The sequence below is a fragment of the Ornithorhynchus anatinus genome, chromosome 2 (genome assembly GCF_004115215.2).
Source record: "Ornithorhynchus anatinus isolate Pmale09 chromosome 2, mOrnAna1.pri.v4, whole genome shotgun sequence".
Classification (NCBI taxonomy): Eukaryota; Metazoa; Chordata; class Mammalia; order Monotremata; family Ornithorhynchidae; genus Ornithorhynchus; species Ornithorhynchus anatinus.
In genome coordinates this window covers 41,067,488-41,204,220 of record NC_041729.1, presented here as the reverse complement: position 1 = coordinate 41,204,220, position 136,733 = coordinate 41,067,488, and the positions used below count along the sequence as shown (strand labels likewise).

Below are 136,733 nucleotides of genomic sequence, written 5' to 3'. Positions count from 1 at the left end.
GAGGTGCAGAGAAGTGAAGTGACTTGCCCATAGTCACGCACCTGACAAGTGGCAGAGCCGGGATTCGACCCCATGACCTCTGACTCCCAAGCCAGGGCTCTTTCCACTGAGCGACGCTGTGCAAAACACAGGGGATCCAAGGTGATCAGGTTGCCCTATGTGGGGCTCACAGTTTTGATCCCCATTTTACAGATGAGGTCACTGAGACCCAGAGAAGTGAAGTGACTTGCCCAAAGTCACACAGCTGGCAAGCGACGGAGCCGGGATTAGAACCCACGACCTCTGACTTCCAAGCCCGGGCTCTTGCCACTGAGCCACGTATGCCGCCCCTCCGCCCTCCGGGCCGGACCTTTCATTCATTCATTCATTCGTTCGTTCATTCGTTCATTCATATTTATTGAGCGCTTACTATGTGCAGAGCAGTATACTAAGCGCTTGGAACGTACAATTCGGCAACAGATAGAGACCATCCTGCCCAATGACAGGCTAGCGGTCTAAGTGGGGGAGACAGACAGCTGGGGAAAGACCCCTCATTGCCGGCCCTGCATTCATTCATCAAGCCTATTTATTGAGCGCTAACTGGGTGCAAAGCACTGTACTGAAGCAGCGTGGCTTAGTGGCAAGAGCACGGGTTTGGGAGGCAGAGGACGTGGGTTCTAATGCCGGCTCCGCCACTTGTCTGCTATGTGACCTTGGGCAAACCACTTGACTTCTCTGGACCTCAGTTACCTCATCTGTAAAATGAGGATAAAGACCATGAGCCCCATGTGAGACAGGGAATGTGTCCAACCCTATTTGCCTGTATTCACCCCAGCATTTGGTACGGGTGTAGTGTTCGACAAATACCATTATTATTATTACTATTTATTGTGCACCGATCTCTCTTTCTTGCTGCTGACCTCTCTCTCTCGCACACATCCTGCCTCTCACCTGAAACACCCTCCCTCCTCCTATCAGACAATTACTCTTCCCCTCTTCAAAGCCTTATTGAAGGCACATCTCCTCCAAGAGGCCTTCCCTGATTAGGCCCTCCTTTCCTCTTCTCCCACTCCCTTCTGCATTACCCTGAATTGTTCCTTTGTTCTTCCCCCACCCCAGCCTCCCAACACTTATGTGCCTATCTGTAATGTATTTATTTATATTAATGTCTGTCTCCCCTCCCTGGACTGTAAGCACCCTCCTTTCCTCTTCTCCCACTCTATTCTGCATCCCTCTGACTTGCTCCTCCTGCGTCACTCTGCATGCCCCCTCCCAGCCCCACGGCACTTATGTATATATCCGTAATTTTTATTAATGTCCGTCTCCCCCGCTAGACAGTGAACCTATTGTGGGCAGGGAATGTGTCTGTTTATTTTTATATTGTAATCTCCCAAGTGCTTAGTACAGTACCCTGCACGCAGTAAATGCTCAATAAATACGAATGACTGACACCTACTGAATAAAAGACACTACTAGGCATTTGAGAGAGAACAACAAGAGCAAGGCACAGTTACCTGTCCTAAGGAAGCTTAGCATCTAAAGGGAAGGGGGTAGGGAGGGAGCCAAACAGACAGAGAGAGCCAGAGAGAAGGTCAACTAAAAAGCAAGAAGCAAGAGCTGAGTTGGAGGGAGGCAGAGCTTTTAAAACAAAAATAATGGACGTAAAGGTGGCCAGTGGCTGTTCAGAATGGCAACCCAATGGATACACTACCAGAACGATTGCAGATGGATGTGGGGCGCTGGGGAGAGATGTGTCCATGGCATCACTATGAATAGGACATGGCTCAACACCATAAGACAACAACAACAAGGTAGCATCTTCCCTCTGATATGCTCCAAGCCTTATTCTGATGGTTCACTGCTCCACATTAGGTTCTTGCAAGGTAGGAGGGAGGTACGTATTCTTATTAGCGTCTTGTGAGACAGGGCTGATGGTGGTGCTGTCTACAGCGATAGGAAAGTCATGGGGAGGATAGGGTTGGGTAGAGATGTTTTGAAGGCAGGAGGACATTCGAGACTGCAGAGAAGGAGAGAGATTAGGGTTGAGGATGTGGATTTGGGAATCATCTGTGTAGAGATGGTAGTTGAAGCCATGGGAGTGAATGAGTTATCCAAGAAAGTGGTGTAGATGGAGAATAGAAAGGGACCCAGATCAGGGCCCTGAAGGACTTCCCCAGTTAAGGGGAGGGAGGCAGAGGAGAAAACCTGTGAGACAGAGAACGTGCAGCCAGAGAGATAGGAGAAGGACCAGGAGAGGACAGTGTCAGTGAAACCGAGGTTGGATAATGTTTCCAGGAAAAGGGGGTTAACACTGTAACCTTGGCATTATTTTAGACTTATCCCTCTCATTCAATCCACATATTCAATCTGCCAACAAATTCTGTCAGTTCAAGCTTTGCAACATCATTAAAATCTTCCCTTTCCTCTCCACACAAACTGCTGCCATGTTAATCTAAGCATTTATCCTATTCTGCTTTGACTACTGTATCACCGTCCGTGCTGACCTCCCTGCCTCTTGTCTCTCTCCACTTCGGTCCATACTTCCTCTGCTCCCCGGATCATCTTTCCTGGTATAGTGTTCTGCACATAATAAGCGCTCAATAAATACTATTGAATGAATCTTTCTACAAAACTATTAATTCACTTGATGTTTCCTCACTCCTCAAGAAACTCAAATGGTTGCCCATGCATCTCCGCATCGATCAGAAACTTTTTATCATAGGCTTTAAAGCACTCCATTATTTTGCCCGCTCCTACCTTACCTCCCTGATTTCCTACTACAAACTAGCCTGCACACTTCATTTCTCTAATGCCAATCTACTCACTGTACCTTAATCTCATTTATCTCGCCTACAACTCCTGGCCCATGTCCCACTTCTGGCCTGGCAGCACCCTCCCTCTTCATATTCTCTTTGGCAGGGAACAGAGGGGAATCAGCATGACAGTGGATAGACCCGGGGCCTGGGAGGCAGATGTTCATAGGTTCTCATCCTATTCCGCCACTTGTCTGCTGTGTGACCTTGGGCAAATCACTTCATTTCTCTGTGTTTCAGTTACCTCGTCTGTAAAATGGGGATTAAGACTGTGAGACTCATAAGGGACAGGGACTGTGTCCAAGCAGATTATCTTCTCTCCACCCCACCTCTTAGTACAGTGCCTGGTGCATAGTAAGCACTTAACAACTACTTGTTATTTTATTATAACAAATGTTATCATTAAAATTATTGTAATAATTTTATTATAACAAATAATATAATGAATACAGTTATTATTATTATGTCTACCAACTCTGTTGTATTGTACTCTCCCAAGTGCTTAGTAGAGTGTTCTGCACATAGTGAATGCTCAATAAATACCACTGATGACAATGATAATGATAATATCCAACAGATTATCACTCTCCCCACCTTTAAAGCCTTACTGAAGGCACATCTTCTACAAGAGGCCTTCCTGGACTAAGCCCTCATTTCCTCTTCTCCCACTCCCTCTGTGTCACCCTTTTACTTGGATTTGTACCCTGTATTCACCTCTCCCTCAGCCCTGCAGCACTTATGTACATAACCATAATTTATTTATATTAATGTCTGACTCCCTCTCTATACCGTAAGCTCACTGTGGGCAGAGAACATGTATACCAACTCTGTTCTATTCTGTTGTGCTCTCCTAAGCATGTAGTACAGTGCTCTGCGCACAGTAAGTTCTCCATAAATTCAGTTGCTTGATTGATTAATTAGCAGCCTTGTGGATAGGTTCCTGGAGTCATTCATCTCTTCCTCACTAAGTTCAATATGATGCTGCAAGCTATAGCTCTGAACACCTAGATTCTAAAGAAGCACAGTGCGGGTCTTATTTAGAAGTCTTACTCACATTCTTTTTTGCCCACAGCCAAATGGCTTTTAAGCTCTGAACCTTGGTCCTGTGTTAGTTTGTGCAGCCAGTTCTTTGTCCCTGCTCTGGTGTGGAAACAACATAAGAAGTTTCTACGTCTTGTGCCACCTCGTGCCAGATTACTCAGAATACTCATCAATCAATCGATCCATCATTCAGTCCTACTATATACATCCTATCTCATGCGTTCAATCCATGTGTTTCTCAGCCTATTCCAGGGCAGCATCACTCTTACTTGTTTATTTAAGGGGCCGGGGATCTATTTGGTCTCTCTGGAAACCCTATAAGTAGATCCCATGCAGCAGGTTTTTTTTATGGTATTTGTTAAGCACTTACGATGTGCCAGGCCCATCTACTAAGTGCTGGGGTAGATACGAGATAATCAGGGTGGACACAGTTCATGTCCCACGTGAGGATCACAGTTTTAATCAATGCCCGCCCCCCTGCCCCCTTCACCATTTTACAGGTGAGATAACTGAGGCACAGAGAATTTAAGTGATTTGCCCAAGGTCACACAGCAGACAAGCGGCAGAGCCGAGATTAGAACCCAGCTCCTTCTGACTCCCAGGCCCGTGCTTTATCCACTAAGCCACACTGCTTCTCATGTTTCCGGAGAGGCCAAGCAGATCCACTCTCCCTTGTAGCTGTGCCTACATTTCTCCTCTTTAGAGAATGGCACAGGACTTAGCACTTGGGGATTTGAGGAAAGAACCCTCCATCACCCCCGCTTCCATTATAAATAACCTACCCTAGCAGAGGGTATTTTCCTACAGGAAAGCATCTCTGAACTTCAGTTAATAGATAAATAAACCTCAGTCGTCAATAGCAGAAGAGCAAATATCTAGAAGATGAAAAGATATAAGTGACAGGGAGAGGATGTTAAAATGCTCCTCTCCTCTGCCCCCACCAAAGACCCAAACTCTGATCTGCAGGGCCAACACGATTGAGGAAGCATGTGCACAAAAGTATAAACACCCACACCCAAACATACACACATACACTTGTCACCGCCTCTCTGTGAGTCAATCTCACAGACCAGCCCCAGACCCCGAGGTCTACATGTCTAAGTTTTTGCCATAGAAACCCACGGGGACCATCCAGGACTCCATGCTGGTCAGACAGTGAGTGTCGGTGTGGCCATTCCAGTTGGAATGATCTATTTTCCTTTGGGGCTGAGCTTTGCTCCGCCGCTTCTCCAGTCCACCGGGCCGTCTGCCCGGGAGTTGGTGGATGGGGACGTCTGGCCTGGCGGGCGGCTCCTGGGCTGGACTGCCCCTCACTGGTTGGGGGGCTCTCGGAGTCGTGTCTGCGCAGGAGTGGACTTTGGCCCCACCCAAGTTGCGGCACAGGGGCTACTCCAGAGAGGGAGGTTAGGGGAGAACTGGCTCACCACATCCAGCATTCTCCCGGCTCCCTTCACTCCCACTACTCCTGCTGTTCCCACCATTCCCGGCATTCCCACCGTTCCCCCTCTCCCACCGCTTCCGCCAAGCCCACCACTCTAGGTCTTTCCGCCCACAGGGTGTAGCCTCTGATGTGTCCCAGGGATCTGTGGGGTCTCTAGCCAACCCACCAGGCTGCAGAGTGAGCCAGATTATCTGTCACCGCCACCCTAGGGCTCGTGGGAACCACCATCTCCTGACGGGACACTATTGCTCCCTTCCCCCTGCTCAGTGTCTGCTCACTGTGGCAGTTAGCGCAGCAGCAAGTATTTTAAATCCCTGGGCATTCTGGAAAGGAACAATTCCTACTTCCATCCCTGATAGAAACCTTTCCTCCTTCTCTGCGCTCTCCCCACCCACTCCGCCCCACCAGGACTGATCAGAGCAGACTGACTCCACAGTCTGAAAGCGTGGGCTTGGGCACCTGGGCTGACACCTAATGTGGCAGAGCCAGAACCAGGGGCCTCACCACCATCCTGAGGCTTGAATGTCATCATGCACGTGTACATGAATGCATGCAGGCAGTGACATGCCCCACATCAGCACCCGATCCAGAGCATTGCATCCCAGGGAAGGTTAAGACCCCACTTCTCTCTTCAGCCAGCTATATCTGGGTCACCTCTTTCACTGAGCACAAACTTCTTTCCAGTACCCTATTTCATTACCCAGCTAGGCCTTAGAGGTAATTTTGGAAACTTAGCAAACAAGTTTGTTTGTTTGTTTTTAATGGTCTTTGTTAAGTACCTACTATGTGCCAGGCATTTTACTAAGCACTGGGGTAGATATAAGATCATCAGGTTAGACAAAGTCCATGTGTCACATGGGGCTCACAGTCTTAATCCCTTCTTTTACGGATGAGGTACCTGAGGCACAGAGAAGTTAAGTGACTTGCACAAGGCCACAGAGCAGACAAGCGGTGGTATAGGAATTAGAATTCAGATCTCTGACTCCCGGGCCCGTGGTCTTTCCACTAGGCCACACAAGTTCTCAGTGTTAGCTTCCTAACATCAGAGTGGGGAGCTGAGCCCAGGTCTTGCCAAACTTTCTTTTTACTCTCCCTAAGGAGTGTGACCTCTGAAATGGAGGTTGGAATCCGAGTGCTAAATCAGGATGTAGGAGTTCGTATAAAATCTGGGAGATGCTGCTTGTCCTGAGCTTCTCAGGGTGAACTGGGCAAGCAAGGCAGCATGGCAGGGATAGAGCATAGGCCTGGGACTCAGAAGGACCTGGATTCTAATACCGGCTTGGTCACTTGTCTTCTGAGTGACCTTGGGCAAGTCACTTCATTTCACTGTGCCTCAGTTCCCTCATCTGTAAAATGAGGATGAAGACTGTGAGCCCTTTGTGGGACAGGGACTGTGTCTTGTATTATCTTGTATCTATTATCTATTATCTTGTATCTACCCCAGCGCTTAGAATGGCGCCTGGCACATAGTAAGCTCTTAACAAATACCATTATTATTACTGAGGCAAGAGCCAGCTTTTCTGGTGAGCCTCTGAACTCTCCCATCCATTCAGTCAAGAGGTTGTATTATTCACCTACTGTGTGTGCAGTTCACCGTACTAAGTGCTTGGGAGAGTACAATAGGGGTTGAAGACCAGATCCCTTCCCTCGAGGAGCTTACAATCTGACAGGGGAGACAAACACAAAATATTTTGCAGAGTGGAGAAAGAATGTATTGGCCTGAAGCTGAGTTTGAAGGAGAACCTTATGGCAGTGAGGGCTCGACTTCCAGGAAGTAGGGTGGCCTAGTGGAAAGTGTAGGGGCCTGGGAGTCAGGAGACCTGGGCTCTGATTCAGGCTTTGCCACTTTTTTAAAAAATATATTTTTTAAATGCTTACTATGTGCCCGGCACTGTACTAAACTCTGGGACAGACACAAGCTAAACATGTTAGACACAATCCAGATCCCATGTAAGGCTCATTTGAATGCTGCGTGACCTTGGGCAAGCCCCTTAATGGCTCCATGACTCGGTTTCCTCATCTGAAAAATGGGAGTGAAATATCCATTCTCCTGAGCCCCGAGTGGATCGGGAACTCTGTCTAATCTGATTTTATTTTTTTCTACCCCTTATTTGGTCTATAGGGAACATTTAAAAAAACACCCCAATAATTCATATTAAACAGTCAATTGTATTTAATGAGAGTTTACTTGGTGCAGAGCACTGTACCAAACGCTTGAGGGAGAACAATATAACAGAGCTGGTGGACGCTTGAGGGAGAACAATATAACAGAGTTGGTAGACACATTCGCTGCCCACAACAAGCTTACAAAATACACTGTCCTCTCGAGACACTCTGAAACACTAATACTATGTGGGGTCAGTGAAAATTTTCCCCTCTACCTCCCCTAAATATCAGTGTGAAACAGCTGTCTCTCTCTGCGATGTGGGCAGTAGGTCTTCCAGATAAGGAATGGAGAAGTTCAAAGTGAAGAGGGAAAAGTGTGAGAGGAGATCTGAAAGGAACCAGAAAGTGAGCTGTGTATGAATGAGCTGGGGCTGAAGTTGACTGTACTGGGGCAGACAGAGAGTGTCCAGAGCAATTGGAGGCTGCAGCCATCTTGGAGGTTGCCATTCCTGGAAGTACCAAAGACAAGCACCACAAGGGCCTTCTGTGGCAGGTTCACCAGCATCTTCCAGCCCTGGGCCACTCTAAATATCTAATGATCCAGGCAGGATCCCATATACGGTGCTAAAACAGTCTTCCGAGGGGCTTCTCGGCTACAATTGTGGTGTGCCCCCTTCTAGGACCACATATATTGGACATAGCCACAACATTTTGATGGGTCTATGACACTTTGATGGCTGCATATTTTTTAAAGTGTGCTAATAATAAAATCCAGCAGGATTTCATGTGATATGCCTGGCATGGGGGCCAACTTAACTTCTCTGTGCCTCAGTTACCTCATCTGTAAAATGGGGATTAAGACTGTGAGCCCCACCGGGGACAACCTGATAACCTTGTATCTACCCCAGCTCTTAGGACAGTGTTTGGAACATCGTAAGAGCTTAACAAATACCATCTAAAAAAACCAAAAAACATTTCAGTGGGAGTATGGAGTCCAAAAGGGAGGCAGGGATTTTAGAAACCATTTCCAAGGGTGACAACAGTCCAGAATGCTGCAGTTTGGAGTCTTTTTTGAGTGAATGATGCTTGCAGGTTAGCCTAGGGGATAGAGCACTGGTCTGGGAGTCAGAAGGATCTGGGTTTTAATCGCGGCTCTGCCACTTGTCTACTGTGTGACCTTGGGCAAGTCACTTCACTTCTCTGGGCCACAATTACCACATCTGTAAAATGGGGATTAAGACTGTGAGCCCTTTGTGGGCCAGGGACTCTGTCCAACCTGATTACTTTGTATCTACCCCTGTACCTGGAACAGAGTAAGCATTTAACAAATACCATTAAAAAAAGGAGGAAGCTGGAGAGTTGATAAGTCATTCATTCATTGATTCATTCAATCGTATTTACTGAGTGCTTACTGTGTGCAGAGCATTGTGCTAAGTGCTTGGAAAGTACAGTTCGGCAACAGATAGAGACAATCCCTGCCTTCAAGCAGCTCCACACCAAATTGCCCTCTCCCATTTTCAGAAGGAGAAGGAGAACCCACCCTTACCTTTGTCACCCATTTCAGGGTCTGAAAATAGCCATTGTCAGAAAACATTCCCTATGTCTAACCTAAATGTCTCATGCTGCAGCTTCAGTTATTGCCTCACATTGTGTTCTCAGTGCCAGTGGAGGACAGCTGGTCCCTGTCCTCTGGGTGCCAGCCCTCAGGCATTCCACAGGGTGGAAGCTCAGAGAGGGCCAATGCCCAACAAATGCATGTTTCGGAGAGTGCCTCGCTCAGTCATCATGGGGCATAACTGATACCGTCAGTGCCAAAGCAACATCCTGCTGTAGGGATCTGAGCCAGGTGGATCGATGGCTACAGGTAGACAGAAGTCCAAAACCATTCAATTCCCATCTAGCAAATAATGGGCAAAATAGTAGGGTAGACAGCTGGTCCAAAAACAGTAGGTCCCACTTCCATAGTCCCTCACTCTCCAGGGATGCAAAATTCATGAATTCAGAATCCAGGGATTTGCTGGTTAGTGTTCTGCCCAGAGACTAGTCATCCACAACTGCCGGGACACAGACTGTCTATCCTCCCTTTCCAAGCCCACTGTGGAGCCTAACTGGCCTGAACCTCTACTTCCATCCCTATAATTTCTTCTCATGATTGAGAGATTAGAGAGAGAGAGAGAGAGAGAGAGAGAGAGAGAGAGAGTGAAAGAGGTCAGCAGAGACAGACCGAGAGAGAGAATAGTGAAGAGGCCTAAATGTTACACTGAAGAAAGGGGCTGGCAGGAAAAAGAGCATCTACCCTAGTGACTGTACACACCTGACCCCAGTAGGCCTCTGAGTTGTGCCCTAAGACCATTTCTCCATCTCTAATTACTCAGACTCCAAGGAAAGACTACAGGAATCCTGGAGCCAAGCGATAAGGCTCAGGAAGTGAGTAGATGTTTTGCCAGCGCTTTAGTGTATAAGCTAAGCCGTGAGTGATGTAGGCCGGTCCAGAGTCCTCACACAAACCCTCGATGCCTGAGAGCAAAGAGAATAATTAACGGAACCAAATGAAAACCGACAGCACGGGGAAAACCACCAACTCCGAAGAAAAATACTTGTGGAACTGACAGGCCAGGGAAGGATGTCGTGGGCCGATGCTCTGCCGGATGGGCGGCCTATAAATTAATTAGAAAAAATTAATAATACATACAATATATAATATATTAATAGCACATTCATATGACATGATATGGATAGTATACATTAACGTCTAAAGACCTCACAAATAATTTACGACGCATTTTCATTTCCAGTGCGTCAACAATAACTGGCCAATGCATTTACATTTTTTTTTACGGTCCAAATTTTACATTTCATTATAAATGGCTTTACTGGGCATGTCGGCAACTTTTACATTTCCATTCACTTTATTATTAATGGCTTCCTGAACAGTAACAGCATAACGATGCACACAATGCGTTATAAATATTTGATCTGGCATCTATAGTCCCCCCATTTATCATTTATAACGGGTTACAAAAACATTATAAAACATTTACTACACATTTATAGATCATTTTATGCTACCCCGACGATGTGTTATAAATACATTATTAATCCTCTGAACGCCATTTTCAGGAGCCCCTCGTTCTATGGTTCGCCCTGATGCTGCTCTCCAGTAAACAACCCTGGGCTCTGATGGGAACCGGCTCTCCAAGGGGAAAAGTCACGGAGAGAGGGAGAGAAACAGCTCCTTTCAGGCTTTACTAGAAATGAGTCCTCCCCGGCCCAGACAAATCTCCCTGAGGGCAGCCGGTCTGGGTGACCCAATGGGCCACACCCCTGCTCCCGTGCCTTTTTCGAGTCCACTGCCGAGATTCAGGGGTGATCTCATCGGATAGGATGGCTAGGGGTGCAGCGGGGCTTGGCAGCTCTAAGCCGGCGATAGCTGTTTAGTTCCAGGTGCTTGAGGGAGGACCACATGAGAAGCAGCCTGACGTAGTGGAAAGAGCAGGGGTCTGAGAGTCAGAGGACCCGGGTGACCTGGATTCTAATCCCAGATCTGCCGCTTGTCTGCTGCGTGACCTTCGGCAAGTCACTTCACTCCTCTGGGCCTCGGTTACCTCATCTGTAAAATGGGGATTGAGACTATGAGCCCTACATGAGACAGGGACTCTGTCCAACTTGATTTGCTTGTATCCATCCAAGTGCTTAGTATGGTAGCTGGCACGTAGTAAGAGCTTAACAAATACTAGAATAATCATTATTAGTATTACTAGTGGAAAGAGCGCGGGTCTGAGAGTCAGAGGACCGGGGTTCTAATCCCAGTACTGACGTGTCTGCTGTGTGACCTTGGAAAGTCACTTAACTTCTCTGTGCCTCACTTCCCTAATAATAATAATATAATAATAATTATGGTATTTGTTAAGCATTTATTATGTGTCATTCACTGGGGTAGATATAAGGTAATCAGGTTATCCCACGTGGGGCTCACAGTCTTAATCCCCATTTTACAGATGACATAACTGAGGCAAAGAGAAGTAAAGTGACTTGCCTAAGGTCACATAGGTAGACAAGTGGCGGAGCTGGGATTAGGACCCACGTCCCCTGACTCCCAAGCCCATGCTCTGTCCACTAAGCCACACTGCTTCGCATGCTTCCCTCTCTGGGCCTCCCCTCCTACCTAAATTGCGAACCCCTTGTGGAACAGGGACTGTGTCCGCACTGATTAGCTTGTATCTACCCCAGGACTTAGAACAATGCTTGACACATAGTAAGTGCTCAACAAGGACCATTTAAAAAAAAACAAACCCAAAATGGACATTGGGGTTGCCCTCGGGACCCACATCCTGGGCCCTGCCCATAAGGGGCCTCGTTGAGGAAGGCAAAGCATTCCATCCATTCCAGCTGTGGCTTTGACCAGCCCGGCTCATTGCTCCCATCCCTCCAGGACGTCACGTTTCTGACCGTTTTAGTTGGGAGGAGACTGAGGTGCAAAAAACAGTGGATCCCGGCGCCCGACCCTCTCATCTCAGACCTTTCCCCGGGGTCCCTTCTTGTGAGCTCCTCTTCCGAATGGGTGGTCCGGAGAGAGGAATAATGATCATAATAACTGTGGAATTTGTTCAGTGCTTACTATGACTGAGGCATTGCACTAAACGCTGGGGCACATAGGAGATAAGCAGGTCAGATGCAGTTACCTTTCACACATGGGGCTCACAATCTAAGTAGGGGAGAGGCCAGGTACTGAATCCTGTTGGTATCTTCCCTGAACATTACAGATGAGGAAACTGGCAGTCAGTCAGTCAGTCGTGTTTACTGAGTGCTTACTGTGGGCAGAGCACTATACTAAGCATTTGGGGGAGTACAGTATAACATTCTAGACGGGGAGACAGACATTGATATAAATAAGTAAATTACAGATGTGTACTGTAAGTGTTGAGGGGCTGGGAGGAGGCTGAAGAAAGGGAACAAGTCAGGGTGATGCAGAAGTTCTCCCCCTTTCATTTTTCTCCCCCCCACATTTTCTCCCACCCTGCATTTTATCCCCTCTCCATTTTTTATCCTTCTCCATTTTCTCCCACCATCCATTTTCTTTCCCCCTCCATTTTCTTCCCCCTCCATTTTCTCCCTCCATTTTATTCTCTCCCCTCCATTTTCTCCCCCATCCAGTTCTGCCCCTTCAATTTTCTCCCTCCTCCATTTTCTTCCCCTTCCATTTTCTCCCTCCCTTCATTTTCTTCCCTCCTCCATTTTTTCCCTCTCCATTCCCCCCTCTATTTTATTCTCCCCCCTCCATTTTCTCCCCCATCCAGTTCTCCCCCCCCTTCAATTTTCTCCCTCCTCCATTTCCTCCCCCCTCCATTTTCTCCCTCCATTTTCTCTCCCCACCTAGTTCTCACCAATTCAACTTTCTCTCCTCCTGCATTTGATCCTCCCTCCATTTTTTCTCCTCCTCCATTTTCTCCCACCATCCATTTGATGGAGAGGAAAAGAGGGCTTAGTCAGGAAAGGCCTCTTGAAGGAGATGTGCCTTCGGTAAGGCTTTGAAGGTGGGAAAAATAATTGAGTAGTTGAGACACAGAAAAGTGATGTGGCTTGCCAAGGTCAAACAGCAGGCCAGTGGCAGAGTCAGAACTGGAATTTGGATCATCCAACTCCCCATCCTGTAGGAGGAGAGAGAAAGAGGGAATCACTGCCCTAAGGGGAATCTCAGTGGCACTCTCATCTGTGTCTTGTTAAATGTTTAAACGTCCAGACCAGAGCCTGGCTAGCTGAGGTCTTCATAGTAATAGTTACTGTTCAGTGCTTACTCTGTACCGAGCACTGTATGAAGCACTAGGGTGCATACAAGATGGTTAGGTCAGACAGTCTCTGCTCCACGTGGGGCTCACAGTCTAGGGGGGAAAGAAAACAGGTGTTTAATCCCCCATTTTACAGATGAGGAAACTGAAGCCCAGAGGAGTTGGGTGACCTGTCCAAGGTTACACAACAGAAAAGTGGTGGAGCTGAGATGAGAAAGCCCAGGATCTCTGACTCCCAGGACTGTGCTGTTTTCTAAATCTCCTAGCCCTCTTTCCACTAAGCCACGTTTCCAAGATTCATTCATTCATCCAATCGTATTGAGCGCTTAGTGTATTCAGAACACTGTACTAAGCGCTTGGGAGAGAGGCTGGGCTCGTCAGAGGACCCCATCTCCGATGGAGCCACCTACACCGGGGCCCTCATCTTGCCCCACTGAGGAATCCACCGAGCTTCCTGTTGGATGGGGGTCCAGAGGTCAAACGGCCCATCCCCCTCTGTTGAAACTGAAAGTGGAACTTCAGGTGAAGTAGATGGTGCTGATCTCATGAAGTGGGCGTGTTGAACTTCACCTGGAAGCTGAAGAAAGCCTGGCAGGGTGCCCCTCACCTAGAAGCTGAAGAAACCCTGGCAGGGAGCCCCTCCCCGCTCTCACCTCCTTCAAGGCCACCCAGAATGGGACACCCAGGGAGGGTGGCTATAGGATTTTCCCAGGGTCAGTTATTACCACAGAGACACACCCAGGGTGGCTCCCACTGGAACCCACAAAACCAAACCAGTGATTCTTTCTGCTCCTCTCCTGGTTCTGCTTGCAGTAATGTTTCTCAACACATTTCTTAGAATCACAGAGCTCACCCTGAGGCAGGGGTTGGATCGAGTGACCTCTCCAGCTCCCTTCCGCCCTATAGGGCTCACTGAAACCATCGGGGTCAATTACTTGCTCCAGATTATTTTAAAAGTTCTTCAGGGAAGGGGAGTCTGTAACCTATCTCAGTAACGTTATTATCGCCATCACGTACAATAAGTTCAGTAATATCAACCTCCGAAAAGATCTATATGAGAGTGGGGGCAGATGCCAGACACAGACTCCAGAGGCACCATCCTCGCATCCATCAGTTTCCTGAAAGGAAATAAATCCTCAATGAAAAGCCAAGGAAGCAAGCCCTAGGCGTCGAACTCTTGGGAGAAGAGGAGTATGTGTCTTGGTCCGTTTCCTCTGGAGCAGACCACTGTGTGAATTTTGGGTGACCTATCAATAACAATAGGAGCAGAAGCTGGGACCCGGGCCAAGAGATTCAGCCTGAACGGAATCAGGAGAAGACGTGGGTCCGAGGGCCTGACCCTCCCACTTCCCTCGAGACTGTTTGGGGCCTGGCCAGGAGCCAGTCAGTCAGTTAATAGTACATACTGGCCTCTTACCGTGTGCAGAGCACCATCCTAAGCGCTTTGAAGAGTACAATATAAATATAACAGGCCCGATCCCTGCACATAATGAGCTTACAGTCTAGTGGAAGAGCCAGTACCCTGCTCTGCACCAGGTGTCTGGGGCTGGGGCACTACTGAGTTCCTTCCTTGAGGCAAGTTTGGTCTAACGGAGAAAGCGCGGGAGTCAGAAGACTTAGATTTGAGTCCCAGCTCTGCCACTTGCCTCCTGTGTGACCTCGGGCAAGCCACTTAACCTCTCTGTGCCTCAGTTTTCTCAACTGAAAAATGGGGGTAAAATACCTTTGCTCTTTCCCTCTTAGACAGTGATCCCTCTGTAGGACAGAGACGGAGCCTGACCTGATTATCTTCTATCTTCTATCGATGCCAGTGTTTAGTATGATGCTTGAGGAAGTACTTAATAAATACCATAATTGTTGTCATCTGGCCCAGGCTCCCTCTGTGACCTCAGTCTTGACCGCAGATAGAGCCCAGGGGATCTGGCCATACCTACAGTGGCGATTGTCAAATCTCAAAAATCCACAGCAGATTCAGTTCCCATTTTGGTCTTGAATTTTCTGATGAAATCTCACCCCAGAGGCTACTTTCTACCCTGTCCAGGGACTGCCAACCACACCACTTTGGAATTTAAATGTCTCTGAGGGTGGAAGTGAAAAGGGGAAGATTCCTTTTCTGTATTGTCTTTGTTTCTGTGGGATTTCATAATAGTAATAATAACTGCGGTATTTCTTAAGCGCTTACTATGTACCAGGGACTGTAGTAAGCCCTGGAGGTAGATACAAGCTGATTGGGTTGGATGCAGTCCCTGTCCCACATGAGGCTCCCAGTCTTAATCCCCATTTTACAAATGAGGCAACTGAGGCACAGAGTAGTGAAATGACTTGCCACTTGCCCAGGGTCACACAGCAGACAAGTGGAGGAGCTGGAATTAGAACCCAGATCCTTCTGACTCCCACGCCCGGGATCTATCCATCAGGCCATTCTGCTTCCCTGATGGATTACCACTGGGTCAACGAGGAGCCGGTGCTCAGCCTCTCGTACTCTAGGGGAGACTTAATGATCGATCAGTGCCCCAAGTCCTTTGATCCGATCTCTGTCCCTGGGAGGAGAACAGGAGCCCATTGGCTGGGAGGCGTGGGGAGCACCCATGGTTGGAGAGAGACATCATGCAGTGAGAAAATATCCTGAGAACTGATTCCTTCCATCCCCTGTATCTCAGAAGTGGTCCATTCCTTCAGCAGAGGGCTATTTAATAATAATAATAATAGTAATGATACTAGTTAAGTGCATACTATTTGCCAGGCACCGTTTAAAGTGCTGGAGCCGGTACAAGTTAATCAGGTTGGACACAGTCCCTGTCCCACAAGGGGAAAATCACACTCTTATCCCCATTTTACAGATGGGGTAACTGAGGCACAGAGAAGTTGAGTGACTTGCCCAAGGTCACACAGCAGACATGTGGCAGAGGCAGGATTAGAACCCAGATACTTCTGACTCCCAGGCTCTTGCTCTAGGCATTAAGCCACACTATTCACCCCCTTGTGTGGGCCAGCGGCAGGACCGGGGAGATCAGGGGCAGTGAGTGGCTGCTGTGCCCAGAGCTGGCCGGCCCGCGACAACCACCCTCAGGAAACTCTCACTCGCAGCCGGACCCGCGGGGGCCGCCTTGGTGGAAAGACTTCCTTGAACTGCCTGAGTCTCAGCTCCTGACCTAAGTCGTCCCACACCAAGAGAAGACCTCTTCCAGCCCACTTCTCTCTGCTCTCTAGGAGCCTGACACCCAACACAAAACATTCTAAATTTCCAAACTGGGCCCGCACCTTCTGCTCCAGTAACAACTCATTTGTCTAGTGTAACCCCACCACAAATGTTTGTGTTGTCCCAGAGGCGGCAGAGTAGAGGGGGCTGCTTTTCCCCTCAAGCCTACACATTGCCTCACTCTTCAAATACCTCCAGTGGTTGCCCATCCCTGTCTTCGTTAAACAGAAATTCCTCACTGCGGGCTTTAAGGCACTCAGTCAACTCTCTCTCCTTCCTATCTCTCCCCACTCCTCTCCCACTACACCTCAGCCCACACACTTTACTCCTCTAACCCCAGCCTATTTACTGTGCTTCATTCTTACCTCTCTTGCTGTCAACCCCTTGCTCACACCCTTCTTTCAGCATAGAACCCCCACCCCCTTTGCATCCAGCTGACCCCTTCTCCCCTAATCTTCAAAACTCTGCTAAACTCACATCTCCTTCAGAAAGCCTTCCAGGATTAATCTCTCCTCTCCCCATCCTATTTCCCAACCTACTGAAGAGAAGCAGCATGGTTTAATGGATAGAGCTTGGGTCTGGGAGTCAGAAGGACCTAGGTTCTAATCCCAGCTCTGCTACTTGATGGCTGTGTGATCTTGGGCAAGTCACTTAACTTCTCTGTGCCTCAGTTACCTTAACTGTAAAATGGGGATTAAGATTATAAACCCCATGTGGGACAGGGACTCCGTGCAACACTATTTGTCTGTATCCACCCCAGAGCTTTTAGTACAGTGTCTGGCACATAGTAAGCACTTAACAAATATCAAAGTTTTCATTATTATTATTATTATTGTCATTATTGTTATTATTATGACTGAGATGTCTCATCTTCCTCTCAGTCCCTCCATCCTCCCCAAGCTGGGCATTCTCACAGTTAGTGGTTTGTTATAGCATTAATACTGAACCCAAGGGGCTTTCTTTATTTAGAAGAGTTTGGGATGGGGAGGTGGATGGGGCTAGTGACTGGAGGGGTCTGACCAGGTCCGTCTTTCCTCCTTGCCAGATCCATGACCCTCTCTCCCCATCGATTAGACTGTAAGCCCGTCGATTAGACTGTAAGCCCGTCAAAGGGCAGGGACTGTCTCTATCTGTTGCCGATTTGTACATTCCAAGCGCTTAGTACAGTGCTCTGCACATAGTAAGCGCTCAATAAATACTATTGAATGAATGAATCCCTTAGGGCTGAGAGAAGCCAGCCCTACGTCACAGCCCCCCATTGCCCTCTGCTTCCTTTGTGCCCCCTGGCACGCCCCTGGGATGGCCTGAGGGTCAGTCCCTCCTCGGCCTTTGTGAGTGCCCAGGAACTGAGCTGCTCCGAGGCCAAGCTCGGCCCTGCCTCAGTGCCACGAGGCAGAAGAGGGTCATTTGGCAGTGAGAGAGTTCAGTTAGACACAAGGAAGACCTTCCTGAGCATCCTGGGTTGCCACAGGAGGTGTGTGGAATAGCATCCCTCTGCCCTACATGGCTCCTGAGTTCACTTGCCTCGAGGTGGTGAACCCAGGGGTCCTGGGGTTCTTCTTGTTGGGTAGGGATTGTCTCTGTTGCCGAATTGTACTTTCCAAGCACTTAGTAAAGTGCTTTGTGCACAGTAAGCACTCAATAAATACGATTGAATGAATGAATGATCACTGGGATCTCACTGCTAGTTGAGGCCTCCACTCACCCACCCACCCCACCCCAACTGCCCTGAGTTCCCCAGGCTCCTCTGGCGACTGGGAGATGAATCAGTGGCTCTCCGGCAATTGCCTGGATTAATCACTCTCCCTGCCAGCATTTTACTGCTGCAGTGACTGCTGCTTAAATCCACAGCTCTTAGCGGACTCTGGGCCTGAGCACTTCCTGGAGTCAGGAGCCTTTAGAACTAACTGCCACTCCTGGGCTGAAGTCCATCTTTTGGGATACGTCAGGCGAATTTAGCCTATCTCACGCAGTAACTCCTCAGAGAAAGAAGGATACACCCATCCGCCTCTCTCTCTCTTTCTCCCTCTCTATCTTTTTCTCTCTAAACACACACACACAGACGTGCATGCCTGTAACAAAGTCAGTGAAAACCAGGGTCACGTGTGGCCAAGAGAGATCTCGCTGTTTTCTTCACATACACCTATACACCCTCACGTGACACAGAGCAAGCACATTCGAACGTACAGCATATACTGTGGGTCCCTATTCTAGCTGCTGGTAACGATAAGAGCAGTAAGAATAACACTGCTACACGAGCAAATCGACCCCCATGTGCAAACATGCTCACAAACTCCAGAGAGGGATCTTAACCGGCCAGAAAGAGGAAAGGTGGCTTCTGCTCACCCCATCCCGGCTAGTGTAATGGTGGCCCCCACCCAACATCCAAAGCCAGAGCCTGCCAGGAGTGAGGTGAGATCAGAAGGTCAGGATGAGACCAGGGCTGTCTTTCTGTATGAAGGCACCAGAGCGCTTAGTATGGTGCCTGGCACACAGTAAACCCTTAGCAAATACCATATAAAAAAGCAAACAGAAAAACATTTACACCTTGGGAACTGAGATGACGTCAGTTTGTGTTCCCAAAGATGGCCTCAGTCACTCACTCGGTTAATCATTTTTATTGAGTGCTTATTAATAATAATAATAATAATGTTGGTATTTGTTAAGCACTTAATATGTGCAGAGCACTGTTCTAAGTGCTGGGGTAGACACAGGGGAATCAGGTTATCCCACGTGGGGCTCACAGTCTTAATCCCCATTTTACAGATGAGGTAACTGAGGCACTGAGAAGTTAAGTGACTTGGCCTCAGTCACACAGCTGACAAGTGGCAGAGCTGAGATTCGAACCCACCGCCTCTGTCTCCAAAGCCCGTGCTCTTTCCACTAAGCCACGTTGCTCCTCTTGCTTATTGTATCCAGAACACTATATTAAGCATTTGGGAGAGTACAATATAACAGACACATTCCCTGCCCACAACAAGTTTACTGTCTAGATGGGGAGACAGATATTTATATAAATAAATAAAATTACAAATATGTACACAAGTGTTGTGGGGCCGGGAGGAAGGATGAATAAAGGGAGCAAGTCAGGGGGATGCAGAAGGGAGTGGAAGAAAAAGAAAAGAGGGTTTAAGCAGGGAAGGCCCCTTGGAGGAGATGTGCTTCAGCAAGGCTTTGAAGCGAGGGGACAGAGTAATTGTCTGTCAGCTATGAAGAGGGAAGGCATTCCAGGCAAGTAGAGGGACATGGGCGAGAGGTCGGCAGTAAGGTAGTCAAGAATGAGGTACAGTGAGAAGGTGGACATTGGCGAAGCCAAGTGTGAGGGCTGGGTTGTAGTAGGAGAGTATCAAGATGAGGTGGGAGTGGTGATCAAGTGCTTTCAAGTCAATGGTAAGGAATTTCCGTTTGATGCGGAGGTGGGTGGGCAACCACAGGAGGTTCAGGAGGAGTGGGGAATTTCGGTCGGCACGTTTTTGTAAAAAAATGATCGGGGAGCAGCGTGAAGTATGGACTAGAGTGGGGAGAGACAGGAGGCAGGGAGGTCAGCAAAGAGGCTGATAGAGTAATCAAGGTGGGATAGGATAAGTGCTTGGAATAATGAGGTAGCAGTTTGGATGGAGAGGAAAGAATGGATTTTAAGGATGTTGTGAGGATCAAATCCACAGGATTTAGCGATGGATCGAATATGTGGGTTGAATGAGAGAGAGGGGTAAAGGATAATGCCAGGGTTACAGGTTCATGAGACAGGAAGTATGGTGGGGCTGTCTACAGTGATGGGAAAGTCAGGGGAAGGACAGGATTTGGGGGGGAAGATAAGGAGTTCTGTTTTAGACACGTAATTGGAGATGATGGCAGGGCATCCAAGTAGAGATGTCTTGAAGGCAGGAGAAAATGCGAGACTGCAGAGAGGGACAGAGATCAGGGTTGGAAGATGTAGATTTGGGAATCATCCACATAGAGGTGGTAGCTGAAGTCATGTGAGCGAATGAGTACTCCAAGGGAGAGGGTGTACAGGGAGAATAGGAGGCGACCCAGAACTGAGCCTTGAGGGACACCCACAGTTATGGGGGGAGGGGAACAGAGGAGGAGCCCACAAAATAGACTGAGAATGAGTGGCCCAAGAGATAGGAGAAGAACCAGGAGCGGACGGTGTCAGTGAAGCCGAGGTTGTATAACGTTTCCGGAAGACAGGGGTGGTCAACAGTGTCAGAAGCAACTGAGAGGTTGAGGACGATTAGGGTGGAGTAGAGGCCATTGGATTTGGTGAGAAAGAGATCATTTGTGACCTTCGAGAGGTGACATCTGTGGAGTGAAGGGGATGGAAACCAGATTGGAGGGGGTCAAGGAGAGAATCGGAAGAGAGGAACTTGAGACAGTGGGTGCGGACAACTCGCTCAGGGATAACTCTAAGGAACCGTGGGGTCAAGGGAGCGTTTGTTTGTTTTTTTAAGTTAGGAGAGGTCTGGGCGTGTTTGAAAGCAGTGGGAAGAACCCACTGGAGAGTAAACAATTGAAGGTGGCAGTTAGGGAGGGAGAAGGGAGGAGGCAAGTCCCATGCCTTCCCCCGCTCAAAGACAATGTGCCACAAGGGCAGGAAACGGTACTGTGCCAAGGAGGAGGACGAGAGGGGCTGACCCAGCAGAAGTTCCAGGAAGCTGATCGAAAACAGGAATGAGACAGCACAAGGAAGACCCAGGGGTCGATAGAGCTGGCCACATTCCTGGGAAGAGAGGGTAATGCAGCTGTGGTAGAGGTGGGGGGAGGTGGGTGTGAGAAGCAGCGTGATGTAGTGGATAGAACACGGGACTGGGAGTCAGAAGGTCACGGGTTCTATTCTCAGATCTGCCATTTGCCCCCTGTGTGACTTTGGCCACGTCATTTCATTTCTCCGGGCCTCAGTTACCTCAACTGGAAAATGGAGATTGAGACTGTGAGCCCGATTTGGGCCCGGGACTTGTCTCATCTGATTGGCTTACGTCCAACCCTGGCACATAGTAAGCGCTTAACGAATACCACAATTATTAGTAACAGGAGGTGAGGTGGGGTGGAGGAAGAAGGGCAGGAGATGATGGAAGAGGAAAGAAGTAATGGGATGTGTGCTAGGGTCTTGGGGAAAAATACCTTGGGGTATTTTCCCTGCAAAGAATACGAGATGAGACCAAGCGGCAACTCCATTCCTCTTGCCCATTCTCCTGTGAGCCCCATATAGGATAAGGGTTGTGTTCAACTTGATTTTCTTGCATCTACCCCAGCGTTTAGCACTTAACATTTAATACCTCATTTGCCACAGGCTAAGTTGAGAGGCAGGTGGAAGCCTAGCCTGGGAGCTGGGGGACAAGAACTTTGGAGATTTATTCAGGACCCCCAACTGGACTGGGGGAGTGAAGCCTGTGAGGCAGGAATTCAGTCCCGAGGGTGCTCAGCCCCAGAGGTTGGGGCGATGAAAGTCAGGGACTCCCTGGAGTCTCTGGCCAGAGGCAACTCACAGCTCTAAGTCTAGGTCTAGGTCCCTCGAAGTCACCCTTTGCCCTGATCCTACAGCGCAACTGTTGGGAACCCGACTCATTTCCGGCTCCCTCGGGGTTCTCCCTCACCTGCGGCTCTGACTCATCTACATGACGAGAAACCACGTGGCCCCACCTGCACCCCGTCCCTCTCCCTCTGACCCGTGGCAACCGCTATGGGCCCTGGTTGGCAGGGCCTGCCGGGGTTTGGAATTCGGTTGGTGGGGCCAGCTTAAGCCGAAAGAACACCAGAGTCTCTCCCTCTTCCCAGTTGAAGCCGAATGCCATACCGTAGCCAGGCCCTCTGATGGCTGCTGGAGGGCCCCGTCAGGAATAGGGGATGAGTCTTGGACCTAGAAGAACGGGATATTCCCCAGAGGTTCGCTCTCTCGCCTCTGCCGGTCGTGCTCGCCCTGGGGCCCAGAGTGTAACGAGTGAGGAGGCGGGCGGGGATACGGAGCACTGCGGGGTAAACGTCCAATCATCATCTGCATTAGCCTCTACAGGTAGGAGCAGGACTGGAACCCAGGTCTCCTGAGCCCCAGAATGCGCTAAAATCGGGCTCTGCCACTTCTCTGCTGTGTGACCTTGGACAAGTCCGTTAACTGTTCGGTATCTCAGTTTCCTCATCTGTAAAATGGGAATTCAATACCTGTTCTCCTTCCTATTTAGACTGTGAGCCCCGTATGGGAAGGGACTGTACCTGACCTGTTTATCTTGTATCTACCCCAGCTTTTAGTACAGTGCTTGGCACGTAGTAAATGCTTAACAAATATTGTTCCTGTCATTAAAATTATTCCCATAATTGTTGATCTTAATCCAAGACATTTAGAGAAGCAGCGTGGCCTAGTGGAAAGAGCCCGGGCTTGGGAGGCAGAGGTCGTGGGTTCTAATCCCGGCTCCGCCGCTTGCCAGCTGTGTGACTTTGGGCAAGTCACTTAACTTCTCTGTGCCTCAGTTACCTCATCTGTAAAATGGGGATTAAAACTGTGAGTCCCACGTGGGACAACCTGATCACCTTGTATCCCCTAGCACTTAGAACAGTGCCTTGCACATAGTAAGCGCTTAACAAATACCATCATTTATTTTATTTAGAGAAGCAGCGTGGATCGGTGGAAAGAACCCGGGCTTGGGAGTCAGAGGTCATGGGTTCGAATTCCGACTCTGCCATTTGTCAGCTGTGTGACTGTGGGCAAATCACTTCACTTCTCTGTGCCTCAGTTACCTCATCTCTAAACTGGGGATTAACTGTGAGCCTCACATGGGACAACCTGATTACCCTGTATCTACCCCAGCGCTTAGAACAGTGCTCTGTACGTAGTAAGCGCTTAACAAATACCAACATGATTATTATTAGAAGTTTCCCACATCAAATCCAGATTGATTCAACTACTTTTAGTGGAGTTCTTCAGACATTTCTCAGAAATGCGGGCAGCCCGTCCTCCCTGCTTCCATTGGCTGGGGAACCCAGAAAAGCTCAGAGACCCAGAGGTGAGAACGGACCCAAGGCAAAGCAAGGATGACACGCCCAACCTCAGCCCGGTCCCAACTCAGGTTCTCCTGGGGCCCCAGCTTTGTTGGGGCCAATCTCTCAAAGCTCTGGAGCTCAGTGTTCTTGCCTGCAAAATGGGAATATCCTGATGGAACATAGAGACCTAAGAAAGATTATTCTCATCTTTTCCTGATTCTCCTTCCTTCCAATTCGGCCCTTCCCTCGGCTGCAAAACAGCTAGAGAGGTCAGGGAAGGACGCGGGAAGCTGGGAAGCCTCAAAGGAAAAGGCTAGAAATGTCAGCTTAAAAGTGTCCATCCCCTCCCCCCCCGCCTCCCTGCCGGCGTCTTCAGTCCCTTCTCCTGTGAGCCTTCTTTGTGTGTCCCCGTGGCTCCCCCATCCCCACCCCCCTCCTCCGCCCACCCTCATGAATCATGGTCCAAGCGTTGGCCCCACGAGGTCTGTGAGGTCCCCGCTGCTCTCCTCTGGCAGCGAGCCCTTGGGCTCGGCTAGGATGAATGCAATCAGGCCATGGGGGTCCCAGGAGGCCCCTGTCTCCAGCACGCTCCAGGCCCTCCAGTTCCTTGTCCACCCCCGGCAGGGAGCTGGAGCCATGGCATCTCTAGTGAGATCTGTCAGAGAAGCAGTGTGGCTTAGTGGATAGAGCACGGGCCTGGAAATCAGAAGGCACCTGGGTTCTTATCCCTGCTCTCTCACGGGTCTGCTGTGTGACCTTGGGAGAGTTACTTAACATCTCTGTGCCTCAGTTGCCTCATCTGTGAAATGGGGCAAGGACTGTGTCCAACCTGGTTAACTTGTCTCTATCCCACTGCTTAGAACAGTGCTTCGCACATAGTCAGTGCCTAACGAGTACCGTTATTTTTATTATTTCAGCACACCTGGAATAGGCCCGGCCCTGGCCCTGCTCTCTCAGGGCCCTTAGGCCTGGACGAGAGCTTGGAACGAGGTTTCCCTCCTTCTCTGTGGCCACAGCAGCTGTGCCAACTTGAGTATCAAGGAAGAAGCCCTCTGCCATCATGGGAGAAGCGCCTGAGGGGAAGCCCCAACTGGATGTTTCTGGCCCTTCCCCTCCGGCTCATTTCCTCTTTCCTGTCAAGAATGTGGGACCTGCCCCTGCCCTCTCTGTTGCCTGTGGTCTTTGCCTTTGCCTTCAGACTCTCTCCCCTCCAGATCAGGTCCCCCCAGCACTTAGCTGGATTCTCCATAAATTCTCTGAATCCCAGGCCCGTTTCTCCTGCCTCCAAAAGGGGCTGGTTTTTAAGGACCTAAATAGAACTGTGGGTTAGTGGAAAGAGCACAGGACCGGCAGTCAAGAGACCTGCGTTCTAATTCCAGCTCTGGCACTTGCCTGATGCGTGACCTTGGGCGAGTCACTTAACGTCTTGGTGCCTCAGTTTTCTCAGCTGTAAAATGGAGATGAAATACCTGTGCACCTTTGTGCTTAGACTGGGAGTCCCTTGGGAACAGAAACTACATCAGATCTGACTGAGTTGTATCTACCCCAGCAGAGTGTATGGATCACTGTAAGCATTTTAACAAATATGACTGTTACTATTACTGTTATTATCGTTAGAGTAGTCCACCATTGTTCTACAACGGGAAACATGCAAGAGTTTGACAGAAGTAAAAAGAATATGCGTTGTTTCTCTCTACCTCTTTTGCAACTTCCAACCCAACATTTTTTGTCCCACTGCAACCTGGCTTTCCTCCGGATCGCTGAGGTGGGCTGGTGGAATGAATGAATGATGGTATTTGTTAAGCACTTAGTATGTGTCAAGCACTGTTCTAAGCTCTGGTATGGATACAAGCTAATCAGGTTGGACACAGTCCCTGTCCCACATGGGGCTCACGGTCTTAATCCCCATTTTACAGTTGAGGTAACCGAGGCACAGAGAAGTGAAGTGACTTCCTCAAAGTCACCCAGCAGACAAGTGGCAGAGCTGGATTAGAAACCAGGTCCTTTTGAATTCTGACTTCCAGACCTGTGCTCTATTCACTATGCCATGATTGTCACTCTTCGTTGACGTATTGTACTTTCCCAAGAGCTTAGTATAGCGTTCTGCATAGAGTTGATAGACATGTTCACATGAGGAGGAGGGAGGGAGTTCCAAGCCTGGGGGATAGAGGTAGCCAAGTGAAGTACAGGTAGGAGGTTAGCTTGGGAGGACTGAAGAGAATGAGTTGGGGAAGGGAGGGAGAATCTGACACAAAGGAAAGGTGGCCGAGGTGTTGATGGAGAGCTGGGAAGCTGATTGTGTCGAGTGTTTCTTTAATGCAGATACAGAAAATCAGTGGAGGCTTTTGAGGAAGGAAGAGATGTGGGTTGAGAGACACTTTGAGGTGATCTGAGCAGCAGTGTCTAGTATATAGTGAAGTGGGGGGAGAGGCTAAAGGCAGGGAGACCGGCCAGGAGGATGAAGCACAAGTTTAGCCACCAACCGACCAGCACTTGCCCAGCGAGTTAGCTGTTTGGAAGGAGAAAAAGGTCCTGGATATGGGAATTGTTATATACAAAGAACTGGCAGCAGCTGGCAGATGACTGAAAGTGACAGTTGAAAGGCAGCAAGGAATTGAGGATGATTCCAAGATCGTGGGGTGAGTGGAAAGATAAGTGGCCTGAAAAAGAATGACACAGAGAGAGAGAGGGAGAAGAGGAAGAGGGGGGAAGTAGAGGAGGAAGAGGGAGAGAGAGGAAGGGAGAGAGAGAGTATGGGAGAGGGAGAGAGGGAGACAGTGTCATCATCTAAAATCAAGTCTCACTGATGGCAAGATTATAAATTCCCCCACTAAACCATATGCTCCTTGAGGGCAGGGATCACGTCTAACACCTCTATTGTCTTGTACTGTCCCAAACACTTAGTAAAGACCTCTGTTCACAGTGAACACTAAATAAATACCACTGATTGATTGATTGAGTGATCGGGCCAGGAATTGGTCATATGTGAAGGAGTTGAATACCATGTAGGGGGAACCACAGACCACAGGGGAATGGAGGATCAGGAGGGGAGGGCAGAGGGGAAAGAATGGTTGGGTGAGGAGATATCAGGGACATGGCGGTGTTGTGGGGAAGGGAGGATTGGTGGGTGGTGGGAGGGAATGGGAGGATGAAGAGGAGAATGTGAGGAGGGAGTGAGAATAACTTGGGGGCAGACCTGCTGCAGGGCTGCTGCTCCCTTCTCGTCATTCTATCAATCAATGGTATCTATTGAGCACTTACTGTGTACGGAGCACTGTACTAAGCACTTGGGAGAGTAGAATACAACAGAGTTGGTAGACACGTTCCCTGCCCAAAACGAGCTTACAGTCTCGGGGGGGGGGGGCAGACTAATATAAATAAATAATTTCTAGATATGGACCCAAGTGCTGTAGGGCTGAGGGTGGGAGGAATCCCAAATGCCCAAAGGGGACAGATCCGAGTGCACAGATGATGCAAAAGAGAGAGAAATGAAGAAGGCTTCTGATTCCTACGCTCCGTTCCGGGAGGGGAAGGGTGTGCGGCTATAATCTCCGGGCAGCCAAATGGGAACTAGGATATACACATTGCCTAGTGGAAAGAGCACTGACAGGGAGTCAGAGGACGTGGGTTCCAGTATCTGCTCTGCCATGTCTGCTGTGTGACCTTGGGCAAGTCACTTCACATCTTTGTGCCTCAGTTCCCTCATTTGTAAAATGGGGATTGAGACTGTGAGCCTCACATAGGGCAACCTGATTACCTTGTATCTACTCCAGGGCTTAGATCAGTGCTTGGCACATAGTAAGCACTTAACAAATACTATAATTAGTATTATTATTCTCTTTGCCTCACTTTTCTCGTATGTAAAATGGGGATTCAATACCTGTTCTCCCTCCTCTTTAGGCTGTGAACCACCCTGTGGGGCAGGGGCTGGGTTCAACCTGATAACCTTACATCTACTCTAGTGTTTAGTAAAATGTTTGGCGCATAATAAGCGTTTAACAAATACCACAACTATTAAAATTATTGTTTGGAGGGAAACCTTAGTGGAGCCAGCTTTTAATGCGACATCTCACATTTTTGATTTGACAAAAAAGCATGAGGGTCTGCAAGAAGATGAGAGCTTCCTAGAGGGTGTGGGGCGGAGCGAGAGGATCTCAACTCAGAAACAAGGTTCAGAGGCAACAGTTTAGGCAGGGCGATTTTCTAGACATTTATCTGAGCCATCTGGATACAAGATTCCTGGCTCCTCGTCACGTCACTAAATTGTTTTCTTTACGGTAATGCTAATGCATTCAAGTTTTTCTTGACCTCCATTCCAGTTACCAGAAGCTACAAGGTGAAGGGCTGCAAGAACGAAGACTGAAAACATCTGGGTGGTGCCTTCGGAGATCTAAGCAGATGGTCTCCAGCTGTTGGGGGATCTTTTCACCAGAGGAGCCTGGGAGGAAGAGGGGACCCTTTCTGGGGGGGAAGGGGCTGGGTCAGGCTCTTAACGGAGAGCCACTGAGAGCTTGGCTTATTAAAAGCTAAGGCTAACAAGAGTCCGTGAAGCCGAGCCCTAGAGGCAGCCACAAACCACAGCCCCCCAAATCCGTTTCAGATCAGTTCATAATATAGCCATTCCAGGAAAAATGCGCACATTTCTTTCTGGCCTGAAGAGCATGTTTTCTTAGGCCCTCATTTGACCTTTTCCCTTTCAACCACACCCATGGCCCTCCTTCCCTTCCTCTCTTATTCTACCTCCGGCGACCACTCATCCCGCTTGATACTGGACAGTCTGGTTTTCCACCAGTCTGCCCCAGCCCACTATTGATATGGCACTGAATGGTCAGGTGTCTTCATTTTATAGCTCCCAGCCCCCTCTGCCTCACCTCCTGCCACCCTGTCCCCCAGTTCAGGGCAGCACCCACTTCAGAGAGCCCTGGGAGGGGAAAGGGACGGCTCTGAAGTAGGGGTAGGGGCCTGGAGCCCCTAGAGAAATGCTCTGCTTTAGGGCCAGGTGGACTCAATTGGATTTCCACGAAATGAAGTAAACGATGTATTTACTCCCACTGTGTTCTCAGAACACATGGGATGTTTCATGTGCCTGCGGCTCTGGTACCCACAACCTTTAGCCCCCAGAATCCAATCTCTCTCATTTAAATTTACAGATACACCTATCATGACATGCTTTACAGTAAGCCACCCAAATATTTTGTTAGATACCAATGCGTAGTCTAGGAGGAAGCATGTTAGTGATTTTGTGATCAAATCACTATCATTGTAAGTATTCCTTCATACTTCTCCTGAAGTCTCACTATCATCTCCAAGGTGGGAGACTCCAAGAACAGTGTACATCATATTGTGGTATACTCACAGGGCCCAGCCTGGAAAATATACAAACATTTCACTGTGGAAACCAGATAGTGACCGGGAGAAGAGAGAGCCCTATAGAAAGCAGCCTAATAGTAATAGTCATTTATTAAGCACTTGCTTTATCCAAAGTACTGGGGGTAGATGCAGATAGTCATATCACTCAATTTTTGCCCCGCACGGTGATTGCAATATGGGAGGGAGGGAGAACAGGTGGCTTGACCCAATTTTGTGGGTCAGGGAATTTAGGGGTGGAAAATCTGGATGACTCTGCCCCGGGTCACTTAGCGGACCAGAGGCCAAGTTATCATTGGAACCTGGATCTCCTGAACTAAAAGCCAGGATAGAAGGTAGCAGTTAGTGCCAGGGACAGGTGAGTTAGTTGGGGAAGCAGTGTTGTCTATGGAAAGAGCCTGGGAGACAGCTGACCTGAGTTCTAGTCCTTACTCTATCAGTTTCTCACTGTGTGACCTTGGATAAGTCATTCGATTTCTCTGTGCCTGTTTCCTCACCTGTGAAATGGGGATTGGGTGCCTGTTCTCCCACCTACTTGGATTGTAAGGCCCATGTGGGACAGGGACTGTATCCAGCTTGATTAATTTGTATCTGCCGCAGTGCTTAGTACGGTGCTTGGCACACGGTAGGTGCTTAATAAATGCCATAATTATCAGGGTCAGTTACTGCCAGGAGCCTGATTTCCAGGAACGTGTCTGCCCAATAAAGGTACTACCAAGAACCTAGTTCAGGAGCTGGATATATTTCCCTAATGATTCCAGGGGAGGCAACATCAGGCAGCTGGGAGCCATCTGGACCTTGGGCAAGTCCCTGTGCCCGTACGGGACTCCTCGTACTTCCGCTTGACCTCTCCTCATGGAGCAGGTCAGTGTCCAGCAGGCACGTGCCAACCTGTGGGTGGTGACTCGGTTTACCAGTGGTCCATCCGGGCCAGCATTCTGCCTCTGATAGAGGCAACAGGATGCTCAGACGAACAGATGGACCATTGTTCTCAGCCAATACTGGCATCTCTCACAGTCTCCTAAGTGGTCTAAGAAACCTACAATAACATTTTGCAATATTTTAAACCCTCCCCAAATCCCTCTCTCCCTTCCTTTCCATCTGTGGAATGTGGGCAATGTGTTCCCACCTAATTGGGGTGGATTTGAGTAAACTATTTAAACACATCCTATGGTCCTAAGACTTTCTTTTGCACTTGAGGTATTTTTGTGCAATTCCAAGCCTGGGAAAGAGCTAGGGTCCACTCAGGCTGGGAATTTGTCTCTGCCGGGGGCCCGGGATGCTTGCGGGAACCGTGAGACTCCTGTCCTCCCGAATGGGAATCCTGAAAGGCCCCTTCAGTTCAGAGTCTGTGCACTTCCTAGGTTCTCTAAACTGTGAGCTCCTTGTGGGAGGGGAGTTCTACCAACTCTATGGTACTGTATTCCCCCAAGCGCTTAGTACAGTGCTCCACACACAGTAAATACTCAATACCATTGATTAGCTGATAAGTGATTAACAAATACCACAAGTAATACTGTTATTAGGTTCGAATCCCAGCTCTGCCACTTGGCAGCTGTGTGACTGTGGGCAAGTCACTTCACTTCTCCGTGCCTCAGTTACCTCATCTGGAAAATGGGGATTAAGACTGTGAGCCTCACGTGGGACAACCTGATGACCCTGAATCTACCCCAGCACTTAGAACAGTGCTCTGCACATAGTAAGCAGCGTGGCTCAGTGGAAAGAGCCTGGGCTTTGGAGTCAGAGGTCACGGGTTCGACTCCCAGCTCTGCCACTTGTCAGCTGTGTGACTGTGGGCAAGTCACTTAACTTCTCTGGGCCTCAGATACCTCATCTGTAAAATGGGGATTAAAACTGTGAGCCCCACGTGGGACAAACTGATCACCCTGTATCCCCCCAGCGCTTAGAACAGTGCTTTGCACATAGTAAGCGCTTAACAAATACCACCATTATTATTATTATTAACAAATACCAACATTATTATTGCTGTGCTGAGCCTCAGGGGGAGACCTGCCCATGAACTGACCAATCGTCTTTGTTCAATCGAAATTATTGAGTGTTTACTATATGCAAAGTACTGTACTAAGCACTTGGGAGAGTACAATATGGCAATAAACAGACATGTTCCCTGCCCACAACGAGCTTACAGTTTAGAGGGGGAGACAGACATTAATATAATGCTATTAATATATTAATGTTAATGTTATTAATATAATGTGGGTTGATATACCCCCATGCACTTACATACTCTCTCTCACACACACACACACAAATGCAGGTGTGTGCACCAACAGCTAACCACCCCTTACCTCCTGGGACCTTGGGCTCTCTTTTCCATGAGGACTGAAGAGAGGGAAGAGAGAGATTGAGCACACCCTATCTCTCCCTCAATAAGTCCAGAGGTGACGGACTTGGGTGGGCAGAGCAACGGAAGGAAACAAGGATGTGGGGTCTTTCCCGGGCTCGGGATACTGACGTTCCTTCGGGAAGGCGTTCCTTGGTGCGACGTTGGCAGAGGGGTTGAAGTATGTACCTTCATGGGGGTTAGCCCAGTGCCCACTCCCTGAACAGGGGCTCTCTGGGCCCACTGACAGGCAGACCCCTGCCCACTGGAACTAGTGGCCTCAGCCAAGGGGCTGAGAAGCAGTGTGGTCTAATGGATAGCACACGGGTCTGGGAGTCAAAAGGATCCGGGTTCTAATTCCAGCACCACCACATGCCTGCTGTGTGACCTTAGGCAAGTTGCTTTACTTCTCTGTGCCCCAGTAACCTCATCTGTAAAATGGGGATGAAGACTGTGAACCTCATATGGGACGGGGATTCTTTCCACCCTGATTAGCTTGTATCTACCCCAGTGCTTAGTACAGTGTCTGGCACATAGTAAGCGCTTAACAAATACCATAAAATTAAAAAAAAATATATGGGCAACTTGGGGAGGGGCGACAGGCAGAGGGCTTGAACTGGGAGACCGATGACTGATTTTAAGAGACTGCAGGAGGAGGTGAGGCCGGGGGGGCAAAGGAAGGGGTTATTTGTTTTATGGTGTTAAATACCTACTATGTATCCAACACCATTCTAAGCACTGGGGTAGATACAAGTCAGTTAGGTTGGACCCAGTCCCTGTCCTGCACGGAGCTCGCCGTCTAAATAGGAGGGAGAACAGGAGAACCGAGGCCAAGAGGAGTGAAGCGACTCGCCCAGTGATCACACAGCAAGCAATTGGCAGAGCTGGGATTCAAACCCAGGTCCTCTGACTCTCAGGCCCGTGCTTTCTGCTAGGCAGTGCCGTTTATGGAGGAGTGTCCAGCCAGGACTTGAGGGTTGGTTTCGGCTGCCTATAGCCCTGAGCCGGGTAGCTTCGCTCGAGGTCTTCTCTCCCTCCCTCTCCGAGTCTCTGCCCCAACCTCCTTCTCCTCCTTGCCCCTTCCTGGCAAAGTCCGGCCCTCAAGGAACCTCCGGGGATCGGCTGCCCTCCCGAATGCCCTGCCGCAGCCGGCCCCGTATCCCGTCCCCCCCCCCCCCCCCGGCCTGCAGCACTGCCCGCGACTTCAGCTGCCACCGCCGCTTGCTCAAATGGTCCTGGAGCCACATCCGAGGAGGAGAGTTAGGAGGGGGCATTGAGGGGGGCAGGGGCTGCAGCTCTGCTCCGGGATGGGAATGAGCCCCACTGAGACCAGGCCCCTGGAGTCAGACAGACGGACAGACAGACAGAAGTCGGTTTTCCTCTTGGAGGCTCTCTGTCCTGAGGGCCCCTGCTGTTGCTATGGCGTTGCTTGCTTGTTTAAACTTTAGAGGCTGCCAGGTTGGTTCCTGACCAAGAAAACACGCTGTGCCACCCTTGGGAGGGACAGAGTGCTCTGCCCCAAGGGCTCGAGCACACCTGCCGGGTCCTGAAGCCCCGCTGAGCTCCTTTCCTAGGCTTCACTGTGGGCCAGCCCAGAGGCCTGCCTGGAGGCAGGAGACACCCCTCTGCTCCATTTTCATCACCAGACAGAGCCCCCGACTGGACTGGCTGCCCAGCACAGCTTTCTGGGTGACCATCTCCGGGCCAGCTGGTCGCTGCAGTGGAGAGACTAATGATAGCACCGGGGCCGGGAGCCCAGGAGCTGCAGCTGCTGCCCTGACTTCTCTTGGTCACCCATCGGGGCTCCTGTCGTGGACGGGGGGAGAGGCAGGGGCAGGGGAGGCGGGGTGGGGCATCAGAAGCAGCGTGGCTCAGCGGAAAGAGCCCGGGCTTGGGAGTCAGATGTCATAAGTTCGAATCCCCACTCTGCCCCTTCTCAGCTGTGTGACTGTGGGCAAGTCACTTCACTTCTCGGTGCCTCAGTTCCCTCATCTGTAAAATGGGGATGAAGATGGTGAGCCTCACGAGGGACAACCTGATTACCCTGTATCTACCCCAGTGCTTAGAACAGTGCTCTGCACATAGTAAGCGCTTAACAAATACCAACATTATTATTATCTTGATTGGGAGAGCAAATGAACCATGGGTGAGATGGGCATTTCCTTGGGTGACAGGGACTTGCCTTCTCTTGCTCCTTGGGCTAGAAGGGAGGGAGGGAGGGGAGGGGTATGCGGGGTTATGGTGTGTGTGTGTGTGTGTATACAAGTAAACATGCGTGTGCGTGGGAGTGTGTGCAAATGCATGCAGACATGTGCCATAATGATGATGGAATTTGTTGAGCGCTTACTATTTGTCAAGCACTGTTCTAAGACTTAAGGTAGATACAAGCTAATTGGATTGGACAAAGCCCACAGCATTTGGGCTCACAGCATTAATCCCCATTTTTCAGATGAAGTAACTGAAGCGCAGAGAAGTGAAGTGAGTTGCCCAAGAGCACATGGCAGAAAAGCGGCAGAAGCGGAATTAGAACCCAGGTCAGTCTGACTCCCAGGCCCGTAGTCTAGCCACTAGGTCATGCTGCTTTTCAGTATGTGCACTGTAGCCTCCCTGAGGTCCCGGTGATGGGTAGGGCCCTCCGCCTTAGTCATCGGGGTGAGGAGTGGGCTGAAGACCCAACTTTGGCTCCTATGGCTGCCAGCTGCCATAGTTGCCACTGGCTCTCTGGGCTCGAGCGGTGGCTCTCCTCTGTCGGGGGAGCGGTGAGGCTGATGGACGCAAGCCGGCGGTGTCCATCACTGGTCTCCACCACTGCAACCCCTCCGGCCCCGCCGCGGTTTCTCTGGGCATCCTGGGGCTAAGAGGGCTCAGAAATGAGAACCGGAGGAGTGTGACCGATTCCTCTGGCTCCCCTCCACCCCCCTTCATACCGCCACCCCCCACCGTAACCGTCGCTCCCCTCCCGAGCTTCCCCGAAGCTTCCTCCCCAGGGAAGCACTGGCAAACCCCCTTGGTCGAAAGGTTGACAGATCGTCCTGGAGCTCGCCTAGCTCAGCTGCAGTCTGGGGGAGGGGAGGAGGTGGTCAGGAAAGAGAAGAGGAAGAGGAGGGGAAAGGGCGCGGACGGTGGGAGTCGAAGCAACCGGGTGGCAGAGCGGGACTACGTAAAGGGGAGCAGTGTTGGCGATTTAGCGGGGCGTCACCGTTTCCGAGCTACCGGTCGGGCCTGCCCAGGGAAAGGTGAAGAGCCGTGGTGGGTGCTCCGCCCGTTCACGTTGGTGGCAAAACAGGCGGCCCGACAGCCCCACACAACATATAATCTGATAAAAAGTCTCCGAAAGTTTAGGGGAACGTGGATCTCGTCTCCCCACCTCTACGCGGCGGTCCTGCCGGGACCCTGAGGCGGGCGGACCCCCAGTTCCCAACCCTGACAAACGCACCTCCCCCTATCCACTCCAGTTCCCTGCAGTTCGCCTCCCCACTCACCACCTCCAAAAGCCAGGCCTGACTCGGGGGCCTTCAGCCATTATCCTGTCTGCAGCGCCGGCTACTTCTTCCTTCTTGCTTAGATGGGGTCTGACGTGACAAACTTTGTGAATTGGTTTAATGATCTTGACACAAGCCCGTTAAGGAGTAGGTGAAAACGCTTAACATTGCATCTGCAGCCTCCTCTGGATCAGAGGAGGGCTCTCCCTCAGGAAGCCACTTAATCAAGTTGAACTCCTCAGCTTTGGCTTCTCTTAATTTATAATTAACGGTAATTGTTCAAGTGCCTTCATCTGTTACAGAGCAGACACTTTGGAAGGTAGGCGTGTGGCATCATTAGCGACTGCTCTAACGACTCTATTTAAAGCCCACGGTACGGGGGAAGAGCTGGATCTAAAGAGATCTGAGTTGGAAGCCCCCTCACCTTCCCCTTCGGACACTTTCCTCTTTTCCTAGGGCCCAAGGTCACCGGTGAGAAGAGCCTCAGCAGGAGATCCGGGTCAGCTGGGCACCGGAGCTCCTTAGGAGACAGGATCCCAAGCCCCGAAAGCTGAGGCTCAGAAGTACCCAAGGAGCAGATCAGCCTCTGGGGAAGGAAGGGTCAGGGCCCGGGATCCTGCTAAAGTCAAGAAGGCAACTCGTCCACCCCAAGACGTTCCCGGTGGATTCGGCTCTCTGCCTGAGGTTGGCTTCAGAACCAGTTCAGCCCGTGAGAGTCCTTTGTAGGGCTGATTACACTGGTCTCACGTTGAGAGAACTTCTGGAACCGTGGGACCAAGCAAAGCTGCGTGAAACAGTGTGGCCTGGTGGATAAAGCATGGAGCTGGGCAACAGAAGGACCTGGATTGTGATCTCAGCTCCACCACTTGTCAGCTGTGTGACCTTTAGACTTCTCTGCGCCTCGGGTACTTCATCTGTAACTAAGGGATTAAGACTGTGAGCCCCTTGTGGGACATGGACTATGCCCAACCTGATTAGCTTATCTACCCCAGTGCTAAGTACAGTGCCTGGCACATAGTTTTTTAACAAATACCATTAAGAAAAGGCAGGGGCGGGGGAGTGGGGGACAATGGAGGATTGAAAGCTCCTTTTGGGAGGGAAAGTGCCTATCAATTCTGTCAAATTGTATTCTCAAGAGCTTAGCACATTGTAAACTGTAAGAGCTCAATAAATACCATTGATTGATTGATTGATGAGAGCTGGCACTACTTAGGTGGGGAAACAGCAGTGTGGCCTGCCTAGGCCTAAATTCCTCCCCTGTAAAATGATGTTTTAATACCTGTTCCCCCTCCTCCTCTGACTGTGAGCCCCAAGGGGGACAGGGGCGGTAATCATAGTAAATGCTAAGCAATTATTATTATGTAAGTGTAAATCTGACAATGAATCCCTGTAAATCTAACAAATGGGTTTCCCAGCTGTGGAGTAAGGAAGGGCGGAGATGATCATTCCCATTTTACAGACGGGGAAACTGAAGTGAAATAGCTTGCCCTTGATCCCACAGGGAGTGGTAGCAGCGGGCTTCGGATCCAGCTCTCCCATCCGTTCCCCGGGCGCCCTCCACTTGGTTTTGCTGACTGCCGGCAGGCGAGACGATGGATGGGAAAAGGACTCAGGAACTGATCTCGGGAAGGCAGTTTAAGGCATTGGGAGAGAGAGACCCAAACCAGACGGTGCAGACACTAGAAGAAGAGCAGGCTGACGGAGGCAAAAAAAACCCCAAATCTGAGAAAGACCCCAGAGAAAGAGAGCCTCCAGGCACACTGGAAATCACGTGATTTAATTTAAAAAGAACAGCTGCTGCCCGAAGTAGCTTTCAGTGTGGACGGAGGATAGTTTCTCCTCCCGGCTCCAGCCTACCTATCCAACCACCCAACACGGAGTCCCTCTGAGAGGGCGGCTGGGGAGGCAGGGACCCGGACTCCCTTCCTACCCACAGTGACCTGAAGATGATAATTTCCGGGCTAACAGGCCCCCACCCCCAGCTCCACTCTCACTGCTTTAAAGCCTCGTTGTTCCCGTACGGATGCCCAGTGCCAGGGCAGAACCTTGCTCCCTTCTCCTACCCTTCTGCCCACCAGGAGCACGAAGGGAGCCCAAACCTCCTGGGGCTCAGCCCCCTGCCCCCCGCCCCCTCAAACCCTCAGGGAAATGGTCCATTCAGGTGTCCCCGATGAGGCAGAGGGCTGCTTTGTTCCAACGGCCCTCTGCTCCGACAGTCGTCACATCATGGCTTCCATGTGCAGGATCTTCAAGGCCTCCGAGATCTGGGAGCTGGTATCGACCTGTCCGTACATCCCGACCAGGAAAGCTCTGTGCAGCAGTACTGCCGCGTGTTCTGAAGCGAAGAAACATCTTGTGAGCGGAGCATAAATCAGACACCAGACACCGGGCCCCGGGCCCCAAGGCTACCCTGCCCCTTGGAGGAGGGCCGGTGGAAAGAGGAGACATGATCTAACCGTGCCTGCTAGGGGGGCAGGGGAGGCTAGTCCATTAACTCTCCTTGGCCCCCACTCCCCTGAAGGGGCAGGTGGGTTCAGAGTTTTCTGCATAACTCCCCTTCCATGATTTTTGAGCTAATAATAATAATAATAATGTTGGTATTTGTTAAGCGCTTACTATGTGCCTGGGGTAGACACAGGGGAATCAAGTTGTCCCACGTGGGGCTCACAGTCTTAATCCCCATTTTACAGATGAGGGAACTGAGGCACAGAGAAGTTACGTGAGGTGCCCACAGTCACAAAGCTGACAAGTGGCAGAGGCAGGATTCGAACCCATGACCTCTGACTCCAAAGCCCGTGCTCTTTCCACTGAGCCACGCTACTACACCATCCTGCATCCAAGGAGGCGGGTGGCGGGCTCCAAGCGGCCCCTCGGGGGGTGGGGTGGTCAGTCAGTGAGAGGGTATTAATAGGGAGGGGCTCATCCTAACCAGGAAGAAACGGATGGAGAGGGTTACAGCCTGGGAAGCCCATGTGGAACCGGCCTGTGGCCTCATCTGGACCGGGAGGGGAAGGAAGGAAAGGGGAAAGCTCCGGGCTTGTTACCTTGGCAGAGCAGGGTGAACTCGGGCAGGTTCTTCAGTGCGGTCTGCACCACCTCGAAGTCCCGGCTGCCCAAGCAGTACATGTAAGTAGGGAGGAAGTCGGCGGCGATGCTGGAAAGTCGGACACACCCTCATCAGCGCTCCTGCCCCAACCCAGACGATTGCCGACAGACGGAAAGTCTCCGAACCGCCAGGGTACGGTGCTTGAAGACCAGAGGGAGAGGGGGCCTCAGAAGCACTCCCTGGCACTGGCTGGTGGCTTTATTCTAGCTATTCTGTTTGAAAAAGGTATCCAGACGAGGGTTACGCCCAGGAAACGGTTTTGTTTTTAAAAGCCAACGAAGTTGGAGAAGGTACGGTAATGAGGGGAGGGTACAGGGGCTTGGACCTCGGGGAGGGAGGTGGGGGGAGATGCTAAGCGAGCAGAAGCCCTTGTGCTGCTCACCTGGGGTTGTGCTGGATGGAGCGCAGGGCCAGGTTAAAGGCCAGGTGGCGACAGGCCTCTTCGGAGGAGCTCATCAGCCTCTGCAGGTTGGTCTGGGAGGAGAGAAAAGCGTCCTGACCCAAGTTCCTGGCCCTCGGCCCCAGGTCCAAACCTCTGGCCCTGGACTGGAGGAAACAGCTAAGCCTGGAAGAGGAAGCTGGGCTAGGAATCTCCGGCCCAGTCTGGCCCAGACCTAGCAGAGCTCCGAGCTGAGGGCCTCGAGGTTGTCCGGGGCCCCGGATGGACTGGAAGCGGCTCGGCCCCGGGTGCTTCTCGGAGCTCGGCAAACACCACCTGGGCATGAGATTGTGCCGCAGGAAGCGAGTTCCTCTTCATACTGAATTCACTTCCTTTCTGAGATGTCTCTACTTCCCTGACCTGAACCTCACCCAGCCTGCAATGGGAAGGACGCAGGTAAGCTAGAGAGGCAGCACAGGCCCAGGCTGGCTCTGCCCGGTGCTGGCCCGACGACCCTGGGCCGGGCCGGGCCCGGCCCGGCCTTCACAGCTGGAGAAATCCATCCCAATCCAGCCAAGGCTGGCTCTTCAGGGGTGAGATGGTGGCTCTGAAGGGAGGACCCCCACCACTCCCGGCCCCTTCCGCCCTCAGGCCCAGAGCCGGAGACCTCATCTTTCACCCTTGGCAGCCTTCCCTTGCACTCCCATCCTCCCCAACCACACCCCACAGGGACTATCATAGGCCATAGCACACCCGCACTTCAGGGTGAAAGGAACCCCAACAGGGCAGCGGGATGAGCCTTCCGAAGCACGAACCCCGCGGCACACTCAGAGTGGCCTGGGTCACTGACGGCCTTGGGGGGAGCACCATCCCCCCCCGCCTCCTCCCCCGCCTGCCTCCCGCCAGCCCAGCACACTCACGGAGAAGAAGCCCAGGATCTCCGGCCTCCGTCGGGACATTTCATCGATGTCGCTCAGAACCTCCAAGATATCTAGGACGGGAAGGAGGACAATGGCTGGAAGCGCCCGAGAGGAATGTCCTCGGCTGAGCCTCCGAGGACAAACGTAACGGGAAGTGTGTCCCCCGGCTGAGAGGGGCCCAGCCTGGGCTCCCAGTGGCCTTGGGGACCTGGACTCTTTCTATAATGCGCTCCTTCCATAGCCCACACCAGGGTATAGCCCACCCGGCACCCCTGGCTGGGAATCCCCTGATCGGCTCTGGGCGGACCCTCGGGAAACAGAACCAGGAAACGAGTAAGCCCTTACCGACGTCTTACCCAGCTCCCAGTAGACACAAAGGAGCATTCTACCCTCTCTAAACAAACTAGGGATCAGTTGCAGGTTGATCCCTATAACCTCTTGGCTGGGGAGAAGTGGGAGGTGCTCCTGCTTCCACAGCTCCCCTGGGGAGTGTGAAGGACAGAGAACCAGAAGGGGTGAAACAGGAGGAAAAAAACGCCAGCAGGGCAGAGAGCAAGGGAGGTCGAGTCAGAGAAGGAAGGTCACGGTAGACGGAAAGGAGGGAGGCCGTTGGTGCTTTACCTCTTGTCCACCTCCCGCCCTTACCGGCTCCCCTCCTCTCCTTTCTCCTGAGAACCTAAGGGAACCTTAGGGGGACTGAAACCAAATGGGGAGAAGGGAGCCCCCAATCTGCAGGACGCTCACAGCCCCAGGGAAGGGCTCACTGGTAAAACAGAGCGAGGGGGCCTTTAGGCTTGAATGCAGCCCTCTGTGGTTCCAGGATGTGGGGAGAGGGCTGGGACAAGACGGAGTCACCGTCGCTCCCCCTTTCTCCTGCTCCCCTCGGCTTGAAGCAGGCAGGGATCAGGGCGGGGCTATGTGCAGGATCTCCAGGCCTGCTTCTACACTGCCGTACCCTTCCCCATCCCTCCAGCGCATTCTCAGTTTGTAGGCTCCAACACTGTTGCTTTACTTCCCAGCTTCTCCCTTCCCTCGGGAAGCGGGAGGGAACCCGGGCTGGAACGCGAGGGCCCTCCCTGACCTAGATGGCTCCCGCTTACCTTCCACAGTCTGGCCCCTGGACAGCCTCTTCATATAGGGAGTCATTTCGGCTGCGGTCAGAGGAGTGAAGAGGGAGACACTGACCAGTGGCAGAGAACCTGCCGTGCTCTCATCTGGAGGAGAAATCAGGGATCATTCTGTGGCTGCCCTTTCCAGGCTCTGTTCAGTTCGTGATGAGCTCCCCTCTGTCCTCGTCTGTCTCCCCCACGCCACCACCTGATGGTCTCATGGGTTCAAGGAAGTTGGAAGGGGGGTGGGCCCTGCTCAGTTTACCGGCTACGCAGTCTGCTACCCTGGGGACCGGAGGCCCTGGCCAATTTTCTCCTTCAGAAGTCTGGGTTTCTACCATGGCAGACTCTGATGTCGCCCCTGAGTACGAGGGGCTGTAAGCCCGGTGTGGGCAGGGACTGTCTCTATTGTTGAATTGCACTTTCCAAGCACTTAACACAGTGCTCTGCAGACAGTGAGCGCTCAATAAATACGGCTGAATGAACGAATGAATACCCAGTGTGGAACGTGGCTGCCCGGACTCAGGGAAGAGACCGTGAACACGGAAAAACCAGGAGGTCCGGCTCTTCGGTCTAACCAAGTCTGGCTCCTAAGACGGGCTCGGACTGGGTCACCTCCCCTGCCACCGGGCCAGGTTTCCCGGAGAGCGAGCACTCCTCCCTTACCGGCCCTGTCCTCGTCCGAACCCCGGTCCGCCGGGCCGCTCCTGCTTGGCAGGCTCAGTCCGGCCAGGACGGACTTGAGCATCACCAGGTCGTTGTTCTCTGAAGACAGGTCACTGGAGGACAGAGAGAATCCATCCAACAATCAATCGATGTCATTTATTGAGCACTTAAGAGAAAGCAGTAGCTCTTGACTAGTGTCAACACGGCAATGGACGGGGCGTCATGGGGAAGGAGCCGGAGGGTAGCGTGGGTCACTGCAATGGGGAACTATGGGAAAAGAAGACGGGGCTCAGTTGCCAGGTCCCAGGAAAGAGCCACCCGAACGGGAGGAGTGACAGTTAGGAATCCTTTCCATTGGTTTTGTGATGAAAGTCTAGCACTCGTCAACCCAGATCTACTGCTCTCTGCTCTCTATTCCTTTCCCCGACTCCTTGGGGGCTCTGCTGGCTGGTCGGGAGGACTCGCACCTCCTGAGCGCTGCCTTGGTGCGGTGCGCTGTACTAGGTGCTCAGGAAGTACAGAAAACAGACGTGACAGGAGGCTTTCTACTCCACCTCGATTCAACCGTGGGTTTCCGCCTGCTACGTTATCGAGTCCGATCTGGTGGCCGGGCAGGAGAGGATACTCACTGGAGCGGGTCAGAGTGCTTCTGCAGGAAAGAGACTGCTGCCGGGGCGTTGCACGTGATGTACTTGTGGATAAACTGGACAAATCTGCTGATGAAGGCGGCGAGGTGACGGGAGGACTTCCTGTAATTCTGAGGTGAAAAACCAAGGCGATGGAGAGTCCGTCCGTAGTCCGGGGTACACGCAAATAACCCTCAGGTGTCGCCTCCGGTCCCCGGCCTCCCCCCTCGGAGTCCTCCTGTCCGGCCAGAAGAGGACGAGTACCACCCCATCCCAGCCGGAGAGCTGCCCCGACTGCAGCTGGGCCGGCAATGAGACTCGGCAGTTTGCATTCTGTGGCCCTCCTTGCCGTTGCCTCAACACGCCTATGGGTAGCTAGCTTCTGGCCGGCAGAAGAGAGATCACCGTGCCACAGGCCCTTTAACCTCTCCACCGTCCCGTACTCCTCTCTGGTTCCACCTCAAGGTGGGTTTCCTCACCTCTGGTCTGCCTCTTGGCCAATCCCGGGATTTCATTCCTCCCCCCACCCCCCGTGCTTCTGGCAGTCTACTCCGAGGTGTTACTTTTCTGTATCTGACCCTCTGTGGTCGGGGTGGGGGAGGGATCCTCCCCTCACCTTTCTCCTTCCTCTTTCTGGGTCCTCGAAGACGACCTCCGACTCTTCTTTCCGGATTTCCCTTCCCCGTCCCTCTGGCTCACGGTTTAACCCCTCGAGACTTGCCCTGCAGCCGCCCCCGGTGGGTCCCCTTTCCGGAAGCCCGCCCCACGCACACTCCCCCTTTCCACCGTGAGTTTCGCCCTCTAGACAGTGAGCTCGTTGCGGGCAGGGGGGCGGGTCTGTTTACTGTTAGTTACACCGTGCTCTCCCAATTCATTCATTCATTCAATGGTATTTACTGAGCGCTTACTATGCGCAGAGCACCGTACTAGGCGCTCGGAATGTACGATTCGGCAACAGAGAGAGACCATCCCTGCCCGACGACGGGCTCACGGTCTAATCGGGGGAGACGGGCGCACAAAGACAAGGCAACGTAATCACGATAAATAGAATCAAGGGGATGTACACCTCATTAACAATATAAATAGGCTAATAATATTCATTCGTTCGTTCAATAGTGTTCACTGAGCGCTTACTATGTGCAGAGCACTGTACTAAGCGCTTGGAATGTACAAATCGGTAACAGATAGAGACGGTCCCTGCCCTCCGACGGGCTTACGGTCTAATCGGGGGAGACGGACGGACAGGAACAATGGCAATAAATAGAATCGAGGGGAAGAGCATCTCATTAAAACGATGGAAAATACAAATGAGCACAGGGCTGAGGGGAGGGGAAAGGAGGGGGGGAGGAGCAGAGGGAAAGGGGGCTCAGCTGAGGGGAAGGGGGAGGGAGCAGAGGGGAAAGCTCAGTGTGGGAAGGCCCCTCGGAGGAGGTGAGCTCTCAGTACGGCTTTGAAGAGGGAAAGCGAGTGAGTTTGGCGGAGGTGAGGAGGGAGGGCTCCCGGGTGCTTAGGACGGTGCCCCGCACACGGCAAGCGCTCGGTGAACCCCCCCGACCGACGAACACACGTACACGCGCGCTCGTTCGTTCTCTCTCTCCCACTGGGGGAGCGAAGATACGGGAAAGACGGTCCCAGACGGACAGCGAGGTGGGAGCTCTTCCCATCGGGAACAGGGGGAGTTTCCTACCAGGAGCAATCGGATGAAGGAGCGAAGACAGTCCCAAAGCGCCCCCTGGTGCTCCGCCTGGAACACCTGCGGCTGCAGCAGCTCCAGGATGCCCAGCACGTGAACGAAGAACGTCAGATGGTTCTGCTGCCGAAACTCCTGGAAGTTGAGGTGAATCCTCCCGTGGAGCAGGGCGGCGGTCATGGGGAGGTGCCTGGAGAACACGCGACGGCCCTCAGCGTCGGCCGTCCCCCGACTCCCCGGACTTACCCCCGAAACCCCGACACCCCATTCGGGGGTCCCGACTCCGCGGCGGGAGGGCCGCGCTCGGGAACCCTCCCGAGCCACCGTCCGGTCCCGGACGACCCGGAGGGTCTCGGCGGCGCTTCCTCGTCGAGACGGCCGAGGCCGGATCCCTGGCCAAGCCCCCGCCGCTACCGTTTCCTCTTCATTCGTCCGTTCCAACGTATCTATCGAGCGCTTACTAGGCGCAGAGCACCGTACTAAGCGCTCGGAATGGACAATCCGGCAACAGAGAGACGCCGTCCCCGGCCGACGCCGGGCTCACAGTCTGATCGGGGGAGACGGACGGACAGAAGCCAGACAACGTGATCACGATAAATAGGATCGAGGGGACGCACACCTTATTACCAAAATGGGTAATAAAAATATATACAGATGAGCACAGTGCTGAGGGGAGGGGAAGGGGGCTTAGCTGAGGGGAGGTGAAGGGGGGGAAGGGGGAGGGGACAGAGGGCGGAGAGGGAGCAGAGAGGGAGCAGAGGGCCCCCGGGGAGGGTCTCCGCACGCTCTGGGGTGGCTGGCAGTGCCGGTGCGGGGGGGGGGGGGGCGGGGGGGAGCCACCATCCTCTGGGTCCTTTCGGGGTGTGGGAGGGGAGACACCAGCACCTGAGCAGAAGGATGGGGTGCGCCACGGCCAGCTTCCGGCACGCCATGTTGGCATCTGCCACACGGCCCTCGGAGGATTTGGAGTCGCTGGTGTCGGCGAGGAGGGTGATGAATCGATGAACCAGGGCGTCGAGCTGAAAGGGGGGATGGCAGTTGATCGGGCCGGCTTCCCAACCTCGGTTTTTCCGACGGCGGCGTTCCGGGAGGGTGGACGCCACCGTCTGATGCGTCCCTACTGGATCTACCCTGGCTTTTGGTAAATCAAAGATCCCTACGCGAGGAGCCTGCCTTTGGGTTTGCCAAGAGGGTTTCGAATAATCTTTTAAGAGGCAATCGTTCCTCCTGCTCTAAATCATTGGCCTTTTTAACTACCGATTGAGATCAAATCCACAGATTTCCAGCTGTCCTTGGAGTATGCCCTTTGGTGCATGACTAAAGCGATGCTTCAAAGTCAACTTCCTCGTATCCTAAGAGGCAGCATTTGGAACTGCAGACTGGTAATCAACACCGGATAGAGTGCGAGCGTGTGTAGGCGGTGCGCGGGAGCAGGTCGGTGTATGGGGGTTGGGCGATCGGCGTGAGCAGCTGATATCGACCACTCCGGAACCCGAGCGGCCACTCTGGGGGAGATGAGGCAGTTTCAAGTGCACCGAGCCACTCTGGGAGTTGGGAGATTGAAGCGGGTTCTTCAGTCTCAGAGGACGCAAGCTAAAGACAGCGGTGGCCTAGGTCCCCGTGGGCTTCCCCGACCACCGAGCCCATCCGGGCCGCGCAAACCCTTCCTAGCTCTGAGATCAAATCTCCGCCGACAACGGGAAAAGCAAAGAATGGTGACAATCAGCTAGACGACTCGAGTTTGAGAAAGAAAACAAAACCCCCGAAAAGCACACTTCTCCCGGTCCGGGACCCCGGAAGCCCCGGTCCGGCAGGGACCGTTTCCGGCCTGACCCAGAGTTTATGAGGGTGCAGAGGCGCCCCTGCCCCAAAGCCCACCCCGCTCACCTTGCATGTACTGCTGTCAGTAGCCCCTTGGCTGTTGAGGAGACTTTCGGGCATGGGCCCTAGAAGCTCAGGCAGCTGCAGGTAGATCTGAAGGAGGAGGTCCTGGCACCGTCTCCCCACCAGGCTGGAAGAGATGCCACCCACCCCACCGTTACCCCTCTCTCACCGGGTCACCGGTCCCCAGGCCCTCTCGCCAGTTCGCCTCCAGTCCCCAAACCCCTCGAGGCAAGCCGCCGGCCGGCCTGCCTGCCAGTCAGCCGGCCTCTCTGGGGATCCGGCCATTCTATTCTTCCTCGGGGCGTTTTTGGCGAACAGCCGGGCTGGGCTTTAAACAGAGGGAAGAGCAAGTTCCCCACAGGGCCACGCTACGCTTCCATCTGTTAGGGGTCCTAAGCTTTCCTCTCCATCCCTCGGCAGCAGTCACGTGCAAAACGCTCCCAAGTCGCCCGCTCCCGAGGCTAATTGATGGGCGCCACCAACTCCCTCTAATTTTCTGACCATCTGTTTCTGCCCTCACCTGGGACACCCTGAAACCCAAAGAACTGCAGACACATTTTAGAACATTCAGCCGCTGGGGGGGACTGGGGCAAGGGGACCCAAGTGCTCGGTGATCCAGAGGCCTCCTCGGAGCCAGGCCTCCCCTCTCACCTGTCTCCCCACTGCTGGATGCAACCCGTCAGGTACTCGTTCACTTTCTTGATGCTCTCTACGTCTCCGTGACAGCAGCTGAGCAGTAGGGGCAGGCGGGACTGGATGAAGCTGCAGGAGGCCTCTTCCGGCTTCGGGCTTCGGGTTTCCGACTCTGCCAGGATGAGCTCCACCAGGCTGATCAGTTCCGCGGCCTTGACTCGGAGCACAAACTCCTCTCGCCGCTTCTAAAACGCGGCCCGGAGGCGGGTCACGAGATCCGCCGGGCACGGCCCCCGAACACAGGCCGAGACAACCCTCGAGACGACTCCCGACCGGCCGGACCACCCACCCCGCTCTACCTGCGGAGTCCGTTGGTCCCTTCCCTGCCAGATGCGGGGAATGTGGATGCAGGCCCACAGGAAATCCAGGGACGCGGATGGGTCGAATCTGGGAGAAAGCAAGGGGGTCCGCGTGAGCCCGGGCAGGAACGTCACCGGAGAGGACTCCTCCGGGAAGAGGGAACCCACGGGCTCCAGTCCGAAAAGAAACCGACAAAGTCCCGCCCGACCAATAATCGATCTTCTTGGGAAGGGAGAGCCATGGAGGCGAGAAATCTTCCCAAACAGGAATCCCGCTGGGATCTCCGAGAGAAGAAACAGAGACTACTGTTACGAGAAGCAGCGTGGCTCAGTGGAAAGAGCATGGGCTTTGGAGTCAGGGCTCATGAGTTCGAATCCCAGCTCTGCCACTTGTCGGCTGTGTGACTGTGGGCAAGTCACTTAACTTCTCTGTGCCTCAGTTCCCTCATCTGTAAAATGGGGATTAAGACTGTGAGCCCCACGTGGGACAACCTGATTCCCCTATGTCTACCCCAGCGCTTAGAACAGTGCTCGGCACATAGTAAGCGCTTAACAAAAAATACCAACTACTGTGCAGGAAATTAGGAAATGATTCTAGAGTTTCTTCTCCCTCACACTAGACTTTTTTTGGGTCACAGTGTTATATGAAAGGAGTTCAACTCTTTTCTTTTTTTTTTTGACAAACACTCTTTAGTCCACTTGGAGAGTAGCGACTAAACACCACAAAATTAAGCTCTCCCGAAGAAAGAATTTGATGTTCCTGGAGAAGAACATGTAGACCAGAGAGTGACTGGAGTGTGGTCCAAGACCGGAGCTCAGAATGCCCTCTTTTGGGCAAGTTACAGGACTGCCTGCCTTGGCAGAGCTACGGGGAATAAGAAAGGAGCCCAGATGGGCTGTCTGACTCCGGGTCAACGGAAGCTTTCGAGCAAACGCAACTTCACCTGAGAACCAGTGGGTACTACCTGTAACCAAAAAGGCCTTCCACTCTCAACGTCTGGATGTGGGCACCATTCAACCACGGCTGACTCACCCACCCCCCTGAAGTAGGATGGACAGCACTCCCGTACCGATCCGTAATTTATCTTAATGACTGTCTCCCCACTCTAGACTGAACGTTCCTCGTGGGCAGGGAACATGTCAACCAATTTAGTTGTACTGCACCTTCCTGGGCACTTAGTTGGGCGCTAAATGCTCAGAAAAGACCACTGATGACCGATTATAAGGAGGGGGGGGGGTCAGTCCTGAAGAGCGAGAGCAATTCCACGGCTGAGGCCCGAAACTGGGAGACGGGCTGGGCCCAGGCGCTTCAGATGACTTACCTCTGCTCCCGGTTTTTGCCAAGGAGGCTGTGGATGCACTGATGCAAAGTGGTCCAGTTGGACTGGTGTGTGAGGAGGGCCAAGAGGTACGGGCGAAAAGAAGGCATCTGGGAGTAAGACTGACCCTTCACCTGGGGAAACAGAAAAACAGAACTGGATGAGGTAAGAGAAACTTCTCACAGCCCACACAGTCCAGGGACAATCAGGATCAAGTGTCACACTCAAGTGGAAGCACGGACATGCAGAAACATGCAGACAGTTTTCTTGGTCGACTCTCCAATGAGGGCAGAACAAGTCAATGCCAATCAAAACAGACAGTCTGCTAGAGAAACTCACTATCAGCTGGGGCCAACTGGCAACTTGCGGGAGTCCACTGTGGGAAATGAGGACCTAAGCTATTTTTTCCCTAGTCCAGAGACTAGAAAGCTCACGGGGGACCCGCTGGAGAGCTCGGGTCCGTCGCCAGACGTAGATGCTACAGAGGGGGCTACGTCGGCTTAGTCTTTGAGTCCCTGTCCTTCTGAGTCAATCGATCAATCAGCCACGGATGATGACGGGAACACCCGTCGGGGATGAACGACGAGCCGCCGTCCTGAGACTTCAAGATGGAGGAATCGGTTCTGGGGATGGTAGTGTGCCGGTGGTTTTATACAGCCCTGCTCATTCTCTCTTGCCCGCTGCTGGTCACACCGTGCAAGCAGGTGGACAGAGGCGAGCTGCCCATTCCAAAGGACACAGCAAGGTTTTGTCTTCACAGTCGGCACGGCACCCACGTAGGGCCGAAGTGACTGTGACCCCATCTTGTAGCACAATATCCCAGCAGGTGGTTGCCTCAGTGGCCCCTTGCAGGCAGAACTGAGACAAAACCCAGGTCTCTCGACCCCCAGAGCAGTGGTCCTTCCACTGGACCAACAGCAGGGTTTTGGGCAATACAAAGGCCCTCGCCTTCCTTCTTTGTTCTTTACGGGTAGAGATCTGCAAGGGTGGAAACCGAGGCCCCGGTTAAGGCCGGTGGCTTCTTCGGCCGGTCTGATGGGTTCGGCAGATGTGGGGCCTGTGCCAGGCCTGGATTTATTTTTTGGTTGAGACTTGCTTGTCTCTACCCCTCTGCTCCCAGCCTGGGCCTCCCCTCCTCCCAGGCTGTGGTGACAGCCATCCTGGGGTCCAGATCTACGTCATCTGGTTCTGGAGGTTGGGGGGTGCTCTCCCTAGTCCTGCCCTTCCCCCATCGCGTGCCGACCGGCAGTACTTTCCCCTTCCGGAGGGAAACATTAGGGCCCATCCTCAAGCGCTCCCTCCCCGGCCATGTGCCAGGCAGCCCCACCCAGGCTTCTTCAACCAGCTTGGCCTCCCAGTCCTCCAGATGACCTGCTGGCTCCAAAGATGCATCTCGCCTACAACCTCCCACTTGCCAGCAAGTGCCAGTGGTAATAAATAATCAGTATGGAACCTACTAAACGTTTACTATGTGCTAAGTGCTGAAGTTGATAAAGATTACCAAGTCAGACACGGTCCCAGTCCTAAAACGGGCTCGCAATTGACCTTTTTCCCGTTTCACAGATGAGGGCCAGAGAGGTTAAGTGTCTGGCCCAGGGTCAAACAGCAGGCCAGGGCCAGAGCCGGGGCCAGGACCTGGGTCTGCCGATCCCTAGCCTGAGCCCCTAGCCCAACGAGGCCTAAGGTGGGGATGACAACGCGACTACGAATCTGGATCCGGACCTGGGGTGGGCAGACTTCTGCAGCCCTCTTCTGTGTGATCCTCCTGTGGGGCCCACCCAGACGTTTCCTCCTGCCTTAGCTCAGGCGCCCCCGGAGGTAGCCCCAGAGGGAAGGAAAAGCCGCGCTCTCCGCCCACCTTGTTCCAGGAGAAGAGCAGCCTCAGCTGAAGGTCCGGGCAGCAGCTGATCACCTCAGGATCCAGTGTTTCCAGCCAGTCGACGAGGAGCCCGGAGGAGGGACCCAGACGGGCGGCTTCTACACTGCTGAGGTAAACGGTCCAGGTCAGGCCAGGCAAAGCCGAACGACCCTGGATGGGCCAGCCGGCCCGGCCCCTCTCCCCGCGACCTACCCGCAGCCGTCCGGCTCCTTCGCCGGAGTCTCCTCGCGCTCCTGAAGCAGAAGGGAGCTCACGATAGCGATAGGCTTGGTGGCGGGAGCCTTGGAGGTGGTTTCGGTGGTGGTTGAGAGGAGGATGCTCAAAAGCTCCTCGAGGTAAGGCGATCTCATTTCAATCAGGCCCTGAAGGACTACGAGGGGGGAGAGAAAAATTCACTGAAAAAGCTGGCCGGAAAACAGGAGGGGTCCGGGGAGGGCTCCACTTAGAGACACGTAGAATGGTGGAGGGAGATGGCGAGGGGCAGAGGGAGGGTACGTGGGCCTCAGCCCCCAAGGAGCTCACAAGACAGACCCGGAAACAGAAAAGATCTCGACCGTCAACGTAACAGGTTAAATGCCACAATTCGAAAGGAATGATTCACTTATGCCTAGAGGGACGGCCCCCCTGACTCTCCGAGGTTCCTGCCTGGAACCAGGATGTTTATGCCTGGACCAGATGGCCGCAACTTCTCAATATCCCAAGTTGGGGACGGACATTTAGTTTCTGCTCCCGGGAAGCTCCGGCGCAGGGCAGCCGCCACACAGGGAGCCAAATGAGACCGGTGGCCTCTTGGCAGTCCTCCCCGAAGCGGCCCTCCGACCATGCAGACTGCCACCTGCCCAACTGCCACGGCTCGAGAAAAAGCACCCCCTTGCCTTTTCCTGTCAAGTAGTAAGGAATGGCTATTTGCCATTCTCTTCTCTCACTGGACCCCTTAAGGGATTGGGGAAGACCAGGGATAACCACTCTGGGTTGGGTAAAACACTGGTGTTCGTGCCCGGGTCCTTCCGTCTTTGCCACTGGGATCCTGCGTGGGTTGAAAACCCGGGCCGGCCGAGTCGACCACCAGGTAGGCAAACCAGCGGCACCTGAGGTCCGAGCCCACCTGCCCGATGCCCAGACAAGCTGCCCGCCTCACAGTCGGTGTGTGGCGTCCACGCCTGACTTTCCTGTCACACGCCCGCTATGCACGCGGGGCCTTCCAGACACGCGACCCGGCCGGGGTCCGCGCAACGCTCCAAGGCCCTTGCCGGGAGCTTCCACGCTCCGCCGGGGTCTGGAAGCGGTCCGAAGTAGGGCCCTAGGCCGGCCGAGCGCAGCCTTGTTTTCCCGAGTCCCGGGCCGACCTCTGCACGGGCCCACTCCTCCCCATACGAACAGCCGCTGCGCTCACGACTGGGGCCTTGGACACCCGACAAACCCGCACCGTAAGTCTCGCGAGGACTTTGCAGGCTGATTCCTGCTGGGGTCATGTAAGGAGCGAGCACGCGAGCAGCAGTGGGCAAAGGAAAGTAGGTGTTGGAAGAAGCAAAATAACTAAAAACGCTTCCCAAGATTCTCTCAAACCAAGAAAGCGGGCATGCCCAGACCTCAAGGGGCCAAAGGGAGCGGCAACTGTACCTTTGCCGATCAGCTCAGGTTCGACACTGCACTTCTCTCCTGATTTCAGAGTGGCGATGATGGCCCGGACGGTGGAGCTGATCACTTCGGCATCTCGGCGGAACGCCAGGGCTTCGGCCAAGTGGAGAAACCCGCTTCGGACTGGTGGGGGAAAACGGCACGGCATCGTTCCAGCCGCCCTCGGCGGCGGGGGGCCCCATTTCTACCCACTAAGCCTTCTACCCACTCGTCCTTATCCTCTGGGACCGTCTGCACTCGTTGCCGGGGCCCGCTCTCCTCCGAGTCCTAACCCACACCACTGCAGAATGCTAAATAACTCTCAACCCATACTTCCATTGACGCAGACTCCCTGGCTCAACTCGATTCCCTCCGAGTCTGACTCAGCGGAAGCTACCACCCCAATCAGACCCTGATCCCCACTTTGGATCGTAAGCTCCTTGTGGGTGGGGATCGTGTCTACCACCTTCATCGTATCGTACTCTCTCCCAAACGCTTAGTCCAGCGCACTGCGTCTAATAAGCGATCTACAAATACCACTGCTCGTTCGACTGACCGCCCGCCCGCTCCGTCCCCTGCCTCCGTCCCGCTCCCTACACCCTCCCTGCCCCGAAACGTTCCCGGCCGGATGCTTCAGACCGTCACTGATCCTGTGGCGTGAAGAGTACTGGGCGGCGAACCATTTGAGCTGAGCCCGGAGGGGCCCATCTTCCACCCCGGGACTCTCCAACCACTGCGACATCTGCACGAGGACTTTGAAGAAGAGTGAAGAGAAAGCGGTGTCTTGCGGCACGCAACGCTGCGGGGACAGAGGACAGAAGACAAGTCAGGGCCGGGGACAGTCGGAGGTCACTGAAACAACCTGTCCAAACACAGTGAAGGACAAACTGCTGAAAGGAACACTGTGGAGAACCAAGAATTCACCCGGTTGGCCCGCTCGGTGGTCTCGCGTTCAGAATAACGTGTCCGTCAACGTGGACTGATACGGTGCCGGTACTGTAGAGACAGATGCTTTGGATGAGGGGATTCTCTCCCTGAAAATGTGCAATTCTTTCCCAGATCTCCAGACAGCACTAAGCTAACGTGTCTGTGAGAAGCAGCGTGGCGCAGTGGAAAGAGCCCGGGCTTTGGAGTCAGGGCTCATGAGTTCGAATCCCAGCTCTGCCACTTGTCAGCTGTGTGACTGTGGGCAAGTCACTTAACTGCTCTGTGCCTCAGTTCCCTCATCTGTAAAATGGGGATTAAGACTGTGAGCCCCACGTGGGACAACCTGATTCCCCTGTGTTTACCCCAGAGTTTAGAACAGTGCTCTGCACATAGTGAGCGCTTAACAAATACCAACATTATTATTATTATTATTATTAAGAGCACCCGGAAGGCAGATGTGACATCTCCGTAGCCATGTACTTCTGGTCCCACTCCCCAGAGGCTCGGGGATCCTCACCTGGTAGCGGTCCAGCTGACGCATCAGCGAGCAGGAGACGAAGGGATGCCGGTGCATGGCCAGAGCCAGAGCCCCGCCGTGAGGAGAGTTCAGCAGGACAGCCAGAGCCTGCAGGAGGCGCCCCGGAACTCCCGTCCCCCGGGGGCTCCCCCGAGGGCTCCCCTGCCGGACCCGGGCCACCTCTTGCCCCAGGGCTTGTTGCAGGGCCAGAGAAATGGACCGGGGGCTTGAGTTCTGCCACCGGGGATCCGGGGTCAGTGGGAAGAGCTGGAAAGCAAGTGGAGAGGGGAGGTAAGGGCGGGCGGCAAACAGCGGCCCAACTTAGAATGTCGGCACAGCCTGGCTCCCCCGCCACAGGACCCATCTAGCCCCAGAATTTGGATCACCCACGTTCCCAAGCTGGGGGAAAGGTTCTGCAGCTGAGACCGTCGGGGTGTCTCCCACTGCTTGGCCCGCTCCCCAAAAGGCTCAGCGGTCCAAAGCCTCAGGCCAGAGGAAGCTGCGAGCCGACACCCGTGATCCCCTCTGGGAATCCCTCCGGGTAGGCTCCCAAGAGTAAATTCTTCGGTTTAGGGACTCCTGACTTGCAGGCCTCAACGGACCATGTTCAGACGGGAGCCAGAGCCTCCCGTTTCTCAGTCCTCCGGTGCCCTGACGCAGACCCTCTGCCACCCTAATCACCACTTAAGAAAGGAGGCCCCTTCCTCAGGGAGTAGGGGGATGACCCAAAGGGCAACCGCCCTCTCACGGCTTCCCCAGTCTCATCCCACAGAGCCGCTGCCCCCAGTCGAAAGCTCTGGAAGGAGACAGTTATCTGTTCCTCTGCCGTGGCACCGCTGTTTGAGGGATGTCCAATCCCACTGCCCCGAACGCTCGTTTCCTCCCCTCTAAGGGACCCTGAGTGTTCTGCCCCGGGCCAGCCCTGAGCGTTACCAGGCACGGGGACCGACGGACGGAAAGCTCTCTCTCTCTCCCACTCTCCCCCACCCCCGCCGGGCTGTAAGAGCAAGGCACGGGATCTGCTGCGGCGTCGGTACCTGTAAGAGCATGCCAGCCAGGTCATCCTCCGGGCCTACCGCCCGGATCTGGGTCAAAGCGCGAATCCTGCCAGGCCCTTGCGGATGCTCCGGGCTGGCTTTTGGCCTGGATGCATCCATGCTGTCTGCGGAGAACAGGGGGCAAATGGTGTTAAGGGGACACTCTCTGCTGTCCCAGATTCCAGAGCTGGAGGAGACAGAGGGGCAGACCGGCAGCAGAGTCTCTCCAAATTCCAGAGCAACAAAAAGGAAGCGGAAGAGAAAGCAGGGAGGACAGTCCAGAACTGAAGCAATAATGTCAGCATCCTCCCTCCTTGATCCCAAATTGGGGATTGCAGTCTAAAGTGAGCCCAGGAATTCCTTGAGGAAGCAGTGTGGCTTAGTGGAAAGAGAACGGGCTCGGGAGCAAGAGGACGTGGGCTCTAATCCCAGCTCTGCCACTTATCTGCTGTCTGACCTTGGGTAACTCACAACTTCTCTGTGCCTCAGTTACCTCATCTGTAAAATGGGGATTAAAAGTGTGAGCCCCATGTGGAATAACCTGATTACCCTGTATCTAGACCAGCGCTTAGAACAGTGCTTGGCACACAGTATGCGCTTAACAAATAACATAATTATTAATAAGGACCAGATAGGTATCAGCTCGGATCTAGAGGGATGGATGCTCAAGAGAGAGCATGGATGCCCAGAGGAGTTGGAAGGTGACCCTCGCCGGAACAGCTGTGGACCCAGAGTAGCCCAGATTTCGGGTGTAAGACCGCGAAGACCGTGAAGACCGCGAGGATCCCTAGGAGGGGAGAGAGGCCAGAGGCTCAGGCTGCCATACCTCTGCGGGTGGGCAGGGAAGCAGTGAGCAGGGAGTGGAACGTCTGGCCTCCAGTCGCTCCTCTCTCATGCTGAACCTCTACCAGATGAGCCATGTAATCTGCAAAACAACATACCGACAGTCACAGCATACGAGCCCTCAGTCCTTACCCGGTTCGGCTGGAAACCTGAAGCTGAGGGACTCACACTCTATATTCGGTCTGGGCAGCAGTTGGCCAAAAAACTTTCCTGATACGAGAGAAAGCTGACTGTCCGGGTGATTTGGGATCGAGTCTATTTTACACAAAAAAATTTCAGCGACCCAAACAAAGCTGACCAGCCAGCTCAGTCTTGGGAGACGAACCGGAAAGCGTAGGTTGGGGCCGGGGAGGGAGGGGAGGCGGAGGGGACCGGGGTCGGGGTGAGGGGAGGCGTTATTCCAAACTGGTCTCCGTAGTTTAGCTGCCCTGTCAGATGGTCTGATGACTGATAGTGGTGAGCGACCAGATCTTCCCTCCCGTCAAGGCGTGGGCCGAATGCCAGGGATGAACGGTTCCCGCCACCAAGTTGTCCTGACCACCACAGCGATCCCTGAGCCTGCCGGACCCAGCCGGCGGAGAGGAAAGCGGCTGCCCGGGTCTGTAGGAACGATGAGAGGCCGAGGGCCCGGGCTGGGCCTCGGAGCACGCGCGCGCACGCACAGGGCCGCTCTTACTCTTGTCCATGATGTTCTGCTCCAAGGTCTGGGGGTCGTGGGACACGGCCTGGTCCAAGTACTGCAGGAGTTTACTCATGCTGGAGACGGGAATGCCGAAAGACTGAACGAACAGGAGCAGCTGCTGAGGCTCCAGGTCCTGCAATGCTGAAGTCAACAGATTCCCTGAGAACCTCCCGAGTCTCAGCGGTTCACCAAAAGACCGGACTAGAAACTGCTCCGAACTGCAAGGTCTGCACTTCTGGAGAGGTGATTCCGAGCAGGGCCGGACCACTCTTTAATTGGGTAGGCAAGGATTTGGAGCTTTTGGGGGGTCGGGTAGGGGGGCTGTGCTTTTAGCCCTTGTGGCCCGGAGGCAGGGGACCTGGGTTCTTATCTCCACTCTGCCACTTGTTTGCTGCGTCACCTTGGGGCAGTCCTTCACTTCTCTGGGCCTCGGTTTCCCCATCTGAAAAACGGGGATTCAACATCTTTCTCTCTCCTCCTAAGACCGTGAGGTCCGGGGGGCCAGGGACTGTTTCTGACCTGATTATTTTGTACCTACTCCAGTGCTTAGCACATTGCAAGCACTTAACAGATACCACAATTATTTTTTTAATTATTAGTATAAATTCCCTAGGCTCCAAAAGAGGCTAGGAAAAAGAAAAACCATTTGTACCACGTTGGTGCCGCCCCAGCGCTCTTGCTCCAACTGCTCCTCCCCACCTAAGCACACAAACCTACACCTGCAATAAATCCATTCAAACAACCCCAGTCACCGAAGAGAATTAAACCAGTATCTTCAGACTTACCAGAGGTAGATCTTATTCATTTCTTTTATTTCTACTGTCCATCTCTTAAATGTTAGCAAGTGCCAGCGAGCTGGGACGTGACCCGACTGCTGTCTAACTAGATTGCGAAGCTGCCTGCCCCGTTCACGAAAAGTCTCACATGCCCCAGACCGGAGAAGTAACCACAGGAGGAGCTGACCAAATCCAAGTAGCTCTTGGTGTTGTTTAGAAACCCGCAGAAGCCTGGCCGGGCCCCAGGCTGCTGGGTCCAGCCGGCCAAGGGCATCCTCCTGCCTGGCCGGTTTGTTCAGGGTGGCGGCCACGGCTGTCGGTGACACCCACGTATCTGCCGGGCTCCCGAGCGTGTACGTGGGAGAGGTCGCCCTGCACGCCCCCGAGCCCCCAAATCCTGGAAGTCTCATCCCTTCTGTCTTCCTGGACGGAGACTGGGTCAAAGAAAATGGCCCCCAAGCTTGCCGACTGGTCTGTTGTCACCCCCGAAGCTGGAAGCGTAGCCCAGGTGGGGCTCTAGCACTTCCCCACGGACATTTCCTCTAAACGGAGATCCATGGGTCCCCCGCCCCGCCCCTCCAGTTTCCCTTCTCTGTGAGCCCCAAAGTGGCCAGGGCGGCGCCAGGAGGGAGCCAGACTGGACAGAGTCCAACAGGAGATGATAGAGCTCACCTCCTCCGCCTTCCCAGACTGAGCTCCCCCTTTTCCCTCTACTCCCTCTGCTCCCCCTCTACCCCTCCTTCACCTCCCCTCAGCTAAGCCCTCTTTTCCCCCCTTTCCCTCTGCCTTCCCCTCCCCTCAGCACTGTGCTCAACCGCTCAACTGTATATATTTTCGTTACCCTATTTATTTTGTTAATGAGACGTACATCACCTTGACTCTATTTATTTGCTATTGTTTTAATGAGATGTTCATCCCCTTGATTCTATTTATTGCTATTGTTCTTGTCTGTCCGTCTCCCCCGATTAGACTGTAAGCCCATCAAAGGGCAGGGACTATCTGTTACCGATTTGTACATTCCAAGCGCTTAGTACAGTGCTCTGCACAGAGTAAGCGCTCAATAAACACTACTGAATGAACGAATGGATGACAGACCTGGGCCAGACGGAAATCAGGCTCGCCCTCAGCCTGGCTTACCAGCGTCCACCAGACGTGGGACCTCAGAGCGGATCATGCGCAGCTTCAGCCAGTCTGGGAGCAGCAGGGCCTCCTCGGACGTGTCCACCAGGAAGGCTGTGGGGAGGGGCCTTTTCTCCGGAAACCAGATGTCCAGAAGGGCGTGGAATTCACTGTCCCCAGCTTCAAAGACATGAAGGGCCGCCAAAACTCACCACCGTCTCCCTCATATCCAGGCGGTAGGAATCTCTCTCTCTCTCTCTCTCCCTTCTTAAATAAGGAAAGACCAACCACTTGACTCTCCTGGGCCCTGGACCTCAGCCGGTGAGGGACCGAGAACGGGCGATTCCTCCCACCTATCTGACGCCCAAAAAGGGGGACGCTTCCAAGGGGGTACTTGAAAACGTCTATGGAGTTTTTTCCTTTACAGCTACCCTTACGGTTCTCGATAGCCTGGGTAGAGCCTGGAGCCAGGCAGACTCAGGAGAAAAACGACAGACCAGCAGCCCCTTGTGGAGCGGGGACTGTGTTTGACTTGATTGTCCTGTATCTACCCCAGCGGTGGCCACCTTTAAGCACTGAACGAAAATCATTTAAAATGGAAATCAACTTTTTTAAAAAAATTTTGGGGTGATGACTTTGAGAAACATCAGGAACTCCTCACTGTTTCCCTCCAGGCAGTCATCTGAGTCCGCTCCACTAAAGGTGGCCTAGGGGTGTGGCAAAGACCGTGACAGGGTCTCTTTCCCTCCTCGGGGAGCAGCTCCCCCCATTCCCACGGCCCAGGGCAAGTTGGCCACTCACAGTGCGGTGGCCCGAGGGTGAGGAGGATGACCATGGCGTGGACCACGAGGATATGCATGGTGGCCGTCTCCCCGCTGGTCCAGCGAAGAAACACTTGGTCCTGGGATTCCGACTGCGGGAGAAGAGAAGGTAAGTGAGCAGGGAAGGGGGCTGCCCGGCTTCGCGTTCTGGCCGGAGACCGCGGCGCGCACCTACCCAGCTGTACACCTCCTCGCCCTCCTTGCTCTTGCGCATGCGTCTCACGTAGTGCGAGAAGATGGACAGCAGGGCGACCAGCACCGCGTCCGACTCGGCGCTGTACGACAGCTTCGAGAACAGGTGCGACATGATGGTGGAACGCTCAACGATTAGCCGGGCCACATCCTGGGGGAGAGAGACAGAGACGGAGGATGAGGCGGAGAGAGGGAGTGATCTGTGAAAATCCACCCCGGCACCAACAGCGGGCTGGCCTTCCCTTCCTCTAACCCCTTGTCCCTTCAAGGGCCAACTCTACCATTGCAGCAAGAATACTAATAATGGTGGTATTTGTTACGCGCTTACTACGAGCTAGGTAATGTACTAAGCGCCGGGGTACATATAAGAGAATCGGGTTGGACACAGTCCCTTCTTCCACACAGGGCTCAGAATCTTAATCCCTGTTTTCCAGATGAGGGAACTGAGGCACAGAGAAGTGAAGTGACTTACCTAAGATCGCACGGCAAGCGACTGGTAGAGCTGGGATTAGAACCCATGTCCTCTGACTCCCAGGCCCGTGCTCTTTCCACTAGGCCACGCTGCCCTTCGAGCAAGATCCTCCCTCCTCTCGCTGTGGCCCCGGAAAGTTTCTCTGTAACTTTTTGCTTCATTTCTCGACTATAAGCTTGCGGTGGGAGGGGAATGTGTCTACCAACCAACTCGGCTGCACCGTACTCTCCCAAGTCGTGAGTACAGTACTTCGCACCCAGTACGCGCTCAATAAATATCATACATAAGCAATGGTTTTGCTAGCCAAAGGAGTGTACAGGCGCCCGGAAGACAGTACAGGGCAGTAGTGTAAAGGCAAACCCAACAGGGGCGCAAAGATGAGCTCAGACGGAGGTCTCCGTGTTAAAAGTCTCCTCTGAACACCGGCCCGCCGCCCAGGTACAAACAACCCCAAGGACAGGAAAGAAGAGGCAAGTGCTAAAAGTATTCTAAAGCTCAGCCTGGGACTATATCTGCAGGACTCCCCAGCTGGCCAGGTCGAAGAGCATTAAATAGCAGATACCACGTTGAAAACTCGGGATACACGATAATTTGCCACAACAGACGGGAATACCATCATTTCTGCGCTTCGAAGCTATATCTGAGAGAGTCCCAAGCCAGCCCTGCAATCCCAGATCCCCAAGTACCACTGCCGGAGCCCCGGCCTTGATTCCCTCACTCGGGCTTAGGTTTTCTCCTCGAAGGACCCATCGTGGCCCTAAGAGCTTCAGTTCAGAGCGGCCTCCTTCCGCCTTTGAAGGTGGAACGGGTCACTGACTGCTCTGGTTTGTCTTAGAGGAGAAACCAGAAGGAGAGCCCGTGTCTTCAGAGGGCCAGGCGAGACCGGCCCGGGGTCGACCCTTAAACTGAACGCACGTGTCGAAAGAGCAAGAAACCTGGAGCGAGTCGCCCCCGGCTCACCAAAGCGAGGTCATTGTGCTGGCCCTGTTCCTCCACCGGGGCGTGCTGGGACAGGTACACCAAGTAGGCACTGATGGTTTGAGGGTCGGTCTCCATGTGGATAGCCTAAAAAAAAAAAAATTTATCCCCAAACCATCAGACGCCCATCTTGCCTTCCTTTCTCTCTTGCCCCGCTGTGTCCTGCTCTCTGCTCCAGGCTAATCCAGGTGGGAGGAGAGCTGTGGCCTCTTCCTCCTTCTTCGCTTCCTTCCTTTCCCCCTCTTCCTCCTCCTCGCCCAGGCCCCGGTCCTGGCCCACTCACCTGCTGTAGGGCCAGGGCGGTCGATGCCCTCACGCTGTCGAAGAGCGGCAGCCTGGGCAGATCTCTGAGCAGCCACTGGTAGCCCTGCAACAATTCCGAGTCCCCGGAGTCCTCCTCCATGGGATGGTCTTTCTCCTCTCCGTCTCGCAGGCCACCCTCTGACAGCACCAGGGACAGCCCCTGCAGCAGGAAACACAAGAACGAGCGCTGAGGATAAGGAACACTCGGCCCGGGGGAAAATCTTCCCGGACGATCGGCGCTCGGGAGGTGTGCTCTGGACAGCGCTAGATGAATCTGGTTAAAGCCTAATCGATCAGTCAGTCCATCAGTCGAGTAGCACGAGATAACCCCCCTCCACAAACATGCCCCCGGAGGACCTACGACGGGGCCGGGCTCCCCGTTGACGTGCCACACTAGAGGTGACCTGGGAAGCCGTGGTGAGAGGCCCTGTGCCTTTTGGTTACCCGGGGCACGTGCACCCAAGCTACTGGGAGCCTTCAGGCCAGCCAAGGCTAGAGGTTGGTCAGGCGGTAGCTCTCCCCGCTCCCATCCTCCTCCCTGGGACAGCACGGCCTGGAACTGGGAGTCAGGAGATCCAGGGCCTCCTCCCGGTTCGCTCCCGGCCGGCTGCTGCGAGACCTCGACCAAGTCCCTTCACCTCTATGTCGCCCCAGTATCTTCATCTGTTTTAAAAAAAAAAAAATGGGAGAAAAACACCTCCCCTGAGACAGTGAGGGACTGCACGATCCGATCATCTCGGTGACTACCCCGGGACCTAGCTCGGCACTTGCCCCCCAGTAGGCACTTCATAATTTCCCTGACTGATAACGCAGACTTCTAGCAGGAGGGGGGAGGCAGGGGAGTGGGACGGCAGGAGCATTGGTGACTCCATAGGTGCTCAGCCTGCACTGAGGAAACCTGCGACCCAAAAGAAGCACCGGGCCACTGCAACCCAGGGGAGAAGTGCATCCTAGCAGAGCTACTACCGTGAAGGAGCAAAAATACTACTACTACTACTACTACTGACGACGACAAGGACGACGTTCACTTACTATGGGCCAGACATTGGGCTAAGCCCGGGGACTGATACCAAACCGATCACACCAGGCTTCCTGTCACCCACGGGGCCCACCGTCTACGAAGAAGGAAAAGCAGGTATTTCTTCCCCATTTTCCAGATGGGGAAACCAAGGCCCAGGGCAGTTAAGTGACTTTCCCAAGGTCACACAGCAAAAAAAGTGGAGGAGGTGGGACTCCCAACTCCCAGGCTCACGCTCTAGCACTAGGCTCTTCTGTCTTCCAAGGGAACAACCGAGACGGCTGGGATACGGCGCCTGAAATATCTCAGAAACAAAGGCACCTAAGTCTATTATACCGGGCCCGGAAATAGCCATGGAACCAATGCCAATCCTCCCAGGACAAGACCCAACTTTTTAGGAGCGGGACTGAAGATTCACTGGCCTCCCTCCCTGGGGGCCAGCGGGCTAAGAGGCGGCCTCAGACACAAGGCGGCCACAGAGAGGATATAACGCGCTCGCCGGTCGCAATGCCGACTTCCCGCTTCGGTGAGCTGGGCCTTCAGACGGATGGTGCGCCGCCCCCAGGGAGGGACCCTTACCTTCATGGCCAGCACCCGGGAGGCCACTTGGGAGGAGCTGAGGCGGCGCAGGAAGTAATCCAGCACCTCGCACGTGGTCTGCTCGTCGGCCTTGGGACCCAGGAGCAGGTCCTGGAGGCGGCCCAGCAGCTGCCGCTGTTTCTGCTGCCTCTGCGGGGACAGGAGAGGTGGCTTCAAGAACGGGGACGGCGGGGCGGGGCTGCGAGGTTCGGCCGGGGGCCGAGTTGCCGTTCGAGGGAGCACTGACCTGGCGTTTCTTGGCTCGCTGCTCTTTGCTCTCTCCTTCGTCCTCCTCCTCCCCAGAGGTGGCATCGTCGGCCGCATCGTGCAACAGGAATTCACACAGACACTGTACCGGGAGCACGTCCAGCGAACCCTCGCTGGACTGGACCAGGTCGGCTAGCCACGGCATGGACTGCGAAGAGGCCTGAGGAAGGCCAGGGGGAGAGAAAATCCAAATATCCGATCTTACCTGTAAAGCTAACCCAGAGCTCACCTGCTCCTTGGAGACTTCTTAGACAGAAAGGCAATCTTTCCCCACCCATCGCAAATTCCTTCGGCCCCCTCTCAATCGTCTGATCCACAAGTCAAACAATAATATCTACTGATCAGCCCAGTGTGCAGAGCACTGGGCTGAGCACTTAGGAGAGAACAACAGAGGTTGCGGACACGATCCCCGCCCTCAGGGAGGGTAACCAACTAACGGGAGGGAGGGGAGAAAGGAAGGAAGATCTTCCAACACTCCTCACTCAGCAGGGTGATACTTGTCTTCTTAAGTTTCACGTGTGGAAACGCACTTTCCTGTGTTTGTGCTTTGTTATTATGGTTGTGTCATCTACTTAAACTATGACCTGGGTGTCTTTGGTCCACTGTAATCCTCTAGCGTCCAGTACACAGTGCCATGCACAGTGTAGGAACTCAAAGAGATGATGACTCTGACGACGAATGGGCAGAGGGCAAGGAACCTGGGGTGGGATTTGAGAGTGCTGCCAGGGGTAAACTAGGAAGGAGGAGTTTGCGCCTTCCTTCTTTTCCGGCTAAATAACTTCCCCTTCCTTCTTCTCAGTCCACCTCTGGCTCCACTCCCAAATCCCACACCAGGTTCCCGGCCCCCGATGGCCCACTGCTTCTCGGGCTTTGCCGTCGGGACGGAGGGGCGGGGGAGGTATCCCGGTCCCCCACCTGCCGCTGGATGATGTTGAGCAGGAAGTCTGGGCTGCGACTACGACACAGGAGGTGACCGAGGCGGAGAGACTGGTTCAGGCCTTTCACTTGCTCCAGGACGTGAGGTGGGGGTCTGCGAGGAGAGCCTCTGCAAGACGCACGTGGGACAGACACACTCAGACCCAGAAACCCCCAGGTCAACCTCCCCCGGGCCCAGGAAAAGGAATCCCACCTGAAACAGGAAGCGAGGGGCCCAACCACTTGTCCGCCAGCTCTGAGGGACAACCTCTTGGCCCTCACTTGGCCCACAACATCCTTCCTTTTTCGAAGCTGACTCGCTCCCCTCCTTAGGCGGGGGTGGGCTTCAAGTGGGGCGCGAGGTCTTGGATAAAGTTGGGGGAAGGGCCTAGCCCCAAGCAGAGCTCCTTACTGGGGGTCCAGGCTGGTAAGCTGAGACAGGAGGAGGCTGCTGCTCTCCGTGATGGTCTGCTTGGTCGACGCGGCGGCCAGATGCCCCTCAAATGCCAGAATCTCCTGCTTCTCCCGCTGAGAGATCTGGAGCTCCCGGTTAATCATCTCGGTCCGAGTCTCCTCGTCCGTCAGGGTGCAGGGGGGATAGGAGTAATTACTGGGGAATCAAATTAGAGGGAATGCGTACCTCGCTCGCCGTCCAATCCCGAGTCCGGCAGAGACGGCGCGGAAGGTCGCAGAGGGTCAAAACTCAGAGGGCCGCTCGCTCGCACACAGCTCCGAGCCGTCTACGGAGCGTCCACAGAGCCCCCCGGATCGACCTCCCCACGAGCCAGAGCTGAACCTTCCAGAACAGCCCTCAGTTCCTCCCTCCCTTTAGCCAAGGAAGATCCCACCCTGAGCTGCTCTCCGCCCTGTGGCGGTGGGGCCTGGGGGGTGGGCAGTGTTTTCCCCCAGCTCGGACCCGGCAGGTATCAGCCACGAGCCCATCGGCTGGTTCGCGGCTCAACCTTCCCTCCCTGGCCCCCAGATTCCACAGTATGAGAGCAAGAGAGGAGGAACAATTGGGTCAGTTCTTCTGGGTTTTGAAAGTGAAACCTCGGAGGGACTCACTCACTTTGTCATGACCATTTCCATGAGCATCTTCAGTGTGGGATACTCTTCCCAGGCTGCCAACCCTAAAAGAGGACCACAGCCGTCAGCTGCCGGAGATGGAACGGGAAGGCCGGGGGTGTGCGTGACCCTGGAGGGGACGGTGGCTTCCCACCCCAACGTTTGACCCAATGGGCGCTAGACACTCTAGAGGAGATGACAGTGGCACCGTGGTTGGGGCCCACCCTCTCACCCGCAGATGACCAAGAGGCTTGAGTAAAGAAGTCGGGGACTCAGAATGTGTCCCGTCGGGTCCACTCACCTATGTTTTCGGGGTTAAACGCAGCCACCACGAGCAAGAGGGGCCAAGCCTTCCAGTAGAGCGTGGAAATGGCGAGGTTTGGAGGCTGGTATCTGCAAGAGCCATTCATGGAGGCGGTGAAGCCACATGCGAAGGGCACCCCTGACCCGGACTGGTGACCGAGAGACCACCTGTCACTCGGCACCAAGAAGTCGCCCAATTTCCCTGCCTCCTGGGACCAACAAGCACAGCTCACTCAAAAGAGCTGCCGGAAGAAAGAGGACAGAGCTTTTTCTTCCAGAGGGTTTTCACACAGCTTCTATTCCTCTTGGCTCTCCCACCAGCCCCGGGAGTCACACCTTTCTCCCTATTTTCCAGAAGGGGAATCCAAGGTTCGGAGAGACCCAGTGGAGGGCCGTGGGGAGTTCCAGCCTGGGGCCTTCTCCGGTCCACGGGGTTCCCGGGAAGCAACCTCAAGGGCGGGGTCCCCCATCGGACGATCGAGTCCCAGCGCCTGCCAGACCCGGGTGTCAGGAGGAAACGGGGAGGGGGAAGGCGGCCCAGGCCGATCGGCGGTCTTGGCCGGCTGGCCCTTACCCTGGCGGGAGCTGGATGTTCTCCGGATGGTGGTAGGTGCACAGATTCAGGACGGCGTCGATCAGCTGAATCCTCTCCACCCTGAGAACCTCCACATCTTAAAGCCAAGAGACAAACAGAGGGTCCGGCGGCACGAAAGGACTCAGGGGTCAAGGAAGGGACACATCATCCTTGCCTCGACCACGTCCCCGCCCCAGGACTGCGTACAGGGGCGGGAAGCTCACGGGCAAAAGGAAGAAGTTGGTGGGAAGCACGGTGATGGGGCCGTAATGCAGGAAAGGGGCAGACGTCCCAAGACGTCAGCCGAGCAGGACCGCTGAGACCTCGAGGGATCTCTATCTGCGGGGATGCTCACAGAACTGTTCCGCCGAAGGGGGTGAGGGGCAAGACGATGGGCGGGTGCCGGCCGGGGAGGCGGCCCCCGAGAGATCGTTACCGTCGGCCTGCACGGCTGCAGCTCGCTTCACCAGGTGGTCGGCGAGTTCCATGGCGTCTGCCGGCCCCAGCGGGAGCTCCCGGGACAGCCCGATCACCAGGATGCGCATGAGCGTATCTTCCAGGATGGGCACCTCCGAGCAAAGGCGGAGAAAGAAGCTGGAAAGAGAGGAGGTGGGGGGGCCGTCAGGGCGACCCCGAGAAACGGCTGGAGCTGATATCCGGCCGTTGGCCCTCGCTCACGGGCAAGCAGACAGACACACAGGTGGCCTCGGAAGCCGGCCAGGGCTGGGGGCTTACTTGCGGTCACTTTCAGGGGGCCAGTTATCCCACTTGTAGTACGTCTCTGGCTGCTCGGTAAACAGCACCTTGTGGAGGCTGGGGAGAGGAGAGAAAACCTCGGAAATCAAAAGGCCCAAAGCTCCTGCCCTGTCCCCTCTCCGAGGATGGAGGGGTTTGGGTGGCCTTGCCGCGGGTCGGGGACAGCTGCCGCCTTTGTGGGATTCGGGGCCGCAAGAGGTCACAGGGGAGAAAGTCAAAGGCAGAACGGAGCCTGGCAGGCACTCGATACACGGAAGGGGACGACAGCCCGGGGAATGAGGGGCCGCTTAAATGCTGTTCCTCTGCGGAGGAACTCTGACCGTAAAACTTGGCTCCAAACCAGGTAAACGGATGACACGATCCTGACTTCTCCTCTCATTCGCCAGCTGCCTCCCGGGAATGGTCAAGCTCAGTGCAAAGTTCCAACACAAGAGCAGAGATCTCACAGCCGCTCTTTCACAGGATGGGGGTCACTGACAGCTATCCGCAGGGATTAATCTATCCCCCATCAGTGAAGAGGGGAGGGTCCTTTTCATCCCGGTCAACCCTTCTCCTTGCCGTAACTTTTCGCTGGCCCGATTACACGCTCCGCGTCCAGGGACGGTAAGGGGGAGGAGGGACGAGCGCTTTCTCCGAGGCGCTTTTAACCGGGATCCGTCTATCCACCCCTAAGACCCGTACCAGTGAACGTAGTCCTTAGGTGCCAACTTGCTGATGGACGGCACAACCGTGTGGAGCCACCAGACGGCATCCCGCTGGATCGCGGCGATCTGGTTCTGGAATGAGCGCAGCACCTCCAGGTCTGAAACAAACGACGCCATTAAGGGAGGCCGGGGGGGACGAGGAGAGAAGAGTGGCCTTCGGGCCTTATGGCTGCCACTGAAAATGACAGTCCACTGACTGGGAGATCGGGTGGCTCTCTGAAGATAGCCGAGACTACGAGTAGCTGGTGAGGAAACCGCAGAGCCGGTGCCCGGCTGCCCACGTGGTACTTCCACACCGCTCAGGTGATGGGAGAGACACATGGCGGAAGCAGCACACTCTGCCCAGGGGCAAGACAAGCCCGCAAGTGGGCCGGCCTCCATTTCCAACTGAAAGAAATCAACAGAGGAAGTTCCAGGCAGGAGAATTTAAAACTGTTTTCCACCCTGTCATTTTCAGCCTTGCAGCCCTGCCTCTTCAGATGGAGCTGGGGACAGTGTTAGATTGCTCTCTCTCCCCCGACCCAAAGCCTGCTAAACTTGATCAGGAAGAAAGGGCAGAAGGGGGCCACAGTGTGGAACTATTGGCTGCTCCTGTTCAGACCCCTCTTCCCTCCCCCAACAGGAGCCCCAAAACACCTGCGTGCCCAGGAACACCAAAGTGCTAGCCCCAGCCCGTTTCAGTCGACCCTCAATCATCCGTCCACGCTGCGCGGGGATAAATAAAATCTACAGATCGAGAAAACTTCATTTCAACAGGCACAGTCAGTTCTTCCCTCACACAGGTTTTTGCTAGAATTTTCAGGGAGGGAAAGAGGGAATGCTCTCTGGCACTACGCAGCTGGACAAGAAGTGATGCAGTAGCCAAAAAAAAGGTTGTGTGCCTGTGCTGGGGGTTGGTGTGGCCTCGCACACTATAATGTGAGCTTTTTTTTTTTTTACTTTGGGGAAGAACTGGCAACAGGACCAACCTTCTCTCCTACCAGCATCAGTAATGAAATTAATAACGGTAAGAATACTAATTCTGGGATCTATTCACCAATCACGAGCTTAGTCTGGACCAAGCAATGTGCTCAGCTCTGGAGTTGATACAAGATCATCAGATCAGATATAACCCTTGTCCCTCCTGGAGCTTCCACTTTAAGTGGGAGCGAGAACAGGTATTGAATCCCCTTGTACATACGAGGAATTAATCAATCAACAGTACTTATTGAGTGCTTACTGTGTGCAGAGCGGTGTACCTAGAGCTTGGGAGAGTACAATACAAGAGCTGGTAGACACAGTCCCTGCCCACATCAAGCTTACAGTCCGAGGAAACTGAAGCATAAAGTTAAATGACTCACTCGAGGTCACGTAGCAGGCGAGGGGCGGAGCTGGGAGCAGAACCCCAATCTCCTCCCTCCTAGTCCTGTGTTCAAAGGACTGACTTTAACCTCCTCCATTTTCCTCTTCCCTCTCTTAGACAGAGGTGATAGTCCTCAAAGAAGTGAAATGCACCAAAGTTGGACGGCCGAAGGGAGGTGACTGACACACTGGATAAACAAACCTCCCAATAACCAAACATCTGCAGCAGCAGTTCCATTAGCCTCTGGGATCGGATCGGGTGAACTACCATAAGGAGGGTTCCCGAGCCTTCCCCACCGTCTGCGGCTGCCCCTCGGCCTCATCGCCGCCTTCCGGCCCGGCTGCCGCACCTCCGCTTTCCCGGCGGAAGCCGAGCGGGGCCCGCTCGGTCTCCCGAAGACGTCAACTCTCCCGGGCTTACTCTTTTTCTCGCCTTTGTCCCACGCGATCCCGGCTTCCTTCACTTGGGCCGTTATCCCCAGCATCATCGACACGGCCAGCAAGTCGGTTATGTGGATCACAAAGCGCTCCTGCAATCAAATGGCAAAGCGGTCTGTGGCTGTCAACTCCGAGAGCTGAATATTCCCGGGCCATAAAAACTTTGATATCTGTTAAGCACTTTCCATGTACCAAGCGTTGTTCTAGCACTGGAATAGACACAACATTACCAGGTTGGACACGATCCCTGTCCCACGTGGGGCCCGCAATCTAGCTAGGAGGGAGGAGGATTTACTCCCTACTTTACGGATCTCTCCCCGCCGCGCGGCCTCGGCCGGCTCAGGTCGTCTACCGTCACCCGAGCCGGAGATCTCTCTCTGCGTGCTGCCTCGGGCCGCCCGGGATGACCTTCATCCTCAGGGGGGAGTACGCCACGAGAGAGACGAGGGCGCGGGGACTCCACCTGGGGCTATGAGAGTTGGTAACAAAAACACTCCATTTCTCAAGAGGGGGAAGGGCAGACGGGCATGATTTCCAGGGAAAAAATACCAACGAAGGGGAGAGGGCATACAGAGCGGGTGGGGCTTAAAAAGAAATCAAAGCCACCTGACTTTCCCCGTGGAGGAAGAAAACCAGGAAGGGGCGCCTCTGAATTCAACCCAAACGCCGAGGCCGAAAGGGGGAAACGGGGGAAGAGGCAGGGGGGCGGTACCTTGAACTCCATTTCCAGGTACTGCGGCTCCTTCCGTTCCTGCATGAGCCCCAGGCAGAAGGCCTGGAAGTTAATCTCATGCTTGGTCTGCTTGATGATCTCCCGGAGCAGGGCCCGGGAAGCCCGGAGGTAATCGTCCTTATTGGTCAGGAGGTCCTGGAACACCATCGCCAGGAACTGCAGGCCCGGCATACGGACAAGCAAACACAGACAAGTTCCTTTAACGACATCCACAGTCCTCCACGAAGAACACTAAACTGAATACTAAACACTAGTAGCAACAGCAGAAGTGGGAATGCCCGGCTATTATTCTCTATCCCTTGGGACCGTAACCCCGTACACCCAATCTCCGGCAATACCGCTTCTCAGAGCCGGCCAGAGATGTTGCCCCTCGGGGCACTTCTCCATCAGCGGAACCGTACGACCCCTCGTCCGCCCCACTTAGAGAGCCCGCCGACGGAGCCGCGCCTGCCCCGTACCTTCGGAGCCAGCTCGGAACTGTGCTGCAGCACGGTGTAGAGGATCTGCATGTTGTTGGGGTTTCTTGCGTTGGACAGTTCGTTGAAAATAACGAACTTGACCATCGTGCCCAGGTTGTCCCTGTGAGCATTCAGGAGCTCCCTAGGACAAGCAAAGCCGGCAGGCTGTGGGGAAGGAGGCCGGGGCAGCCGAACGGCCCCGTCCCACCCCGCTCTCCTCCCCCTCCGGCCGGTCTCCCGCTCCGAGCCCGTGGGCTACCTGACACACAGCATGTAGTGGTTGAGGAGAACTTTGGGCTTCAGGCGGATCTTGATCAGGTTGGAAATGACCTCCATGTCCTCCGAGCCGTGGGTGTTGCAGTTCATGCAGACGGACATCAGTAGATCCTGGGCCGGCCTGGTCAGCTGCAGAGAGGAGCGGAAGGCGTCCCCGGTCAGAGCCACGCGTCCCCTCCCCCCGGCCCTTTGCCCCGGCTCCCCCCGCGCCCTTGCCCTCGTCACCCCCCGGGGCGAGTCGAGCAAGCTCCCCCTCCCGCCCCGCCTCTCGCCTTGGGGTTCTGCAGCCACATCTCCAGCCTCTGCACGGCCATCAGCCGCACTTCCTTGTAGCCGCAGGTGGCCGTGAGGAGCCGCAGGAGGTTCCTCGACACGTTGTCCATGGGTTGGCGGCGGTTCAGCTGGTCGCGCAGCATGTCCAGGACGTACTCCTCCACGCTCTCAGCCAGGTCGTCGTACCTGCCGGGGCCAGGCGTTTGGACCGACACCCAGCTCTCTCTCTTTACCGGCCGCTTAGTGACAGGGCGACTGTGGGATCTGTCAAGTGCTCACTATGTGCCACACTAAGCGCCGGGGCAGATTCAGAACGATAGGGTCCGACCCAATCCCTGCACCGCATGACGCTCACAGCCTAAGCGGAGGGAGAACATGTACTGAATCCTCATCTGACAGATGGCGAAGATGAGGCCCAGAGAAGCGAGGTGACTCGCCCAGGGTCCCACGGCAGATAAGAGGTGGAGCCGGGATCCGGCCCCGGGGCTCCTGGCTCCCAGGCCCACGCTCTCACCTCCCACGTGCGGCTCTACTCAATAGGATTTGGGGAAATCCTGTGGTTCCGCCATGGCTCTTCCCACACGGTCGAGGGAACGAGAGGACGACTCCCCACTTCTCGCCCCTCCCCGCCTTTAGCCTTTAAGGATGAGGGGGCCTAGTTCGGCCCCTTCTCAAGCCTGCGGTGGCAGGGAGAGGGTTCCTCCTACCTGGGCATCAGCTGACCCTCCTGCTCCGGACTCAGTTTCTCCTCGGCAATGAGCAGCTCGGTCTGACTGTCCTCTTCCTCCGTCAGGGAGGGGTGAGGACTGCTCCCTGTGAAGAACGAGGCCCTGAGCCTCCTCCTCCCTGACTCCGAACCAGCCACCCGTGAGCACTCCCCTGCCCAAGGAACAGCCCGACCCTCAGCCCGCAGCCAAATGAGTAGCTCTGCGCTAGTCCCTAAAGCAACATCCCCGCTAGATCCTTTAGGTTCTCCCCCCCATGACTGGAGCAGCAGTAGTCAAGGCATTTATTGAACACCTGTTAAGTGCAGTGCGCTGTACTGAGTGACTCGTTCTAGACTGTAAGCTTGTGGCAGACGGGGAATGTGTCTGCTTATTGTTGTACTGTACTCTCTCAAGTGCTTAGTTCAAGGCTCTGCACACTGTAAGCACTCAATAAGTGCGACTGACTGACTGGGAAGACAGAAGCACAAGACACGCTCCCCGCCCAGGAGGAGCTTCCACCGTCACGGCGGGGAGACATACGTAGAAATAACGAAGGTGCACGGGGAAGGTGGCCGCAAACAGAGAGATCGGCTGTGAGTTCGGCCGAGGACTACAATTAGTAGGGACAGGCCGGTTGGAGGAGGGACTTTCGGGGAGCTCTGAAGGTGGGGAAGGCTGCGGTCTGGTGGACGGGATGAGGGTGGGTCGCTTCAGGCCCAGGGGACGACGTGAGCCCGGATCGTGGGAAGCCTCGGGGGGAGCGAAGAGTGTAAGGGAGGAAGGGGTGAGGGGCACCCACGGAAGGGGCCTTCTTCCTACCTGCACTGAGGTCGCCTCCACCGCGGCCCACCTCCCCCTGCAGCAACATGCTCTTGGGGGGCATCTTGGTGCCGAACGCCGTCTGGATGTTGTCCACAAACGTCTTGCAGTGCGGGCTGTCCACCCAGATCCGCTCCCCCAGAGAATCTTCGATGTAAACCTGCTCGAGGCGGTGAAAGCAGAGGACGATGACTTGAGGTCAGAACGGGAAGCAGAGCCTGCAGGAAAAAGAACTCACTCCCTTCTCCCTGGCAAACTGAAAGGCAGCACCCCGGAGATGCCAGCTCGCAGACACGGGAAGCGGCCCGCCGCGCCACCTCGGCCCGAGTCACTCTCACCCCGTCACTCTCACCCCTTCTCCCCCGGTGCCGCTCTCGGCTCTCCCTGCGGGCCGAACTGAGATTCACCTTCACGAAAATCTCCGGCCAGTTCTCGTCCTCTTCGTAGGCGGCCATGAGGAGGTTACAAGCCAACACGGACACCAGGCTGTTCCCTTTGGCCTTGAAGTTGATGGAGGCGTCGCGACGGAGGAGGCTGCACAGCGCCTGCGAGACACCGGCCCCAGGACGAGAGCAAACGGAGTCCCTGACGCCTGCTTCACACGGGACGGCTACCACGTCGATCCAAGCCCTCGGCCTACCCCGCCTCGACTACTTCATCAGCCTCCTCGCTCATCGGCCCGCCTCCCGTCTCTCCCCACTCCAACCCGCACCTCACTCTGCCGCCCCGATCATTTGTCTTTAAAAACTTTCAGTCCGTGGCTCCCCACTCCCCAAGGACCTCTAACGGTCGCCCATCTACCTCTGCGTCGAAAAGAGACTCCTCACCGTTGGCTCTAAAGCACTCAATCACCTTGCCCCCTCCTACCTGACCTCCCCGATTTCCTACCACCACCCGCCTGCCCCCTTCATCCCTCTAATGCCAACCTACTCACTGTATCTCCATCTCATCTCTCTCTCCATGACCCCTTGCCCAGGTGCTGCCCCTGGCCTGGAACACCCTCCCTCTTCATATCCAAGAGACACGCTCCCCAAGTGTGATAATTTAATTAGTAACAATAATTTAAACCTTATTAAAACACACCCCCTCCCAGAGGCCTTCCCCGACTAAGCCTTCACCTCTTCTTCTCCCACTCCCTTCTGCTTCACCCTCGCACTGGAACTTGCTGCCTTTATTCACCCCTCCCTCGGGCCCCCAACGCCTGTGCACACATCTGTAATTTATTTAGTCACATTAATGCCTGAATCCCCTTTTTCACTCCTAAATTAGTTGCACTTCACAAGCGCTCAGTATAGCACTTTGCACACAATAAGCACTCAAGAAATATTACTGACTAACTAGCGCACTCTGAGGTCGAGAGGGCACAAGGGAAGGAAGCGCGCTGCTCCCGAGAGGCCAGCGACGGGGAAGCGGGGCCGGGCGTACGCGACGCACGGACTCGCCCACCTCTCACCTCGATAACTCCTTCTGTGGCAAATATGTTGGGCTTGATCTTTGCCAGGTACATCAGGCTCAAGTACAGGGTGGTGTCCGGTTTGGCTCGGTTCATCTTCAGCTGCTTCACGGCCCCACACAGCACCCCCTCAATCCTGTCGTCGTTGCCTTCTGACTCCGCAGCCTCGATCTCGTCCAGCAGGACGGTGGGGAGGACTGTCCGGAGAAACGACCGCGTGCCCAGTCAGAGCTCCGGCCGGGGGAACTGGGTGCTGCCTGGAGGCGGGGAGGTCACCGAGGCACCGGGCTACTACTCCTTTCTAAACAGCCTCTCCATAACCGAAACCCCTTCGAAGCGCCGAGCACCTCGCTTCTAGAAGCAGTGACTGTAATAATAACCATATTCATTAGGCGCCCATTATGTGACAAGCACTGTAACAAGTCCAGGGAAGATGCAAGAAAACTAGGTTGGACTCAGCCCCCATCCCTTATGAGGTTCACAGCCAAAGTAAGAGGGAGAAAAGGTACTGAATCCCCATTTTACAGATGAGGAAACTGAGGCACGGTAAAGTGACTCGCCCACGGTCACACAAGCACGTGACTGAGCTAGGATTAGAACCCGGGTCCTCCGACTCCCAGGCCCGTGCTGTTTCCACTAGGCCCTGCTGCTTCTCTGTAACCCAGGCGATTAGGTACGGCACGGTGCCGCGGTTTAATAATAATAACGTCGGCATTTGTTAAGCGCTTACTCTGTGCCGAGCACTGTTCTAAGCGCTGGGGCGCGTACAGGATAATCAGCCTGTCCCACGCGAGGCTCACAGTCTTCATCCCCATTTGTTTAAGGATATCCCTGAAATGCCCGTGGGTCTACGTGAGGCAGCTCCACAAACTCCCCATGCTCCCGGCCACGGGTAGCAGCCACGTGATCGAGACGCGGTACAGGGATGGTGTCCAACCTTGTAACTAGCCCAGTGTTTAGCACAGCATGTGGCCCACAGTAAGGGCTCAACAAGTACGGCTGATTTCTTTTTCTAAAGTACTTGCTGTGCCCCCGCCCTCCCCTCTCGGGCTGGGTGCCTGGGGCGGGGCAAGGACCGCGCCTAACCTGATTACAGTGCATCGGATCTCAGCTTGTAGCCCAGGCCTTAGCACCTAGTAAAAGCACTTGACGCATTTACGATTACGCAGTGAAAGGGCTCCAGTCTGGAAGCCGGAGGACCCAGGTCAAGCCGCCCTTCGTCGGAGGGCGAGTCGCTTAGCCGCTCTGTACCTCAGTTTCCTCATCTACAAAATGGAAGTAATTAAGACCCGCCTTTTCGACTATCCTCAAGGGGTTGCTCTGAAGGGTGAAATGAGAGTCGTGTGCCAGCTCTCTGGGAATACTGAATCGAGGTGGGATGAGCGAAAGGCCGGGATTTCGAGGGAAGAAACTTCCCAGGTGGGACGGGGACCCCTTTCGGCCACGAGGTGGTGGGGGGATGTCGACAGGTGTGAAGAGGTGGCTCCGGCTTCTTGGGGTGGCCCTGACTTTTCTCCAAGTAAAAGAGACAGCGTGGCTTAGTGGAAAGAGCCCGGGTTTGGGAGTCAGAGGTCGTGGGTTCTAATCCCGACTCCGCCCCCTTCAACTGCGTAACTTTGGGCCAGTCACTTAACTTCTCTGGGCCTCAGTTACCTCATCTGTAAAATGAGGATTAAGGCTGTGAGCCCCACGGGGACCGACCTGAGGCTGGCACTTAGAACGGTGGTTGGCGCATAGTAAGCGCTTAACTAATACCATTATTTGAGAGAAGGAGCGTGGCTCAGTGGCAAGAGCCCGGGCTTGGGAGTCAGAGGTCATGGGTTCCAATCCCGGCTCCGCTACTTGTCAGCTGGGTGACTTTGGGCAAATCACTTCACTTCTCTGAGCCTCGGTTCCCTCATCTGTAAAAGGGGGATTAAGACTGTGAGCCCCACGTGGGACAACGTGATCACCTTGTATCACCCCCCACCCCCGCAGCACTTAGAACAGTGTTTGGCACATAGTAAGCGCTTAACAGATGCCATCATTATTATTAATTCCAGCTCTGCCCCTCGTCAGCTGTGTGCCCCGGGCCAAGTCGCTTCACTTCTCGGTGCCTCGGTCACCTCATCTGTCAAATGGGGATGAAGAATGTGAGGCCCACGTGGGACGGCCTGATTACCTTGTATTTACCCCAGCGCTTAGAACGGTGCTTGGCATAGAGTAAGCGCTCAACAAATACCATTTTTTTTCCCTCTGTGCCACTCAGCGACCTCATGGGGATGGAGACTGTGAGCCCCACGTGGGACAGCCTGATTTCCTTGTATCAACCCCAGTGCTTGGAATGGTGCTTGGCACAGAGTAAGCGCTTAACGCATACCATTTTGTTTCCCTCTGTGCCTCTCAGTTACCTCATGGGGATTAAGGCTGTGAGCCCCACAGGGGCCACCTGATGACCTTGTATCTACCCCAGTGCTTAGAACAGTGCTTGGCAGAGAGTAGGCGCTTAAGAAACACCATTTTTTTTTTGTCTCTGTGCCTCTCAGTGACCTCGTGGTTAAGCAGCACGGCTCAGTGGAAAGAGCCCGGGCTTGGGAGCCAGAGGTCATGGGTTCGAATCCCAGATGTGCCATCTGTCAGCTGTGTGACTGTGGGCAAGTCACTTCACTTCTCTGGGCCTCAGGTCCCTCATCTATAAAATGGGGACGAAGACCGTGAGCCTCACGTGGGACAACCTGATGACCCTGTATCTACCCCAGCGCTTAGAACAGTGCTCTGCACATAGTAAGCGCTTAACAAATACCAACATTATTATTAAGGCTGTGAGCCCCATGGTGTGGGGGGGCCACCTGATGACCTTATATCTACCCCAGCGCTTAGAACGGTGCTCGGCACAGAGGAAGCGCTTAAGAGATACCTTTTTTTTTTTTGGTCTCTGTGCCTCTCGGTGACCTCGTGGGGATTAAGGCTGTGAGCCCCACGGGGGCCACCTGATGCCCTCGTATCTACTCCAGCGCTTAGAACGGTGCTTGGCAGAGAGGAAGCGCTTAAGAAGTACCACTTTTTTGGGGTCTCTGTGCCTCTCGGTGACTTCGTGGGGATTAAGGCTGTGAGCTCCACGGTGCGGGGGCCACCCGATGACCTCGTCTCCACCAGCGCTCAGAACGGTGCTCGGCCCAGAGGAAGCGCTCGGCCAGGACCGTCGAAGGAATAGAGGAGAGCGAGCATCCGGGGTCGGGCTCCTCTGGCTCGTCTCTTACCTTCGATGGGCACGACGGACGGCTCCTTGATGGAGGGGGAAATGGCCCGCTTCTCGGCGACGGCGGCCTCGGCGAGGCGGCCCAGGGCGCTGAGCGGGGGAGTGGAGGCCAGCTTGGGCCGCTTGGCCAGACCCGAGGCCCCGGCCAGGCCGGCGGCCGCCTCCCGCTTGCGGTCGGAGGGCAGCCCGGAGGGAGCGGGCTTCAGCAGGGTGGCCGCCGCCTTGGCCTCGCCGGCCGGGCCCTTAGAGCCCAGGGCAATGAAGTCCCCGGGAGGAGGGTGACCTGGAGGGGGAAGAAGAGAGAGATGGGGGGGGAGGGAGGCAGGGAGGCTCTCCGGTTGGCTCCCGCCTCGCCCTCGCCCCTCGCCCCCGCTCACTCGAAGGCTTGGCCACGGCGCTGGGCCGCCGGACCGTGGTGGGCTTGGCTCGGTTCATCCCGTCCTCCTCGGCTCGCTTTCCTGGGACCTGCTAACGGGACGGGGGGGGGACCCCACGGGAGGCCCGACGGACGGGACGGCACACTAAGGAGCCGTGGGGGCGGGGGGGGGGGAGAAGGGGCTCTGGAGGGGAGAGGGGGGTCTGGAGGTGTGCGGGGGGAGAGAGGGGGTTCTGGAGGGGTGCAGGAGAGAAGGGGCTCTGGAGGAATGCAGGATAGAAGGGGTTCTGGAGGGATACAAGGGAAGAGAGGGGGTTCTGGGGGGATGCAGGGGAGAAGGGATTCTGGAGGGGTGCGGGGAGAGAAGGGGTTCTGGAGGGGTGCAAGGGAAGAGGGGGTTCTGGAGGGAGATGCAGAGGAGAAGGGGCTCTGGGGGGATGCAGGGGAGAAGGGGCTCTGGAGGGGTGCGGGGAGAGAAGGGGTTTGGGAGGAATGCAGGCAAGGAGGGATTCTGGAGGGATGCAGGGTAAGAGGGGGGTTCTGGAGGGGTGCAAGAGAGAAAGGGTTCTGGAGGGGTGCAGGGGAAGAGAAGGGGTTCTGGAGGGGTGCAGGGGAAGACAGGGGGTTCTGGAGGGGTGCAAGAGAGAAGGGGTTCTTGAGAGGTGCAACAGAGAGGGGGCTCTGGAGGGGCGAGGGGGAGAAGGGGCTTTGGAGGGGTGCGGGGGGACAGGAGGGGTTCTGGAGGGGCGCAAGGGGGGGGGGCTCTGGAGGGGCGACGGGGAGAGGGAGCTCTGGAGGGGTGCAAGGGAAAGGGGTTCTGGAGGGGTGCGACGCGGGGGGACAGAAGGGGTTCTGGAGGGGGGAGGGGAAGAGAGGGTTCTGGAGGGGTGCGGGGGGATGGGGGTTCTGGAGGGGTGCGGGGAGGAAGGGGTTCTGGAGGAATGCAGGGGAGAAGGGGGTCTGGAGGGGCGAGGGGGAGGGGGGTTCTGGAGGGGTGCAAGAGAGAAGGGGTTCTTGAGAGGTGCAACAGAGAGGGGGCTCTGGAGGGGCGAGGGGGAGAAGGGGCTTTGGAGGGGTGCGGGGGGACAGGAGGGGTTCTGGAGGGGCGCAAGGGGGGGGGGGCTCTGGAGGGGCGACGGGGAGAGGGAGCTCTGGAGGGGTGCAAGGGAAAGGGGTTCTGGAGGGGTGCGACGCGGGGGGACAGAAGGGGTTCTGGAGGGGGGAGGGGAAGAGAGGGTTCTGGAGGGGTGCGGGGGGAGGGGGGTTCTGGAGGGGTGCGGGGGGGAGAAGGGGTTCTGGAGGAATGCAGGGGAGAAGGGGGTCTGGAGGGGCGAGGGGGAGGGGGGTTCTGGAGGGGTGCGGGAGAGAAGGGGCTCTGGAGGGGTGCGGGGGCAGAGAGGGGGTTCAGGGGGATGCGGCGCGGGGAGAAGGGGTTCTAACCCCCTGGGGGGAGCAGGGAAAGCCGGGCTGGGGGGGACGAGAGAGGAAGGGACGCCCCCGGAAGGGGGGAGGGCCCGCGGAGCGGCGGGGGGCTGCGGACGCCTCCCCGGAGCCCCCCAACGCCCCGCCCCGCTCTGCCCGGCGCCCTCCCAGGCCGCTCCGGAACCGGAAGCGCCCCGCCCGCGCCGCTCCGCCCGCTCCCGCCCGCCCCCGCCCGCCGCTCCGGAACCGAAAGAGCGCGGCGCGGGGAGCCGGCCGGACCCGCCGACGCCCGGCACAAACGCTGCCGCGCTTGTGCGCCTGCGCGCTCACGCGCGCCTCCTGCCGGCCGCCCGCCGCCAAGAGCCCGAATAACAATAATGACGTGGGCGTCTGTTAAGCGTTTACTAGGTGCAGAGCACTGTTCTAAGCGCTGGGGTAGACCCAGGGGAATCAGCTTGTCCCACGTGGGGCTCCCAGTCTTCATCCCCATTTTACTGATGAGGGAACTGAGGCGCGGAGAAGTGAAGTGACTTGCCCAAAGTCACACAGCTGACAAGTGGCAGAGCTGGGATTCGAACCCATGACCTCTGACTCCAAAGCCCGGGCTCTTTCCACCGAGCCACGCTGCTTCTCTAATGAGGATGATGGTGTCTGTTCATTCAATAGTATTTAATAGCATTTAATATATCATTAATAATTAACAATAATTAAATAACGTTAATGTGGTATTAATAATTATTAATTCTATTGATATTAATCATGTGGATATAGTATTTAATAGCACTGTGCTAAGCGCTTGCAATGGACAATTCAGTAACAGATTCATTCATTCATTCAGGAGTATTTATTGAGCGCTTACTATGTGCGGAGCACTGGGCTAAGCGCTTGCAATGGACAATTCGGCAACAGATTCATTCACTAGTATTTATTGAGCGCTTACTATGTGCAGAGCACTGTACTAAGCGCTTGCAATGGACAAATCGGTAACAGAGAGAGACAGTCCCTGCCCTTTGACAGGCTTACAGTCTGTTAATAATGTTGGTATTTGTTAAGCGCTTAATATGTGCAGAGCATTGTTCTAAGCGCTGGGGGTGATACCGGGGACTCAGGTTGTCCCACGTGAGGCTCACAGTCTTCATCCCCATTTTACAGAGGAGGGAACTGAGGCACAGAGAGGTTAAGTGACTTGCCCACAGTCACCCAGCTGACAAGTGGCAGATTTGGGATTCGAACCCATGACCTCCGACTCCCAAACCCGGGCTCTTTCCACTGAGCCACGCGAGCCATTCGCTTACTCTGTTCATTCATTCAGTAGTATTTATTGGGCGCTTACTATGTGCAGAGCACTGCACTAAACACCTGGAATGTACAGTTCGGCCACAGAGAGAGACAATTCCTGCCCAACGACGGGCTCACAGTCAAAACTATGTGCCGAGCACTGTGCTAAGCGCTGGGGTGGGCACATGATCATCAGGTTGACCCACGTGGAGCTCACAGTCTTCATCCCCATTTTCCAGATGAGGGTACTGAGGCCCAGAGAAGTGAAGCGACTTGCCCAAAGTCACACAGCTGACAAGGGGCAGAGTGGGGATTCGAACCCACCACCTCTGACTCCCAAGCCCGGGCTCTTGCCACTAAGCCACGCTGCTTCTCTATAATAATAATAATGATGGTATTGGTTGAGCGCTTACCATGAGCCAAGCACTGTTCTAAGCGCTGGGGAAGATACAAAGTAATCAGGTTGTCCCACGTGGGGCTCACAGTCTTCATCCCCTTTTTACAGATGAGGGAACTGAGGCACAGAGAAGTTAAGTGACTGGCCCAAAATCACACAGCTGGCAAGTGGTAGTGGTGGGATGATTCATTCATTCAGTAGTATTTATTGAGCACTTGCTACGTGCACAGCACTGTACTAAGCGCTTGGAATGGACAATTTGGCAACGGAGACAATCCCTGCCCAATGATGGGATTAGAACCCACGACCTCTGACTCCCAAGCCCGGGGTCTTGCCACTAAGCCACGCTGCGCCTACCGCGCACTCCTCCCTGAAGGGGCCCTTGTTGTGCCTCATTTCTACAATAATTATAATAATTGCGGTGTTTGTTAAACCCTTACTATGGGCAAGACACTGAATTAAGCGCTGGGGTGTATGCAAGCAAATCATCCTGGACACAGTCGCTGTCCCACAGACTTAATCCCCTGCTTACAGATGAGGTCACTGAAGGCACAGAGATGTGAAGTGACTTGTCCAAGGTCACACAGCAGACAAGTGGTGGAGCCAGGAGTCCTGACTCGCAGGCCCGTGCTCTATCTACTAAGCTATATTGGTATAGCATAAGCAGCTGGGACATAGTCCCTGTCTCACTCTCCCAGGTGTTTTATAGTGAGAAGCAGCGTGGCTCAGTGGAAAGAGCCCGGGCTTTGGAGTCAGAGATCATGGGTTCAAATCCTGGCTCTGCCACCTGTCAGCTGTGTGACTGTGGGCAAGTCACTTAACTTCTCTGTGCCTCAGTTACCTCATCTGTAAAATGTCTACCCCAGCGCTTAGAACAGTGCTCTGCACATAGTAAGCGCTTAACAAATACCACAATTAATAATAATGATAATGTAAGCGCTTAACAAATACCAACATTATCATTATTATTATTAATTGTGGTATTTGTTAAGCTCATACTTTGTGCCAAGCACCAAGCTAAACGCTGGGGTTGATACAGCATAAGCAGACGACAGGACATAGTTCCTGTCTCACACGGGGCTCCCAGTCGAAGATGAAAGGAGAACAAGTAACATCCCCATTCTCCAGATGAGGAAACTGAGACACGGAGGCATTGAGCGACATGCCCAAGGGCAAACGGCAGCTTAGTACAGGGTTCCACACCAAGGAGGTGTGCAGTAAATGCTAATGATCGGTTGATCAATCCAACCCCCACTTAAGGGACTCCTCCCTCTGCCCACACAATGGCCCAGCTCTTCAAGATGTCTTTGAACCAGAGCTCAACCCTTGTCTGGACGCCGATGCCCCTGTTTGTCGACCATTTAGGCCTCCAGGTGCCCCATCCCTCTTAATAATAATAATAATGTCGGTGTTTGTTAAGCACTTACTATGTGCCGAGCACTGTTCTAAGCGCTGGGTTAGATACAGGGTGATCACGTTGTCCCACATGAGGCTCACAGTTAATCCCCATTTTACAGATGAGGGAACTGAGGCACAGAGAAGTTAAGTGACTTGCCCACAGTCACACAGCTGACAAGTGGCAGAGGCGGGATTCAAACCCATGACCTCTGGCTCCCAAGCCCGGCCTCTTTCCACTGAGCCATGCTGCTTCTCTAGTGTCCCCCACCCGCTCCGAGCTTCCCACCTTCACTTTGCGGTGAACGCCTTGTGGGCAGGGAACTTGTGGTTCCCTTCTACCTCCCAGACACTTAGAACGGGGCGCCTGGAGTAGCTGCTCCATAAATGCCATTTGTCCTACTTTGTCCAACACGGCAGATAATAATGTTGGTATTTGTTAAGCACTTACTATGTGCAGAGCACTGTTCTAAGTAGATACAAGGTAATCAGATTGCCCCACATGAGGCTCACGGTCTTCATCCCCATTTTACAGATGAGGGAACGGAGGCCCAGAGAAGTGAAGTGACTTGCCCATAGGCACACAGCTGACAAGGGGCAGAGCCGGGATTCGAATCCATGACCTCTGACTCCCAAGCCCGGGCTCTTTCCACTCAGCCATGCTGCTTCTGTAGACATCACTGAAGATCAATGTCCCACGCAGGGTGTAGCAGAAAGATTTGCTTCTTCAGATCCTTCCAACCCTCCTCCCTGCATCCCACGGGGACTCAGGACAGGCAACTCGAAACAGGTGAGGCTCAGGGGAACAGCAGCCAATTAACTCCTAACCCTTTCTGGCACCTTCTTCCGAGGAGTCCCCCAATTCCGCAACCCCACAGCCAGAAGACAAGGAGCTCGGCCCCATTTCGGGACCCCAATTTAGATACAGTCACATTTAGAGAAAGCTCCAAGACACTTGTTCAGGTGACTGAGATGTAGACACTCCCTGGGAGAGCTTTATTTGTGAACCCCTCTAGGTTTGCAGTGTATTTCCAAGTAAAGGAGGCTCTTTCAGGAGTCCGCCCTGTGGACTTCTGGCCCACGCACTCCAACATATCTGCACCGTTGAGCCAAAAAGTCCAAATGGCAATTACACCCTCCCATCTCCCTCGTTCCCGAAGGTGACGGGGAGAGGGTGAGAAGGGGAGGGGCGGTTCAACTCCGCTGGAGGCCAAAATACACATCGCCGAAGGTTAGGCTGAGGGGCGTCCGTGACCGTCCGATAACCTAAGCAGCTTTCCAGCCTCCTTCCCAGTGAAATGGGCAGCGGACGATGGGCACGAATGGGTAAAGTGCTTAGCAGTGGGAAAATCCTTGTGGTAATGGCTTCATAGAGCCCTCTAAGGCAGAAGGAAACTGGGGAATCAAGGAATCCAAAGGTTCAGCAATTGAACAACCACACACATCCACACACAGAATGAGTGTCGTCCTTCATACTCAAAGAAGACACTACTGATGGTGAAATTCAGCTGTGGGTGCAAGTACCAGGACAGCATTAAGGCAGCTGCAGATGCCACCGTCCTGTTTGGGGAAGAGGAGGGATTTCCCCTGAGCCGGGACCGGGAGATCTTCCAGAAACTGTTTAGGGATTCTGGACAGACTGAGCTTCAAGCTGGCATTTTCACATACATACTTTGCTAATAGACGGATGGGACGGGACCCATGTTCTTCTCCATCCTTCCCACACAGACGCAGACACACACGCACACACCCAGGTATACGAGGGCACCCTGGGGGACGGTTTCTTCGAGAACCAGCTTTTGCCTGGTTTCCATCCAAATCCCGAGGAGCCTCTGGGTTTGTCTTTCACATCCACCTAGCGGAGAAGGGCTGGCTGAGGTTCAGATTGAGGCCGCTCACGTGGAGAACCTGCAAGGTGGAAAATAGAGAGTTTTGCCATCACGTGTCTTTTCAAGCCCCATTTGGGACAGAACACGACTAGGGAGATGAGGGAAAGCTCTCCCGGCCTGAGCCTGTTTGGGCTTGGCACGTCGTGGTATCAGAGGAACGGCCCGAAAGCGCACGCCCGGGCACACGGGCACCAATGGGCAGGTATTAAAGGAGGAGGTTTCGCAGGAGCACTGCCCTGGTGTGGTGGGAGAAATGGGCGGACCACCAAATCCATTTCAGTGAGTGACACTTCCCAGCAGCCCGAGAACAGCATGAGGTAGGTCTTTCTGGTCTTAGACACCCACCCCCACCCCGCCCCCACCCAATTAAGCTAAAATTTGCATCTGAGCTAGCTCCACACCGGGGCCTCTTCATTCTCACGCTTTAGCATGACATTCGGCAGTCTATCCACTAGACCGTTTGAGAAACAGTGTGGCCCAGTGGAAAGAGCACGGGTCTGGGAGTCAGAAGAACCTGTCCACCCCTTGTCTGCTGTGTGACCTTGGGCAACTTTTCTGTGCCTCAGATACTTCACCTGTAAAATGGGGATCAAGACTGTGAGCCCCATGTGGGACATGGACTGTGTTCAACCTGATCAGCTTGTACCAATCCCGGCACTTACTAGAATCCTTGGCACATAGTAAGAGCTTAACAAATACCATTACAAAAGGAGGAGGTGGTCCCCAAGAGGAGAAATGCAGCACCAGGTATGTGTGAAACACTGTTCTAAGTGCCGGGGGCGATACAAATGATCAGGTTGGACACAGTCCCTGACCCAGATGGGGCTCACAGTCTAATAGGAGAGATAATAGGTATTTAATGCCCATTTTACAATTGAGGAAACAGACACAGAGAAGTTAAGTGACTTGCTCATGGTCCCACAGCAAGCAATGGTCAGAGCGGAGATTAGAACCCAGGTCCTCTGACTCCCAGGCCCGTGCTCTTTCCCCTCAGCCAGCTTCTAGTGCTGATGAGGGCAAAGGCTATGGGAAGAGGTCTAGGACATGAATGTGTTTGTGTGTGTTTGTAGGAGTTGTAGGTGGAGAGGGGAGAGAATCCCTGCCCTCTACAAAGAAGAAAGCATGCCGGGACCCAATTCCAGGTCCTGCAAAACCTGACGGAGCGAGTATCCACTAAAATCACATCTCGAACAGGGAGCCTTCCCTGACTTGCTTCTCACCTCCCCTATCCTCTTTTGCCCTTCCTTCTCTGTTGCCTAGGCATTTGAGTCTGTACCCTTTAAACAATTTGATTCCTCTCCCCCAACTCCACAGCACATAGGTCATTCCTCTCCTCAAAAACCTTCAGTGGTTGCCTATCAACCTTCGCATGGAACAAAAACTCCTCACTCCTGACTTCAAAGCTCTCCATCACCTTGCTCCCTCCTACCTCACCTCCCTTCTCTCTTTCTACTGCCCACCCACCACACTCCGCTCCTCTGCCGCTCACCCCTTCACTGTCCCCCGTTCACGTCTAACCCACCATCGACCCCTGGCCCACGTCCTATCGCTGCCCTGGAACGCCCTCCCTCCTCTCATCTGCCAAACTAACTCTCTTCCCCTCTTCAAAGCCTTACTGAGAGCTCACCTCCTCCAGGAGGCCTTCCCAGACTGAGCCCCCCCTTTCCCTCTGCTCCTCCTCCCCCTCTTCCCCCACCCGCCCTCTGTTCTTCTCCCTTCCCCTCCCCTCAGCACTGTGCATATTTGTATATTTTATTTATTGCCCTATTTATTTTGTTAATGAGATGTGTATCTCCATGATTCTATTTATCTTGATGAGGTTGTTTTGTTGTTTTGCTTTGCTGTCTGTCTCCCCCATTTAGACTGTGAGCTCGTTGTTGGGCAGGGATGGTCTCTATCTGTTGCCAAATTGTACATTTCAAGTGCTTAGTACAGTGTTCTGCACATAGTAAGCGCTCAATAAATACTATTGAATGAATGAATGAATATATTCATATCTTCATACTCTACGGCTTCCCCTTTGAATCAGTCGATCAATCACCCGTATTTATGGAGTGCTTACTATATGCAGAGCACTGTATTAAGCACTTGGGAGAGTACAATACAACAGAATAAACAGGCACTTCCCTGCCCATAACGAGCTTACAGTATAGAGGGAGAGACAGATATTAATGTGAATAATTTCCTATTAATTTTTGTATTTTAATGCCTGTCTCCTCCACTACATTATAAGATCCTAGAAGGCAGGGGTCGGGTCTACTAACTCTACGGTATTCTTCCAAGCCCTCAGTACAGTGCTCTGCACACAGTAAGTGCTCTGTAAATACCACTGATTTGGATCCTGGAAACCATAAGAACACAGAGTGAAGGGAAAGAGTGGAAAATGATTACTCGTATCTACCCTGGCACTTAGAACAGTGCTTAGCACCTAGAAAGTCCTTAAATACCATTAAAATAAGCATGCGGGGAAATCATCAAGTGTCAGCCCTGTCACCCCCAGCTAAAACGGTCGGGGCGGAGGGGAGAGAGGGACGTGCGTTCAGGCTAAAGTTGCTCAAACAGCAGGGAGGAGGAGGGTGAGGGTGGAGACGGGACAGCAACCGCCAACAGGACGATAGGAAAAAGAGGTTGGGGCCAGCGCTCACCTGGTTGTCCAGATAGGAGAATGGAGTCTCTTGGCCATTCACAGTGACTTCTTGGGGCCGGTCTCGCACCCCAAAGATGGTCAGCCCATCTACCACGAGGTACGTGGCTTCTACGTTGCAGTGGAGGACCGTGGATGTGAACACATTCTGGGAGCGAGAGAGTTTGGGGGAGTGAGGTCCCTGAGGTCGGGGCCGGGGCCTTTGACCCACTTCCGCGCCCCCCACTGGGCGGCGGTTTGAGGGAGGAGCTTTCTAAGCGCCGGACAATTCTGCTGTCCAGGGATCGATCCGTCGCTGGCCTGGGCTGGGACGATCCCCGGGGCAGCTGCAGACAGACCCTGCTGCCCATGACCTCCAAGGTGCCGGAGATCTGTTTTCTGTCCGAGTCGAGGTGATGATGATAATCCCGATAATGACGATATTGGTTAAGCGCTCATTACGAGTTGATAGGGTCCCTGCCAGACACAGTTCCTGTCCCACATGGGGCTCACTGTCTACATGGGAGAGAGAACGGGCATCGAATCCCCATTTTACAGATGAGGAAACTGAGGCCCAGAGAAGTTAAGCGACTTATCCAAGTCTGCACAGCAGGCAAGTGGTGGAGCCAGGATGAGAACCCAGGTCTTCCAACTCCCAAACACGTGCTCTTTCCATCAGGGCCAGGACGCCTCCCAGGCTGATTTCATCTCACCCCTGGTGGAGGTGCAGGGCTAAAGAAAGCGAGGATCTGGGGAATGACGGGTCCCCTTAAGAATCTGCCTTTCCAGCTGTAAGAGTCTGCACGGGGGCTTGAAGAACAGCAGCACGGCCTGGTAGAAAAGGCTCGGGCCCGGAAGTGAGAGGACCTAGGTTCAAATCCCGGCTCTGCCACTTGCCTGCTGTGTGACTCTGGGCAAGTTGCTTCACTTTTCTGTGCCTCGGTTTCCTCAACTGTATAATGAGGAGGAGGAGGAGGAGATACCTGTCCATCCTCCTACTTAGACTTTGAGCCCTCTTTGGGACGGGGACTCCGTCTGACCTGATTAACTTGTATCTGCCCCTGCACTTAGAACAGTGCTTGACACAGAGTAAGGGCTCAACAGATACTACCGCTATTATTATTATTAGTAGTAATAATAATAGCCACAGAGAGTGGGAGTAGGATCAGTGACTGGGTGCCGGCCTTGGGGGGAAGAGGGATTTCCTGCTATGGAGAGGAAGTGTGTGTTGGTGGAGGAGAGGAGTGGGGGAGGTGAGTGGACAGGAGGCCACCTACCTGAGAGACATTGAACACCAGGTAGGAGTAGTCACCCCGCTCAAAGGTATTCAAACTCTCCCCGTCATCCCAGAACAGGTCTCCCCAGGCAGTGCCCTGCTGGGATAGAGCAACCAACAGGCTCATGGGATTGCCACTGCTCACCCAGCTGGTGGTAGCTGGTCTCTAAAACGGCAGAGAGAGAGACAGAGAGAGACAGAGAGAGATCATTGGACTAATGAACCCGATCAGCTCCCACGCCACCATCCTTGCTTCCTTGTCCACAGGGCCACCGGCTGGCCGCGGGAGACCAAAAAGCCGGAAAATAATAATTGTGGCATTTGTTAAGCGCTTGCCATGTGCCCAGCACTGTGCTTAGCACTGGGGTAGAGACGAGCTCAGCAGAACCACCACAGGTTCCATCCCACCTGCTAACGAGGTGGACGGACAGACTCAGGGTAACTCACGCTCACTGAATCAACAAAAGTTTTCTTATACTGGGGAAGGACAACAGCTGCTTCCTACTGCCACTGGGGAATGAACAATGTCTTGAAATTCAGCATGGGAAATTCAGATCAAACGTGAGGGAATTCTCTGTCCTGACAGTGAGGGCCCTTAGACACCAGATTGGGGTGACTGAGGGAGGAGCTGTATGTGGATGTCTTTAAACCGGAACGGCTCCTGGACGGAGGCAGGGGGATGGACTAGACGGCCTTTAGAGGGTCTTTCCACTTGACCACGATGAAATTCTACCAGCCAAGAACTGTGAATCCTTTTCCCAGTCCAGTCTCCCTTCCATCTTCCCGATCCAAAGATAGACCCCGCTCCCTCTTCCTCGGACCCCGTCGCTCGGGTCCCATCTCTTCCCCTCGCTCACGTCATCAATACCTCTCCATCGTCCAGCCAACTCCCTAAACTCCATCCCTCCTCCTCGAATGATACGCTTTATCCTCAAAGCCCCTTCACACTGCTCCTCCCTCCTCCCTATTCTCAAAATCCCTCCCAAAGCCGTGACTTCTCCCAGTGCCCATAGCTCTGACTTCTCTCCGTCCATCTCCAGGTGACCTCGGCCTCTCTCTCCCTTTCTCTGGGCAGCCTGACCCGTAAGTCCTCGTATAGGAAAGTGGTCGATTGCCCCGAGTCCCCCAGCTGCCAGCCTACCCAGGATCATATTCACGGGCGACCGCTTCTCGGCACTGGGTCATTCACCCACCAAGGAGGGAGCCTGGGTCCCTCCGTCTAAATCCGACACCGAGGCCCTACCTGGGTAGGGATGACAGCTCCTTCCCGGACGTGCACGTTTATGTGATCCAAGGGAGCCGCCAACTTGAGCCTTTCTCCCTGACTGTACAGAGATGAGCCCTGCAAGAGAGTGGTGAGCAACACCCCCTTTCAGTGCAAGAAGGGCGCTTATACACCACACACGCACACCGTGGCTCGGGGCAGGAACGTCCCTTTCCGCATAACACCGTTTGAGGTAGGTGTCTTCAGGCACTTGCCACCGCAGCGAACCCGTGGGCCAGAGGAGGAAGGAAGCAGGATCGCTGTCCTTCTCGGGTCCGGGATGGCAATGGAGAGCCACGGCCGAGCCGGGCCGGCCCATGTGGGCGGTCCCTGCTGGTGACCCACCATCTCACGGGGCTCAGTTGCTCCTTCCCTCTCTCCTCCCCGGACCTTTTCCATCCCAGCTCCGTCCTCGGCCAAGTGCCCGGAGACTACCGCTCACCGTGTAGTAGTCGTACCACACGCCACTGGGGAAATAGCCAATCACGGCATCGACCCCTGCCTCCAGCACTGGTGTCACCAAGAGGCTGCGACCCCACAGGAACTGCCGATCGAGAGAGTAGGTGACGATGTCCTGGGGGAACCTGGAAGGCGAGGATACCCCCCCGATCCCCCAAAGTGAACTTGTCCTCCTGGTTCACCCACCTTCTCCCCCTACTCCCTTTTTGGGTTCTGTGGCCTGGGCTGAGGCTGGGATGTCCCCCTCCCAGAAGCCCCTCAGGGTCACGATAAAGGGGATCCCTGGCCCTCCCAAAACCCCTCCCAGCCCCCAGTTTGGCCCGGACCCAGCCTCACTCGAAGAAAAGGGGGCGCACCACAGTGTCCCCCCAGCGGTGGGCCCGGTGGAAGAGCGTATAGAGGAAGGGCAGCAGGGTGTAGCGGGCCAGCAGGGCCTCCTTCATCGTGGTCCGGGCCAGAGGGCTAAACACCACTGGATCCTGGGGCTGAAAGCAATCAAAATGAGGAGGGTCTTCTCAGCCGGCTCGAACGGGACTTCGTTCGCAGGAAATTCCTGCCCGGCTGTACTTATTTTCTCTCCCAGCTTCCTTCAAGCCCTTCCTCCTCCTTCCAGCCATCTCTGGAAGGGGATGTGAAGATCTCAGCTGGAAGGGCTGAGGTACCTCAATAAGTTAGTCCAGGGCATTTGGGAAATCACCGGATGTGGGAAAATAATAACAATAAAAACAATAACAGTGACATTTGTTAAACACTTACTTTGTGCTAAGCACTGTACTAAGAGATGGGGTAGACACAATATAATCGGATCAGACCTGTCCCTCACGGGGTTCACAGTCTAAGGGTGAGGGACAACAGGTATCGACTCCCCATTTTACACTTGAGGAAAGTGAGGCACACAGAGAAGTTAAGTGATTTGCCCAGGGTCACAGCAGACAAGGAGCAGAGCTGGGATTAGAACCCAGGACTCCTGACACCCAGTCCAGTGTTCTCCCCACTACAGGCCTTCCAGTCCATGTTCAACTTCCACTGAGACTCAAGGCAAGATTCCTCAGTTTCCCTCTCTCCGGCAGGCTCGGGGAGTCAAGCCCGGGCCACGCCGAGCCCTGCTGATGAAGGTCGGACCCTCCAAATGCTAAAAGGCAACCCAGAGGGGTTTCCCGACACTACCTTCTCGCCTTGGGTGTTGTGATTCCGAGCAAAGGGGTAAAAGGCTCCCAGCTGCATCCACCGGGTGCACAGCTCCTCGGAAGTGGAACCCGAGAACCCACAGATGTCAGCTCCGATCAGGGGGATCCCAAAGAGATTGAAGTTGAGCAGACCTGGGGAAGGAGAATATGAGAAATGCCCGTGTTTCCCAGCTCTATTGTATTGTACACCCACAAGTGCTCGGGACAGGGCTCTGCACACGGGAAGCACTCAAGATATCCAACTGACTGACGGCACAGTGGCCAGCCTGGTCCTCAGCTTGACTGGGTCTGCAGGACAGAGGTCTCTAAAACGGCCCGAGGAAGATAGTCATCGGCCAATAGCCTGAATACCGGGGCTCTTGCCTCTCTTCCAGGGCCCGTGCTCTCCGTCCTTTGGCAGCCCGTTCCATTCCTTGCTCCCTCCCCTTTCTCCCTGGGGGATCACAATCTCTCTCCATCCCCAGCCCACTCCCCTGTCTTCAGGAGCCCAATTTTCCATCCCCTCAGAATACAGCAGGCTCCACTGCACCAGCCTTTTCCAGAGCAGCATGCAACCAGGACCCACTGTGTGGAGGCTGCCAAACTAGGCATTTGGGAGCGGACAACAGAGCTACAAAGCATGCATGGGCCCGGCCCTCAAGGAGCTTACAATCTAGTTGGGGACAAAAGCAGGTGCCGTTACAAAACACAAAGTAGGGAGAGCCTGACTGGAAGAAAAAGACAGGCGGAAACACACTATTTCTCCCCGGGTCCTTGTGGGGCATCAGTTTAATTCAGCACATCGTCTCTTACCTTCTTTTTTTTTTTTTAATGGTATTTATAAAGCGCTTACAGTGTGCCAGTCACTCTAAGCGTTGAACCTTTTAAGGTTTGAAAGGCTTTCCGTTAGGAAAGGCGACGGCTAGTCAACGGAATGGAAAGGACTCCCCTTCCTATCCGACAGATCGCCACTCTCCCCATTTTTAAAGCCTTACTAAAAATCATACCTCTCCAAGAGAGCTTCCCTGAATGGCCCCTCATTTCTCCAATTATTTGCCCTCCCTTTCCAGACGGAGAGAAGGAATCTAGGTGACTTCTAGCCACCCCATGGGAAACTCCAAGGTTTAGAGTTCTGCCCTGCTTCCCGCTCTTCCTCTTGCCGGGTGCAGGAAGTGGGATGGGAGGCATCCGCCGCCATCCCCGATGAAGTCGGATGGCCGCCCCATTTCATCCTACCTGGGATTGACCAGTACATGTCCTTCCACTCACTCCTGTTGTCGCCCAGCCAATGCCCTGAGTATTTGCCCTGGCTGGGGAAGGTGGAGCGGGAGATCACAAACGGCCGCTTCCCACGGATGGAGATCAAGGCACTGAAAGACAAGAATGAGCTGGACCTTACGAGGAGAAGCAGTAGAGGTCCTAGTAATAGTAAGGAGAAATGGAATTATTAAGCACCTACAACGAGCCAAGTCCTGAACTAAGTGCTGGGAAAGAAGTATATGGGAAAGCTACAGATACAGTCCCTGGGCCCCAAAGGACTCATTGTCTAAGAGTAAGGGTGGAGATGGGCCACAGCCAACTAAGAAAAGATGAACCAAAAATAGAAGAGAAGTAGCACAGCCTAGTGGGAAGAGTTCAGGCTTGGGTGTCAGAGGACTTGGGTTCAAATCGAGGCTCTGCTAATGGCTCGAGCCAGTTGGACCCCAGAATCGAAGCTTCCTGCATCTGACCCTGGGAGGGTCAAGGAGCAGGACAAGGAGCAGAACCACCCGAGCGGCAGGTGACTCAAATCTTTCACTACTGGACCCTCCCCCGATCACAAAAGTGCTGGCTTCGCCGGCCCCAGCCCCTAAAATTGGCTCTGATCGGTGGCCCGGGTTTTCTTTCTTACCTCTAGTGCCTTAACTAAACTGGGGCTACTCACCCACAAAGCACTCAGTACTGCATGAAATCTAGAGGAGGCAACACCCCCAGAGGAGGCAGCACCCCCAGCCTGTGGACCTCACTCTATAGAGTGGAAGGGCTCCTCGCCAGATTTGTAAGCTCAGGCCCCGAAATCATGAAATCACTAAAGGGGGAAAGCAGGCAAGGTGAATAGAGTGTGTCCGACCCACACTGCCAGCAAGAACGATGCCAACCCAGAAGGAGAAACTCATTCTGTCTGGTTGCCCAACGTGGCTTCTTCCTCTTCTGGGAGCTCTGCCAAGCATACGGGCAGCCCCTCTGGGGACCCGAAGCCCTAATCCAGCGCCTTCCTTGCATGGCTCAAAGACCAGCTCCCTTCCAGAAGAGATTAAATCCTCTGACTTGGACTGGGAGCCCCAAGTGGGACAGGGATTGCGTCCAACCTGATTATCTTGTTTCTACCCCAACACATAGTATAGTAGTCCCTCGTACAGAGTAAGCACTTTACAAATACCATAATGATAAAAAAGCACACCAAGATCCTCAAAGTCTCTGGCCTACCCTGTGTTCTCTGCTTCCTTTTCTCTCCCCACAAGAAGCAAGTCACTTCCTGGTCTCACCTAGCTGTGGCTTTGGCTTCCATCAGTCCATAAAGGTTGTGGAGGTTGTAATGCGTAGAGGTTCTTTGCTCTGCAGAGGCACAGATGGTCTTGGCAAACAAGGAGCCTCCCAGCACCGCTTCCAGGAGGTCGGAGGGTGGGGGGACGAGGACGGGGGGAGGGAGAGAGAGAGAGAGGGAGGGAGAGAAAGAGAGAGAGAGATTCAAACTTCTGGTCACAAAACCACTTCCCATCTATAGTAGAGTGCTCTGCACACAGTAAGCGCTCAATAAATACGATTGAATGAATGAACTTGAGATACATAGTGCAGGCCTGTAGGTGAGGCCCAAGGGTCCCATCTGGATAAGTTTCCCTTTGCCTTTGGTAAGTCATATCAAAGGCCCAGGAGCATGACGGGAAAACCCATAGTGGGGCCAGAAGTGTGGGGAAACAATGAGGCAGCCTTCAGGGGGCCAGAAAAAATATAAAATGAGAAAAACAAAGCCTATGAGGCCTCCACATCTGTCTCATGGGTCTCAACTCATTTTCTCTCTTACCTGGTTTGTAGGGTGGATTGTCCAGTTCTCCAGGAGGACAACCGTTCACTGATCCATCCTTGAAGTTGGAAGGTTCATTCATGTCCTAAACACAGAAAAAGTTACTGTGTTCTTCCAGGAAGGCCACACACTCACAGTTCATTGGGACTAATCAAATCTACACTGGGATTCCTAGAATTCAGCTTCAATCAAGGGCTGGATTTAACCCTCCCCATGATACTCCAAACAATTTCCTTCATGGGACCCAAAGAGTAAACGTGCCTAACCTAGAGATCTGGGACGCTTTACATCTTTCAGGGCCTCAGCGTCGGGTAGAGGAATTATTAATCGAAGGGCAGGCTAACAGCGTGGCTCAGAATTTTCATATTCCCAATTAACTGGCAAATCCATGACCAGAAAGTGGGCTTCACACTCCTCGAAACGAGCACAGGGGCGATGGCAAGATCCTTGCCCCGAAATGAAAGCCTGGGAGCCGGAAGAGGAAAGAAGAAACTTACAATCCAGAGCCCATCAAAAGGAACTTGAGTATGGAACTGCTTCAGGTTCTCCAGCCACCACTGATGAGTTTCCGGATTGGAGAAGTCAGGATAGGCAGTGAGCCCTGGCCACACCTACCAGATCATCCAAGAAACCTAAGGTAAGTGTCCACCCCACCCACCCCACTTTATCAGCCCCCAGAAAACAATCTCTTGGGCAGCTTTAATGTTCCCAAAGCTGAAAAGTGTACTTTACAACTCTGCCGGATCCCAGAATCACCTTATTCTCAAAAGACTGCAGTCGCACAGCATATTGTGTATTGTGTATTTGTCCTCGTCCCTTACTCTGTTTTAACGTTTTAGTGTTTCACTGCTTCCGATGGCTCTGTCTCCAGTCCTCCCCGTCCCATCTATATTCACAGATTGGGAGCCCCTCGAGGGACAGGGGCCGTGATTCCCATCTCTAGACTCTTTCCCAGGACTCAGTACAGTGCATTACACACAGTAAGCACTTAATAAATGCTATTACTACCACATCGCTACACCGACTCCTAAAGCTGGAAGCGACCAGGAGATCCATCTCATCCAACCCTCTGCCTTCAGGCAGGACTGCTGGCAAACCATCTGGGTAGCAGCGTGGCCTAGTGGATAGAGCATGGGCCTGGGAGTCAGAAGGACCTGGGTCCAATCCCAGCTCTGCCACTTGTCTGGGGTGTGACCTTGGGCAAGTTACTTAATTTCTCTGTGCCTCGGTTAACCTCAGCTGTAAAATGGGCACAGTGAGCCCCACGTGGGACAAAGACTGTGTCCAACCTGATTATCTTGTATCTACTTCAGCGCTTAGAACAGTGCCCGACACATAAGTGTTTAACAGATACCATCATCATTATCATTATTATTACTATCATTATTAATCAATCATATTTATTGAGCACTTACTGTGTGCAGAGCACTGTCCTAAGCACTCGGTCCTGTCTTAGTCCATAGGCCGCCGAATCGGAGATTGGGGGAAACAGAGGGCCTCGGTCAGTCACCAGGCCAGTCCCCCGGGTGGCTGGCACAGGATGGGATGGATGAGCTAGATATTCCCCAGCAGAGATCTGTATACACGGTATTCCTAAATCGAATGTCACGGATGGGTGTGATTGAGCCAAACCTTCCCCCGGGCCTAGATCCCTCTCTGGCCCAGTAATAAGCTCACCTTGGGAAGCATGTTAGAGGTCACTGCAGAAGCTCTCACAGCAGAGACCTTCTCCCCAAGTGACCATTAGAGAAACAATTTTCTCCGATCTCCTACCAAAATCAAGTGGTAAGTGATGTGCGCTTTCCTTCTGGTGACACCAACTCTATCCTACTCTCCCAAGCGCTGTGTAAACAATAAATGCTCAATAGATACCACTGATCGATTGATTCTCTCTCTCAGTGTTTGGTACAGTGTTCTGCACTCAGGAGGCACTCAATAAATACCCAAGTCAGAGTGGTTGCACTAAGCAGAATTGAAGCGGTCTGAAAGAGTGAATGTGCCTCCGTACACATCTAACTTAGTACCGGGGGCTGGGTGGCGGAATGGTTGGATGGAACAGGCATCAGGAAGAGGAACAGAGGAATCGGAATCCACCCTTGCACTTGGATTAGCTCCCTTTATTCACCCCTTCCTCAGCCCTACAGCGCTTACGTGCATCTCTGTAATTTACTTATTTATATTGTCTGTCTCCCCGTCTAGGCTGTAAGCTTGTGGTGGGCAGGGAATGTGTCTACCAACCCTGCTGTATGGTACTCTCCCAAGTGCTTAATACAGTGCTCTGCGCACGGTAAGTGTACCATAAATACTATTGATGGATTGATTGATTGACGGATTGACTAGAGCCCATCCCTCTTCAAAGACGCCACCCCACTCCCCCTCACCTGACCGATCAGTGGCTGCCCCTGGGTGGTGTTGATGAAGACTCCTCGGATCAAACCATCATCATAAGGAGGGTAGGAACCCTGCGGCTGAGTGCTGCTGATGCCAGGGTCCTGAAAGGTAGAGGAATGTGGAGTGACCCCCTTGGGCCTTGTCCTCAGAAACCTCATCCCACCCCTAGTCCTAATCCGGAGCCCAGAGGGTCTCTGCCAGGCACTGCTCCAGACCCCTCTGATGGGAGGTCTGCCTTGAGCGAGAGGAGCAGAAACCTGTTTAACCGTCTTCAGCAATTAGCTCCTTTTTACAAGGAGGTGTGGAATAGTACAAATGGAATACTGGAGCTCCAGAAGTCCGTGGCAGTTTCTGAAAAATCTCAGGCCCACAGTCGTCGGTGTTTCTCGGCAGTGGAGTCAGGACCGCTGGGGTCCTGGGAGCGGGCTCTCTCTGCTCAGCATTCCTTTTCTCTTGCGCCTCCAGAGCCCCCACTAGGCTCTCTGGCTGGAAGTCGCTCCTGTTGCACTAAGCTGCATTTCAGGGACTCCCTCGGCCACCTAGCTGAGGCCCTGGGGTGTGATACGTGGTCAGCCCTTGGGAAAACAGGGAAAGCAAAGAGCAAGCAGAACACAGCCACCTCTTTAAAATAAACCATTAAAGAAAATCAAAGCACAGCAAGCTGAAGACCGAAGGGCAGAATGAGGTCCTTCCAGGAATATCAACTGAGAAGTTTTGACTCAGAAATCAAAAATGCCCTTGCTTGTGCCGGCACTGTGCTCTGTTCTTGTCTATCTCATCGCTGACCCCCTTCCCAAGTCCTCCCCCGCCCAAAAACTCCCTCTTCCTCCATATACGCCAGACCACCACCCTCCCAACCTTCAAAGCATTACTAAGGCCACATCTCTTCCAAGAGAACTTCCCCAGTTGAGCCCTCTTTTCCCCGGCCCGCTCCCCATTCTGCATCATCTTTGCATTTCGATCCGTGACCCCTGTGATATTCGCCCCACTCCCAACTCCACAACACTTATGTAGATACTATATACATATCTTTAAATTATGTTATAAATTACTTATTTATTCATATTAATGTCTAATTTCCCACCCTGCACTGTAAGATCGTCGTGGGCGGGAAACGCGTCTGCAAATTCCGTTACACCGTGCTCTCCCAGGCACTCTGCATATAGTAAGTTCTCAATAAATACGACTGATTGATCGATCCTATTATTTTTCTTCATGAACCAGGCCAATCTACAGTAAATGGCTATTTGCTGGGCTGACTGCAAATAGCTCTGGGGGAGCTCTGTTCCTTTCCCCAAATTCCCTCGAGTCTCAGGGCTAGAGGATTGTGCCCCCTCTTTACCCAACCCAAGTGGCAGGTCCCCTGAACAGAATCGCAGACCGGGCGGCATGATTAGCATCGGGAGGGTAAGGGTTGGATGCGGATAAGGCCAGGTGGGTAGAATGAATAAGCGAACGAATGAACGACAAAGCAGCAGCCCCCAAGGCCAAGACCCCTGCAATAAGGATGCCTGGGTGCAAGTCACAGCTGGGACTGCTGCGGGGCTGGTCTGGAGGCCACCCGGGCTCTTCCTCCCACTTACTGTCCTCTCCTCTCTCTCCCTCAATCCCTGCATTACCACCCTTCCCTAATGGGAGGTTGACCAGGCAGCGGCCAAGATACCCAGCTGCTGGAGTCTAGTGTCGGGGCCGCCCTTCAGGAGGGATCCGCGGTTCACCTGGCCCACCTTGTATCATCCCACCTGACCTGGGGCGGGCAGCAAAGCTGCAGGTGGAGCCAGCTGAGCGCAAGGCTTTTCGGAGCTCAGGGTGGGTAGTGCTGGGGGGCTCATGGGCAGAGGGTAAGTGTGGGAACTGCAGCACTTAGAACAGTGCTTGGCACATAGTAAACTCTTAACAAATACCATCATTATTATTATAAGGTACCGGGTAGGTCCCTGCCCGGGAATGCAAACGAACTACCCTGGTAACCCTGCAGATCTCCCCTTTACCGAAATCACAGTACCAGAATCATGACGTAGTACTGCCCGTGCTTGTGGAGGTCAGCCACCAGCTGGGGAAGTGTCCCAAAGTTCTTGGGGTCAAAGGTGAAATCCCGAAATCCTTCCATATAGTCAATGTCATTCCACTGCGCATCCTGCCGAGAGAAGATGCAGAAATCGAGCTGGAAGCAATGCATGCCCCTCTTCTCCTCTTGCCATCTTTCCCCCTTTTTGCCTTCCGCTCTCTCCCTGGATCTAGTTTGCCTTTAATAGGTCAGTGTCTTCATCGGGATTTTCCCACCTGCATCTAGCTCTGGTTTTGCACGTGATTTGCCCGTATATTAATGGTGTATGTTCTAACGTGTCTTCGCTGTGTAGGCGGACTATGAGGCCACTTAAATTCTTGGGCTCCTCCCTGCCCCGTCGGAAGACCACACCTCTTCACCACAGCCGCTGGGACTTTTGTTCTAAATGGAGGGGGCAGCAGCTCCCTCGAAGCTGGCAGAGGGGGGCTGGTGGCACCCTAGAGGTGGGTCCCTTTTGGTCAAGGGCGCTGAACCGCCCACCATTTTGCCAGTCAAGTGCCTCTATGATAGATCATGCCATCTACTCTCAGGCAAAAGACTGGCCTTTTCTTGATTACTCTCTTCTCCGGTCCTTCGCCCCAGCTATGCTTCGTCCACCAGGCTAGGGGTAAGAGGTAGAATCCCACAGACCTCAGGGAAAAGTCAGGGGCCGCTTTTCAGAGCCACTGTCAGGTCCCACAACTTCCCTACTCTCTCAAGTGCCAGCAAGCTTCCTGCTTCTCCCCATCTACGTCCCAAAACAGACGGCGTGGGAGCCTCGCCCTCCGCCGGGCCCACCTCTCGGGCTGGCTGTACCTGAGGGATCCGGTAGTTCCTCATAGCTCGGACTGTCTCCCAGGTCTCGTTGCTGGACCCGTACCCCCAGCGGCACAGATGAAAGCCCAGGCCCCAGAAAGGTGGCATGGCAGGGAAACCTGGAACAGAGACTTTCAGTCAGGGGCCACCTGGGGCAGTTCCCAACAGGAGGGAGGGGAAAACAAAACCTCCAGAGGTCTGAGCACGACTCCAGCTCTGGAACTGCCAAAATAGGGCCCCTTCTAGGGAAGACACAGCAGAGTGCCCCCCTGCCTCGGATTGTCCGGATTCCCATTCTGGCCCCTCCACGCTCCAGGATGGGGTTCGGTCACTGGGCTGGATGTGGCCTGAGCAGCACTGTGGTTTCCATCTAGCTTCTCTGAGTGTGCCTGGGGGTAGCCTGGCCGGCCTAGAAAGCCCAGAGAGGGAGGGTCCATTCACCCCTGCAACTGTTGGGGCCCTCTCCCAGATGGTAAGGAGAGATGCGTACTGGATAATGTTAGAATATTTGAAAAATAGACAAGATAAGAAAATGCAGTAGAACCATGCCGAACAAAGAATTCCCTTTTCAAGGATATTGGAGTCTTTGGGTCCTGTGTCCTCGATTCACACAGCTGGTCCCCTTCCTGCTGGCATTGGATATCCATCATCTCACCAAAATTTCCTTAGGAGAAGGCGGAAGGACAGCCCACATAGACTAAAGATGGTCTACTTATGATGATGATAGCATTTGTTAAGTGCTTACTATGTGTCAAGCACTGCTCTGAGCACTGGGATAGATACAAGCTAATCAGGTTAGACACAGTTCCTGCCCCACATGGGGCTCACAGTCTTAGTCCCCATTTTACAGATGAGGGAACTGAGGCCCAGGGAAGTTAAGCGACTTGTCCAAGTTCCCGGAGCAGACAGGTGGTGGAGCTAGGATTAGAACTCAGATCCTTCTGACTCCCAGACCTGTGTTCTATCCACTAGGCCATGGTGCCTCCCCGGGTCTACTGCCCTCTTACCTTTAAATTAAAGCATAAAGCCATTGGCCCACTGCAAACAGTAGAGATTGGACAGTGACCATGTTAATTTGATCTGTATAAGCAAAGGAGCTTTTTACCTTGAATTATCCGGCTGAGGTGTCTACCTAGATCACTTTAATCAGGTAATTATCAAATTTTATCTCCACCTCACTTGGTGTGCCAAGCTATGGCCTAAAGAGGTGGGGTGGGAGGTGGGAGAAAGGAGGAGGAGAGGGAAAAAGAGAGGAGGACAGAGGAGGAGAGAAGAAGAGAGAGAAGGAGAGAGGAGAAGGAGCACAAGAGAACACCCAGGCACCAGAGTGGCACTTACCTATGACTTCCTGATACTGCTGGATGACAGAGCTGGGCTCGGGCCCCAAGAAGACATAGAGATCCAGAATCCCCCCCACAGTTCTCCAAGTCAGGGCAGGAGCCGGCTGCAGCACCACCTCTGCAAGGAACGACACAGAATCGATGCTATCTCCCTGGGGTTCAGCTGACTTGGACAGCATGGCTCTTTTCTTCATCTCAACTGGAGGACCAAGTCGATCAACAGAACCTCAAACCCTGATTCTGGGCACTGGCCTGAGGTCACACCGGCATCCATCCTCGCTCCGAAACGCCCAGCGCCAGGGAACTGTGGGAATCGCCGAGAAAGACTACCAAGGCCCTTCGAGCAGGTAGATTGCCTGGAGGAGGTTCATTGATTTCCGGCTGACCGGCAGAGACCCACGGCAGCCCCGCTGAGACGGATCCGACAGAGTTGCTGGCCAGACACGATCACGTGATGTCACGACCCTGCTGAAAGCAAGCCCCCTGCCCAGGATGAGCTCCCGGCTGGACGGCCAGAGGATGCCACCCGCCGGGCTGCACAGCTGGCCCTGGAAGACATCTGCCTTCTAGGAGCTGCCTGCCAAGGCCTCAGCTGGGACCAGAAGGGCCCAGCTGTGCAAAGAGCAGACGGAAGCTGCACGGGAGCGCCACTTCCCATCTACTCTCAAGAGCGCTTCAGCTCTGGTAGACAGTGGAGAAGAAACAGTAGAGGGTGGGGAGAAGGATCCAGTGGGAGTAGCGGGGAAGGACTGAACCGGGGAGTTGGGAGAGGGAGCCGGATAAAAGGTGTCAGGGAAACTGGATTTTAAGCAAATGATTCAGCGTGTGTGTGTGTGCACGCACACACATGGTTAACCGCTCAACAATTGCTAAAGAGCTTGCCCCAAACCAGGAAACAGATGTCTTGGCTCAATGAAGGGGTTGGGCAACCACAATTTCCCTGAATTGCCAGTGTCCTGAGAGTCCTGATAGTAGCAGTATTATTTATTAAGCACTTACTGAGAGCAGAACACGCTTCTAAGCGCCGGGAGCGTATACACAGGTGGGAATTAGACAATCCCTGTTTCTTGGGGAACTCACAATCTAAGTCCTCTCCAGCAGTGGAGGCTGGAGACCCCATCCCCCAACCTGGAACAGGGAAGCAGCATAGCCTAGTGGAAAGACCACAGGCCTGGGAGCCAGGGGACTTGGGTTCTTATCCCGGCTCTGCCATCTGTCTGCTGTGTGACTCTGGGCAAGTCATTTAACCATTCTGTGCCTCAGGTTCTTCATCTGAAAAGCGGTGAGGCAATTCCTGTTCTCCCTCCTACTTAGACTGTAGCCCCTACTGTGGGACAGGGACTGTATCTGGCCTGATTAACTTTTATCTACTCCAGTGCTTAGAACGGTGCTTGATACATAGTAAGCACTTAAATACTATAAAAAAAGCCCCAAACCCCACACCCCAAATCAAGCAAAAGTCCCCCAGTTCTGCTACGACTTCCCTAACATTCCTGAGATTAGATGGAATCACTATCCTAGAAAAGAATCTGCTTCCCTTCAGACCTCGGCCCTTCCCAGGGAAGTGGGTGAGGACACTTACCCATGGCATTGCTATTCAGCAGGAAAACCCCGTGTGACGCTCCGGTTGGCTCCAACCCCAGGTAGAAGGGGTGGGCCCCATACAAGTTGTAGGACTCCTGGAGGAAGAAGTCTTGTGAGAAGACCCTATTTCGTGTTCTCTACCCTGGCTCTAATTAGAAAGGATTGTGGTGGGGAAGGAAACTTGGAAATCTGAGGGATTACAGAGGAAAAAACAGGATAAGACTGTGTAGACTGTAAGCTTCTTGAGGGCAGCGATTGTGACTACTCCCTCTACTGTCGCTCTGCACACCATCCGAGCTCAATAAATACCACTGATTGACTGACAAGAGCCGTTGACAGCATAAACTCCTTGCCCCCCACCAACACAGCAGGAATCCTCATCTGGAATCCTAACTGTCAGGGTGATTAACCGCTGAAACACTCTACTAAAAAAGGCTCCAGCATTTCCAACCCCGGAGGGCTCTAAAAATAGAATAGACAACCATCTATCTGCCCTAGATGGTCTAGGCAAAGGCTATACCAAGTGATCTCCTCGAGTAACTTCCAGTCCTCTCGTTCTAGGAAATTAAATATGAGAGCCCAATCTTGCCATCCCCCTCTACTCCTGGGGGACTCCACTCTGGATGAGCCACTAGAACAGAATACAGGGGAGCAAATTTTAACCACCCTCTCCCACTACCTCCAGAATGTAAATGGCCCCAAACCACAGCTCAACTCCTCTAAACCAGAGGTAGATGCAGATGCGGGCCTGTCGATAGGAGGGGAGGGGACGAGGGGATTGGACTGGAGGATTGAGGGCTGCTACCGTGGGGGGGACATCCCGAGCCCAGAGAGTCAGGGTGGTCCAATTCAGCTGGTGAAGGAAGCCATGGCGGTGCTCTCCGAGCCCATAGACAAATTCAGACGGGAGGAGAGTGGAAATCTGGAGAAACTGGTCAGCAAAGATGAGCGGAGCCACGCTGGTGTTCAACCTGCAGAAAAAGAAGGAGAGCACAGATGGGGAGGGGACTGTTGAGGTAGGTATCTATGCTCTGGTGCAGTCAATCAATAGTATTTATTGAGCGCTAACCCTGCGCAGAGCACTGTACTAAGAGCTTGGGAGAGTACGATACAACAGAGTCGGCAAACGCATTATCTGCCCGCAACGAGCTTACAGTCTAGAGGGGGACTTAGTGCAGAATCACCAATATCCCTCGGTGCTCCTTGCCTGTAAAGTAGCAGAAGGAACCGTATTTACGAGCATCCACTGAGTCCCAAGCACAGTATTAAACACTTGGGACGGTATATCGGAAGTCTTAGAAATGTCTCCTGCCTACCAAGAGTTTACAGTCTAATGTGGTTGGGGGAGAGGATGACGTAGAAATATTAACAAGTAATGGAAGCAGTAGAAAGAAAAGGAATCAGATGGGGGAGTAGAACGCCTAAGGCAGAATGAAATATCAGAATCAACACGTGGCCATACGTCGAGTAGACAAATGTACACGAGTGACAAAGTCGGGTATAAGACACGTAAGGGCTAGAGGTGGTTGAAAAACGGGTCTAATAAGGGAGAAAGAGAGCACATAAGAGAGTGCAAATAGATTGGAGGGGAAGAGAAAGAGAATGTCAGAAGTTAGGGAAAACTCTTAGGGAGAGATTGAAGACTTGAGACAGAAAAGGAGGGGATAGGTGAAAAGAAACTACCAGGGGGCAGCTGGAGGGATAGGGTGAGGAAGAGAGGGAGAGGCTAAATCAGTCACTGGAAGCTTCTCAGCTTCTCCACTGCAGCCTTCCAGCCCCCCTTCAGCAAAGCACTTCAACTGATTTGCCTACTATATTTAGAAATCTCTTCACCCACTGGACCGACCCAGCCGCCACCGTTATTGAGTTCCAGAGCCCATGACTCAGCACGGTCGGGGAGACCCTGACTTTCACCAAGGCGGATGTGGCCGGCCAGGGCCAAGGCCCTCACCCGAAAGCTACAAAGATCCGATCTTAATCTCGGCGTGGCCTCGTGGATAGAGCATGGGCCTGGGAGTCAGAAAGAGCGGGGTTCTAATCCCGGCTCCACCGCCTGTCTCCTGTGTGACCTTGGGCAAGTAACTTCACTTTTCTGTGTCTCCGTTACCTCGTCTGTCAAATAGGGATTAAGACTGTGAGCCCCGTGTGGGACAGGGACTGTGTCCAACCCGATTATCTCGTTTTTACCCCAGCACTTAGCACAGTGCCTGGCACGCAGTAGGCGCTTAACGAATACCAGAAGAAAAAGAGGAGGTTTCAAGTGCTTCTTGGGCTAATTCAAATTTCTGATGAGATCCCTAAACCAGAGATCCCACCATGGAGAACACCTGTTCAGGGAGATTCACTGGCAGATTCTAAATGAGACATAGGGAGAGAACGGTGAAAAACTTGGATAGGACTGAGCGTGAAAGGGCTGGCACAGGCGAGGCAACAATGATGATAGTATTCTTTAAGCGTATATTCCACTCCAAGCACTGAGCTGAGCGCTGGAGTCGACGAGATAATCAAATGGAGCCCAGTTTCTGCCCCAGAGGGGGCTCACAGTCGAAGGGGTGGGGGCAGAATAGGAACTGAATCTCCATTTTACAGATGAGAAAAGAGAGGCACAGAGAAGCTAAATGACTTCCCCAAGGTCACACAGCAGTCAAAAAACTGGTAGAGCCAGGACTAGAACTGAGGGTCTCCTGATTCCCAGCCCCATGTTCTTTTCAAGTGGCCAATGGTGGACTTCTTGGGCTAAGTACAGTGCTCTGCAAACAGTAAGTGCTCAATAATTTCGATTTCCTGGCCGACTGACTTACTGACTGGGCTGCCAGTTCAGGTTCTGCCGGACTCTGCTTCTCAACCTAAAGGGAATCCTTTTCCCAGGAGCTGTGCTCCAAAGCACCTAAGTAGCATCTGCCCCAACTCCCACCTCTCCACCCTGCAGACAATGGGGCTGGTGAGGCCAGCTGGAGCCTTGCCCACGGGGAGTATCCTGCCGGGAATGATGAGACTATAACTTCACATCACCACCAACCAACTCCAGGGCAGTCTGCCAGTCTGCCACCTGCGGAGAAGCCTGCCATAAAGCAGGGTGCGGGGTCACTAAGACCAGCCCTCAGTAGCTAAAGAGCCCGCCTGGGCTAGCGGAGAGGGCCTAGGAGTCAGGAGACCAGATTCTAATACCAGCTCTGCCTGCTGCGGGAGGCCTTCCCCGACTAAGCCCTCATTCCTTCTTCTTCCACTCCCTCCTGCGTCGCCCTTCTACTTGGATTTTCATCCTTTATTCTCCCCTCCCTCGGCCCCACAGCTCTTACGCACATATCCGTAATTTATTTGTTCATATTAATGTCATTTATTCATTCAGTTATATTTATTGAGCACTTACTGTGTGCAAAGCTCTGTTAAGTGTTTGTGAGAGTGCAGTATAACAACAAACGGACACATTCCCGCCCACAATGAGCTCACGGCCTAGAGGGAGAGATAGACATTAATATTAATTAACATTAACATCCATCTTCCCCTCTAGACTGTAAGCTCTAGACTACGGGCAGGGAATGGGTGGCTCAACTCCGCTATACTGTACTATCCCAGATGCTTAGTGCCGTGGTCCGCACACTGTAAGTGCTCAATAAATCTGACATTGATCGACCGATCGTGGACAAGTCACTTAATCTCTCTCTCTCTGTGCCTCAGTTTCTTCATCTGCAAAATGAAGATAAGATACCAGATGTCTCTACCTCTTAAGATAGCGGGACCCTGAGGGACAGAGACTGTGACTGATCTTATTATCTTGTAACCCCTCCAGTATTTAGCACAGTCCGTTGGCAGCCACTGAGAGCTCAATATACCCTATTAGATGGTTAGCCGGGGGAAGGTGGAGAGACATCTGTGCCTCCAGATACAGCTGGCACGTGCAGTCCTGAAGGGTAAGGTTCTCCTGCCTGTGCGCATGCCGTGTCCCGGGGGGTGGACTAGACCTTGAAAGGGTCTAGGCTACAGGGAAGAAGGCAAAAAACCAAACGCAAAGGTGATAAAGTACAGAAATAAAGCTCACAACACAACGCCTGATCCTCGGCGTTTCACCAATATCCCAAAAGGTTCCCGGGAGAAGTCCAGGATGTACAGGGGGTTCTCAGCTCTCTTCGTGGCTCGGGGAACCTCCAGGGGCACCTCGTATCTTGGGCTGGCGGCGTCGGTCAGCTGAAGAGGAACACAGGATGGGAGAAGTGAAGCGAGTCAACTTGTCCATGGCCTGGGCAGGCCACACATCCTCTATGTCACCCAGGGCAAAGGGTGAGGGTAGGAGAACCCCACCCCAAGTGTCTGGTCTCCCTGCCTCTCTCATCCAAGCTTGTCAGTCCCACTGGAGAAGGGAGACTTTTGGTGAGAAGATTACGGCCTGGACCGGGAGCCCCCAACTGACCCCCAGGGGTGGACACCCCCCTGCCACCGACCTTGATGTGGAGCCGAGCGTCCGTCTCAAAGTCCACTGTCAGGCGCAGCTCCGGCACGTCCCGGGGGTAGTAGGCCTGCACCTTCCTCACCAGCGTCCCTTCCAGGCCGACGGCTGTCTGCCTCACGCTCTCCAGGGTGTAGCTGGGGAAATCGGGAGGGTAAAAGCACCAGGGCGGCCCCGCGGAGCCACCGTCCTGCAGGAAGCAGCACCCCCGGCCCCGGCAGAGCTCCTCGGTCACGACCGTGTCCCGTTCGGGATAGCAGTCGAAGCGGTGGGCCTCGGGCACGGAGCTGCATTTCGGGGGCGGGGCGGCCACCTCCTGCCGGCCGAGGGCCCAGAAGGCGGCTCCCCCCAGCAGAACGGCTCCAGCCAGAAGAGCGCTTCCCAGCCACCACAGCAGCGGACCCAGCTTGGGAGGACCAACGGGCTTCGGGGGCTCTTCTTCCTCCTCATCCTCCTCCTCTTCCTCCTCCTCCCCAAAGGGCCCTGCGGTGATCTGGGTCTCCCGGAAGGGCAGCTTGTGGTAGGCTTTCATCCTCTACAACACAGGAGCAAGAAAGAGGCAAGAGGCGGTGAGCGGAACTCAGGGTACTCAACAAGTGGAGAGAGAAAACTTTTAGGGTTGGGGGGGGGACGTCAGCACAGGATGTCGAGGTGCAGATAGGAGCCACAGCCGGAGTCGGGACCGCACCATTTCCCTTACGTTCTGGGTTTCCAACTCCCGGCCTTCAAAGCAGAGCTAATGAGACTCTCTGCTTCTGACCGACCACGGGGTGAGATCGACAGAGGGAAGAGCCTCTTCAAGGAAACGCAACGATGATTCCTGGGGGCTCGTCAAAGGCAGGGAATGTGCCTGCTAATTCTGTTGTATCGTACTCTCCCAAACGCTTAGTACAGCGTCCTGCACATAGTAAGCACTCAACAAATGCCACTGATTGATTCGTTGAGGCCGGTGCCTTGGGACTTCGAACGTGGATCGCTGCTTTGGGGGTCAGAGCTGGGTTGTACTCCATCAATCAGTGGTATTTTTTGAGCGCTTATTGTGTGCAGAGTACTGTACTAAGCGCAGGAGGAAGTACAACACAGTAGAGTTGGTAGACGTGTTCCCTGCCCCTAAGAAGTCCAAAGGGAGAACAGTGATAAATGAAATCCATCCAAAAGCCAGAAACCTTATTTTGGCCTACTACTTTTCCCTTCTTCCCAACCCACTTTGTCAAAGCAGTTTCCAGACAGCCTACTGACAGACCTGCAGTTGTCCTTCCTTCCCCACCTTTGGTGCAGATGATAATGAACATGGAAATGGTCAGAAAGCAGGAAAAGCACGAGTGGGGGAAGGAGGCCAGATAGGGGACCTGGAAGGTGAGGACCCTGGATCAGAGTGGTTCAGCGGGCCGCTCCAGGTCTGGAAATAAAACTGGGAATCCAGGATCCATTTCTGAACCGACTCCAGGTGGAGAGAGGAGAAGAGGGAAGGAAGGGAATTTGGTGTCCATGACTGCAAGGCCCTAATTTTTGGCATGGAAAGGCTTCTTATTCTCCACACTGGGGAAGAGGGAGGAAAACGCACGCGCACTCGCGCACACACACACACACTCTCTCTCTCCCTCTCATTCTCTCTTTCTGGAGTGAGCTGTGGCATCAAGGAAGGCTTCTTTAGGATAGGGAGCTATGCATGTTTGAAAGCAGTGGAAAAGGAGCCACTGGAGTGTGAACCATTGAAGATGGCGGTCGAGGAGGGAAGAAGAGACAGGCCAAATGTTTTACTAAGGTGTGAAAAGATGGAGTCAGAGACCCAGGTGAAAGGGGTTGACTTTAAAGGGAAATAGGCAGGGTCCACTTATTCTGCTGGGAAGAATGGGAAAATCCAAGACAGAGCAGAAGGAGGGTGGGATTGATTAGGTGCTAGGAACATTTTAGGGAGCTCGCGGCTGACGGTTTTGATTTTCTCAACAGAGTATGTGGCCAAGTCATGAGGGACAAGAGATGGGAGAGGCGGGGAGATGAAGGGTTTGGGGAGGTTGTTAAAAGTCTGAAACAGTGCTACAGGCAATGGGAGCCAATAAGGATGGAGAAGTATTGTTGCTGGGCAGAGGAGAGGGCAGCATTATAGAAAACGAGGATGAATTTAAGATAGAGAAGGTCGCCTTGATGTCTGGCTTTCTGCTAGCAGGCTCCGTGGCACAAGAGTGGAGGGAATGTAGCACGCAGGTGATCCAGGCCTGCTAGGAGATCAGCAGAAGGCCAGGGGAGTGAGGGAGATGAGTTCAGTGGAGAAGGCAGAATTGAGGGAGTGGATTTGTGTTTTAAGAGAAATGAGGTTGGGTATGGAGACCAAACGGAGCACGACGGACTTGGGAAGATTGAAAGATTTGGAGGGCTGGGAGGGGAGCGTCAAGGGATCGGAGGTCTCCGTGGGAGAAGAGGAGAGTTTTGAGGGGAAGGGTGTGCATTACTGCTGTACCCTACACCGGAAAATGCTCTGCAGGAGAATCAATCAATGGCAAAACGAACACTTGCTGCCTAAACGATTCAAGCTGGGTGTCCTCTGCTGAGACTCATCAGGGAAGGCACAACAAGTTCGACACATAACATCTTCTTTCCAGCCCGGGGCACTCTCGTTTGAAGTGGTTTCGTAGGGCCACGTTACAGCTCTACTTTCCCAGGAGGGTTCAAGAAATCGGCTGCCCACTTGGGCTGAACCTAGACCCACAGAGACTGCTGCATGCCTCCGAAACCGTAGGCAGCCGTGACCCGCGAGGACACGTGCCATCAGGGGCTGGGCTCTTTCGCTCATGTTCTCTCTCTCTCTCTCTTTCTCCTTCATTAGGGACCGAGAGCCTGCCACAGTAGGCCCTGGACACGGGATACCCGAAAGCGCTCCGAGCCCCGTCGCTTACCACGTGACTTCGGTCAAGGGGCTCCTCCTCTCAGAACCTTGGCCTCCTCATCTGTCCTAAGGAGATAACACTCCCCATCTCCCTTTTAGGATTGAGAAATGACTCGGGGAGGGCGGAGGAGCCCAATGGCGCGTGAAGTCCTACGCAATAACGATGCAGATAATCAAGGCAGCTGGTTGGGTGTGGACGACCACAGAAGGGACAGCAGGGGAGGCCTTATCATGCCGCGAGCCCTTCTGGGAACTGGCTGATTTGTTCGGAACTCCTCGTGTAGTTATCACCACAGCAGCAGGAAACTCACCTGAGTAAGAGAGCTTTGCATAAAGGAACCCACACACGCCTTCCTTGACTAACCTCTTATCTACCCACCCTATTCTCCTTCCCTTCTGCGTCATCTGTGCACTTCAATCCGTATCCCCTAAGCACTTCGATACTCGCCCAAGTCCCACAGCACTTCTGCACCCTGACACTCTGGTGTTTCCTCCTCTCTGAAATGTACTTAAAGGTCAGTCTTTCCCATTCGACTGTAAGATACTCGAGGGCGGGGATCGTGTCTACCTCCTCTACTGTACTTTCCCTGACCTTCGCTGAATACCACTGATTGAAGAAGAAAACTGGAACTGAACCTGCAGGAGCTCAGAAAAACCAACTGAGGACTAGTAATAGTATTTATTAATTGCCCATTATGTACAGGGCACTGTATTAAGCGCTGAGGCTCCCAATAATAATAATTAATAATAATTGTGGTATCTGTTAAGTACTTACTGGGTGGCGGGGTCTCTACTAAGCGCTGCGGGGGCGGGGGAACACAAGCAAATCAGGTTGAACACAGTCCCTGTCCCAGGTGGGGCTCACAGTCTCAATCCCCATTTTACAGATGAGGTAACCGAGGCCCAGAGAAGCAAAGTGACTTGACCAAGGTCACATAATAGACAAGTAGCAGGATTCCTGGCCACTCCCCCAAGTGCCCCTGCTCCCCGCTGACGGTCGCTTAAGAAGCAGAAAGTGCCGAAGGATGCCTGGATTTGGCATAGCTTAACTGGTGAAACAAGAAAAGAACTGCAACAGCACTTCCTGACTCACGGCCACGCATCTTGGCTTTTCCTAGAATCGCAGCCGAACATCCAATCGATCGGGGGTATTTACTGAGCGCTTGCTAGGGGTAGGGCACTGTAAGCATTTGGGAGGGCACAATTCAGACAGGCTGATGCTTCGCACTGACAAAGCCAGGAAGGTAACCTCCCGAACCTCCCCTTGGAGATCCCAGTAGAAGCTACAGGACTCAGCTTTGTCACTTCTCACGCTGAATAAAAGCTGGCCTGTGAAGAGGGCGTGGGCAGTGGTGTTTCCACAATGATGTCACGGACTCCGCCCTTGCCAGGGCAACTACGATTGCCCAACTCTGGCTGGGCAATGGGAAGCCCAAGGACGCCCTTAATGGAATGGGCTGCCTGGGTCATCGACACCAGTGAAGAATTCTACCCTTGAGACCAGGGCACCTTTGCTCTGAAGCAGGTGGTTGGGGGAAGTCCTCAGTACAGTGCTCTGCACAGAGTAGGTGCTTGATAAATACTACAGTTTGAGCTGATGATTGATTGAAAAATGTAACCAGACTGGGGCAGTTCCGCATTATTTTGGTTTGAAGGAAGGTCAGTAGGTTGAAGAGGAGCCAGAGAAGGCAAAACAACTCTTTTGAATTCAAAGTGATTTAAAAAAAAAAAGCTGCCCCAAGAATGTTGGACAGTCTCAAAGGAGTGGACCACAATGAGGAAGGAAACATGGCCAAGTCAGATTGTTCTGAGGAACAATTAGAAAAGCGATTATGGTTTGAAGGTCACACACCGCTTGGAATGTAAGCTGTTGAAGGGCAGGGATGTGTCCTCTGCATGGTCTGAGCAGTGAAAACATTTGGGGCTCTTAATAAACATTAATCTTGATTACAGAGAATAACAGCAGTGAAAAAAAAAAACTTCAAAAAGCTTTTGATTGTTTACTTCCAAGGGCACACCCTGTTTGTTCTCAAGAGACACAACTGTTCTGGGCAGGGAATGTGTTTGTTTATTGTTATACTGTACTCTCCCAAGCACTTAGTACAGTGTTTTACACATAGTAAGCTCTCGATAAATACGACTGAATGAAATGAACCAAATCATACATTTGATAAACTGAAAGGTGGTTTATTTCCACTTAGGCAGGGTTAACGATAGGACCGACTCAATCAATGGTATTTATTGAGCCCTTGCTGTAAGCAGAATACCGTACTAAGCATTTGTGAGAGTACAGTACAATAGAGTGGGTAGACACAATCTCTGCCCATAAGAAGCTTACAATCTAGAGGAGAGATAGACATTAAAATAAATTACAGATAGGGGAACAGTAAATTATAAAAAAATCTACGTAAGTGCTGCGGGGGTGGGTGTGGGTGGGGTGAACATCAAAGGGCTTCAAGGGTACAGAGCTTCAAAGGTACAGACCCAAGTCCATAAACGATGCAGAAAGTACGTCCAATAGGGTGGGGAAATGAGAGGCTGGTTAGAGGAGCGAAGATTTTAGTATGGCTCTGAAGGTGAGAAGAGTGGTGGCCTGACATATCATTCTATGGCATTTATTGAGTGTTTATTGTGTGCAGAGCACTAGGTTAAGCACTTGGGAGAGTACAATACAACAGAGTTGAATATGAAGGGGGAGGGGGTTCCAGGTAGAAGAGAGGACACGCTCAAGGCGTCGATGAGGAAAGACGAGACTGAGATACGAAGAGTAGGATGGTGTGAGGAGCGAAGTGTGCAGGTTGGGTTGTAGTAGGAGATCAGCAAGGCATGGTAGGATGGGGAGAACTGATTTGCTCATTCTTCTTTAACTCAACACTTGCCACCAAAAGACTTCATAAGCCCAACTCAGCACAGGCTACTTCGGACAAATATTTGAAACATGCTAGTCCTTCCCGGCTCCGCCTGTAGAATCAGGATAATAATGCTTGCCCCTACGTGTTTCCCATATTTTTCCATGTATAATCCACCACTTAATCTAGTCCATTGACCGTCATGGCAGGAGACCCTAACCACTCCTTCCCCAATCCCCCCTCCAAGATCAGGGGGCAAGTAAAGGGGAAGAGAGGCAGGGCCCCAGTGGCCTCCAAAGCCTGACCTCTCTTTCCTACCAGTTCTACTACTGAGAAGCAGAGGCAGATGGAAGAGCAGGGGAGCCTTTATACGCTTCAGAATGTTAGGGTATCGTTCTGTTTCTCAGACACCGGAAGATCAAGTGCTGCTCTGAGCTAACCTGATGGGCTCTCATTTGTTATTTATTATATTTGTTATTGACACGTTTTAAATATTTCATTTTAAATGGTTTCTATGTTTGGCTTCCCCTCTAGATTGTAAATTGACTTGTATCCAGTCTTCTCTGTGAAGTACATTCCCAGGTGTCTACACTGCAGGCACTCAGGAGGTATTATTGATCATGACGAGGATGATGATGGCATTGATAAAATATAAGATGAAAGTGCTTTGAGATCTTGGAGAGAGTCAGTAAGTCTAAGGGATTATTAATATTATTTGTAGGGTAAAATCCCTTATCTCTATATTTGGAACCAGCCTGTTACAGAGATGGATTGAAATGACTAAATTTCACCCCTCCCGGGACTGACTGCTCTTGCACCTCTCCAGAACCCCACCTCTTTAACCTTCTTTCTTTTCATCCCTAAATTCCTTCATCATCGTCATCCATACATTTTTACTGAGGATCTACTTGGGTCCCATCCTGAGTTGAGAACAGAACAACGGGAAGCCCTGTTATCAATCAGCCAGTGGCATTTACTGAGCGCTTACTATGTGCAGGGCACTGTACTAAGCATTTGGGAAAGTACAGTAAATTATTGTCAAGGCACTCTGACCATAGGCAACTTTACTGTGTCTCAGTTACCTCATCTGGAAAATGGGGATTAAGACCGTATGCTCTATGTGAGACAAGGGCTATGTCCAATCTAGCTTCTGTCTATTTCAGCACTTACAACAGTGCCTGGCCCATACATTCATCATTTCATTCATTCTACTGCATTTAACGAGTGCTTACTGTGTGCACAGCACTGTACTAAACGCTCGGGAGAGTGCTGTGTGACTGTGGCAAGTCACTTAACTTCTCCGTGCCTCAGTTACCTCATCTGTAAAATGGGGATTGACTGTGAGCCTCACGTGGGACAACCTGATGACCCTGTATCTACCCCAGCGCTTAGAACAGTGCTCTGCACATAGTAAGCGCTTAACAAATACCAACATTAGTATTATTATTAGAGTACAATAAACAGACACAGTCCCTGCCCACACGAGCTTGCAATCTAGAGGAGGGGAGACAGACATTAATATAAATAAATCAATTAGAGATATGTAAGTATCATGGGGCTGGGACGGGGGAAGAACAAAGGGAGCAAGTCAGGGTGACACAGAGGGAGTGGGAGAGGAGGAAAGGGGGGCTTAGTCAGGGAGGCCTCTTGGAGGAGATGTGCCTTCAGTAAGGCTTTGAAGCGAGGGGAGAGTAAATGTCTGTCAGATGTGAAGAGGGGAGGCATTCCAGGCAAGTAGCAGGAGGTGGGCGAGAGGTCGGCGGTGAGACAGTCAAGAACGAGGTCCATTGAGAAGGTTGACATTAGCGAAGCGAATTGTGAGGGCTGGGTTGTGGTAGGACAGTAGCGAGATCAGGTGGGAGTGGTGATCGAGTGCTTTCAAGTCAATGGTAAGGAAGTGGGTGGGCAACCACTGGAGGTTCAGGAAGAGTGGGGAGACCCGTCCCGAACGTTTTTAGCAGACAGCAGAGTGAAGTATGAAGTGGAGTGGGGAGAGACAGGAGGCCGGGAGGTCAGCAAGGAGGCTGAAACAGTAATCCAGGCGGGATAGTGTGAATGATTGTATTAATAAGGTAGCAGGTTAGATGGAGACGAAAGGGTGAGTGATGTTGTGGAGGTGGGACCTACAGGTTTTAGTGATAGATTGAATATGTGGGTTGAATGTGAGAGAGGAGTAAGGATAACACCAAGCGCTTAACAAGTACCCTTAAAAAAAACAAACAGTAAGACCTGACTTTTTCCTCATTTACTTTTCCAATCAACATCCGTTCAGTGTTCTACACCGTTCAACCAACCAAATGAGAAGCCGAAACAGTAATCCAGGTGGGAGAGTGTGAATGATTGTATTAACAAGGTAGCAGTTTAGATGGCGAGGAAAGGGTGGATTTAGTGAGTGATGTTGTGGAGGTGGGACCGACAGGTTTTAGTGATGGATTGAATATGTGGGTTGAATGTGAGAGAGGAGTAAGGATAACACCAAGCGCTTAACAAGTACCCTTAAAAAAAACAAACAGTAAGACCTGACTTTTTTTTCCCTCATTTACCTTTCCAATCAATATCCGTTCAATCAGTGTTCTACACCGTTCAACCAACCAAATGAGAAGCCGAAACAGTAATCCAGGTGGGATAGTGTGAATGATTGCATTAACAAGGTAGCAGTTTAGATGGCGAGGAAAGGGTGGATTTTAATGATGTTGTGGAGGTGGGACCGACAGGTTTTAGTGATGGATTGAAAATGTGGGTTGAATGAGAGAGAGAAGTAAGGCTAACACCAAGCGCTTAACAAGTACCCTTAAAAAAAACAAACAGTAAGACCTGACTTTTTCCTCACTTTCCTTTCCAATCAATATCCGTTCATTCAGTGTTCTACACCGTTCAACCAACGAATTGAGAAGCATCGTGGCCTACTGGAAAGAGCGCAGGTCTACGAGCCCCGATGTGAGCCAGAGTCTGTCCAACCCGATTGTCTTCATTTTCATTGTCCTTGTCTGTCCGTCTCCCCCGATTAGACTGTGAGCCCGTCAAAGGGCAGGGACTGTCTCTATCTGTTACCGATTTGTCCGTTCCAAGCGCTTAGTCCAGTGCTCTGCACATAGTAAGCGCTCAATAAATACTATTGAATGAATGAATCTTGTATCTACTCCAGTGCTGAGCCCAATTACTACTCAATACACAATACGTTTCATAGCATACTAAATTATCCCAGCACAGTCAATACTTAAAGCACACCACATTAATACCATTCCCCAGTGCTTGACACATCGTGGCTCAGTGGAAAGAGCCCGGGCTTGGCAGTCAGAGGTCATGGGTTCGAATCTCGGCTCTGCCACGTGTCAGCTGTGTGACTGTGGGCAAGTCACTTCTCTGTGCCTCAGTTACCTCATCTGTAAAATGGGGGTTAACTGTGAGCCTCACGTGGGGCAACCTGATTACCCTGTATCTATCCCAGCGCTTAGAACAGTGCTCGGCACATAGTAAGCGCTTAACAGATACCAACATCATTATTATTATTAGTATGCACTTAACAAATACCATCATTTTCAGGTCGCCCCTCTCCTTCCTTACTTACCTAGCTGATTTCCTATTTCACGGTCCCCACACCCTTCACTCTATGTTTCTAACTGTGCCAAAATCTCATCTCGTTTGCCACCGACCCCTTTCTCACGTCCTATTTCCGATCTGAACTTCCCTCCACATGTGCCACACCACCCCTCTCCCCTTCTTCAAAATCTTCCTAAAAATCCTATCTCCCCTGAGGCCTTCCCCAGTGAAACCCTCTTTCCCCCACCTCCCCCCTCTCCCCTTGGAGAAGCAGCGTGGTTTAGTGGAAAGAGCACGGGCTTGGGAGTCAGAAGAGGTGGGTTCGAATCCCTGCTCCTCCACTTGTCTGCTGTGTGACCTTGGGCAAGCCGCTTAACCTCTCTGTGCCTCAGTGACCTCATTTGTAAAACGGGAAATGAGACCGCGAGCCCCACGTGGGACAACGTGATTACGCTGTATCTATCCCAGCGCTCAGAACAGTGGTTGGCACATAGTAAGCGCAAGCTTGGCTCAGTGGCAAGAGCCCGGGCTTCGGAGTCAGAGGTCATGGGTTCGACTCCCGGCTCTGCCGCTTGTCAGCCGTGTGACTGTGGGCAAGTCACTTCACTTCTCTGTGCCTCAGCTACCTCATCTGTAAAATGGGGATTAACTGTGAGCCTCACGTGGGACAACCTGCTTACCCTGTATCTCCCGCAGTGCTTAGAACAGTGCTCCGCACATAGTAAGCGCTTAACAAATACCAACGTTATTATTAAGCGCTCAACAAATACCATCATCATTATTGTTCTCTATGCAGTGGGATACACACCCTCTAAGCACATGATATTCACCCCGCCCTCAGCCCCAGAGCACTTTCCTTTATCCCCTTAATTTATTGATATCAATGTCTTCTCCCCCTCTAGATAGTCATTTATTTATCTTGATGACTGTTCACTTGTTTTCCCGTGTGTCTCCCCCCGTCTCTCCTTATTGCTGAAATGTACTTTCCAAGCGCTTAGTACGGTGCTCTGCACACAGTAGGCGCTCAATAAATACGAACGAATGAATGAATAAGATCTCCGGGGCCAAGGAACGTGTTGCACTGAACTCTCCCAAGCGTTTAGTACAGTGCTCTGCACGCAGTAAGCGCTCAACAAATACCACCGAAGCAGCGTGGCTCAGTGGCAAGAGCCCGGGCTTGGGAGTCAGAGGTCATGGGTTCGAATCCCGCCTCTGCCGCTTGTCAGCTGTGTGACTGTGGGCGAGTCACTTCGCTTCTCTGTGCCTCGGTGACCTCCTCTGGAAAATGGGGATTAACTGCGAGCCTCACGTGGGACAACCTGATTACCCTGTTTCTACCCCAGTGCTCTGCACATAGTAAGCGCTTAACCAATACCAACATTATTGTTACTATTATCCCTGAGGACAGGGAACGTGTTAACACTCCCAAGCGCTTAGCACAGTGCTCTGCACGTAGTAAGCGCTCAACAAGTACAATCGAATGACTCAGATCCCCAGGGGCGGGGAAGGTGTTGCACCGAGCTCTCTCAAGCGTTTAGCACAGTGCTCTGCTCGTAGTAAGCGCTCAACCAAGGCGATCGACTGAATGGGCTCCCCGGGGGCGGGGAGGGTGTCGCACCGAGCTCTCCTAAGCGTTTAGCACAGTGCTCCGCACGTAGTAAACGGGGAGGGTGTTGCACCGAGCTTTCCCAAGCGTTTAGCACAGTGCTTCACACGTAGTAAGCGCTCAACCAAGGAGATCGAATGACTCGGCTCCCCGGGGGCGGGAAAGGTGTTGCACCGAGCTCTCCCAAGCGCTTAGCACAGTGCTCCGCACGTAGTAAGCGCTCAACCAAGGCGATCGAATGAATGGGCTCCCCGGGGGCGGGGAGGGTGTTGCACCGAGCTCTCCTAAGCGTTTAGCACAGTGCTCCGCGCGTAGTAAGCGCTCAACCAAGGCGATCGAATGAATGGACTCCCCGGGGGCGGGGAGGGTGTCGCACCGAGCTCTCCCAAGCGTTTAGCACAGTGCTTCACACGTAGTAAGCGCTCAACCAAGGCGATCGACTGAATGGGCTCCCCGGGGGCGGGGAGGGTGTTGCACCGAGCTCTCCTAAGCGTTTAGCACAGTGCTCCGCACGTAGTAAGTGGGGAGGGTGTTGCACCGAGCTCTCCCAAGCGCTTAGCACAGCGCTCCGCACGTAGTAAGCGCTCAACCAAGGCGATCGAATGAATGGACTCCCCGGGGGCGGGGAAGGTGGTCGCACCGAGCTCTCCCAAGCGTTTAGCACAGTGCTCCGCACGTAGTAAACGGGGAGGGTGTTGCACCGAGCTCTCCCAAGCGTTTAGCACAGCGCTCCGCACGTAGTAAGCGCTCAACCAAGGCGATCGAATGAATGGACTCCCCGGGGGCGGGGAGGGTGTCGCACCGAGCTCTCCCAAGCGTCTAGCACAGTGCCGTGCACGCAGCCAGGACTCCCCCAATCCCCGGGAGCTGACGGACGGAGCCGGCGGTCGCCTCTGGGCTCTGGCGCCCCCTGGCGGACTCCCCCCCCGCCACGCCCCCTGGAGGGGGCGGGGGGGATGAATGGGGCGGGGGGGGCGGGGCCCGATGACGCGCGATGACGCGGGATCCCGGAAGCGGAGTGTCAGCGCGCGCGGCCGGGGCTTGTTGTTATTCCCCAAGTCGGAGGAGGAGGAGGAGGAGGAGGAGGCAGAGCGCGTCCCCGCCGCCGCCGCCGCGCGCCCCCGCCGCCCCTCCCAGGCCCCGCGGCGCGCGCACGACTGTCAGGTAAGCGGGGAGGCGGGCGGCCGAGGACGGAGGGAAGGAGGGAAGGAGGGAAGGAGGGAAGGAGGGGAGGACGGGAGGAGGGGATCCGCCCCGGCCTCGGCTTCCTCCCCGCCAGGCCCCGGAGCCGGGCAGACGGACCGTCGTCGTCCCCCCGCCGCGCACGTGTCGCCCCCTCGCGGCAGAGCCGAGGGCGCCGGCCCCCCCCCCCCCAAAGCGCTGAGTCATCCCCCCCGGGGGGGGGGAGCCACGTGCCGGGCGGCGGGGGAGCCACGTGCCCGCCGCCGCCAGACCCCCCACGGCCGGAGGGAGGCAGGGAGGCCCCCCCCCCCCGCCCCCCTTCGAAAGGAAGTGAAAATCCAAGAGCGGGACCCCCTCCCCCCCCCACCGACCCGGTCCCAGCTCGCCTCCTCCAGGAGGCCCTCCCACACTCAGCTCCCCCGCCCCTCCGCCCTTCTGCTCTGCCCAGAGCTCACCTCCCCCAGGAAGCCTTCCCAGACTGAGCCTTCCCGCTCCCTCCGCTCCCCCTCCCCTCTGCTCTTCCAAGCCCTCTTGAGAGCTCACTTCCTCCAGGAGGCCCTCCCACACTCAGCCCTCCCTCTCCTCCCCCTCCCCTCTGCTCTGCCAAGCCCTCCTGAGAGCCTACCTCCTCCAGGAAGCCTTCCCAGACTGAGCCTTCCCGCTCCCTCCGCTCCCCCTCCCCTCTGCTTTTCCAAGCCCTCTTGAGAACTCACTTCCTCCAGGAGGCCCTCCCACACTCAGCCCTCCCTCTCCTCCCCCTCCCCTCTGCTCTGCCAAGCCCTCCTGAGAGCTCCCCTCCTCCAGGAGGCCCTCCCACACTCAGCCCTCCTTTCCTTCTGCTCCCCCCCACCCTCTGCCAAGCCCTCCTGAGAGCCTACCTCCTCCAGGAAGCCTTCCCAGACTGAGCCTTCCCTCTCCCTCACCTCCACCCTCTGCTCTTCAGAGCCCTCCTGAGAGCTCACCTCCTCCAGGAGGCCTGCCCAGACTGAGCCCTGCCTCTCCCTCTGCTCCCCATCCCCCTCTGCTCTTCCAAGCCCTTCTGAGAGCTCCCCCTCCTCCAGGAGACCTTCCCAGATTGAGCCCTCCCTCTCCCTCTGCTCCCCTTTCCCCTCCACCCTCTGCTCTTCCAAGCCCTCCTGAGAGCTCCCCCCCTCCAGGAGGCCTGCCCAGACTGAGCTCCCCTTCCCTTCCCCCCTCTGCTCTTCAACACCCTCCTGAGAGCTCCCCTCCTCCAGGAGACCTGCCCAGACTGAGCCCTCCTGAGAGCTCCCCTCCTCCAGGCGGCCTTCCCAGACTCAGCCCTCCCTCTCCCTCCGCTCTTCCGAGCCCTCCCGAGAGCTCACCTCCTCCAGGCGGCCTTCCCAGGCTGAGCTCTCCCTTCCCCGGTGCTCCTCTCCCCCTCTGCTCTTCCGAGCCCTCCCGAGAGCTCCCCTCCTCCAGGAGGCCTTCCCAGGCTCAGCCCTCCCTCTCCCTCCGCTCTTCCCCCTTCCCCTCCGCCCTGTGCTCCCTTGTCGCTATTATCGATCACCCTGTTTTTGTGAATGGGGGCGTACATCTATCTGTGATTGTAGTTATCCCGATGATGTGGTTTTGTTTCGCCTTCTCTTTGCTCTGCCGTCCGGCTGCCCCCTTTGGACCGTGAGCCCGTCGTTGGGCAGGGAGGGTCTCCCTCCGTTGCCCGATTGCCCGCTCTAAGCCCTGAGCGGAAGCTGGGCTCGGTGGCAGGAGCCCGGGCTGGGGAGTCAGGAGGTGTGGGTTCTAATCCCGCCACTGCCCCTTGTCGGCGGTGTGACTTTGGGCCAGTCACTTCCCTTCTCTGGGCCTCGGTTACCTGTAAAATGGGGGTGAAGACTGAGCCCCACGTGGGACACCCTGTTGACCCTGTATCTCCCCCAGCGCTTGGAACGGCGCTCGGCACGTAACGCTTAACAACTTAGTATCATCACTTCTCCGGGCCTCAGTTCCCTCATCTGTAAAACGGGGAGGAAGACAGACTGTGGGACCACCTGATGCTCTCCTATCTACCCCAGCGCTTCGAACAGCGCTTGGCACACGGCGCTTAACAACTTCTTATTATCATCACTTCTCCGGGCCTCGGTTCCCTCATCTGTAAAATGGGGTTGAAGACTGTGAGCCCAACACGGGGCAACCTGATGACCTTGTATCCACCCCAGCGCTTGGCACATACCGCTTACCAACTTATCATCATCACTTCTCTGGGCCTCAGTTCCCTCATCTGTCAAAAGGGGATGAAGACTGTGAGCCCCGCGTGGGACCAGCTGATGACCTTCTATGTACCCTAGCGCTTAGGACAGTGCTTGGCACATAGCGCTTAACAAATGCCATTATTATTAGTAGTACAGTCCCCCGCACAGAGTAAGCGCTCAATAAATACTATTGACTGAATGATCGGCCCAGGGGAACTGGCAGGAGGGTGGGCCGGGGTCCACGTTAACCGGGAGAGGGGGTCCTTTGGTTCCGATAAGGCCGTGGGCAGAGGCGGCGGCGGCTCCGGTGCCCAACTCTTCCCCGGGCCGGTCTCACCGGACCCGCCCCGCCCACCGGGAGGGCAATGATCATCAGAATCGTGATAGTAGTTGTTAAGCACTGACTATGTGCCAAGCGCTGTTTTCAGCGCTAGGGTAATAAGAATAATAATATTGGTATTTCTTAAGCGCTTACTCTGTGCCAAGCGCTGTTCTCAGCGCTGGGGTAATAAGAATATGGGTATTTCTTAAGCTATGTGCCAAGCAGTGTTCCATATGCTGGAGTAATAAGAACATGGGTATTTCTTAAGCGCTTACTATGTGCCAAATGCTGTTCTAAGCACTGGGGTAATAAGAATAATAATATTGGTATTTGTTAAGTGCTTTATGCCAAGCACTGTTCTAAGTGCTGGGGTAATGAGAATAATAATATTGGTATTTGTTAAGCGCTTACTGTGGGCCAAGCACTGTTCTAAGCGCTGGAAGGGACAGAAGATCATCAGGTTGTCCCACGTGGGGCTCACAGTCTTCACTCCCATTTTACAGATGAGGGAACGGAGGCCCAGAGAAGTTAAGTGACTTGCCCGAAGTCACACAGCTGATAAGTGGGGGAGCCGGGATTAGAACCCATGACCTCTGACTCCCAAGCCCGGGCTCTTTCCACTGGGCCACGGGTAGATACAAGGTCATCAGATGATCCCACGTAGGGCTCACCGTCTTCATCCCCATTTTACAGATGAGGGAACGGAGGCCCGGAGAAGTGAAGTGTTTTGCCCAAGGTCACCCGGCTGACACGCGGTGGGATTAGAACCCATGACCTCTGGTTCCCAAGCCCGGGCTCTTTCCACTGAACCGCGCTGCTTCTAATGAATGAGCTGCCCATGGGTGGGCCGGCGCCAGGAGGCTCTGGTCCAAGCGCGACGTCCCCGGGCCACACAGTCGAGGCCGGAAGGTCGTCGTGGGCAGGGGACGACTCGGCCGGCTCTGTTGCGTGGCCGGCGCCCGGTGCTCAGCACATAGTAAGCGCGCGACAAGTACTCACTGAGGAGCCGCATGGCCTACCTGATAGGGCCTGGGAGTCAGAAGGACCCGGGTCCTAACTCCGGCTCTGCCAGGTGTCCGCTGTGTGACCTTGGACAAGTCACTTCCCATTTCTGGGCCTCATTCCCTCATCTGTAAAACGGTGAGCCCCGTGGGGGACAGAGACTGTGAGCCCCACGTGGGACGGGGACCGGATCCAACCCCACTGGCTTGTATCTACCCCAGCGCTTAGGACGGTGCCTGGCACGTAGTACGTGCCTAACAGATACCCCAAATATCATCGGTCGATTGGTTATGTATCTTCCAGGTTATATGAACCCGATCTGATTCGACGGCAGTTTAACCACGGCGTATAACTGGGTCTCCGTGTGACTTTTTCCCTCCGCTGTCACCGACCTAAGATACTGTCACTTTAGCACCTGCTGTCAGATGGCCACCGGGGAGATTGCCTCAGCCGGCTTAGGTTATGTCCGGTGCCTCTCCCCGTCGGATTGCCGTACGACCCAAATCCCGACCCACTGAACGCATTCCAGTGCCGTGTGACCTTGGGCAAGTCACCTCTCTGTAAAATGGGGATCCGATAGCTGTTCTCCTTCCTACTTAGATTGCGTCCCACGTGGGACAGGGGCTCTGTCCGGCTTAGTAGTGTTTGGCCGTTACCGAGTGCTCTGCGCACAGTAAGCGCTCAATAAATAGGACTGAATGAATGAATGAACAGTGAGTACTTAAACGCTGAGAGAGAGAAGGAGGGAGGTGCGCACGATGTGCCGCTTGGACCCAGGGAAAAGCCTAGCATTTCAGATTAGGGGTTTAATCCTAGATGTTGCCAGTTTGGGTCAGAGAATTGCATTGCCCCTGGGGATATGAAGAGGTGGGCAGGCATGTGGGTAGAGATTTGAGGTACTAATCTTACAGTTAAGGTTGCTCAGCATGAGTAGTGATGCCCTTGGCTGATAAGCGTATTTTGGATTGATTTTTTTTTTCCTTTTGTGGGTCCAGTTTTGGAGCTCCGCCCAAAGGAGCAGTTCTGTAAATCCAGTGCCCAAATCTTCAGGGCACTTGGTTAGAGCCAGCTGATGTCCACTGCTATAACAAATTGTCTCCCGCCAGAAAAATACCCTCTGAGCATCATCTGCGAGTTGTGGGGGGAGCTGGATAGTCAGAGGCGGGTGATGAGTAGGAACCTAACATTTGGACTGATAAGGGAGAGGAGGGTGCAGGACCACAGGGACCACAAGGTTATTATTTCGACCTCTCTCTCGTCTCAACTCCCACCTCTTGCTACTTGACTTTCCCCCACCCCCCATTACCTATTGGTGACAGAGACTAGTCATTTCCTTGTTGAAACCTTTACAGATTACTCTTGTTATGTGGTAACCGATTTTCAAATAAAGACTTCTTAGGATCTGTGGCTAGTGTTTGAAACTTGAGGAAACTCTGGGGAAAATGGGACATTAGGGAGAACTTAATCTTACTAAAGTACCGTTGCCCAAATCATTGTACCGTGACCGTGTTTTGCTTACTGGCTAAACTCAGTTTGGGGTGTTTGTAGCTGCAGTGAAAAATGTTTGCTCTCATGTTCCAGGATTGCAAAGCCCCTTCCAAGTAAATTGTTGTTCCCCTTTAGAAAAAATCAGTGGTACTGATTGAGCTCTTACCATGTGCAGAGCGCTGTACTAAACACTTGGGAGACTACAATACAGTGGAGTTCCTAAGGGGAAGAGCCGGGAGTAGAATTCCAGGACCCCTGACTCCAGTCTAGCTTCTCCCTTCCAGTCCCGGCCACTCCGGAGAAGAGAAACTAGAAAATGTCCCCATCTCTGAAATTAAACAGTATTTGGTTTTTTTTTATCCTCATCAGCGAGTTTTTATTGAACACCCACAGGCTGCATAGTATTCTTCTAGGTGCTATTTTAAAGTTGCTTGCGTAACAAAAATTCCAAGCAGTAAAACGAATCTCCCACTCCCCGATGCCAAGAGGGGGTGCGCTAGCATTCTCAACAAGTGCGTGTACATGGGAAAGGCGGCCCCGTCGGAAAATGGGTGGTGTCTCCTCCGACCGGTTTTGGGAGAGACGGAAGTAGCTCCTCTGCCTCTCTGCTGTTCGGCCTCTTCCCCCTCCCACCGCAGGTCAGCCTACGAGCCAAAAGTACTTTTGAGAAGAAGGCACGATGAGCAAGTGCCCCGAAGAAAACCCGTGGCCCGCCCCTTGCCCCTGGAGGCCCCGTGAGTTCGTGAGCCGTGACGCCGGGTGTCCCCAGCGTCGCCGGGACCGGTCGTCTCGCTTAGGGTTTAATGGATTTACCTTACTGCTTCCGCACTGCCGCTTCTCCTGTGGGCACAGACACTCCCTCTCAGTGTCCCCTCTGTGATGCTGAAGGGCCTGCCTCCCGCATTCACTTCCTCCATTTGACTGGCAAGGTCTCCCGGCCAATGCCATTGCTCTTCAGCGCCCAGAGACGAGGGGGCGGGAAACGGAAAGAGACATTAACCCTGACTTCACCTGCCAGGGACGAAGAGCTTCTGCTTATTATCAGTGCTGGGAGCATTTGTTAATAAAGAGTTACCAAGTGGCTCCAGGGCTCTTCGGGAGGGACATAATTTAGGTTTCCTTGGTTGGGTGTGTGGGAGGCGATCAGCGGTCTGTATTGAGCACTTACTGTGTGCAGGAGCACTGTTACCCAGTGACTGCGAGAGTACGGTAGTCACGATCCCGATTAGACCGTAAGCCCGTCAGACGGCAGGGACCGTCTCTATCTGTTGCCGACTTGTTCATTCCAAGCGCTTAGTGCAGTGCTCTGCACATAGTAAGCGCTCAATAAATACTATTGAATGAATGAATAAACGATCCCTGCCCACCAGGAACTTATAGTCTACAGTACCGGGTACGGTATTGCACTTTTGTACTGAGTTCAGAAAGCGGGGTCTTATTCCGCTCCCAAGTCTCTAGAAGGCAGATTGAAAACCGTCACCCTTCAGGGTAGATACTCTCTCAGCCCAGGTGGCCGGAGGGATCGAAAGTACTGTGTTCACTTTGCTCCCTTTCAAGAATTTAATTTACATTTGTCAGACAGTGCAGCACTCTCTTTTTGTTTTGGCAAAACTTCAGGCTCCCAGAGAGAGTATTTCGACGTTCATTGGAGTGTTCCGTGGTCCCAGTCGGAAAAAAAAAAACCCCTAAACCTCTTTTTAACCCACTTCTTTATTAAAAAAAACCTTCCTATATTGAAGCTTCTGTTGTTCTCGGTAACCCACCTCCTTCACCTGCTCTGTCAATCCTCTCAGGTTAGCCCTTGGAAGAGTTGTTGCTGTGCCTCACTAATCTCTTGCCAATTTTACTACTCCAAGGCAGAAGTTGGTCTGTTCGCTTTCTTACTATAATAGATTTGACTTGTGGAACATCAGATTTGAGGGGATATGGTATGCTTATATGTAATAATCCTTCTCTCCCACCCTTCACCTTTAGCAATCAGGTTTCAGTTTCTTTTCCAGGGATCCTACTTAAAAGACTATCTCTCCGATATGTGCAGATACAGTTTTAACAATACTGGCATTGGAAGAAACCTCATATAGTAGTCCACCCGCTCTAACATGTTGATGCTAGAGAGAGCCCTGTTTCTTAAATGGACTCTCAGATCTGTGTAATTTTTGGAGAGTGGGCATGGAGAGATGGGGCTATGGCCATCACTTTCCTGTCCTGTGAACGATTAAGTAGATAAATGTGGATGATGGCGGGATGAATCGAAGAAAGAAACTTCACCTTCGTCGCTTAGGAGATCTTCACCTCTTCACCCCTCCAGCCGGGAGTCCCTCTCCTTTTCTCCAAGACTAAATATAAATTGCTACCTGGATAAGGATCCTGCCTAGGAGAAAATGTCCCCTTCATACTTGAGACTCCCGGATCGAGGCGAGAATACTTGGACCCGGTAGAGCGTGTTGGGAGTCACTGTCTCATTGCTTTCTCTAACACCTCTCATGGGGTCTTTCGTACGTTGGAGAGACCCTGTGACCACACAAGCATCTGCCACCGTAATCTCCGCCGCATCTGCCGAGTCTGTTTACCGATCAGGCAGGGCTGTCTGATCCCCATCCAGGCGTTCCCTGGGGAGGGCATCGTGTCCTGGCAGTCTCCAAGTCTGAAGGTTCCTGAAAGCATGTTTTGCTGCTGAATTCAGGTTTTGGTCCATAAAGGAAATGGAAAGCTGGCCAGCTGGGAGAGCGTGACTCACCCTTCTCTCTGCCTGTCCTGCCCATATTTTAGCGGCTTTTACGATTCTCAGCCTTATGGGTCCCCTTTCACCCTATTCTACTAAAATGGCATCTCCTCCAAGAGGCCTTACCTGACCAAGCCCTCGTTTCCCCGTGTCCGTCCTCCGTTCTGCGTCGTCTCTGCACCGGTCTGTCGATTGGATTTATCGAGCACTTACTGTGTGCAGAGCACTGTACTAAGCACTTGGGGAGGGTACGTTATAACAATGTAACGGGGATATTCCCTGCCCGCAGTGAGCGTACAGTCTAGAGATGAGCTTAAAATCTAGACGCTCTGTATCCCGTAAGCACCTGATAGTCACCCCACCCCAAGTCCCTCAGCACTTAGGTCCATAGACTTATACTCTGCCATTTCACCAGTCTGTAATTTATTTTAGTAACGTCTGTCTTCCCTTGTAGTCCATAAGCGCGTTGTGGGCAGGGATTGTGTCTTTCAGCTCGTATTTTAAGTGTCCAATAAATACCATTGATTGAGTCTAAGAAATTGAAAGATGTTACCCTAAACTATAGGTCTAACAGAAGGGGGAACAGTATAGAAGAATCAGTCAGTGTTACTTGAGTGCTTGCTGCGTGCAGAACGCTGTACTAGTCTCTTGGGAGAGTTGATGATAATGTTATTTGTTAAGCGCTTACTATGTGCAGAGCACTGTTCTAAGCGCTGGGGTAGATACAGGGGAATCGGGTTGTCCCATGAGGGGCTCACAGTCTTAATCCCCATTTTACAGAGGAGGGAACCGAGGCCCAGAGAAGTGAAGTGACTTGCCCACAGTCACACAGCTGACAAGTGGCAGAGCCGGGATTCAAACCCGTGACCTCTGACTCCCAGGCCCGGGCTCTTGCCACCGAGCCACGCTGCTTCTCACGACACGGTCCCTGCCCTCCAGGAACTTACAGTCTAGCGGGGGAGGCAAGAAGCAGGGAGGATTTGTCGAATGACTGAAAGGGGAGGTTTCTGTCTCTAGGGGCCAGAAGCTCTTGGGACATCTTCCAGGAACCATGGAGTCGTGGAAGTGTCTGCAGTCTGTACTCCTGCAGCCTGAGATCTCACATGGCCTTGGTGGGCAGTCAGTACCTAACTGGTCACCGTGCATCTCATGTGTGACCCTGGAAATTCACCTGGAAGAGGACTGGAACGGGCGGGGGGCGGGGAGAGAAATAAAAGGATCGCCTGTCCATGGGGTGAAGTCAGTTGGGTGGTTAATAGTCCTGGTTGGGGGCAGGAGTGGGGCACTCCTGCACTAATGTTGCATTTGGGCCCATGCTACTCGGGACTCATCTGGGGTGACACAGCCAGTTGCAGACTCCAGGACAGTCAGTCAGTCAGTCATGTCTATTGAGCACTTACTGTGTGTGGAGCACTGCACTAAGCACTTGGGAGAGTACAGTGTCACAGTGCCCTGCCCGCGACTGGCTGCACCGCGGGACGCTGCAGGTGCTCTTTGCAGGAGGGCACACACCCAGTGTAGGAGCTCCAATTTGATGGAGAGGAAGGAGTAGTCAATAATACTTGCGCACGGGACAGCGTTGTATAGGCACCCGTCGGCTGCGTCTCCAGCAACAGTGCCTTTGCCTGACAGAGGCAAAAGTTTAAGCTGAAATCTTTCTCTGCTTATGTCTTTAGAAGTCTTAGAAGTAATAATAATAATTACGGTATCTTTTAAGCACTTATGTGCCAGGCACTGTGCTAAGCACTGGAAGTAATTGGTTGGTCTGTGGGATTGATCGTCTCCCACTCTAGACTATAAGCTCACTGTGGCCAGGGAACGTGTATGGTAACTCTGTTGTATTGTTCTTTTCCAAGAACAATACAGAGCTCAATCGCTCTGATTTGAACCTGTAAGTCATCCTTTGTCATCTTTTTTGGTGAGATTTGGGGAACAACATGGAATTTTCAGGGACTTCTGCATCTCGAGTGCCCTTCACTGTACCATCATCCCCTGATCTATTCTGTCCTTCCCAATATATATTATTAAATTATAATACATATATGTGTTAACATGTACCAGGCACTCTAAGCGCAGTGTAGATACAAGCTAATCAGGTTGGACACAGCCCATATCCCACATGGGGCTCACAGTCTTAATCCCCATTTTAAAGGTGAGGGAACTGAGGCACAGAGAAGTTAAGCGAGTTGCCCAAGGTCACAAAAAAGCAGACGGGTGACGGAGCTAGGATTAGAACTCAGGTCCCTCTGATTCCCAGACCTGGGCTCTTTAATAAATAATAATTTTGATATTTGTTAGGCACTTACTGTGTTCCAGGCACTGTATTAAGCGCCGGGATGGACACAGGCGAATTGGGTTGGACACAGTTCCTGTTCAGCAAAGGGCTCACAATCTTAATCCCCTTTACAGATGAGGTAACTGAGGCACAGAGAAGTGACTTGCCTAAGGCCACACAGCAGACAAGCGGTGGAGCCGGGATTAGAACCCATGACCTTCCAACTCCCAGGCCCGTGCTCTTTCCACTAAGTCTCGTTGCTTCTCACTGACTGGTAATATACGCCGACCAGAGCTACCTGCTGTATTCCGGCTGTAGGCGTGCCAGTTTTCAGTGGCAGACTCGTACTTTTCTATCAGTTTCTGATGGTGCCCAAGATTCGGTTGGCCTTCTTGGGTACTGAAGCACACTGGACTGATATTTAAGAGGCCAGTCAACAGCGCTTAACTTCTCATAAGCCTCAAGCTGACCGACCTTCCAATAGCAAAGCTATCAGCAAATGAAATACTCGAGCTGGGATTCGAACTCATGAGCCCTGACTCCAAAGCCCATGCTCTTGTCTCGGTTCATCCTGACTACATCTCTTTGAGGTAAAGAGGGGACACATTAGCCCTGTTTAATAATAACGGTATTTGTGAAACACTTACTATGTGCCAAGCGCTATTCTAAGCACTGGGGTAGATACAAGGTAATCAGGCTCAGTGGAAAGAGTCAGAGGCTTGGGAGTCAGAAGTCATGGGTTCGAATCCCACTCTACCACTTGTCAGCTGTGTGACTGTGGGCAAGTCACTTAACCTCTCTGTTCCTCAGTTCCCTCATCTGTAAAATGGGGATTAAGACTGTGAGCCCCACGTGGGATAACCTGATTCCCCTGTGTCTACCCCAGCGCTTAGAACAGTGCTCTGTACATAGTAAGCGCTTAACAAATACCAACATTGTTATTATTATTAGTAGTAAGCACTTAACGAATCTTAAACAAAAGTGACTTGGCCAATTAAGCACCCTCTGCTAGAGCTACTTACTGGATATCAGGCGGCGGTGTGCCTTGCCTTCTGGCTGTGGAGGAAAAATAGAAAGTGTATCCCAAGAGCCAAATGTAAAATGTGATGTGACTAAGACATCAGTCAGTGGGATTTCTTGATCACTTACTGCGTATTGAGAACTGTACAGTAAGCATTTGGGAGCGTGCAGTACAACAGAGTCGATGGACGTGTTCCCCGCCCACAAGGAGCGTACGGTCTAGAGGGGATTCTGCAGTTTAGGTCCCTAGCATTAGTGTCCCAGCAGCCTGCTGAGATGGAGTGTAACTGTCCTCAGTTCTCCCGTGATGTGGGCATTATGTTTCTGCCAAGCCCCACGTTAAGGAAACCTCTCGTCGCAGTTTACGCACCTGGACTGAGGCTACCCACTGGTGCCCAACCATTTCTCCTGCCGTCGCATTGCATTGTCAGATGAGCATTTCCTAATGGCGTTCTACCAAGTGGAAAACCCACCTTCTGGAAGAACTGAGTGTACTCGTCTGGGAGCATGTAGACTTTCTGCGATAACCAGGATCTCAACCATCGAGGGTTTTATATGCTGAGTACTTAAAATCAAATGCCAAGGTACATCACAACCCGTAGAAATGCCACAGAATGTTAGTTTCCCTTTCGGTCTAATTCCTGTCAACAGTTGGTAAACGAGAACCAGTATCTTCTTCATCAGCTTCGCTGAGTCCGCTGCTTGTGGCTCACACCGACTTTTTGTTTTTCTTTATGTTATTTGTTATGTGCTTACTCTGGGCTCAGGCAATGATTAAGCACTGGAAGAGATGCAAGCTTATCAGGTCGCACACAGTCCCTGTCCCAGGTGGGGCCCACAGTCTAAGCCCCCATTTTACAGATGAGATAACCGAGGTGCAGAGCAGTAAAGTGACTTGCCCAAGATGACACAGCAAAAAAGTGGCCAAGTGGGGATTAGAACCCAGATCCTTCTGACTCCCGGTCCCGTGCTCTCTCCTCTAGACCACACTGTTTCTCTACAAACTTCTATTTGCTTATCCTAAGCAAGGCCGGGTACATTTGGGAGTGATTCTGCTCACTGAGGGATGCAAATTTTTAGCAAGTAGGATTATCTTGGATTACTCAATGGAGTGACCACCAATCTGGGAACAGGAATCCTAATTCTTATTCCTTCACTGCCGCTTAACCCACCTGGGCCTCACTCTCCAGATGGCTTTCTCCTCCTTCATCTTCCCTTTCCTCCTCATCCTCTTCCATCCTCCCCTCTGTAAAGGTTCTCTTTTGGGGATCCGGGATATTTCCACTTACAGTTCCTAACTGCCATTTTGGGGAACGGGAGGCAGGATATATTCCTTGCAGAACGCCCTAAATCTGGAAATCTTCATTTGGAACACAGTATCAAGTGTGTCATTTTAGGTTTACTTCCCGCAATAAGGATCCCAGAGGATCGGCTTGTTTTCATGTTTTTGATGATTTTTAGACCCCTTTTTAAATTATAAAATATTTTAAATGATGAACCTTAGGTGTTGGGAGGAATAAAGCCAATAACACAGGTACAAATAATTATAAATGGAGTAAGTGAAGATTTGGAACTCTCTCGTCTTGGCTCTTTTTAAAAAAGTTCACAGTGGCATCCGATCGAAGAAACGTGTGAAAATCAAAATACAAAGGAAGAAAACATCACAAATTAGGAAAAATCTAACTCGAGCATTCTTCAGCCCAAGAAGCTCAGCTACTGCTGATCTTGTATAAATTCTTAGTCAACTCTGGATTCCTCTTTACCCTAAATTCTGGACCTAGAACCTTACTTTACCCAAGATTTATTTTTGAGAAGCAGCGTGGCCTAGTGGAAGGAGTCCAGGCCTGGGTTCTAATCCCGGCTCTGCCACGTGTCCACTGGGCAAGTCACTTAAGTTTTGTGTGCCTCAGTTACTACATCTGTAAAATGGGGATTAAGACTCTGAGCCCCATGTGGGACAGGGACTCTAGTGTCCAAACTGTATCAGCATTTAGTATAGCGCTTGGCACATTGTAAGCGTTTAACAAATACCGTTTAAAAAATCGATTCAGGAAAGTTCAGTTCACAGGGTAAAGATCTTCTAAAGTAAGGTCTCTGACCCATCAGTCCAGTTGAACAAATAGTCTGCTTTCTACAAGTTCCCAGTGCGTTCTATTTACATGCTGGATTTTCTAGGAAAAACCTGATCTCCATTAAGGGTGAGAGGAGACCTGTTTCCCTCAGGATCAGATATTTTGCCTTGCAGCAGGATTTCCCACAAAGAGAACTGAAGTGGGGAAAGGGTAGTTTGGGTTTTAGCTTTGGTGCTCCACCTAATTTACCTCTACACTGCCTGATTCTCCCCGCCGTCTTCATCTGCTCCGCCCCGGCAGTGACCGTAGGCCCTTGCTTTCTCAGCTCTTTTTTTCCCTCCTTGATAGTGTTTTATGCAAAAATCGCAGCCCTGTCAAAACACTTAGATTCTAAGGTGATAGGCACCCGACGGGCACCGTAGAAACACACAGAGAGTGACCTGTTCTTTTCTTTTTCTGGGGAGGCAACCCAGATCGAGCCAGAAAGTACAGGTTTCTAAGCAGCCAGTGAGTAGTCTATTCTAACTGGGTCTAATCCCGGCTCTCCGACGTGGGGGTGGTGTTCTTGTGGAAACTCGGTTAGGGAAAACTCACATCGTAGTGGGCGTCCCGTGAGCGATGTCACGCCCGTGAGTGCCAGGCCTTAGCCGGCGTGTTGTCGGAAGAGCACTTCCTAATTCTGCTGCCGCCGCGTCCCTGCGCGTGAGGAAAACCCACCAAGCGACCGAGCCGTGTACCGAACAGCAGTGAGGGGGGCGACGGGCCTCGGACGTCTTGGCTTTTGACGGTTTCCAGACCTACCCCGCTCTGTCACCCGGGACATCAGTTGCGACCCATTTTGGACACCTCAGTCTCCCTTCCCGTCGGCCTCCTCCCGACTCTGTTTCTCACGGGCTCTCATCGACCGGTGGTTTTCAGCTCTTCAACCCATCTAGCCCGGAGAGGGGCATGTCGGCCCAGTGGGCAGGGAGCAGGAGGCTTTTTGTGTAATCCCCGCGTGAAAGCGGAGTTCCCCCTTCTCTCCTCTGACTCGACTTTTCCGGTCGGGCTCTGCCAAGTACAGGCCGTGAGGCCCGGGAGTGTGCGTATCCTTGTAGGGATGGGAGGGGTTTCTGGTACTGTGGGAATGTGAGCTCTCAAACTCTGTAAACAGCTCATGACTCACTGCATAACTATGTCACCGACTAACTGCGGGGCCTTGTGCTCTGACGCTCAGTGTGCGTGTGTGTTTAACTGTCTGTGTGTGTGCGTGCACGCGCGTGCACGCCTGTGTGTTGGAATAAGGATTGCCTCCTGTTCCCTTTCGACATGGAAATGTTTTTCCTCACCATCCCAGCTGCCAGGCTCCAGCGGGTCTGTCGCTGGGGCAATCTGACCGGTGTTGGCTCCTGACTCCTTCTACCGACTCTTTTTTAAATTTCCAGCACTGGGGCCAGACAGCGCACCCGTCAGATCAGATAAAAACCGGCGGGTGGGAAGACCGGTGGGGATGAGGTGGGGCCGGGAAATTGGTTTCTTTTTTCCCCCCGAACCGTTTGCGTCGGCACCGAACCGCACAGCACCTCCCAACCCGTACATCTCTGTTTTCAGCAGTACCTTTAAAAGAATTCTGCCATCTGGCCCCGTTACTTAAACTCTGAGAAATCCATCTGAATCTTTTCATATGATGGTATTTGTTAAGCGCTTACTACGCGTCAAGCACTGTTCTAAGCGCCGGAGTCGATACGACCTAATCGGGTTGAACCCGGTCCCTGTCCCGCACGGGGCTCACAATCTTAATCCCCATTTTCCAGACGAGGTAACCGAGGCCCAGAGAAGTGAAGTGACTTGCCCAAGGTCACACAGCAGACAAGTGGCGGAGCAGGAATTAGAACCCGTGACCTTCTGACTCCCAGGCCCGTGCTCTATCGACTTCGCCGTGCCGCTTCTCTTAGGATACCTACGACCCCCCTCCCTCCCCAACGCCCCCCGCCAATTTTCCTGAAGGCGTGGTCCGCTCTAGGAGGCAACAGTCGAGTTTTGATGAAGAGCTGTATCCTTTAGGATCTTCCTGTAGCGTTGCTCTGTGGGGGTTTGGTCGTTCCGCCTCCCTGCCCTTTAGAGGTGGGTGAGAGCGAATGCAAGGCAGATCCAGAGGGCAGAGGGTACTGGGGGCTGCCGCAGAAGAGGGACTCGTGCCGGGGACCTATTTCTCACGGCTCGTCTTCCGGCGGCCTGGGCCGCGGGAAGGAAAGACAGCGAGACGGGCTCGGGGAGAGCAAGGCAGACGGAGAGATGGAAAATGACCGCGCCTTCTCCAGCCCGGAGGCGGGGTCCATCCTCAGGGACGTCAGGGACCCCTTTGACTGGTCCTCGTCTCGGACGTTCCCTTTCCCCAGTCGTGTTCATTCAGCCTAAGGCTTGGGAGTCCCAACCGGTACGGCTAAGGCGAGGGAGCCGGCAGGCAAGTCCGCCCTCTCTCTCGGCCCCCGAGCCCCCGGCCCAAGCCTTTTGGTGACATGAATGAGTTTGTTTACTCTCCGACCTCGTGATGGCTCTGCGCAGACATGACCCAAAGTCGTTATTGCTTTTGGGCTTCTCCGTTTCCATGGCTACCGTCTCGGGGTTGGCTACTTTCCCAAGGTCACCATGGCAACTATCAGAGGGGAATCATGCTTGGGATGCTTTGGCTGGGTTTTTCATGAATGATTAGAATGTGTGACACAATGCAGACGTGAAAATGAGAAGGGAGGGCGGCGGGGGGGAACGGGAGCCGGGGGAGAGCTCCCGCCAGACAGTCCGTGTGCGCTCCGTCCGTCCACCCGTCCGCTGCTGCTGCTGCCCATCTGGCGCCCCGGTCCCGGCCTTCAAAACCCAACCCGGCCCCTTGCCCCGGCAGAGGCGACGGGGCGGTCCGAGGCCAAGTCCCGCCTCCATCTCCAGGTCGGCCGGGTCAGGATGCCAGAGGCGGTGTAGGCGGGGGGTGGTGATGTCATGTCACTGCTGCGACGCCCTCTCCCACGGTAGGTGTGCGATGGGCGACAAGCTCACCTGGCGGGATTTTGCTCCCACTTGGTGGGCAGGGCGCAAGGAGATGGGACTCGGGCCAGCTCCGGACGGCCGGTGCTCCCAACCTAGAGGGACTTGGAATCGGTTAGATGGGAGCCGGGCTCGGTGTCTCGCCAGATCCTCTCCTGCGTGTTCCCAGAGAAGCCTTCGGGCTGATGGGTAGAGCCGGGAAGGGGAAGGAAAAGATCATGTGTTTTAAAACGGGAGAGTGACGTAGGGAGCAGCGAAGCTGCCCGGGCAACAGGCACGGATACTCACTGCCATCTGCAAATTGTGTCTTTGCCGTTACAAACCCGACAACGTCTCCATTGCCTCCGAAAATCGATTTCTGCCCTTGCCCTAAAGGAGTCGAGAGCGAGAAGGCCGAGATCGCTGACGGACCCCGCGTTTCACCCCCGGGTCCCTGGCAGTCTCGTGGCCCTGTGCCGGAGGGGAGGTGGGGTCAGCGACTGACGGAGGGTGGGACGCTAAACGGATCAGGTCGGTGGTGCGCTTCCCCCTGGGTAGCTGCCCGTGGCCAAACCCGCGAGCCCCGCCACACGGGCTTCCTCAGCGCAGACTGCCAAGCCCCCCGAATTCCAGTAGAAACCGAATGGCATTCTCAGCCCTTAAGGAGTCTTTGGGGCCAAATAGCATCGATCGATCGATCGATCTATCTGGCCGGGCCCAGACTCAGCCTGGCCATTCGGGGTGATTAGAAATTGTGGCCTTCCGTATCCAGGCTCATCTCCTAAATTGTATCAGAATGCCTGAAGTCGAGACAGGTGCCCGGCTACATCTCTGGGGAGAAAAGGACCGTCCTTCCTCGACCCCCCGTCTTTGGTACCAGTTTAGGAGAACTTGTGCTGTAATGAATCCTGCCCCCTTTTAATTCGGTACTTAACCCGGTTGTCGTTTTCTTTTTCCTAGTTGCAGTTTCCGAGCAGTTTGGTCCAGGCGACTGTGCTCAGGTTATGACGACTAACCCCAAGCCGAACAAGGCATTAAAGGTAAGGAAGAGACCCGCTTCATGCAGTTCTAGTCAGATTCCGGGACTTCCAGAGCCTTGGGGGGAGGTGCCGGTTTTCCTGAATTGCACGTTCCATAGGACTAATCCCTTGAATTTACAAAGCTTCTTCCTTCCAAAGAGCTCAAAGCACAGTGTCTTGTAGCATCCTGCTTGTTGGCTTCCCACCTGTCCCCACCTGCCAGTAGGAGGTGGGTAGGTTTGAGGAGCATCATTTCCCCTCATAGCCAATGACATCTCCGCGGCACGTGCCCAAGGAGTCGGGGGGTGAGAGAGGTTCGTTACCGGGTTCTCGTGGACAAAGCACGTGAGACTTTCTCCGTCACACTGATGTGGCTCGATTCACAGGGGCCACCCCGTGTGGGCGGGGAACGTATCCTCCAACTCCGTCGTGTTTCCTCTTCCAACTGTTTAGTATAGTATGTTGAGTGAGCACTCAATAAATACCATTGACTGACTGGCCCCGGGAGAGGAAAGGGAGGGAGCCACTCATGCACATTGCCTTCTGCTAGCAATCTTTACAGATGCTTCTTGGGTTTGCCGACCTAGTAGCGGCGAGGCTCAGTGGAAAGAGCCCGGGCTTGGGAGTCAGAGGTCATGGGTTCGAATCCCGGCTCTGCCACTTGTCGGCTGTGTGACTGTGGGCAAGTCACTTCACTTCTCTGTGCCCCAGTTACCTCCTCTGTAAAATGGGGATTAAGACTGTGAGCCTCCCGTGGGACAACCTGATTCCCCTGTAAATCTACCCCAGTGCTTAGAACAGTGCTCTGCACATAGTGAGCGCTTAACAAATACCAACATTATTATTATTATTATTAGTATGTATTCTCTTTCACCCTGTGAATCTGGAGGTCCCGTTGGGGGCTGCCCTTTCAGTGACCTGCTCCCTTTTTCTTCCCCACCCCCTTCGCCGCCACCCGATGGCTTGGGCCTGGGGCCACCCGATGGGGTACAGGAGCAGCGTTCCCACCTGCCGTAGCTTTGGGCTTTCTGTATTCTGGTTTACTCGAAGGCCCCGCCGTGGCGGCTTTGGGAATCTTTTCTTCCAGTGATGTTTCGATGGGTTTGGGCTGGGCTTCTCTGCAGACCTACCCTCCCAGGATGCACAGACCTATTCTTTAAAAAACAAATGATGGTCTAGGATGGGGCCTAAGAGGAGGAGGAGGAAGAGGATTTGAAGAACCAGATTTTGTCTGCCACTTCCTAAATCCCTGTTATTTCCACATGCCTTATAGCCGCAAATCCCAAACTCAGTAATGTCGATCGAGACTAATTCTCGGATGGGAGTCTTCTAAAGCGATCTTGGGGGTCTCCAGAAGCCAGCTTGGGTCAGGCTAGAGTTGATCGTTCATAGGGACAAGGAGTTGGAATTTGAGTGTTTACTCTGGAAAGTACAACCTCACTGAGGGAGGCTTAAAGCCAGTATCTTCCTGGCTTGTCTTAGTGAAAGAGTCCAGGGCATTTTTTTGGTTTATGTTTTCATCGGGGATGATTGGGTCCATCCCCTTAGCCTGGCCGGATTCCCAATTGGGCCCACCCCGACTGGCTTATTCAGTAACATTGACCATCTCCAGACCAGGTGGTCCATACCTATTGGAGAGGTGAGCTGTATTCCTGCCTCAAAATGATGATATGATATGGTAGCCCGCGGGCCGTGCCCCAACTCAGAAATGGCTGCGTCGCTCTGCGTGGGCTTAGCTCTCCTCTCCCTCTTCTCACCCCGGGGTCCACTCCTTTCCACTGGACCATCAGCCATAAAGCCAAAAAGCATTGCCGACCCTCAGGCTACCCCACACCTCGCTCTTGGCCAAGAGGGCGGATCCCCCCAGCCCCACTGTTTCCCCAGCCCCGTTCATTCATTCAGTCGTATTTATTGAGCACTTACTGTGTGTAGAGCACTGTACTAAGCGCTTGGAAAGTACAATCCGGCAACAGAGACAATCCCTACCCAACTAGGGGCTGACCGTTACCTCCCTGCTGTTAAAACCTCGTGCCGTCGCCTCCCTGCAGGTCAAGAAGGAGTCAGGAGAGAACGCCCCGGTCCTGAGCGACGATGAGCTGGTGTCCATGTCGGTGCGGGAGCTCAACCAGCACCTGCGGGGCCTCACCAAGGAGGAGGTGATCCGCCTCAAGCAGCGGCGACGCACGCTCAAGAACCGGGGCTACGCCGCCAGCTGCCGCATCAAGCGGGTGACGCAGAAGGAGGAGCTGGAGCGGCAGCGGGTGGAGCTGCAGCAGGAGGTGGAGAAGCTGGCGCGGGAGAACAGCAGCATGAAGCTGGAGCTGGACGCCCTGCGCTCCAAGTACGAGGCGCTGCAGACGTTCGCCCGCACCGTGGCCCGGGGACCCATCGCCCCCACCAAAGTCGCCACGACCAGCGTCATCACGATCGTCAAGTCGGCCGAGCTCTCGTCCGCCTCGGTGCCCTTCTCGGCCGCGTCCTAGTGCCGCGTCCTGGGAGCGAGGGCGGTGCGGAGGGAGGGGGGAGGCGGGAGGGGGGTGGCGGCCTGTTGAGAGGGGAAGGGGTGGGAGGGAGATGGTCTCACGTGCATCGTGCCAGAGTCCTTTCTCAGCCGGGACGAGAATCGGTGCCTGGGCGGCCCAGAAACATGGTGCTTCACCACCTGTGGTGGCCATTTCTCAATGGCCTTTGGCTGCTCGTGGTGGGAATTTGAGCCCTGGCCCTAAGATGTGTTAAACGGATCTTGTTTCACTATTCCCACCCCCGTCCCACACGCATCTACGGCCCCCTTCTCCGTCCCCTTGCGAACGAGAGAAGGCTTGCGTCCGAGCCTGTGTTTCAGAGGAGCCCCCGGAGGCTTGACGGAGATCCTCTGCGGCGGCAGCCAGGAGGGAGGGAGGGAGCCCTGCCCTGGAGCAGGTTCTTCCCCCGGTCTCCCGGAACGCTGCTCAAAGTGGCCTAGGTGCCATCCCTTCGCCCCGCCCCCCCCCCCCCCCCCGGACTGCGCTCAGATAGTCAC

General features: G+C 53.5%; 3 protein-coding genes across 6 annotated transcripts; 1 reads left to right on the top strand and 2 right to left on the bottom strand.

Moving 5' to 3' along the window:
* Positions 1-36,286: 36,286 nt before the first annotated feature.
* INTS1 (integrator complex subunit 1) lies at positions 36,287-76,032 on the bottom strand. 2 transcript variants are annotated; one of them, XM_029054137.1, is made up of 47 exons: positions 75,679-76,032; positions 75,303-75,584; positions 72,064-72,260; positions 71,018-71,155; positions 70,611-70,770; positions 69,792-69,897; positions 69,084-69,270; positions 68,795-68,940; positions 68,536-68,677; positions 68,057-68,233; positions 67,328-67,436; positions 65,543-65,663; positions 64,841-64,918; positions 64,542-64,699; positions 64,106-64,202; positions 63,530-63,621; positions 63,233-63,293; positions 62,576-62,773; positions 62,164-62,293; positions 61,229-61,408; positions 60,982-61,131; positions 59,365-59,544; positions 59,064-59,168; positions 57,615-57,782; positions 57,420-57,531; positions 56,637-56,798; positions 54,718-54,864; positions 54,025-54,123; positions 53,199-53,323; positions 52,162-52,428; positions 51,357-51,516; positions 50,721-50,861; positions 49,293-49,470; positions 49,080-49,206; positions 47,225-47,355; positions 45,903-45,990; positions 45,562-45,788; positions 44,914-45,037; positions 43,912-44,045; positions 43,024-43,216; positions 41,340-41,467; positions 40,711-40,823; positions 40,036-40,149; positions 38,936-39,006; positions 38,019-38,110; positions 37,575-37,684; positions 36,287-36,865 (listed from the first exon to the last, which is right to left on the bottom strand). In XM_029054137.1, exons 1-47 carry the CDS (start codon positions 75,734-75,736, stop codon positions 36,750-36,752), a joined length of 6,579 nt encoding a protein of 2,192 aa, XP_028909970.1. In that variant the 5' UTR covers positions 75,737-76,032; the 3' UTR covers positions 36,287-36,749. The 2 variants fall into 2 exon arrangements, with proteins under 2 accessions (XP_028909970.1, XP_028909971.1); XM_029054138.1 differs by having other exon boundaries at positions 49,080-49,203.
* A 5,095-nt stretch (positions 76,033-81,127) lies between these two features.
* On the bottom strand, positions 81,128-122,521 carry LOC100083052 (lysosomal alpha-glucosidase-like). 2 transcript variants are annotated; one of them, XM_029051050.1, is made up of 20 exons: positions 122,423-122,521; positions 104,525-105,064; positions 104,125-104,270; positions 100,891-101,056; positions 100,084-100,180; positions 98,500-98,619; positions 97,162-97,280; positions 96,304-96,435; positions 94,289-94,399; positions 92,405-92,518; positions 91,908-91,992; positions 91,372-91,489; positions 90,083-90,216; positions 88,848-88,999; positions 88,017-88,165; positions 87,664-87,805; positions 87,201-87,299; positions 85,959-86,123; positions 84,704-84,850; positions 81,128-82,077 (listed from the first exon to the last, which is right to left on the bottom strand). In XM_029051050.1, the coding sequence occupies exons 2-20, from the start codon at positions 105,059-105,061 to the stop codon at positions 82,015-82,017; spliced, it is 2,796 nt and encodes a 931-aa protein (XP_028906883.1). In that variant the 5' UTR covers positions 105,062-105,064; positions 122,423-122,521; the 3' UTR covers positions 81,128-82,014. The 2 variants fall into 2 exon arrangements, with proteins under 2 accessions (XP_028906883.1, XP_028906888.1); XM_029051055.1 differs by lacking the exon at positions 122,423-122,521 and adding an exon at positions 117,469-117,493.
* On the top strand, positions 116,530-136,251 carry MAFK (MAF bZIP transcription factor K). Of its 2 annotated transcripts, none has more exons than XM_029051070.1 (3): positions 116,530-116,572; positions 133,656-133,735; positions 135,763-136,251. In XM_029051070.1, the coding sequence occupies exons 2-3, from the start codon at positions 133,700-133,702 to the stop codon at positions 136,195-136,197; spliced, it is 471 nt and encodes a 156-aa protein (XP_028906903.1). In that variant the 5' UTR covers positions 116,530-116,572; positions 133,656-133,699; the 3' UTR covers positions 136,198-136,251. The 2 variants fall into 2 exon arrangements, with proteins under 2 accessions (XP_028906903.1, XP_001514510.2); XM_001514460.5 differs by lacking the exon at positions 116,530-116,572 and adding an exon at positions 132,466-132,700.
* The last annotated feature ends 482 nt before the right edge of the window (positions 136,252-136,733 follow it).

Excerpts from the sequence above, each read along its gene's own strand:
- INTS1 (XM_029054137.1), bottom strand. The coding sequence starts at position 75,736 with ATGAACCGAGCCAAGCCCACCACGGTCCGGCGGCCCAGCGCCGTGGCC. Across the intron at positions 65,664-67,327 it reads GGACAAAGGCGAGAAAAAGA|ACCTGGAGGTGCTGCGCTCA; the intron begins GTAAGCCCGGGA and ends CGTTTGTTTCAG. Across the intron at positions 57,532-57,614 it reads GCGAGGAGGTGTACAGCTGG|TCGGAATCCCAGGACCAAGT; the intron begins GTAGGTGCGCGC and ends CTTCTCCCGCAG.
- LOC100083052 (XM_029051050.1), bottom strand. The coding sequence starts at position 105,061 with ATGAAAGCCTACCACAAGCTGCCCTTCCGGGAGACCCAGATCACCGCA. Across the intron at positions 104,271-104,524 it reads ACGCTCGGCTCCACATCAAG|CTGACCGACGCCGCCAGCCC; the intron begins GTCGGTGGCAGG and ends GTTCCTCTTCAG. Across the intron at positions 87,300-87,663 it reads TGTGGTACGACTACTACACG|GGCTCATCTCTGTACAGTCA; the intron begins GTGAGCGGTAGT and ends ACTCTCTTGCAG.
- MAFK (XM_001514460.5), top strand. The coding sequence starts at position 132,667 with ATGTCATGTCACTGCTGCGACGCCCTCTCCCACG. Across the intron at positions 132,701-133,655 it reads CTGCGACGCCCTCTCCCACG|TTGCAGTTTCCGAGCAGTTT; the intron begins GTAGGTGTGCGA and ends TCTTTTTCCTAG. Across the intron at positions 133,736-135,762 it reads AGCCGAACAAGGCATTAAAG|GTCAAGAAGGAGTCAGGAGA; the intron begins GTAAGGAAGAGA and ends GCCTCCCTGCAG.